The sequence below is a fragment of the Eumetopias jubatus genome, unplaced genomic scaffold, assembly GCF_037043125.1.
Source record: "Eumetopias jubatus isolate StellerSeaLion01/CBP00866 unplaced genomic scaffold, mEumJub1_p1.0 scaffold_7, whole genome shotgun sequence".
NCBI classification, from domain to species: Eukaryota; Metazoa; Chordata; class Mammalia; order Carnivora; family Otariidae; genus Eumetopias; species Eumetopias jubatus.
In genome coordinates this window covers 24,819,522-24,938,906 of record NW_028274813.1, presented here as the reverse complement: position 1 = coordinate 24,938,906, position 119,385 = coordinate 24,819,522, and the positions used below count along the sequence as shown (strand labels likewise).

Genomic DNA, 119,385 nt, shown 5'->3' with positions numbered 1-119,385 from the left:
CATCCATCCTACCTCATGATGTTTCAGTAAAGGAGATTTTTGTGTTTTAAAGCTAGAACCTAAACCTCGGGAGCTCTCCACACAGCTGGTAGCACCACAAGCTGGTCTTAGGCCCAGGGCTGGGGACCACCCCTGCCACCTTCTTCACCCAGACCTGAGGAAGAGTGCCTGGGCTCTCCAGGGCCTACAACGACTCTGGGTGTCTCCCGCAGCTTTTGGCGGACCAGGCCTGTGAGGAAGTGATGGAACTGGGGGGCTGCAAGGCAGGCCCGGGGAGCCACCAGCTCAGGGTAAACTGAGGGGTGGAAAAGGAGTGTGGAGAGGGGCTTTGGATGCGCAGAGGACCAGAGTATATGAGAAAGGAGAGTGGTCTGGTTTAGGGGCTTGCAGTTTTGAGTCAGAATGAGGCTGTCACTCTGTGTTCCAGCCCTGGGCCCTCCGAGGAGTCCGGGTCACCAGCATGGGCAGCTGACCTGCTGTTGAGGGGTGTGGAGACCCGAGACTTTCCTGGCTTCAGCCGTCCTCATTGGGAACCCTCCTCTGGGGACCTGTGGCTGGATATATGGGAGACAGGAGAACTCTCTTTATTCCTAGAGGAACTCAGCTGTGCTCTAGGGAGTAAGAGAATGCAGCATTTTGAAACCATCTTCCCTGCATGAGAGCAGAGTTCCCTCGAGCACCTCTAGGGCTGCACTCCCGACCCCCCCCCCCGTTCCCCCCGTGCCATGCAAGGGGACTAGCCTTGCTCCTTAAGTGCTTGTTAGATAGAAACCCGTCCCTGTACAGCCATGGCTGGCAACCCCCCCTCCTGGAATGTCTCTCCTCTTTGGGGGGCCCTAGAAGATCATGAAGGAGCAAATATTTCCCTAAGTGCTAAGACTGGTCAGATCGAATGGCTCCAAGGCTTAGCAATAATTAGACTTCTCTAAAGGGCTTTGAAAACTACCTCTTCTGTGACTTCCTTATGTCTGCAACTAAGTTCTTGTCTTCAGGGGTCAGAGGTATTGCTCAGTTCAAAACCATCACCTATTTTGGGGACATTTTCCAGTAGGGGCTTCTCTCTACAGGCTGAGTGGGCGGTAAAAGTCAAGTCCTTCATTCCCACCTCAGTTGTCAGATCCTTGACTCTGGATGTCGGAGGTCACAGGGAGACCTGATCTGCAACCACAGGGGGAGTGGCCACAGGGGATGACGGGCAGATGCTGGAGTGGCCTGATACTGCTAATTAGGTGCAAAGGGTTTTTCACCACTACAGAGGTAGGAAGTCCTGGCAAATACTTCAGAAGGATGAAAACAGGAAGGAGAAGCTGCCGGGAAATACTTGAGCACAAAGCAAAACATACAGGATTTTGTTCCAAAGCAAAATACATATCCATTAGGGCACCTGGGTGGCTCAGATGGTTGAGCGTCTGCCTTCAGCTCGGGTTGTGATCTCGGGGTCCTGAGATGGAGCCCCACATCAGGCTCCCTGCTCTGCGGGGAGCCTGCTTCTCCCTCTCCTTCTGCCCTCCCCCTTCTCATGCTCTCTCTCTGTATCTCTGTGTCTCAAATGAATAAATAAAATCTTAAAAAAAATACACATCCATTAAGGAAAGTAGTTAAGCTTACTGAACATGCCGGTGGATACACATACTCGTAAGGACTCATTGTATTGGCCCCTCCTAACTTTTAGACATAACTTATTTAGTTCTTGATTCCAAAGTCACCAGCAGGCATCATTCCACTTTGGGAGAATATGTGAACTAACATGGCTGTTGAGTTTAGCCAGAACCTCGTAGGTTAAAGCACATCAGACTGAATGTAATCCCGAGCTATGTCAGGGTCAATGAAATGACAGGACTGCCCTTCTTTTTTTTTAAGATTTTATTTATTGAGAGAGAGAACAGGGGGAGGGGCAGAGAGAAAGGGAGAGGCAGAGAATCTCAAACAGCCTCTGGGCCCAGCACGGAGTCTGAAGCGGGACTCAAGATCACGACCCCGAGATCATAACCTGAGCCAAAATCAAGAGTCGGACACTTAACCGACTGAGCCACCCAGGCGCCCTGAGAGTAGTATCTTTAAAAGTTAAAAAATAACCTTCAATATGGGGCACCTGGCTGGCTCAGTCAGTGGAGCGTGCAACTCTTGATCTTGGGGTTGTGAGTTCAGGCCCCACATAGAGTGCAGAGAAATTCTTTTTTCTTTTTTAAGATTTTATTTATTTGACAGAGAGAGATATAGTGAGAGAGCGAACACAAAGCAGGGGGAGTGGGAGAGGGAGAAGCAGGGAGCCCAATGCAGGGCTTGATCCCAGGACCCTGGGATCATGACCTGAGCCTAAGGCAGACGCTTAACGACTGAGCCACCCAGGGGCCTTGAGAGTACTTAAATTCTTTAAAAATAAATAAAGTGACTTTCAATATGTTATGTGTTAACGGTGACATACTACATTCAGCATACCCAAACATAACTCATTAAAGACCCCTAGCTCCATGCAGTCTGCCTGGGCTCTTTACTGGTTGTGCTGTAGTTTGGTGGGCAGATTATATTTATTTAACTTACGATTATTTCCAATCCCTTCCTCCTTTATACAACAGCCTCTAAACTATGTTGCAAAGGAAGGCAGAGAAAGATCCAACAGGCTTGTCATAGAACCACAGGTATCACTGAAGAAAAGATGTCAATGGTACCCTTCCTGCTCAGATTAGGAGTCTTTCTCATTTTGTAATAAATGCCAGATATGTGCACAGGCAGCATTTTAAGAGATGTCTAAGACATCTTAGGGTGTCATTTCTGAAATGAAAATAGACTGAATTAATATCACCCTGACTGTGTACATGATTACCCTGGTGTCCACTGTACCAGTTCCAAACTTGAACACAGGAAGTTCATTGGAAAATGAGCATCACTGGAAACTAGATACTGCTTAAACTCTAAAATGTTCTGTTTAGTGATCATTGCTCTAAACCCACTTTTTTTGCCCTTGGGCCGAACCCAGTTCCCAGTTCGTAACACTCTGCCATGAATTTAAACACAGTTGAAAGATCTGTCATTAATCTGTCTCAATTTTTTTCTTGTTAATTTTTCTTCAATTTTTATAATCAATAAATAAATTACAGAACAATTCATATAGATTGACGGAATACCTTTCCTCTAGGAGGAATGCAGAGATGAATAAAAAATATAAAATGTAAGTCAGGTTCATTAAGATAGAACTCACATTTCAGGTGCATAGTGAAAAAGTTTATTTAGGACAGATTTCAAAACCTGGAAGAGAAGACAAAGAAATGCACAAAAGCATCACAAAACTGTTACATAAGAGAAAAACACAAGAACTGAGCTATTCAAGAACCAGAGCTCAGGAATCATCTGGGTATCACAGCAACACAATCAGTGCCACAGGGCGGTAGGAGAAGGTATTTTAAAGGAAAAACCACTCAGCAGGACAAAACCATGAATGACAGTTTGGTACAGAGCTCTTAGAAATCATAGGAAATGTTGACAGCATTTCTCAGGGGACACGTAACATAAGATGACTGCAATAAATGACTTGTTGGGCTATTTCTGCACTTTAAAGAAAAGACAGTGAGACTGTTTCCCTTCCAAATCCCTTTCTGTAACATCAGCGCCAATGCATGATAGAGAACAATAAGGAAAGAATGCCTTTGTGGTTGCCAATTGCTTAGATATTTGCCAAGAAAGCATAATCATCTTTCAATCAACTGATAGATCTCAGTGCATGGCACCAAAGCAGGCCTTTCAGAAATACAAGCTAAATGGCATGACATTGTTTAGGAAATCTGCAAGCACCTCCCTCTATCCCAAGTATCCTTACCCAAAGTCTGGCTTTCTCATAATCCATCACTTTGATTACAAAGCAACTTTCTCCTGAGAATCTCAAAACGCTTCCCATCACTAAGGGAAAATGGGTATGCCAGAGTCATGGGTTACAGGATTGCTTTGTCTAGACTTTACTTGCTCTTGAACATGGCTAGATGCAAATAATTCAACTTGATTAAATAAAAACAACTTCACCTATGGGACAATAATCTCAGATATGGATGTCAGTAGAGTTTTTAATGTGGAATTTCTTAGTAAAATATACTAATTAGGACATGAGAAAAGGAATTAAGATAATGTTTTCCACGCGATTCTTGGCCTGAACCTAAAAATCAACAACAGCAATAACAAGGAACGTTTTAGACGGAGAGATATCAAACCTGAGTGAAGAAGTGAGTTCAGGAAGAGAACTCCTAAAGCTGACTGTTAGCTAAGGGCTCTTCTGGAACCCTAATATACTAGAATATTCCAAACCTAAACTCTAGACTTGTTCATGACCCTATATCAGAACTTTTAGAAAATGCACTTTGTCCCCTGAAAGTCATTTCACGTATATTATTTAACCCTTAGATAAGTACTTAAAAGGACAGAAAACTATGGAATTTAATAAAGCCTGTATATCTAGATTTCTGGGACACCTTCTCCTCAAGTGTCAGGGTAAAGAAGAGCCATGAAATTAACTCTGGTCCACATGCCTGGGGCCTAAAAGAAATCAAAGTTCATATAATGGTAATCAGATCATGGGTTCAAACCAGTGCCCAGGACCACAAAATTTCAAAGCCAGCATCTTACTTACTTTTGGACTTAGGTTTTGAGGGAATGACTATTTGTAAATGAACCCTATCACAAGGCTTCGGGCATCTGGGTTTTCTTAGCTTAATGACAAGAGATTCAAACAGCAGGGGCTTTATGTGGCCTTCGTGGTTCAGGCAGGGGTAATGTAACACTTCAGAGGGAGCAGTGATTTCCAAAATCTGGCCACACGATACTTAGCAAAGTTTCTCTCACCCTTTGGGTCCCAAATCCTACCCTAACCTCAGAATCTAATAACTGGGTAGATGTCAAAGGAGTGCTCACAGGTGCTGGATGGGTTAGACAGAGCAAAGGGGTGACACCATGACCAGGTACCCACTGAGCCAAAGCATTTTTTGGGGGGTGCCTCCCCTTTTCCTGGAAAGCGGCCACCAGGAACCAACTTCCAGGTGGTTCTTCTACTTCTAAGAACACTGAGGAGCTGCAAACTCACATTATAATTGCCTTTCTAGCCTGTGAGAGACTATCGTTCCCATAGATGGAGGGCTTGCTCTATTTACTACTCAACTCATAATACTTTGCTGTCTTCATCAGTATCTCACCGACATAGCCTCTTAATTCACTTGGTAAGGTTCACAAGAGTTCCAACTGATGACTGGACAGTCCTACACAAGTCGCCCAGCTATCCCAATATGGGACTATAGGTCACAATCCCTCCCCAGTCCTACTTCCAACCGAAGCTGATTGCCTTATCCTCTCAGTAAATACTGTTATTTAATTCTGATTAATCAGGTAAGCAGAGGCCTTAGATACCATGCTGCCAATGCCAAACAATATGGCAAATAATCAAGACATCAGAGAGAAATGGGAGGGAGCCTAGTCCCTCTTTATCTCTCAGTTGTATGGGAAGGAGGGCCCAGGAACAGGATTCCGTGCGCATGAAGACTGGGACTTTGGCCATAAAGATACTCACCACAGACAGGGTTGCACGGAAGCACCTGGCTTGTGATTGGTTTTAGACACCCATTCCCTACTCACTTCCCAAAGAATCATGCATCATGGCTCCCTAAGCACAATCCAACACACAATGAATATAATGACTTGCTCTCAAAAGAGCATAAATCCCTGAATGTGCTACCGCTCACAATAAAAGAAATGACCCTCCTTCAGACAAACTCACCTTCCAACTCTTTTCAACCACTGAGATTCTATAGGGATGGTGCTCTTCCCTTTTCCAGCAAATTCAGGTTTCCAGGAATTCTACACTTTTAGCCAGGTGGAAAGAGACTAAAAGAGGTTGATGTGGACCCTTTAGGCTCAGGAGAAATTCTAAGTGGAAGCTCTTAAAAGGGAGAACAAACTATTCCATTTACTGCTGTGTGTATGACCATCCCACAAAGAATGCAGAAGGCGGTGAGTCCTACACCTCACAGGGAGGTCAGCCTAGAGGGGCACAGCTTGTGGCTTGAGGCCCTTCTGTGATTTTGGTAAAAATTAACTGATTTCATCCCTTTCTTGGCCCCAGTCAAAACCAACTGGGGCTGCAGGGCCACAGCTGCACCCCCTCCCAGCCTCGTGCTAGCCTCACCACCCTTTTGCATGGCACTAGACTCTAAGCCCCAGAGAATACGGAGAGGAATGCAGCCTCGGGTCAGGCGATTACACTTAGTAGAGGAGACCTACTCAAAAAGATTCCTGAAGTCGCTCCTGTTGGAAGAGACAGCAAAGGGGGTTGGGGTTTCTCCAACAAGCACAATGAGAACCAGCAAGGCTTCTGGCTTAAAGAAGAATTCCAACTAATGAAATACAGACCAAAGAACTAACAAAATTGGGATATGAGCAAAATTCCAGGACACATTTGACAGCTTATCTCTCTTCCCCTCATTTTATTCTGTTTTTTTTTTCCTTACTATCAGTTTTAAAAGGCAGTCCTCAAGCTGCACAAACTATTTCATTCCCGCCCCTCTCTCACCCTCCACTAAAAGAATAGTCCTTTATGTAAACAGTAAGGTCACTCAACTCCATACCTTAGAATGACATACTTTGGGGTTAAAAGGCAGCTTTTTGCAGAAAAATGGTCTTAAAAAATAAAGACACAGACTTTAGGATTTGGGTTTCGCCCAATTCTTTCGAAGAGGAACTTGGTAGGGCTCATCAAAAACATCTAAACTCAGGGGTGCCTGGGTGGCTCAGTTGTTGAGCGTCTGCCTTCGGCTCAGGTCATGTTCGCAGGGTCCTGGGATCAGGGCCCCACATCAGGCTCCCTGCTTTGCGGAGAGCCTGCTTCTCCCTCTGCCACTCCCCATGCTTGTGTTCCCTCTCTCGCTGTCTCTCTCTGTGTCAAATAAATAAAATCTTTAAAAAAAAAAATCTAAACTCAGATATTTTCTATAACTGGTTTTACAATAATATCTAATCCCACTGGTTAATATAAGACAGAGTATTCTCAGATTTAACACTTTCATATACACATAAGGGGCAATATGTACTTTTAAAAAGTCTGAGATTTCCTTTCTTAAATAATAAAAATCTTTTTAAAGTGCATTAATTATTTTAAAAAAAGATGAAGAAGAATGGCCTTATTTCAAGTTGTTACCTACTTCCATTATCAAGCTATTCATTGTCTGAGGATTGAGTTTGAACTCCGGAGGCCTGAGGCCCTGTTGTAAGGCAAAAGATTGAAGTCCTTCCAGAGCAGCCTCATGGTTCCCCTCCCTCCACCGTGCCAGTCAGAGCAGAAAAGAGTGCAGCTCTGGCCTGAGGGAAGGGGAAATACAGCATAAGTTTTTGAAAGCTGGAGATCTAGAAACACTTTTTTTTTTAAATGAGGGAGGACCACCTCCCAAGTAACTCATGCTGAAGGAAACAAATCTGCTAAAAAACCAGGGGCCCTGTGACACAGGAGAGCTGATGTCTGTGCAGGGAACACACTTTAATTGGACACTTGTCAAAAGGAACAGAATGGGAGAATCATTTTTGTTTTAATTGGCAATTTATAATTTTAAAACCTATGTGGTGGGTATACCTAGGGGTGTTTACTATCTACTTCTTTTAGGTTCTCTGTTTGCTGGACATTTTTCATGATAAAATGTTAGAAAAAATTAACACTTTAAATAGTCTTCCTTTCTAAAAGCCCCAACAGAGTGGCAAAGCTAAACAAAGTGAAGAACTTTAAGAAGCCAGCCGCTCTGTGTAGAGAATTTCAATCTCTCTCCCACGACAAAGCACTCTCTTCGGACTGTTGGTTAGTATTTATTTGTGCTCTGGAGAACAGGGTGAGACAGATGGCTTTGATTTCATTGTTTGGTTCTATACACTTGGATAGGGAGAGATTAAGGAAGGGATTTGCTGGGCTGTGAAATTCTCACTAATTACGTGTGCTTCCACAAGTAATATTTGGTCCCTCAAGTGTGATGATTTCAGAAGTTTAATAGGAGAAAAGGGAATGAATCAGATATGGACAATACCTTCTTTTAGCCATTTTGTGCTAATGGGACAAAGACACGCCAGTGCAGGATGAAATGTAACCACGTCCAGGACTTCAAAAGTGCCCAGACAGTAAGAGGCACACAGAGGTGATGGGAATGGGCCCCTTCAACTTCCCCGATGCACCAGGATCAGGATGCCAAAGAAAATAAGTACAGAGCATCTCACGGCAAAAAATAAACAAAGTGTTGTCCCAGGGAGCTTGCTATGGCCTGACAGCTCTCTTATAAGAGAAAGTCAGAAGTTAATAATAAACAGGAACAATAAACAAGGCTTGAGCTGACTAGAGAACAGCTCAGTAGAAAATTCTTTTATAAGGATTATCCTCACTTCGCTAAGGCGTGATTCAACTTCGGTGCCGAAAGAGTGCTCACTCAGCTTATCTGATGATGACATCATACGCAGCGAGTTTGCTTGTCGCAGCCCAAACAGACAGTCACTAGAATAATTTCTCATTTCTTACAAGGTAGATGCATTTTGACCAGTGTCATCCTCTACAAAATGCACTGAAATATAGAATAATAGAGGTAAGATGTGGCTCAGTCCACAGCATTCTATCCTACTTGGGGCTCTGCTCCCAGGGGAGCAGAAAATGCAGGCTGTCTGGCCCTTTGCTCTGGGACACCAATGGTACAGAACTACCGTGAGGGACCCTGGTCTTCGAGTTCCTGCTCCTGCAGTGGGGAGAAGCTTGGCGTGAGACACCTGGACAAGGAAGGAATGAGCCAAAGGAACCGTCATGAAGAAGATGACTCCTCAGAGTAGGGCTCTGAAATCCCAGGATCATACCATATCCCTGATCGGCAAGTCAGTTCCTCTGTACTCCACCCTGGGCAATTGGGCTGGGTCCCTCACGGCCTAGAATCCGTCACAAAGAGTGCCGGGGCAAGATGGCATCATCTATCTCAGAAGGGCAGATTCCTCCCCAAAGCATCCCAGGACTGACCGCACGAAGGGAACATTGTCACTTCCTAACATTTCCTAAAATCGTCATCTGACACCACAGGAGAGGTGGCCTCAATGGCTCAGAGCAGACAGAAGCCTTCTAAGAAACAGATGGAAACTGTTTCAAAGGCAAAATGAAATGTGCTAAAAAATAAATAAGGTAATAAATAAATCGAATTATTCCTCAAAATTCTAAGGCAGCAACAGACTCAACACAGGGAATAAGAAACAAGGAGGCACAGACAACCACAGTGGTCCCCTCTCTGCCCGAGGCCCTGGCCTGCTGCTCTGGCGACCACTGATTATAGCCCCCCACCCCCGGCACTCCAGGCCTCAGGGCTAATACAGTGGGAAAGGCAGTCAGGGGGAAATGCCAGCTTTGGCCTGCTAAAGAACAGCTCCAATCAGCAGCCACAGTGAAGCTTCATTTCCTTTTCTAAGAGACTTTGAACTCCAAAAGCTTTAAGCTCTCAGTGCAAGAAACCTACATCCAGAAATTCTGGAACTCCAATTGGTTCTGAAGCCAAATTTCTACATAACACTCCTACCCTAAAGATAGAAAAGAGTGGTGGGGAATCAGGAGTGTTGTATTTTTTTAAGCTTCTCGCTCAGATTATACCCCTTCTTCTTTGATTACACAAAAAAAGTACTGCAGTAACACTTGACTGTCGAAGATGTGGATGCTGAGATCAATCCAGTACCTACTTCCCACCCTTTCCGCTGTACCCACCAGCACCCTGGCTATGGGCCTCGACCTCTTGAAGCAGGAAGTGCTGGAGGTGCTCATCCCCAGACGGTAGATCACGTGATCACCACTTTAGACGGCACAGATGTTCTTGCTGTAAGGGCCCGGACACAGATGTGGGGAAAGGCAAGAGGAGGGCAAGAGGCAGCGTCGAAAAATCGGGACCAGTGCCACCCCCCCAAAGGCAGTGAGGGCTCCCAGCCTGCACTACAGACCACGAAGAACCAGCAGGCGGGAAGACGGCAGTGGTACGAGGCTGGACAGAGCTTTCTCCATCCAAGAGGCTGGGCTCCTTCGCAGACAACGCACTTTTCCTCCTCCAGCACTTTCAAAAGGTGAAAAGCGGGTACCGCTGAGCACATCTGCAATAAAGGCTCGGGGAGAGGAGAGAGCAGCAACTGCCATAATCCCTTGGACCCAAACAGACCTAATTTTACAAGATAACACCCAACCTCCCTGTAGGCTTTTGCCTGACGGGCTCCTTCAGAGGGACTTTGGCTGGAGTCTGAAGCAAGAGGAGTGTGAGTCAGGGACCACAGACAGGGGCACTACACCACCATCTGCGGAAGCCAGGAAGGGGGAAAAGCTACGTGGGGTCAACAGTCAGGCATGCCAGGCAGGACGTGAGGGTCAGGAGCCTCACGCTCAACTTTTAGCTCTTGCCTATCCAGAAGAGACGCCAGCCGGCAGCCTGCCCCAGCCAGCAAGCGCCCGCCTGCCTTCTGTCCCAGCGGCCTTCAGCTAGTGTAGTAGATGTGGAAGTAGAGAGTCTTGTTGCGGAGCAGGGAGTAGGAGTTGTCAAACTTGAGCAGGTAGATGCCCTCACCAGGGTAGTCGTGGCTGCCGGCCTGCACGTCTCGGTGGCTGTCCCGCCGGTACACAGGCATGACCTCCCCATAACGACCTCGAAGGGAGCTCCTGGAGCCTCTCTCCACATCGCCAACTGGGACAGGGTCTGTGTGAGCAAAATGGCACGGTGTTTGGATAGGACTTCAGAGAAAGAATAAGTCCGACCTCAGGGTAAAAGAATGGACCAGGTGACTTGGGGGCTTTTAGCCAGGGAGATGCTCTTGCCCTCCTACAGGAGCTTGGAAATGTCTGCTGGCCTTTTGACCATCACAGCAACTAGTGGGTGATATTGGCATTTGGTACCCAAGTGTCCAGGAGCACTTAACATCAGGATAGTACCTGCTCAGCAAAGAAGCATTCCACCCCAAAGGCCGGTAAAGTCTCCACTGAGAAACAATGACTTAGCCTTAGTTATACTTACCTAGTTCCAGAAGTGTCTGGACATTTCCAAGGGGGAGAAAAGATCATTATTTTATTATTTATTTTAGATTTCTTTTTAAATTTATTTATTTGAAAGAGAGAGAGAGAAAGCAGAATGGGAGAGAGCACACAAAGGGTGGGGGGAGAAGAAGACTCCCTGCTGAGCAGGAAGCCTGATGTGGGGCTCAATCCCAAGACTCCAGGGCAGACACTTAACCAGTAGACTGAGCCACCCAGGCACCGCTATTTTATTTTTTAAAGATTTTATTTATTTATTTGAAAGAGAGAGGGAGAGAGTGTGAGCAGTGGGGAGGAGCAGAGGGGGAGGGAGAGGGAGGGAAAAAATCCCAAGCAGACTCCCCCGAGATTGTGACCTGAGCCCAGATCATGACCTGAGCCGAAATCAGGAGTCTGACACTTAACCAATTAAGCCACCCAGGCACCCTAAGAAAAGATATTTAAAAGGGAAGATTCTGACATCTTTTCATTCAGCAGGAAAAAGAAATAGCTAACAGCGGTAGGAAATACAAACATGCTATACAGAGTGACCTAGAACTTCTACTTGGCCACCTGCAGAATAGCAAATTAAGACGATGTTCTCCTGCCTAAATACCTGAAGATTTCCCTGCAGACTTGCTCTTCTACAAAGAAGCAAGGGCCTGATTTTAAGATTATATAGAAAAATCAAGATGCTTGGAACTTAATTAGAACCTACTCTTAATATTACAAAACAAAAACAAAAAAAAGCCTCGGGGTCATCCTGAGTAGGCACTGCAAATAACTGGAATGGAGCATAGAAACAACTTTTAAAACTACTCTGGGCAGGCGCCTGGGTGGCTCAGTTGTTAAGCGCCTGCCTTCGGCTCAGGTCATAATCCCAGGGTCCTGGGATCGAGCCCCCCGCTCAGTGGGAAGCCTGCCTCTCCCTCTCCCACTCCCCCTGCTTGTGTTCCCTCTCTCACTGTGTCTCTCTCTGTCAAATAAATAAATTAAAAAAAAAATCTTTAAGAAAAAGAAAAAGAAAAACTACTCTGGGCATGTGCTGTGCTCTGGGCACATTTTGCAATATATACAAATATTAAATCATTATATTGTACATGTCAAACTAATATGTTATATGTCAACTATATCTCAATAAAAAATTTTTTAATTAAAAAAAAAACTGGGAGTGCCTGAGTGGCTCAGTCAGTTGAGTGTCTGCCTTCAGCTCAGGTTATAATCTCCAGGTCCTGGGATCAAACCCTGTGCTGGGGCTCCCTGTTCAACAGGGAGGCTGCTTCTCCCTCTCCCTCTGCCGCTCCCCCTGCTCATGCTCTCTCTCTCAAATAAATAAATAAACTCTTAAAAAAAAAAAAAGAGCCTTAAAAAGAAAACAGCTCTGGGCGCCTGGGTGGCTCAGTGGGTTAAGCGACTGCCTTCAGCTCAGGTCATGATCCCAGGGTCCTGGGATCGAGCCCCGCATCAGGCTCCCTGCTCAGCGGGAAGCCTGCTTCTCCCTCTCCTACTCCCCCTGCTTGTGTTCCCCTCTCTTGCTATCTCTCTCTCTCTGTCAAATAAATAAATAAAATCTTTTAAAAAAAAAGAAAAAGAAAACAGCTCTGGGCATGAAGAAAGAAGTAAACAGCAGTCGGCCCACTATGACAGTTTGGAGGGGAGCACAGTTAACAAAGTGTAATCACCTGGTATGGTTCCAGACTAAAAATGGTAGATATCTCAAACTATGAGAGAAATATAAAATAATCTCAGGTTTATACATGATCTATATACTGCAGCACTGACCCACCCCTTTCCCTGCCCGCCCCATCCCCGTCCCCAAGGAGATGTTGGGGAAATAGCTAGGTAGCAAAAAGCAAAAGCTTTCCACCAAGGCACCAATACCATCCCCACCAGAATGTTCTTTGAGGGTCTAACTTTGGCCTGCATCACTCAATTAACCTTACAATGCTGAAAGGGATCCCTCACTTGCATTCTAAGGAAGAGAAGGACTGGTATAACACAGGAAGTGGTCACTAGAAATTGGGTTGAGCCAGAAAAAGCAATTTGCAAATTATGTTAAAATTAAATTTACCTTCAATCTCTTCCTCCTCTTCCTCGTCTTCATCCTCATCTTCACTGGAATCACTGACCTGCACAGTTATGTCAGTGCTGGTTACAGGGGTCCAGTCAAAATAAACTCCAAAGCCAATGTCATAGTCATCAGTCGCAAACTCCCAGCAAACACGCTTCCCCTCTGGATGGGTAGGTACCCGGATGGTCACCACCTCACCCCGCTTCACCACCAGACGGCTATTCTTCTCTTTGCCCAGCTTGCTTTTGAATTCCTTCATCTTGGCAAAGGTCCAGATGCACGGAGGAGCCATCAGAGGGGGGGACACTGAAAGGACAGGCAGCTCACTACTGAGAAACCAAGAGGAAATGCAAAGACACCTGGCATTTGGTTTAGGGAGGGTGTCACAGTCAAAGACCTTCCTTGGACTTCCTGGCTTCTTTGACTGCCTTTCACAAGTCACCTTCTCACTTTCCTTCTATCAGTCGGCCTGCCTTTTTTTTTTTTTTTTTTAAGATTTTATTTGAGAGAGAAAGAGAGAGCACACAAGCCGGGGGGCGCAGGGCAGAGGCAGAGGGAGAAGCAGGCTGCCTACTGAGCAGGGAGCCTGACAGGGCTCCATCCCAGGACCCCGGGATCATGACCTGAGCCAAAGGCAGACACCCAACCAACTAAGCCACCCAGGTGCCCCCAGCCTGCCGTTCTTTAAGCATCCATTGGGAACAAAGAAATCACCTTCCATACCCCCAGAGGTCTCACCTTTCCTATGATCCCCCAGGAGATCTGCAGATTCCAAATCAGCTGAGAGGATATCTATAGCTCCTGTGTGCTCAGACTGGATCATAACGATGTCCCCGGACCTTTGTGGAACGTGGTGCTTGGCCATCTGCACAACGGAACTCTGATTAGAGCGCTTACTAGAGGCACAGATTCCAATCCGCCTCCTTCCTGAAGGCACTGGCCACCCCTGCCCTATTGCCTCCACCCTCCCAGCTCAAAGCCTGCTGGCTATGTGCCCTCCTCCCTTTTGCCACTCTCCCACTCCAGACTCTTCATAAAATCTTTGTCTGTGGACACCCTCCACGCTTGCTACTGACTTCTGCATCAACAGCGTTTCTGTGCCGCGCCTTGATCTGGCCTCAGCCAGCACAGCACCTTCTGGTGGCCCCTCTCGTGGCAGTGCTTTGTCTCCAGGGTTTAGCCCGACTCCCCTTCTGCCACACAGCCTCCTGCTACAATTCCCACTCACAGGACACCTCCTGAGCCCTGTCCATCGAGTCACCAGAGCACTGAAGACAGAGGCTCTGCCTTATATTCTCCCTCTGTCTCTGGCTCTTCCGTGACACACCTGGGCTGTCCCATGCCACTGGCTGTCACATCCACTAACAGTGTTCTGTATATAATCGCCATTTCACCTGTTTCAATGTATTTAACAGTATATTTGCTGGCAGACATCTAACCTGCATGGAGAATACAAGCATCACTTGAAACTCAAAGCCCTCGCTAGCCCGTGGCAGGAGGCTTCAACCTATCTCTTGTGCATTTCACGTCAGGCCACTCGGATCAGTGTTCCTGTTTCTTGCTTTCATGCCATAATTTCCTGCTCCTTCTCCAAGCAGTCAGCAGGCAACTCAAGACATGTACACTCACTGCCCACATGGGACAGCACACCAGTGAGATTTATGAGAAAGAAATTTTGAATTACTCCCAGGCTATATTCTCATAATATCCCTTTCTGGAGAATAAGTACTTCAGTTCTTTACCTGCATTGCTTAATGAGGTAAATGAGACTTTGGCTAACCCACTTAAGGGAGTCTTTCCTTTTCCAGAAGGCCAAACAAAGGATTTAGTTTGCAACATATTAGCGCAGCATTAGTAAAGTCACTGATGGGTCTTCGCTTCAGTTTCCTCATCTGTAAAACGGGAACATAATGGTACCTGCCTCACAGGTTTGTTCTCAGGAGTAAATGAAGTATTGTGGAGTATAGATAGCCGCTGCTATCTATACCACTTCTAAGGAAACTTGATCGGATTGGAATGAGCATTCATTCCAACATTTCATTTTTTTGGAAGAGTTGCTAGTTCAGTGACGGGCCCTGAGGGCGATACACACATAGGACCATTCTCCAAATAATTAAAACTTAGATGCCCCAGTGCTTTCTAGTTCCAAGCCATCCATATGCATCTAAACTCTGGTACTACCAACTGCTCCTCCCGAAGAGACGGCGCCAACGTCCTCTTTACCTTGTTGAGGACCTGGGCCTGGTCTGCAGGCAGCAATTCCTGTTCCACCAAGGCCTGCGCCTCCAAGGCACCGGCTGTCTTCCGCAGATCCTCTGGGGCATCCTCACTCGCCGGAGACACCGTCTGTGGCCTCTCAGAGGAAGAGAGCATGTCAATTCAAGGACTCTTGTAAAAGGCACAGTCGTCTTAAGGAAACAGGAACAGAACACCCTTCAAGGGACACCTCCCTATTAGACCTCTGCTTTCCTCTGGCCTTTAGGACTACTGTCGCTTAGGCCTTGCCTAAGCCAGAAATTCATCACTAAAACAAAGACAGTGCACGTTGATTCGCGAAGCAGTCCCCCTCCGGTCATCCTGGTCACCGTGGGAGCAGCCTCTCAGGGTCTCCACTCCACACCACACCCAGGTCACTGGGTAATAAAAGGTCAACGCTTTCTTCCCTTTTTAAGCACACTAATCTATTATCCCAATGACTTAAAACACAAGCATTTGAATAGTCACTGTTTTTAAAATTAATATATAATGTATTATTTGTTTCAGATGTACAGGCCTGTGAGTCACCAGTCTTACACAGTTCACAGCGCTCACCATAGCACATACCCTCCCCAATGTCCATCACCCAGCCACCCCCATCCCTCCCACCCCTCTCCACTCCAGCAGCCCTCAGTTTGTTTCCCGAGATTAAGAGTCTCTCATTGCTTCTCTCTGGTTTCGTCTTGTTTCATTTTTCCCTCCCTTCCCCTATGATCCTCTGTCTTGTTTCTCAAATTCCTCATACCAGTGAGATCATATAATTGTTTTTCTCTGACTGACTTATTTTGCTTAGCATAATACCCTCTAGTTCCATCCACCTCCTTGCAAATGGCAAGATTTCATTATTTTTTTGATGGTTGCATAATATTCTATTGTATATAGTTACTTTTAAGAAAGCAAGGGAATCCTTGCTGCTCTCTTTCCTTTCCCCTGGCTTCTGGAGAGACCAACAAGTGAGTGAGGAGCCAGGGCGGTAGCACCATACCCCAGGCCTCTTGGAAATCTGTTGCCAACAACAGGTGGCATGGATTCTTTAGAGTAGCAGTTACCAGAGTATGGTGCGGGGACTGCTGGGGCTCTGAAGACTTTTGTATGATAATTCTAAAATATGTTCGCCTTTTTTCATTTCCATCTTCTCAAGAGTCTACATTAGAGTTTTCCAGTACATGACATGTGATCTCACAACAGAATGAACGCAGAAGCCGATGTGAAAATCTGACTGTTTTGTGAAGCCAGACATGAAAGAGAGTTACAACATCTGTCTCCTCACTAAATTATTTCTGCTTTGGAAAATAGTCCGTTTTCCATTAAAAACATATTATTTACATTAACATGCCATGAATTCATTATTTTCATTTTTAAATTAATCAACAACTATTTTTTAATTTTTCAGTTTTAATCTCTAATATAGTAAACATTGATAGATACAACCCACAGAAAAAATTCTTTGGGGTCCTCAATAACTTTGAATTGTGTACAGGTTTGAGAATCACTGCTCTCAAGCATTGCTTCCCCAGGAAAACTGAGTAAATGACAAGAAAACAGTACTACAGACAACATGCGGTAACAGAAGACTTCTCTTGGTATTTATTAGCTTCTTTCTCTCTTCTTTTTTTAACATAAACAAGAAAAATCACTCCTAGCTTACAAATTACCTCTTTTTCAGATAAAATAAAGCCACCTTTTGGGCTATCCAAGTCACTCCAACCTCCCTCAGAACAAACAAGAGGCAGTCACTATAAAAATCAGAGGTGTGGGATGTTGTTGATTTTTATGCATTTGCTCGGGTAATCCTGGGTAAAATGTAAATTAGTCTAGGCTGTAAGCCTATTTATTCTCTTAGGCCCAGAAATTACAGTCCGCTTGTGTTTCTTGGCACTATTTATCCTGATCTGTCTCCTCTATTAGAAGATGAGCCTGATGGCAGGGACGGGTCTCGCTCCCGGTATGCACAGCATCTACTCCAGGCCTGTCACATGGAACCCTCATCCCCTAGAATGACGTCATGTCATCTTGCCTGGTCTGCTGCAGTCACAATGGCCTCTTGAACCTCTGAGAATCCTCAAACACCTCAAGCCCTCTCCCACTCAAGGGTTTTGCACCTGCTGTCACCCCAGCCTAACATTCTTCCATCAGTTACCTGAGGGCTTCCTACCTTCAGGCTTGTGCTCAGCTGTCACTTCTAGAGAGGCTCCCCAGAGGGTGGTAGGTGAAATGGCTCACCCCACCCTAGCCCCATCAGTCTTTACACCCTTACCCTGTTCACTCGTCTTCACTGCACTCACCACTGCCCAACATATTATGTACCATATTTTGTTGATTTCAAGATGTAGATTTGTTTTCAGATTTTAATACAAACAAAATGGAAGATGTCCTAAAAATTAGTAGTGTCTTACAACTGCCTAGGGCCTGGACTGACACGACGTCCTTCTCCAGATCTGCGTTTGCTCCTACCAGTACTCACGAGGGGTTCCAACTGAGATGACCTGAAATAAGTTCTGTGTGAGGGTTTTGTTTAGATCACACTGGCAGAGTGAATTTAGACCACAAACTGGTATCTACAGACTCGTGGTTCATATTCTCAGGGGAGATATTTTTTCCACCTCTTACACAGTGCCAAGGTGGAGACATTCAAGGTTCCTTGCAATCCTTCTGTCTGGAAGGACTTTTTCTTAACTTTTTACTGAAGGTTTAGGCTTTTGGTATCCTAGCCCCATGGTGTGTGTGGGGGCGGGGGGTGTCTCTTATTAGACTCTCTACCTTGGGCATTTTCCCTTTCTTGGTAGTTCATAAAGTAACAGTACCTCTTACAGTTCATGGCAACTTAAGAGTCTATGAAATATGATGTATACTTGCTTTCTGTCTGCCCTCCGACTAGAATGTAAACTCCATGAGACCGGGGACTTGGACTGTTTGTTCATTAGTGGTATCTTCATTGCCTAGAACACTGCCAGATAAGTAGCAAGCAGGTGCTCAACAAATAACTGTTGAATGAATAAACAGGAGATGGCCCCCAAATATTTGTTGAATAAACAAATGAGTAAGTTAATTTTTGTTTGGGAGCAAAAGAGGAGTACTGGCATGTGAGACTACAACAGTGAATCTGATCATTAGCCTGACCTTACTGTGTATACATCTAAAGGCTATTCTTTGCCTTTGTGCATGCTACTTTGCACAAATATGGTTCTGCTTATTAAAAAACAATTCTAAACAGGACATGCAACAGCCACATAAATTTAATATTCACATTAGCATTTTACGCTCTGAAGCATCAATAAAGGGTGTTTTGGGAAAGACAAGTTGCAAATCACTTGATGCCAGTGATAAACCACGAAAAGGAAAAACTCCCACTGTAAGCCCTCTGGTGTGTGCTGACCCAGGGTAGGGAGGGCATCCCAAGGGAGGGGAGAGCCTGGCCGGCTGGGCTAGCCTCACTGGCAAAGAGAGCTGTGCCCTTCCAGTTCTAATATATACAAAACATAAACACTACACTTCAGGAGTCATCTGGGCTGGATTTCTTTCTTCACACACTAGATTTTAGAAACAAATCTTTAACATTAAATCTCCTTTTTTCTAAGAATGTTGTACATTCTTCGCTCAAAAACTTTATTTACTCTTAGGAGGAAAAATCAGTTCTGTGCCAAAAGCCATCTCCTAAATATCCTTCAAATCACCGTGTACAGAAAAAGGGTGATGGCAGGAAGATGGAAAGGAGCTCCTCTCCTGGGATTTGACGAGGACAAGAATTGTCTCAAATCATCAAAGCCTTGGGGAGGCCTTGTCTTCTAAAAGGAATGTTATATAAATAACCTAGTAACTCTAGGCATGGAACTCAAAACCTTTCCAATGTGACTTCTGGGAACGAGCTTTAGAGTAGAACAAACCTAAAGCTCTATAAACTTGGGAAATTTTTCAATTCACGGTTTTGTTTTCCTTATCGTAAAGAAAAAAAAAAACCTATTTCAATAGGGCTGTTAGGAGGATTACATGATATAATACATTTTAACACCTAGTACGGTATTGAGCAAATAGAAATATTCTGTAAAAAGTTAACTATTTTATTATCATTATTATGGAGAAAAATTCAATAAAGTATGGCTATATATCACCAACTATGTTATTATTACATTAATCACTACTTTCCATCGTCTGAATTCTGGGGGGAAAACAGTTTTATTCCATATTAAGAAGAAAGAAGTTCTACTGAAGAAATAACCGATTGGGGGCACCTGGCGCTGGCTGTCAGTAGTGCATGCGACTCTTAATCTCAGTGTCGTGAGGTCAAGCCCCACATTGGGCATAGAATTTAAAATAAAATTTTAAAAAAATTTTTAAAAAGAAATAACATATTGTTTAAATATCTTGACATTCCTCTCTTCCCCCAGGCACCAACTTTGTGTGAGGCATGGAGACCACACTGGTTCTACTGGACAATATTGTGCCACAAGATCAGTTGGGATATAATATCTATTAACTCCATGATTATCTATTACTCCAAAATACAGGTTTTTGTTAATTATTCCATTAATGTTTCACGTTTCCACTTATTCCAGAGCTCAGTATAACTCTTCCCTTTCTGCTATACACTGTGGTATCAATGACAGTAGGCAGATGAAATGGATGGAGCAGGAAATTAAGACTAACAATCTGGAAGGTCATCATAATGGTTTAATCTAAAAATTAGACTTAAAAAAAAAAAAACCCTCCAAAAGTGTGTTTGTGTGTGTGTATGTGCATCTTATGGGTAAAAACCAAACAGACATTCTCTTCAAAGCCCACCTGGGATCCATCCATGTCTAATGTTTTAACATTTCAACCTGGGCTTCAGAAGAAGACAAATGAAGACACTACACTATTTGTTACAGTTTTGTTCTCTGAGAGTAAAGAAAATTTCATCACCTGAAAGAGATCTCACATTGCCCCTAAACACACTTAAGGGCTGACGAATGATCAAATCATCTATACTCTTCACTCCAACTTGTCCTCCCCCTTAAAGTCGCTGTCCACGCCTTTCATCAATTCCTATCTCAGAAGATAAGCATCTAGGAGCCAACCAGTTGCTGCCCGTACCTACCTGTAAGGTGAGGAACAGGGTTCTGGATCAGAGGCCGAAGCCACTGCAGAGGTGACGTTGGTGTTTTCTAGATCTTCATTCTCTAGAAAATCATGGAAAGAAAAATTCAATATTTGAGAGGCAACACAATCATAATTACCTTGTATCTTGAAAAACAAAACAATCTGTCAGTTTCAACCAACTTTCTCTTTCCAAAAATATTCTGGGCATCCACTTCTGAGAGGCCCAGTGCATTAATTATTCAAGTCCTCACATCCAAGTATTCTCAGACCAGCATACCCCATTCATGAAAAAAATACATTCCTTTCCAAAACAAGCCCCTACAAAATTCATTCTAATTCAAGAATCACATTTCTCAGGAAGCATATGGTTAAATTAGGCAAAACATAGACGGCCGAGTGAGATTTAGGATGAAATGCACTGGAATTCAGCATCACAGGATGGAGTGTCGCCTCTACATTCCATAAGCTCACGTCACTGTAGCTAGGGGAAAGGATTTTTGCAATTTCTTTCACTCACTCATTCACCAGTGACTTATTGGAGAACTGGTAGGTAGCCTCACAGAGTATATAGGTGAAACGCATAATGAAGGCCATGTTCCCAAAGCTCACAACAAGCCTACGGCTGCCATTTTGCAGGTAAAGACACTAAGGCACAGAGACAGGATTCAAACCCAGGCAGTCATGCTCCTAACCCTCAGGTGCTACTGAGTTTTATGGTTTATTGCTATAGCCTTTCCTTGAGCATTCAGAAAAGCATATGGTTTAGTGTATTTAGACAGGCCCTGGCTTAACCTCCTCTAGTTAAGACCACAAGAAACTGAAGCCCAAAGTCCACTTCTCAGTACAAAATACAATTTAAATGAAGTAAACCGCAAACACTGCAAATGTCAGAGTTTGGTAGCAACATAAAAGTGCAAATGATGGGCAAATATTTGTGATCCAACTTAAATCGAGTCTCACTTTTTTTTATATGTGAAAAGATTATTTTTCATCAACTCACACTCTCGTAAGTAGAAAGACCTTAGAGCTTATGCCACCCAATTTTCCTCCTGTGACATAATAGAAAATATATACATTAGTCTCTGCCCCCAGTTCCTGGCACAGAATCCTGAAAATCCTGATGATTTCCTAAGTGAAAAGAGCACTATGAGCATGTTTTATTCTTTGACTCTGTCTGGTTCCTGACACAGAATTCCTAAATCCCTTGGATCTTCTCTGGTGATAGAAGTGTCTTTTGTTCCAAAGAGGTGACTCTGGGTGGGCTCCTGGATGGGGGCTGCTCACCAGAAAGACCAAGCCATGATCAGAGGCTTGGAATTGTCAGCCCCACCCCCCCATTCTCCAGAGAGGGGAGTGGGGCTGGACATGAAGTTAATGATTGATGACACCGATGTGATAAAACCTCCATAAAAATCCCCAAAGTACAGGGTTTGGAGAGCTTCTAGGTTGGTGAACACATCCATATACTGGGAGGGGGACGTACCCCAACTCCGCGGGGACAGAAGCTCCGGCACTTTAGGACCCTCCCAGACCTTTCCCTCTGTGTCTTTTCATCTGACTATTCATCTGTATCCTTTCTCATATCCTTTAATAAACTGGTAAATGTAAGTATTTCCCTGAGTTCTCTGAGCTGCTCTAGCAAATCATTAAATCCAAGGAGGGGGGAGGTCATGGGAACCTTCAACTTATAGTCAAGTCAGACAGCAGTTGTGGGTAACCCGGGACCTACTACTTGAGACTGGCATCTGAAGTGGCGGGGGGGGGGGGGCGCTGACAGTCTCATGGGACGAAGCCCTTAACCGGTGGGGTCTGACACTATCTCCATAATTCAGCTAAATTGTAGGACACCCAGGTGGTGTCACAGAATTGCTTGGTGTGAGGGGGAGAAACCCACACCTGCTGTCAGAAGTGCTGTGAGTGGGAATCGTGTGAGAGTGAAGGAGAAACTCAGGAGGATGAAGCTTTCTTTACACCTCCCAACAAAGGAACTGAATCTCAGACAATTGTCAGATGTTCCCCCATTCTCTGCTACTTGGTGAAGAGGCCCTTTCACCAAGAGAGAATGAGAATACAAAGTTCTTCCCTATGTTCACCTAAGTAGAATCTGCTTCCTAATAACCTCTGCTCTTTAATCCCTCCCCACAATATCCTTTCAAGCATTTACAGCCTGCTATCAACTTTCCTGCAAGTTCCTCCACAGGCTGACCATCTCCAGTTCTCTCAAACATCCCTCTGGCCTCCTTTTGTTGTTCCTCTTCGTTCCATTTGAAGTAAGGAGCTAAAATGGACAATTTCTTCAGATGTGTTTTAATCCACGCAGAGTACACTGAGACTATAAACTCTTTATAAGGACACAATATTTCTTTTTTTTTAAGATTTATTTATTTATTTGACAGAGAGAGACACAGCGAGAGAGGGAACACAAGCAGAGGGAGTGGGAGAGGGAGAAGCAGGCTTCCTGCCGAGCAGGGAGCCTGATGCGGGAGCCGAAGGCAGACGCTTAATGGCTGAGCCACCCAGGCGCCCCAAGGACACAGTATTTCTTGATATAATACTCTGAGTACTAGATTTTGTTTGTTTCCTTATATTTTCTTTTTTCTTAAGTTTTTACTTAAATTTTAGTTAACATACAATGTAATATTAGTTTCAGGTGTACAATATAGTGATTCAACACTTCCACAAATTACCCAGTGCTCATCACAAGCACACTCCTTAATCCCCATCACCTATTTAACTCATCCCCTACCCACCCACCTCCCCTCTGGTAACCATCAGTTTGTTCTCTATAGTTAAGAGACTGTTTCTTGGTTTCTTGGTTTGGCACTAGATTTTAACTGCAGATTTACCCTGTTAGCGAAATAAGTCAATCAAGATCTCCAGGGCATATAAAAATAAACTTAACTTCAAGCCCAGTCTCATCTGTACTCTATTTTTGAAACATTTTTGGAAAATAATTGACTTTTTAACTTTAATGCAGGGCTTTGCATATCTATTATTATTTATTTCAAATTAACTTTTTAAAATTATACTAATGCATGCTTTACTCATTGTAGAACAAATTAAATACAGATAAGAAAACATTTTATGTTTACCCTTCCAGACTTTAATATACAAATAATCCATTATTCAATGTAGAAAAATGAGCAAAAAGAAACAAAAAACAATATAACCAACCACAATCCCATTAGCCAAAGATAATCTTTGTTAACATTTTGGTGCATATCCTTTCAGAAATATATTTATATTTTATAAATATACATATATATACATATGTGTGTGTATATATATATATAGAGAGAGAGAGAGAGAGAAAGAGAGAGAGAGAGATGTATATACATCTATATGTTTATATATTTTGCCCATCTCCAGTCATTAATTTTGTGTGGGGCACGAAGACCATAGGTTCTATTGGAAAATACTGTAACATGAGTTGACCAGTTGGGACTATAATACCCACTAGCTCAAGGTTCTTTAACATACAGCTTTTCATTAATTATTCCATTAATGTTTCAGAGTTTCCACTCATTCTAGGGCTCAAATCTATACACACACAAACACACACATATATCTTTTTTTTATCAAGATTTTATTTATTTGACAGAGAGAGACATAGTGAGAGAGGGAACACAAGCAGGGGCAGTAGGAGAGGGAGAAGCAGGCTTCTCACTGAGCAGGGAGCCCGATGCGGGGCTCGAACCCAGGATCCTGGGATCATGACCTGAGCCAAAGGCAGATGCTTAACGACTGAGCCACCCAGGAGTCCCCATATATATATATTTTGTATTTATATTTCTGAAAGGACATGCACGAAATGTTATTGAACATTATTCATTTTTCAGAGTCAATACAAATGGTACTATAACATAATTTTAAATGACTGTATATTATCCAATAGTCTATACTAAAATTTCTTTAACCAATCCTCAAGTCTCTATTGTCAGAGCTGGAGTTTGTTTCAAATCTTCCCCTATCATAGATGATGATATTATATTAGAGATGTCTACAACCCTTTTTTTTTTAACATATAATGTATTATTTGTTTCAGGGGTACAGGTCTGTGATTCATCAGTCTTACACAATTCACAGCACTCACCATAGCACATACCCTTCCCAATGTCCATCACCCAGCCACCCCATCCCTCCCACCCCCCACCACTCCAGCAACCCTCAGTTTGTTTCCTGAGATTAAGAATCTCTTATGGCTTTTCTTCCTCTCTGGTTTCATCTTGTTTCATTTTTTCCTCTCTTCCTCTGAATTTGCTTCTCAAATTCTGCATATCAGTGAGATCATATGATAATTGTCTTTCTCTGATTGACTTATTTTGCTTAGCATAATACCCTCTAGTTCCATCCACGTCCTTGCAAATGGCAAGATTTCTTTTTTTTGATGGCTGCATGATATTCCATTGTGTGTGTGTGTGTGTGTGTGTGTGTGTGTATATATATATCACATCTTCTTTATCCATTCATCTGTCAATGGACATCTAGGCTCTTTCCACAGTTTGGCTATTGTGGACATTGCTGCTATAAACACTGGGGTGCACACATCCCTTCGGATCACTACATTTGTTATCTTTGGGGTAAATACCCAGTAGTGCAATTGCTGGGTCGTAGGGTAGCTCTATTTTCAACTTTTTGAGGAATCTCCACACTGTTTTCCAGAGTGGCTGCACCAGCTCGCATTCCCATCAACAGTGTAAGAGGGTTCCCCATTCTCTGCATCTTCACCAACATCTGTCATTTCCAGACTTGTTAATTTTAGCCATTCTGACTGGTGTGAGGTGGTATCTCACTGTGCTTTTGATTTGTATTTCCCTGATCTACAACCCTTTCTTAAGAACTTCCCCTGTCCACAGCCTTGAAGGGGCAGTCCCTGTGACCAAGGTGTACTATGCTAGCCATCTTATTGGTTTTGGTTGAACATCTGCCCAAAAGTCAGTCCAATTCTCTTCCCCAAAATCTGGGGTTGGTACCACAGACCAAAACAGACTGTGAAGAGCCTCAGGTAAGGGACGGAACCTGCCATTTGGGAGAAACCTTCACAGGCCAAGTTAAAAGCAGATGACTAGGCACTGAAGACAACTGTTAGAGACAGGGAAATGATCATTCACGAAAGAGAAGTAGAAACAAGGGACTTTGGGGTCCAAGAGGAAAAGAGACACAGAAAATCTACCTGACCACTTTCTAATTCCCATAATGTCCGTGCTTCCTGCAATTGGATTCTGTAAGATTTCTTTATGTCCTAACAGTAAGCTTGCTTTCTTTCTACTTTTTATTGTAAAATATATCATACATATAAAAGATGGCATGAAAAGGAGACACAAAGCTAAAAATGTTAATACCAATCCCTACTTAGTAATGAGGTAATTATTCATACATTAGAAGTCCTCTGTCTAATGCCCCTTCCCAATCATATCTCCCCATATTCTGAATTCTGAGTAAATTATTCCCTTGTCATTCTTTATATATTTTAGGTATATTAATTACTGCTTTGTAAAAACTTCTCTATTTTCTTTTTCAAATTTTTATTTAAATTCTAGTTAGTTAAAATTTCTTTATTTTAGAAAATTTTAAATACGCACAAAATGAGAGAACAGTGGAACAGAGATTCAGGTACTCATTATCTTCTCAACAACATTTTACGTCTTGTTTCTTTTGTCCCTTACCTTCCTGCCCCACCACCACACACACAGTGGATTATTTAAAGCGAAGCGAAGACATCATTATATTCATTTAGAACACATCTCTAAAGAAAAAGACTTTCAATATAGGTATGGTACCATTATCGTTCCTGCAAAACTGGCAATTCCTTAGCATCATTTAATACGGAATCCACATTCAACTGCCTCCAATTATCTCAGATTTTTTTTTCTAACAGCCAGTTTGTTTGAAATCAGGATCCAAATAAGGTTCACGCACTAGATTTAGTTTATATGTGTCTTAGGTCTCTTAATCTATATCATTCCTCACCCCATTGTTTTTCATAAAATAAATCTGTTGAAATGAAAAGTCATAGGACCTGCAGATTTTCCCACATTCCGAATTTGGCTGACTGAATTTTCATGATTTCATGATTCTTCTATTCACTGTAATTACCTGTAAATTGACCTTAGATCTAGAGCTGTGCTAATACAGAAGCCATTAGCCTGTAGCTCAATTTAAATTAATTAAAATTAAATAAAAATTAAAATTCAGCCTCCTGGTCTTATTAGCCACATTTCAAGTACGCAATAGCCACAGGTTGCTAGTGGGTACTGGATAGCACAGAAACATTTTCATCATCAAAGAAAATTCTTTTGGATGGTGTTGACCTAGAGATTTAGGTTCAGGTTCAGTTTTGATCTCACAGGACTACTCCAGACATGGCACATGAAGTTCCTATTGCATCACATCAGGAAGCACAAAATATATGCTTGTCACAACTTCAGTGACGTAAAGATGGGTGAGTGGGTTCATGTTTTCAGCCTTATTTCACTTAATGGCTTTAGTAGCCATTCATGATCACTGTCTAAAATAGATCCATCATTTCATTAGAGACTAGAAAATGATTTTCATAATTCTAGCACCTTCTACATTTATGAGTTAGAATTCTTCTGTTAAAAAAAAAAAATCTCCTCCCCATCAACCATTTGGTTACTCTGAAGTATTGCTCATAAAAGAAAGGCAGGATAAAAAATTGAGTCTTCCCTCATTGTCAGAATACTAAGTTAGAATCATAGCAATCTCCATAAAATGATTTGGAGGTTTTGTAAAGTATTGTTAGAAACAAGCAGTTTTTAACATATTTTATGTGTTTCAAGTTTTCCTAGTTTTGGACATTGGGAGCTCTTTAGAGTTGGCTCCTGTGTCCGAGTAGTCTTGCTTATAGCAAAAGTTCCAAGCTCATCTTATAAATGCTCTGCCCCAGCCATTTCTCTAAGGAGTCCCAGTTCTTTCTGATGAGAAAAGGTATACACAGCAACCACATCAAAAAGGGAACCGTGAGAGGTGCCTGGGTGGCTCAGTGGGTTAAGTGTCTACCTTCGGCTCAGGTCATGATCCCAGGGTCCTGAGACTGAGCTCCACATCAGGCATCCTGCTTAAACGGGGAATCTGCTTCTCATTCTCCCTCCGCCCCTCCCACCCCACGCTCGTTCTTTCTCTCTCTCAAATAAAGTAATTAAATTAAATTTTAAAAAGGGAACCATGAGTTAATGGCTTTGCCTAATACATTCAACAGACCTTTACTGGGTCCCTGCTACGTGCCAAGCACCATATCCCATCCTGGGAATATAGTTAAATTAGATATGACTTATGCCCTTAAAGAGCTCAATCTACAGAGGAAGAGAAACTCATAAACAGACAGTTGTAATACAAATGTGTTATTATTTAGAATAGAATTATGCCCTTGATATCACAGGAACATAGGGGGTATTTAATTTAGGGAAGAAAGGTGATCAAAGGACTTTTCCTGAAAGATATGGCAATTATGCTATCTTAAAGAAAAAGTAGGACTTGGCCACAGGCAAGGGCATTGAAAAGGGGCATTGCAGGTAGAGAGGATTAAATGAGCAAAAGCAAGAAGACGCAAAAAAAAAAACCACCATGGCATAACTATAGAACACTGATGAAAAAATTAATGAAGACACAAAAAAATGTTATGACATCCCATGTTCATAGACTGGAGCTTCACACCCATATTAGGGGCGCCTGGGTGGCTCAATCGGTTAAGTGTCTGCCTTCAGCTCAGGTCATGATCTCAGGGTCCTGGAATTGAGCTCCATGTGGGCTCCCTGCTCAGCAGGGAGTCTGCTTCTCTCTCTGCCCCACCCCTCTCCCTACTTGTACCCTCTCTCTCTCCCTCTCTCTCAAATAAATAAATAAAATTTAAAAAAAAAAAAGGAAAGAAAGATTACAAAACTGGAGATATCATACTTCCTGGTTTCAAAATATATTACAAAGTTACAAAAATTAAAAGAGTATGGCATAAAGACAGACCTATAGACCAATGAAACCGAGTAAGAGTCTAGAAATCTATCTATACATATATGATCAACTGATCTTTGAAAAGGGCACCAACAATACACAATGGGGAAAGGATAGTCTCTTCAACAAACTGTGTTGGAAAAACTGGATATCCACATGCAAAAGAATGAAATTGGACCCTTATTTCACACCATACAAAAGTAAACTCAAAATGGATTAAAAACATGAGACCTAAACTATAAAACTCCTAGAAGAAAACATAGGGGAAAAGCTTCATGGCATTGGTCTCACAACAAAGCTTCATGATTTTATGGATATGACACCAAAAGCACAAGTAACAACAAAAACAGACAAGTGGGACTACATCAAACAGAAAAGCTTCTGCATAGCAAAGGAAACAATCAACAGAGGAAAAGACAACCTATGAAGCGAGAAAAAATATTTGCCAACCATGTATCTGAAAAGAGGTTAATTTCCAAAATAAATTTAAAACTCCCATAACTCAATAGCAAAACAATCCAATAACCCAATTTAAAAATGGGCTTAAGACTGGGATATACATTTCTCCAAAGAAGACATCCAAATGGCCGACAAGTATATAAAAAGATGTTCAACATTACTAGTCATCAGGAAATGCAAATCAAAACCACAAAAATGAGATATCATCTTACACTGTTAGGATGGCTATTATCAAAACAACAACAACAACAGACAAGTATTGCAGAGGATGTGTAGAAATTGGAACCCTTGCACCTACATGAGAATGCAAAATGGTGTAGCCACTATGGAAAACAGTATAAAGATTCCTCAAAAAATTAAAAATAGAATTACCGTATCATCTACCAATCCCACTTCCAGGTATTAATCCAAAAGAATTTAAATCAGTATCTCAAAGAGATATTAGCACTCCAGTATTTCAGTGTAGCACTAGTCACAACAGCCAAGGTGTGATAACAACCTAACTGTCCACTGACAGATGAATGGATAAAGAAAATGTGGTAAATACATACCATGGAATATTATAATATTTTTTAAGAGAAGGAAATCCTGCAACATGTGGTAACATGGATGAACCTTGAGAACGTTATGCCAAGTGAAATAAGCCAGTCACAGAAGGACAAATATTGCAAATTCCACTTATGGAGGTATCTAAAATAGTCAAACCCATAAAATCAGAGAGTAGAATGATGTTTGTCAGGGCCTACAGGGAGAGGAAAATGTGGAGTTGCTAATCAATGGGTATAAAGTCTAAATTATATAGGATGGGTCAATTCTAGAGACGTGCTAGAATTGACCCATCCTATATAATTTAGACTTTATACCCATTGATTAGCTGCTTCAAGTTTAATGGTCTACAGATTCTGGATTCTAATCTCTTTTCCCCTTTGGAAATTGATATAGAGGTTCATTTCTAGTCCCTGACAGTCCTCAAACAGCACACAGTTACAATTGCAGGTTCTTTCAGGACCCTGGCTGTAGTAGTCACCTGTGGATCTTTTGGCTTTCAAATACTCAACCTTCTCCTGGAGGGGACTGACTTTGTAAACAGTACACAATGGAAGTCAGAATGGAAAATCCTTTTTCCAAATACAGGAAGTTAGGGACGAGGCACATGACCTAAAATATCCCCACCAAGAACTGGAAATAACAGTGGCACAAAGGAGGGAGAGAATGCATCTAGTGGCAGCCAAACAGCCCTCACCAAATTGTTCTTGCTGCTTAGCCTCTGGACCAGCCTACTCTTCAGCTTTCCAACAATGTGGTGAGCCTCCTATATTCTTCCAATAATCCATTTTCTGCTTAAGGCAGCCCAAATTAGTTTCTATTGCTTGTAATCAAGAACTCTGACCAAAAGACCTGGATAGCATTTGCTTGGATCCAAAAATCTGAACTTAGAATAGTTAGATATCCTATCTTCGTTCTGATCATCTTTATTATTACAGCCAAGACCCAGTGTTTCCTTAGTGATCCTTACTGTATGTCAACTACTTTCTGAGCATTTTGTAGGCATCATCTTTTTGATTCCTCACTGAATCTCCCTGAATTGCATAACCATTGAAGTTGATACTACCATTACTTTTTTATCATTCAAGAAATTGAAGCTCAGGGCGCCTGGGTGGCTCAGTTGGTTAAGCGACTGCCTTTGGCTCAGGTCATGATCCTGGAGTCCCGGGACTGAGTCCCACATTGGGCTCCCTGATCAGCAGGGAGTCTGCTTCTCCCTCTGACCCTAACCCCTCTTGGGCTCGCTCTCTCTCACTCTCTCAAATAAATAAATCTTAAAAAAAAAAAAAAGAAATTGAAGCTCAGCAAAATCAAGTAACTTGCCCAAGATGGCCAACAAAAAGGAATAGAACTGACAGGCGTTCAGGCAGTCCAAGTCCAAAGCTAGCACTCTTAATAACTATATTACACAGACTCCTCTTCAAATCTTTATTGTGAAATATTACACACAGAAAAGTACACACAAATGTGCAGCTCAATAAATTATCACAAAGCAAACACCTATATAAACTACTACCTAGGCCAAGAAACATCATTCCCAGCACTTTACAAGCCTCATTTAATGACCCTCCCAATCATTACTTGTTCCCTTCCTCCATAACCACTGTCCTAATTTAGGGAATCATTTTCTTGCTTTTCTTTATACTTGGGCCACCTAAATATGCATTCCTAAATAGTGTTACTTTATTCTGCCTGAATTCTATATAAAGAGAAATAATGCAGAATATTTTAAGACTAGTTTCTTTCACTCAACATTAGGTTTGAAAGATTCAACTATGTTGTTGTAGGTAAGTTTGTTTTCATTGCTATATAATATTCCATGAATATACCATAATTTATCAATATACCATTGATGAAATTTGGGTTCTTTCTAGTTTTTGGCTATTATGAATGATGCTGCTATGAGTATTTTTGTTCATGTCTCTTGGTACACATGTGCACGTATTTATTTTGTATATAAACCTAGGAATGGAATGGTTGAGTCATAGAAATGATAAACATTGCTAGACAATGCCAAACTATTTTCCAAAGGGGTTGTACCAAATATGCACTCCTGCTGGTATTGAGGAACATTCCTATTACTCTGTACCCTTTCCAATACTTAGTCATATTAGTTTTTATTTGGGCCATTCTGATTGGTGTATGCTTTTAGTTTGCATATCACTGATGACTTATGTTTCTTGACCATTTGGAAATCCTCTTTTATAAAAGGCCTATTCAAATCTCTTGCCTATTCTACGGTTGGAGTGTTTTTTTTTCTTTAATCAAATGATCTTTTATTGAAGTATTTTCCTTTGTAGTCCTCAATAGCTGGGCATTCCACTGTACCACTGTTGATGTCATCTATGACGTCATGAGGGTGGCAGCCTTCAACATCACAGCCCACAGTCTGGCAGTCCCTAGGGTTTCTTTTAACAGTTCCAGAGAGTTCTCTAAAGATGGGTGTCCCATCTGTCCCGCAATGTCAACAATCTCATCAAAACTGGTATTTCCATTGTACTTAATATTTTTCCGCTTCTTTCTATATCTTGGCAGTTCCTTGAGGGCTTTGATAATGAGGGCAGAGGCAGAAAGTACCACCTCAATTTGGACCTGTCTGTCCTGAATGGCCATCTTCACTGTAATCCTCAGACCCTTTCCAATCACCAGTTGCTTGGCTAGGTCACCATTACCCTTTTTGAAAGAAAGACTCAGGAGGCCAATCTTGGGGGCCTGGGCAGACAGAGCACCAACTACCCCACTGGTACACTTCAGGTAAATGATTTTTATTTTATTGGGGTCGAATTTAGGCAGCACAGTGCAGGCAGCTGGTGTCAGATGAACCGGGTTAAGGACAGCCAAAGAAAGTTGCACCTTGGCCACCTCCGAGCCAAAAGCTGAAAGCTGGATTGTCTTTTTATTACTTATAGAAGTTCTAAATACGAATCTTTTGTTAATTACATGTGTTAAAAATACCTGCTTCTACTCTGTGATTTACCTTTTCACTCTTTTAATGGTGTCCTTTGGTGACGCAAAGTTCTTCATTTTAATTTGTCAAAATTTATCACTCTTCCTTTTTAGCCATTTGTATGTCCTGTTTGAGATGTCTTCCCCTACACTGAGGTCAATATATTCTCCTAGATTATCTTTTAGGAGCTTATTGTATTGCCTTTAACATGTTGGTATGCAATCCAACTAGAATTGATTTTTTTGTGTGTATGGTGTGTGAGGTAAGGATCAAGTTTCTTTTCTTTCCCTTCTTTCCTTTCTCTTGGGCTACTCAGTAGGCCCAGCGATATTTACCATTCTTTCCTCACTGCTCTACAGTACAGTCTTTATTGCAAACCAAAGATTTTGTTTCTAGGATTTTATTCCATTCCTACGGCCTATTAGACTATTCCATAAAAGCTTTAGACTAAATCTTGACACCTAATAGAGCAAATGTTTCCAACTTGTTTTTATTCACTCAAGTATTTTTATATATGCTATTTATGGCCTTTCATTCCTCTATATATTTTTTAGAACCAGCTTGTCAAATTTCCATGCAAAAACTCCGGCAAAACCCTGCTGGGATTTTTTTATTTATATATCAAGTTGGGGAGAACTGACATCTTTACAATATTGAGTCTTTCAATATAAGAATATATCTTTCCATTTATTTATTCTTTTATTTCTCTCAATAACTATAGGGTTTTGGCCACAGAAACAAGATGACAAAGGGGACATCATCATCTGGAAAGTGTTGCAATAAGACATTTACATTGTGCCACCACTGTGGTTCTAAGGCCTACCACCTTTGGAAGTCGACCTGTGGCAAATGTGCTATCCTGCCAAGAGGAAGAGAAAGTATAACTGGAGTGCCAAGGCTAAAAAACAAAATACCACTGGGGCTGGTCGAATGAGGAAGCTAAAAATTGTATACCCCAGATTCAGGCCTGGATTCCATGGAGGAACATCACCTAAAACCAAGAGGGCAGCTGTTCAGCACCCAGTTCTTCCTAAGGATTTCAACAATTAATCACACAATAAATGTTCTGGTTTTTAAAAATAAATAATAATAATAATAATGTATTATAATCTTCTGCACAAAGACTTTGCATGTATTTTGTGGGATTTATTCCTAGGTATTTGAACTTTCTTTACTCTATGGTAAATAATATTTTCATATATTTTTTAACTTCACTGCTGGTTTAGGTACACTTCATTTTATTGCGCTTCACTCTATTGCACTTTGCAGGTATTGCATTTTTGACAAATTGAAGGTTTGTGGCAACCCTGTGTCAAGCAAGTCCATCAGCACCATTTTTCCAACAGCATTCGCTCACTTCATGTCTGTGTCACACTCGATAATTCTTGTAATATTTCAAACTTTTTCATTATTATTGTATTTGTTATAGTGATCTATCATCAGTGAATATACCTCTGCTAAAAAGCCCAGATGACGGTTAACATTTTTTAGCAATATTTTTTAAGGTATTATACTTTTTTTAGATATAGTGCCATTGCACATTTAAAAGACTACAATATAGTGTAAACATCACTTTTATATGCACTGAGAAACCAAAGAATTTCACTTCACTTGCTTTATTGCAATATTTGCTTTATTGCAGTGGTCTAGAACTGAACCTGCAATATCTCTGAGGTAAGCCTGTATATATAAACATAATGAAATTTTGCATATTGGCTCTGTACCCAGCAATCTGGCCAAACTTATTAGCTCTAATAACTGATCTATAGATTCTTCTGGATTTTCCATGTATATAGTCATCATCGGCAAACAATGGATTTAACAGGATTCTTTTCTAATTTTCATATATTCTTTTTCTTGCCTGACTCTATTAGCTAGAATATCCAATAAAATGATGAATATTAAGTAGTGAGAGTGGGCTCCCTTGTCTTATTCCCGATCTCAAGAAGAGAACTTTCAAATCTCACCATTAAGTTTGATGCTGGTTATAGGTTTTTTGTAGATATGCTTTTTCTAATTAAGGATGTTTTCTTTTATTCCTACTTTGCTATGAGTTTTGAATCATATATGGAGGTTGAATTTTATCAAGCACTTTCTCTGCATCTATTAAACTGATCATTTTTATCCACTAGTATACTAAAATGGTGATTTACACTGACTTTTAAAGAATGTTAAAACCACCCTGCATTCCTGAAAAAACCCAACTTGGTCATATATATTCCTGGATTTAGTCTGCTAACATTCTGTTCATGACTTTTTGCATCTATGTTAATGAGTGAGATGAAACTGTGATTTTCCTTTCATCTGAGATCATTTTGATTCTGCCTGAAGAATTTAGTTATTCCTTAAGTGCCAGTCTTCAGGTGACAAATCCTGTTTTTGACTGTCTGAAAATATCTTTATTTAACCTTCATTCTTAAAGACTGTTTTCCTGAAAAAAGAATTCTATATTGGTATTTCTTTCAGTATTCTAAAGACGATCTAGCTTGTACTGCTCTGTGCAGAAGTCAGCTATCAGTCCAATTCCTATTCCTTTGAAGGCAAACTAATTTTTCTCTGGCTACTTTTCTCTTTACTTTGCTTTTATAGCAATTCTTTTTTAAAGATTTTATTTATTTATTTGACAGAGACACAGCGAGAGAGGGAACACAAGCAGGGGGAGTGGGAGAGGAGAAGGCTTCCTGCAGAGCAGGGAGCCTGATGTGGGGCTCGATCCCAGGACCCTGGGATCATGACCTAAGCCGAAGGCAGACACTTAACGACTGAGCCACCCAGGCATCCCTATAGCAATTTTTTTAAAAAGATATTTTTTTGAAAGAGAGACAGAGACACAGCACACGAGTGCGAGCTGGGGGAGGGGCAGAGGAAGAGTGAGACAGTCTCAAGCGGACTCCCTGCTGAGTGCAGAGCCTGACACGACTGGGCTCCACCTCACAACCCATGAGATCGTGACATGAGTAGAAACCATGAGTCAGACGCTTAACTTACTTGAGTCACCCATGCACCCCAGTTTTATAGCAGTTTTAACTTAATGTGAATCTACTGTAGATTTCACTGTACTTATCCTGCTTGGGATACATAGGGCTTCTTAAACCTGTGCATTCCATTAGCTTTGGAAAATTCACAGCTATTATCTCATCAAGCATTGCTTCTGTCCATTCTTGCTCTCACCTTCCAGGACTCCAGTTATATAAATGTTAGACCTTTTCACCATATCTTCTATGTCTCTTACCTCTTTCCTGAATTTCCCATTGTTGCATTTTTAAATATTTTCTTCTGGATATTTTCTTCTGACTTTTCTTCGGACCAGTTCACTATTCTCTCTTCAGACATAGTAACTTTTTGCTAAGCCTATCAACTGAGTTCTAAATTTTCATCTGTTTAATTATAGAATTTCTATTTGGTTCTATTTTTTTTAAGATTTTATTTATTTATTTGACAGAGAGAGAGAGCACAAGTAGGCACAGCAGCAGGCAGAAACAGAGGGAGATGCAGACTCCCTACAGAGCAGCGGGAGCCCTGGGACTCAATCCCAGGACCCCAGGATCACAACCTGAGCTGAAGATAGTCGCTTAACCAACTGAGCCACCCAGGCATGGTTCTATTTTTATAAATTTCAATTCTTTGCCAAATTTATCAAACTTGTCTTTTATCTTGAACATAATAAATATAATTATGTTTCAGTCTGTTGCCCCTTTGGATCGATTCATTCTATTGTTTCTTTTGATTTTTGTTCATGTTCTCTTCCAGGAATCTGGTTATTAATCAAATGTACCAGAAACTGTTCTCATAAAATTGTTTGTAGAAACAATCTGAAGCCTAATCTAAATAAACCTCCAGAGGTTTGCCCTTGCTTCTTCCACATACCTGGGGACTCTAGCAGCCTGGGAGCACCTTAACCCAATTTCACAAACTTAGATTTTTCTGAAAGTGAGCTGCACTCCCTGCAATGGCCTATTTCTAATTTGCCCTTACTTCCAGAACATGGCCCTTCATAGCTCCAACTCAGAGAAAAGGGAGTTCACCAGGGTTCCCCCTACTTGACTGGTTCTGAACATTCCTTGTTGCTTTAGTCCAGGGAGGCACATTCACAGCCTTGACAAACTTCCTCACTCAAGAATCCAGCACATGCCATCAGAGGAGAAAGGAGCCCTCAAAATGGACTCTCATCATTGGACTTCTATCTTTATACTTCGGCCCTCACACTGATTATAGCCTGGTAATTCTTCATTATCTGGCTAGCTCTCCAGGATCTTCAAGCAAATATTCACGTTGACAATTATTTTCTAATTGTCCCCAGTGGGAGAACTGATCCGATTACCTAAGCTGCCATTACTCAAAACAGAAACCAACACCACCACTTTACCTTTTTCAGTTTGAAAATACCTTACTGAATAAAATGGAAACAAAATAGAACTTTTAAAAAGTCTGCCTTCTTGGCGCACCTGGGTGGCTCAGTCATTAAGCGTCTGCCTATGGTTCAGGTCATGATCCCAGGATCCTGGGATCGAGGCCCGCATCAGACTCCCTGCTCAGGGGGAAGACTGCTTACCCCTCTCCCTCTGCCTGTTGATTGTGTTCCCTCTCTTGCTGTCTCTGTCAAATAAATAAATAAAATCTTAAAAAAAAAAAAAACTCTGCCTTCTTTCTGTCACTGGCTAACAGTATCAGTTCATCTAAGTGGTGGTTCTATCCCCCTTTGATTTATCCTTAGACAGAAATGAAATTAGCACAAAAATAATGAAAAACCGTGGATTTAAAGAATAACAAAAAATTGATCCCTAAAGAGATTTACAACCTATACTTCATAAAAAAAAATTTCATCTGAGAGAAAAAAGCCCAGAAAGGGTCAGTTCCTGATGAGCAGAAAGGCAAAAGAGATGTATAGAATGTCTCTTACAATATAAGCATAGTGAAGAATCTCATGATACATCTGTGTGTTCTTTTTTTCTGAACAGATAATATATCCACATTATTCAAAATTCAAGAAGTATAAAAGTATACAGTGAAAACTTCCACCCACCTCAGTCCCCACCACCAAAAGCAACCAATGTTATTTGGTTTTGTATAGTCCCCCAGAGTTACTTTATGCACATAAGTGTGTGTGTGCATATATATTCTTTTTTATACAAATAATAAGCATATTAAACACACTTTTTTCCCATTTATATCTCAGAGATCTTTCCATAACTATATATGAAAAGTTTTGTTATTTTTTTTCTACAGCTGATTAAAATTTCATTGGCTGGATATTCCATAATTTATTTAACCAGTTCCCTACTGATGGACATTTATGTCCTTTCTAATCTTTTACCATTATAAACCATGCTATAAATACTTTGTGTCTAAATCGGCACAAGAATAAGGGCACCTGGGTGGCTCAGAGGGTTAAGCGTCTGCCTTCGGCTCAGGTCATGATCCCAGGGTCCTGGGATGGAGCCCCATATCGGGCTCCTGGCTCAGTGGGGAGCCTGCTTCTCCCTCTGCCTCGCCCCCTGCTCATGCTCTCTCTCTCTCTGTCTCAAGTGAATAAATAAAATATTTTTAAAAATAAATAAATAAATATGCACAAGAATAAATCTAGAGGATAAATTCCTGGAAGGAATGGATCAATGAGAGCATATACTGTAATTGTGATGGATATTGACAAATTGCCCTCCACAGCATTTGTATTAATTTACACTCCTAACAGCAATGTATGAAAGTGCTTGTTCCTGCACACCCCTACCAACATAGTGAGAAATCAAACTGCCCAGTGTATATATCATTTCCATGTCCCTTAACAAAAATTAGGTTGAGCATTTTTCATATGCTAGGAGCCACTTCTCCTAAAACCTTAACAGCTTAATGTAGGAGGAAAAGAGTGAAAAGAGATAGTGCTCTTGATTTTTAGGGTTAAAGGTATATGCTAAATTATGTAAGAACTACTGGTAAAACAGCTTGTAACAGGATTCAGAGAGGCAGGAAGTAAGAAAAGGAGAAAGAAATACTTAAGTTTATTTCCAGGAGTATCAAGTGTGGAAGATGCAGTCCTCTTGTAGAGAGAGAAGACCATTACAAACAGCTTGTTGGGTTTCCTAAATTTAGTGACATTTAGACCACTATAAAGAAGAAAAAGCCAATTTTTCTATAGAGTGCTTTTAATATGTCAGCCAAATATAGACCAATTCTACAAGTATTCCGAGAAGAGACTAGAGAAACCAGGACTAGTTTTGCAAATTTAGATGGTATATGGGAAAATGTTTTTTTTTTATTTTAATGGGTATGTATTTATTTTAACATGTATTAGGAAAAGTTGATACATCAAAATAGTAATAGCACAGATATCATTTAGAATGAAACAAAATTTTAAATGTCATTTTAAAGAAAAAATAGTAACCAAATAATTTTGGAATGTATTCTCTAACGTGGCAAAAACCACGACGTGTTACCTGCACGGCCAAAGTCTTAGAAACAATGAACAGAGAAAGGAAAACAGAAGCTCAAGAATAACTAAATTTATAGATTATAGCCTCTAAAGCAAGGTGAAGAGGAAAGAAACTTTCCTATAATGATTTATTTTATATTTGACAATATTTAAAATATTAGTTTTCTTTCTATGTTACCAGCATTCTGATCATGCTACAGATTTAAATTTATTGTGTACTTTGTACTTTCTCTACAAAGAGAACAAAAACAGGTTTTTTCTAAAGCATTTGAATATCAGGTCAGAGTTCTTCAGAACAGGTCTCATAGGACTTCCCCTTCACTAAACAGGCTGCAGAGATAATTAGCCTGGCCTTTTAGATTCAAGGGCAGAGGAACAAAAAGCAGGTTATGTGGTTATAGACTCAAGACGCTTAAACAAAAAGAAACTGGCTGAGTTTATATTCCAACCAAATCCCGAAACCACGTGATCCAATTTCTCATCAGTCCTTCTGAGTGAAACCAGCTCCTCAGTGGTCATTCAGATTACAAACCTTGCCTTATACTGTCATGGAATGAATGATGACAGGACTAACTGGCTATCTCAACACCACAAAAACACAACCACTATCAGAAAAAAGAAAAATTACCACAGGCAGACAAATTTATACTATTTTGATATAAAACTACAATAGAAAACCAAAAAACCATAAGGGCTCTTTGGCATAAATTTCCATGCTTTTGCTCCATCCACTATGATAGCCACCAATGTTTATATTTCAATTTAAATTGAAATAGCTACAATATGCAACATTTCCATCACTGCAGAAAGACTAATCACGGTGCTCTAAGACCTACATAAGAATCATGACAAGTTAACCTGACTTGTTTCCAATCCTTAGCATCTAAGTGCCTTGATAGCTCTCACAGTCATTTACACCAAACCAATTTCTAATGCTAACTTCAAGGTCATAACAGACTTTGCCCTTTATTTTCCACAAAGCTCCCTAAACTTAAAAAAGAAAAAAAAAAGTCTGTTCTTAAGTGATGAAACATGTATGCCTCAGAGAGTTTCACTATATAAAGAGTGACATCTCTCTCCTCTTGGGGCCTGAAGGACCCAGGTGCCCCAAATAAGAGACTATTAGAAACAATTACAGTTCACAAAACAGTAAGAGTACTGTGGTCACCGTAAAGCTGAGTTCAGAAGAACATAAAGAAGTTTCCTTACTTCATCACTAAAAACTTCAGCTAACAAACATGAAGACACTCAAAAGGTACTCTCTGCAGAGAATATTGTTTAAAAAACAAGTTATGATTTCTGGATAATTATAAATTCCTGCTTTGAAGGAACAGGATACACTGAAAGATCAAAACCTTTTTTTTTTTAATCAAAACCTTCAATTCAATAACAGAATGCCCAAACTCACTTTTTTTTTTAAAGATTTTATTTATTTATTTGACAGAGAGAGAGAGAGTGAGAGAGGGAACAGAAGCAAGGGGAGTGGGAGAGGGAGAAGCAGGCTTCCCGCTGAGCAGGGAGCCCGATGTGGGGCTCGATCCCAGGACCCTGGGATCATGACCTGAGCCGAAGGCAGACGCTTAACGACTGAGCCACCCAGGCGCCCCCAAACTCATTTCTTATTGCTGTTTTCCCTCTAGGAGAGGAATGGCAGAAACCTCCTTCAATTTCATTCTATCTCAGGCCTCTATTGTTTACTTACTGGATCATTTTCTAGAGGAAGGTGGCAGAAGAATCCAATCAGACTCCTAATTTGAAGCAGTTTTTTAAGTTTATTCCCCAGGTTATAAAACTCTGAGCCAAGCCAGATGCATGATTTCCGCACTGCTTTGGAAATCCAGCTTCATGCTAACCCCACATTTCTCAACAGCAGCACTGCTGACACTTGGGGCCAGATCATTCTTCGTTGTGGGGGCTGCCCTGTGCATTGCAGGGTGTTGAGCGACATCCCTGACCTCTACCCACTAGATATCACGGACAGCCCTCCCCCACCTCCCCAGCCGTGACAACCAAACCATCCCCTGAGCATCCCCAGGCAAAATCGCTCCTGCTTGAGAACCACTGCTTTAACCCAAGGAACATTCTTAATTATCTCCACCCTAATTCTTCATATGCATTTGGTGCTCCTCCAAATCTCTGTGTTGAGACTTTGTCTCTCAATCCAGCAAATATTTATAGGACCTCTAGGACACTACATCAAGGGCTCTAGAAGATAAACAGAGGAGACAGATTCTGTCCCTCCTCTCAAGCAGATTTCTTGGGGGAAAGTACATAAAGAACTGTAATAACAGATACTCAATTATATAATGTTTTGAGTTGCTGATGTTTGTTCCTGGGGTACTCTCATCTTACCACACTAAAAATATCTTGAGGGCAAAGACCATAACCTGCCCTGGAATACCAATACTGGATCAATAGCCAATAAAAACAAATGATTGTAAGCTTCATGAGAACAAGGTGACAGTTTCATACAGAGAGTAAAATCACCACACTAACTTGGGCAGATAAGTTAACCTCTCTCAGCTGTAGTTTGTTCTTCTATAAAATGGGGGAAAAGGGACACCTGGGTGGCTCAGTCGGTTGATCTGCCTTCAACTCAGGTTATGATCTCGGGGGTCCTGGGGTCCAGCTCTGACTCACTAGGGCTCAGTGGGGAGTCTGCTTCTCCCTCCGCCCCCCTCCAAACCACTTGTGCTCTCTCAAATAAAATCTTCAAAAATAAAATAAAATGGGGAGAAAATGACTGCTGACAGGATTAAGTCAGATAACACAAGTAAATATCCACTCTCTGGCACAAAGAAGCATTCAATTAATGTAAGTTATCATTACTATTATTTTATTAGCAACAAATCATACCTCAAGGGGAAGAGTGTGCTCTGGGCTACAGTAACAAGCCCCTACAGGACAGAAAAAGAAACCAACAGTCACCCTAAGGGCAAGAGGAAGAAAGTAACCAGAAGTATTTTTATCTATGTCCTGGGGGAAAAAAGTGACTGCAGGACCCAATTAAAAGGGGGGGAGGGGAGGAATTCACTCTCAGAGACAAACCCACCATCCTCCAATATATTTGACTATTCTTAGTCAAAATTTAAAATGTTTGGGTTTGTTTGCCATAAGCACACAAGGAGCTTAAGGGGAAGTAAAAAAAAAACACACAACACTCATAAATATTGACATATGCAAGGGACAGATGTTTATGAGACTCTTGAGTGTTCGTCTGCTGAATCTTTTAGGAATTATGCTTAAAATTTCTATTGCTGTAATGTTAAATACATGCCATCAATTTTGAATATACTACAAAGCATAAAAGTTCATATAAAGGAAAAACGGACAAAAATTGTTATATGTTTTAAAGTAAGAGAACATAAAATCACGGAGGAAAGCTGGGTGATTCAAAGGTGTGTGTGTGTGTGACTGAAGCAGCGCTAGAGGATGGGAGATATTTGGGCTAGATGTAAAAGATGAGAAGAATCACCACCATGCAGGAAGGCACACATCCAGGAACACCTCTGAGAGCACACAGAGTTGAAGTGAGCAAAAACAGATCTTATTCTCAGAACAATGAATAACAACACCAGTTATAGTGTGTCCCGGGGGAAGAGGCACTGAAACTTCAGACAGTGGCACATGTAACTCTCCCGCCAATCTTATTAGGCGGGTACTGTTAGTACCCACATTTTTACAGATGAGGAGACTGAGACAGGGAGAAGTGACTGGCCCAAGGTCACTTAATCAGTACGCTGAAGATTGAGACTCCAACCCAGGCGCCCCGCACCACCTCTACCACTATAGCTGATGGTGTCTATTTTCATTTCAGATTTGGAAAATTAATTTCTACTTGCCACTTAGTGAAACCAGTTTTCTCCCCCTACCCTTTGAATCTCCATGTGTGGTGAGCATAAGGAGGCCCGAGAGGTCAAAGTGCGATGGATGCACCCTTCGCCTCTGGCTGCTGAAGTAACCCCCAGCGCAGGAACTCGCGTGGGTAGAAACGAATGAGGGAGGGTCGCCAAAGTCCCTATTTCAGCCCCTAGGTCCTGCCTTTGCTCCGGCCACGATGCTCACTCAGAAGACCCCAGAACCTCCCGGCTCCCGCTCTGCTTCTTGTCTCCCCCACTCTGAGCGACCGAGAGGCAGCGGCGAGGCGCGGGGGCCTGTGTGCTGGGGCGGGGCGGGGGGGTATGCAGGGTCAAGTGGGGCTCAGGCCAGCGGCAGGCGAGGATGCCCTGCCGGACCCGGCAGAGAGCGCGCGTTAAAGCTGGGCCAGGACAGAGGTGGGCAGCGGGGTGCGGAGCCACGAGCAGGGGACAGCGAGGCTGGCGGGGCTGGGGTCCGCGGCCAAGGAGGGACCCGCGGGCGAGCTGAGGCTCAAGAGGCGCAAGGGGGCACTGCCATCTGGGCCGATCGGAGAAAGGAAGCGGGGCAGGAACCACGGCATTTCGAAACTGGAGTAGCGAGCAAGCTCGAGCGCAGTCCCGGGCCGGGCGGGGGAGGCGGGGGCCGAGGGCCCGGGCATGGCCCGGGGGAGCGAAGGCGTAGGCTCTGCGCGCGAAGGGGATGCCCGGGTGGGTCCGCTCCGCCGAGGGGCGCGGGGCAGAGTGGGACAGGGCGCGGCCGAGCCTCGCGCGACGAGCGGGGCCCCGAGGCCGGGCGGACCCACCCGCTGGCCCCCGGCTTGCGTACCTGAGGCGGCCGCCTGGCTCCCCTCCACTCCCGGGCCGTCCCCGCCGCGGCCCGCCGGCCCCGCAGCCGCCTGCTGCTCCGACATCTGCAGCCAGCTCCGCTAGCGCCTCGGCAGCCTACAACGAGTGGCTCCGGAAACAGCCGAAGGCCGAGCGAGCACGGCGGCGGCGGCGGCGGCGGCGGCGCGCCGGGAGGAGCCGAGCGGGGCCCACGGGCCGGAAGAGGCGGTGCGCCAAGCCCCCGAGCGGCCGCAGGGGCTTTGGGCAGCGGAGGCTGGCGACGCGGACGCGGGGAGGGTGACTGCGTGCTTTTGATCGCAGGTTTTTAGTCAGGGTGTGACAGAACAAACAAAACCTGGGGAAGATTCAGGAAGACTCGGCCGGAATTCATGGTATCCATAGCGACGCTATCGGAAGTTGGGGTTGCTAGGAGGCCTGGGCGCGTTGGCTAACGTGCGTCATGGCTGAAGTCCCAGAGTATTACGATTCCGGCCCAGTTGAAGGAGAAGATCTGGAGTATGAGGTAGTCGACCTACCATCGTCTCTTAAAGTGGCTCAAGATGCCGAAGCTGACACCATGGCAGAGGTAGGCCCGGAGCTACCTGTAGAGCTTGACCAGGAACCCCAGCCAGAGACGGAGGAAAAAGACCTCGAAGAAGTGGGGGTGCGAAAGAATGTACACCTACACGTAAAACCAACCGGCACGTCCAAGGAGGAGATTCCCGAGGAGTCTGAGAGAGACCTTCCTAGAGAGACTGATCCAGGGATGCCGCAGGAGGCGAAGTCAGAGACATTGAGAGAGATGGGAGGAGAGCTTTTCAAGGATTTGCAGGTCCTTATGGATCATAAAGAGGAGCCAGATTTAGAGCCACCGGAGGAGGCCAAAATAGGTGTTACGGAGGATGTACTTATAGAGTCAGATAAGGAAACAGATCCGGAGCTACCAGAGGAGACAGAGTCTGAAGATTCAGGGGCGTCAATCAGTGAGACAAGATTAGAGTTGCTAGAACAGACCATACTGGAGGTTCTGGAGGATTCACTGAAAGAGCAATATGAAGAAACAGGTCCAGAACCTCCGGAGCAGACCAAACCTGAATTTCCAAGTGAGAAACTAAGAAAATCAATTGAAGAGGCAGATCTACAGCCGCCAAAGATGACCGTTCCAAAGGAAGCACAAAGAAAATCACCCGAGGAGAAAGGGAGGGAGCCATCTGAGCAGGCCAGACCAGAGTTTCCAGAAGGGAAACCAAGAGAAACTGAAGAGGCAGGTCTAGAACCTCCAGAAGAAACTAAACCAGAGGTTCCACAGGAGATACAAAGAAAAGCAACTGAGGAGAAAGAGACAGAGCCACCTGAACAGACTAAACCAGAGTTTCCAAAGGAGAAACAAAGTAAGTCTACTGAGGAGGCAGGTGTAGAACCACTAGAAGAGACTAAACCAGAGAATCCAGAGGAAGACCAAAGAAAATCAACTGAGAAGAAAGAGACAGAGCCACCTCAGCAGACCAAATCAGAGTTTCCAGACCAGAAACCAACTAAGTCTAGTGAAGAGAGAGGAAGAAAGTCAACTGAGGAGAAAGTTCCAGAGCCACTTGAAGAAACCAAATCAGAATTTCCTGAGGAAAAATCAAGAAAATCAATTGAGGAAACAGGTCTAGAGCCATCAGAAAAGACCAAACCAGAAGTTGAAGAGGAGACCCAGAAAGAGTCAACTGTGAAGAAAGTTTTAGAACCACTAGAGGACACTCAACCCTCAGAGCAAAAAGATAAGCAAAGAAAATCAACCGAGGAGACAGGACTGGCACCACCACAGAAGTCCAAATCAGAGGAGACAGTAAGAGACTCAACAGAGGAGAAAGGTCTAGAGCCAAAGTTTCCAAAGAAAGAACCAAGAAGATCAACTGAGGAAACAGGTCAAATGCCACCACAGAAGACCAAAACAGAGGTCCAAGAGAAGACACAAACAGAGGAAACTGAAGAGAAAGATCTAGAATTACCAGATAAAGCCCAACTACCACTAAGAATAGTGTCATCTACAGAATTTTTCAAGGAAGATAGGGCAAAACCAGTCAAATTTAAGTATTCCCTAGACAAGGATGAGCTAGAACACTCTGACTATCAAACGAGAAAGTGGTCATTAAAAGAAACCAAGAAAGCTAAAAAAGAGTCTATGTTCGGGTCTCTCACAATAAGTGAAGTAGACTCAGTGAGTGTAAGTAATGAGTTTTCTAAGGATTTTAAAGGACTGTTTGAGGTTACCGATATCAGTGATGATTTATACCCTTACCTCTCAGACTCTCAGAGGGATTTGAGAGAGTCTTTTAGTGAAAAAGTTGTAGCTTTGTCCCCAGAGTTGAAACAGGTACATAAAGATGAAGAAACCCAGCCAAAAGGAAGTGCTGAGCTACAATTTGAGTATCTTAAGTGGAGCCCAGAGAAAGTTGCAGAGTGGATTAGTGAGCTAGGCTTCCCTCAATACAAGGTATACAAAAGTAACATTTTAAAAAATCACATTCTGTTATTCTATCTCTTATTCCTCTTACCCTGACCTGAGCTCCTGCCTCTTCTTCACTACCAGGAGCATAGAAAAGTCCTGGACTATGATAGAGGTAACTTGGATTTAAAGTTTGTCCTTTCCATTGATGTATTTTGTGTTTTGATAGAGGAAGGGAGGGTCACATTTGTTTGTTTTCCCTATTTATCACAATGAGTATACTTCTCTGCAATTCTTGAGTAAAGACTAAGAAATTTATATAGGCCTCTTTTCACAGGAAACTTTTTTTTTTAACAGATTATGACCAAGGTAGACTTTTTGATACTTTGTCAAGTTGTTTTAGTGGCAGCTGCCTTAAGTTGTACTATTAATTAATTGCTCCAAATATGTCATGTGTATCATGAGCACCTAACAGTATTAATTTAAATAGCCAATTCACCAAGAGTAGTTTTATTAAAAAGACAAGAGTGAGGGGCGCCTGGGTGGCTCAATCGTTGGCCGTCTGCCTTTGGCTCAGGTCCTGATCCCAGGGCCCTGGGATCGAGTCCCACGTTGGGCTCCCTGCTCGGCAGAGAGCCTGCTTCTCCCTCTCCCACTCCCCCTGCTTGTGTTCCTACTCTTGCTTGCTCTCTCTCTGTCAAATAAATTTTTTTAAAAAGTTTTAAAAAATAAAATAAAAAAGATAGAGTGAATGTCAACTATATGTCAATAAAAATATAATAAAAAATTTTAAAAACAGGAAACTGAAAAAAAAGATAGGGTGAATCCTCTTATTTCATTGATGCCAACTATGTTCTTAGGCTACCACAAAAAAAACACAAGGTCTGAAAACTTTTGTACTACTTAAAAATGTAATTGATGCATGAAAGAAGCACTAGGTGTATCATGCCAGAAAAAAAAAATATTAAGAAACAGTATGAAATTTAATGGAAAGCTTAGATGGAAAATATGTGGGATTATTAGGATTACTTTAAATTTGAATTTAATTTAAAACAATTAAAATTTTTTCCCTATACAGGACTAGAAACAAACCTGATTTATCTTTCCCTCCCTCCCTCCCTTCTCTTCCCCCAACCCTTTCTTCTCCTTCCTTCCATCCCTCTCTTTCTTTTCTTCCATTTACCATAATCATTTGAGTGATATTCTTGTTGTTCTAACAGGAATGTTTTACCACAAACTTCATCTGTGGTCGAAAGCTCATTCATGTAAACTGTTCAAACCTCCCTCAGATGGGGATAACTGATTTTGAGGACACGAAGGTGAGTTGTGTTTCATGTTTCCCTGTAGAGCGCTGCCTCAGACCAACCTCCTGTTTCTGTCAGTGACGTGACCATAATCGCAGTCCCACCCCCCATCCCCACCCTCCCCCACACAGTGGTTTCTTCCTCTGTCTCCTTTGATCCCCACAAAGATCCCAGGAACTGTCAGTTCCCTGTATAGCATCTGGCTTTTTCCATTCTCACTTGTTCAGACCTCTCTTGCCTCATTCCTAGAATATTCCAGTAGCCTCCTGCTTTTAGTCTCTGTCCATAGGCCTTTGGATTCAACAGCCCAGCTATTAGACTTTCATGCTCCAAGTATTTAGACTAGTCAGAAACCTTTGGATCCCCTGTGCTTGCAAGAGAGTCTCAGTTCTTTAGCTTAGGACTTGAGGCACTCCACAAGTTTTCTCCAGCCACCGCTCTCTCCCCTGTGTCTCTACAGGAGTTTCCTGCTCAACCTCACAGGGTCTGACTCACACCCTTGAACTCCTGCCTTGTACATTCCTCCCTCTACATCTCTGCTCAGTCCCCCTCCCCCTGTGTGACTAATATGAACCTTAATCATCCTTCAGGAGCCAGCTCAGTTCTCATCTCCCCATGAAATCTTTCCTGACCTCCCCAACCCCAATAACCTCTCCCCCCAAGCTCTCATATACTGTATGTCTCTAACACCCATTTGGTACTTTTATAATGCCATATGTGTTTGGCTGCTTTGCTTCTAACTTTGCAACAAGTTACATTAACCTCACTGGACCTCAATTTCCTAAGATCTCTTCAGCACCAGCAGTCTATGATTATGCTTCTTTGTATAACACTACCCTTCATTTATAGTGCTTTATAGTTGACAAAGCTTCACACACATAATCACATTTATAACCTTGCCTTTAATACCCCCCCACTCCAACATATCAGTGTTCATTCAGTACACTCTTGAACATAAGCTCTGCCTCAGTGGTTCTCAAACTTGAATAGTCTTCGGAATCAGATGAGATTTTTTTTTTAAATTCCTAGGATTCATGCTCCAGAGATTTTGACTCATTAGGTCTGGGGTAGGCCCTGGAATTTGTTCCCTACGTGACTCTTGATCAGGCATTAAAACCATGTAATTCCATAAGTCATATGATTTAGAAAATAAAGTTATACTTGTTAATACCTAAGTCCTTTTCCTGGCAACAAGATATAAAGAAATCCTTTAAATTATTAAACGTAGTCCTAAGTGAACTTTTAATCTTTTGAACTCTACTATAGCCATCTTCTGAGTGCTTACCATGTGTTGGGCACCATACATGTATCATTTCTTATAATCCCCATTTTATAGAAGAGAAAACTGAGGCCCAGAAAGATGAAGCAACTTACACAAGATTATTCAGAGAGTAAGTTTAAGAGCCAGAATTCAGATCCATTCTGTATGACTTCCATGCTCTATTTAAACCACTATACTATATTGCCTCTCTAAATGAACAATTTTGTAACCATGAACCACTACATATGTAATGTGGAAAAGGACCACTCATTACAAATTGGTATTTCCAACCATACCTTCACATAGCTACCAAGTACCACCAGATAAAATATCTTAACTCTTTTTATGTTCAAAGATGATATGACTGTGTTTTTGAGCTCTAATTTCTACTTATGTTTATGGTGTTTTGGATTTTCTAAATAAAAATAAGGAATAGAAATAGCAAAATAGTAACCTGTAATACAAATTCCTGAAATGTTTTAAGTACCAACAATTTCAGCTGCTAATGAGAAAGCATTTTTCAGAGTCTGCCAATTCATTTTGTTTCTTTGACATTGATTCTAAAAATAACAATATCAACAATGCAATAGGAAAAATTGTAATTATGCTTTTTCAGGCCTTGCAAGAAATAAGAGGTCTTAAAAATCTTCTGAAATCTGGGGCGCCTGGGTGGCTTAGTCGGTTAAGCAGCTGCCTTCAGCTCAGGTCATGATCCCAGGGTCCTGGAATCGAGCCCCACGTCAGGCTCCCTGCTCAGCGGAGAGCATGCTTCTTCCTCTCCCTTTCCCTGCTGTTCTGCCTACTTGTGCTCTCTCACTCTCTGTCAAATAAATAAATAAAATCTTTAAAAAAAAAAAATCTGGGGCATCTGGGTGGTTCAGTCGTTAAGCGTCTGCCTTTGGCTCAGGTCATAATCCCAGGGTCCTGAGATCGAGCCCCGCATTGGGCTCCCCGCTCAGCGGGAGGCCTGCTTCTCCCTCTCCCACTCTCCCTGCTTCTGTTCCGTCTCTCATTGTGTCTCTCTCTGTCAAATAAATAAAATCTTTAAAAAAATAAATAAATAAAAAGTAAAAAAAAATTCTGAAATCCTCATGAGTAAATGATGTATCCAGTGGTCTATCCTTATACCTACCCCAAGAACTTTGAATAAGCAAACTTGGGAATACTTATCAAAGTCACCAGACAAATGTGGCCTCTCCTTGAAGTCACTAGAGTAATAAAGATCAAGACATTTAAAGGTATCTTAGAAAAGTTTACTTGAGGGCGCCTGGGTGGCTCAGTCGTTAAGCGTCTGCCTTCGGCTCAGGGCATGATCCCAGGGTCCTGGGATCGAGTCCCACGTCGGGCTCCCCGCTCAGCAGGAAGCCTGCTTCTCCCTCTCCCACGCTCCCTGCTTGTATTCCCTCTCTCGCTGTCTCTCTCTCTCTCTTAAAAAATAAAAAAATCTTTAAAAAAAAAAAAAGAAAAGTTTGCTTGACACTTAGGTCCACAGAAGAAAGCTAATTATACACTGTGACAGAGGTAACTTTTTAGAGATCATACATGAGCTTAATGTTGGTTCGCAATCCTCTTGGGAGCTTTCCTTGTGTAATCTGAAACTGGCCCCTGTGCTCAGAGGGCAGGGAGCGACTGAAGAAAGAGGCAGGTCACTCCAGGTTGGTAGGTGGCAGTTTTAATAATAACAAAGGGAATTTACATATGAGGTTTGTCTTGGATGACAGCGAGATGAATGGATCTCCACGCCTCGCCTTTAAATCTCAAAAGTTTATAAAGAGGCTCTAACTGGTTCAGTAACATATACTGTGCAAGTGTTTTCAACACCATATCACCCTCTGAAGGCCATGTCCTTAAAGCAGCCTCTGGGAATGGGAAAGGCAAGTGGAACCCACATTCCAAGGACAGGGGAGGGGGTGAAGAACCTCTGAGTGCCTGGGTCCAGCTCATGGGTCAATCGGCAGTCACATCTTTTTTATCACATTCCCCAACACTTGAGTATGCTGTAGTTACCTTTCTTACTGATATATAAGCATTTTTAATCCCCCCATTGTAATTACAGCAACTAGTATATCCACAATTTATCCCACAACAACACTTACACAGTGTAGTACTCTTTTTCATGCTAACTCTCCCACATCATCTGGGATGCCTGGGTGCCTCAGTCAAGTGTCCAACTCTTGGTTTCGGCTCAGGTCATAATCTCCTGGGTCATGATCTCATGGGTTGTGAGATCAAGCCCCACATTGGGCTCCGTGCTCAGAGGGGAGTTTGCTTTAAGATTCTCTCCCTCTGCCCCTCCCCTCACTCACTCACTTGCTTTATCAAATAAATAAATCTTAAAAAAACAAAACAACAAAAAAAAAAACCTCTCCTGCATCATCATTCATGGGCTTTGGCAGAGTGGCAGGACTGGGGAAAGAGCGGGTGTCTTGAGTTCAGAATTCCGGGCATGCTGCTAAGAAACTGAACCACATTTGGACTGCACATCCCATTTACAAGCTTTGCAGTTAATGTATGGCCAGTTTCTGTTCTCTTCAGCTTCCTTTTACTTCCTTTATTTTGCAATTATCCATGCTTACCCTGCATGGGAACTTACTATTCCCTTTGCCTCCTCCAACATACTGAGAAGACAAAAGAAGAGCTAACTGTGTGGGTGAGACTGGTGGGGAGTATAGAAGGAAAGAAACACTAATTCTTTGAACCTGGCCAAGGAAGCTCTTGAAGCTACTATCCTGTTATTCCAATTTGTAGAGATGCATTAGCTTGGTAAAAAGGGGAGAGGAAGTCAACCTTATTTATTCTAGGGACAAGCCAGACAAAATAGCATTATACCTGCTTCAGCTTTGTCTCTTAGAAAATAATTCTTAAAATATTTTTAACTGTTAACTCCAAGTGAAGAAAAGAATTCTGTGATAAATATTTGAAGAATAATATAGGTGAATTGCTTATTCCTTTTGTATGCATGATTTTCTATTACAAAATATAGCCTCATAAGCTTTATATCCCAGCAATTTTACTACACTTGCCTTGATACAAACTATTTGAATAGCACAGATTCATAACATGTGAGCAAATTATCACTAGACAAAAATATTTTTCTTTTTTCAACTTTCAATTTTCGAATTGTTTTAGTTTTACAGAAGAGTTACAAAGATAGTACAAAGTTCCTATATACTCTTACCCCAGCATCCCCTAATGTTAACATCTTATGTAACCATGCGACATTTATCAAAACAAAGAAATTGGGGTGCCTGGGTGGCTCAGTCAGTTAAGCGTGTGACTCTTCATTTTGGCTCAGGTCTTGATCTCAGGGTCGTAAGACTGAATACCATCTCAGGCTCTGCACTGGGCATGGTCTGATTAAGATTCTCTCTCCCTCTCCCTCTGCCCCTCCACCCCTCTCTCCTGCCCTTAAAAAAAAAAATTTAATATTGGTACAATACTATTAAGCAAATTACAGACTTTATTCAGATTTCTGCAATATTTCAACTGATGTCCTTTTTTTATTCCAGAATCCAATCAGGGATACTACTTTGCCTTTAGTTGTCATTGTTTTCTTGGTCTCCTCCAATATGTGACAGTTTCCTGATCTTTGTCTTTCATGACCTTAACACTGAAAAGCAGTAGTCAAGTTTTTTGAAGATTTCCCTCAATTTTAGTTTGTCTCATGTTTCCCATGAAGATATGCATTTTGGGGGAGACTATCACAGAGGTGATGAGCCCTTTTCATCTCATCAGGGAGTACATGATATCAACGTGATTTTTTACTGGAGATGTGAACCTTGATCACCTGGTTAAGATGGTGTCTGCCAGGTTTCTTCACTATGAAGTTACTATGTTCCCTTTCCAGATTCTGTTTATTAGAAGTGAGTTAGTAGGTCCAGCCCACACTCTGAGAGAGGGGAATTAAGATCCACCGGAGGAGTACCAGAGTTTATGGACATATAGTAAAACTATCACAGTAATAAATATATTGGAGAAGATAGTTTGAGGCTATGCAAATATCCAGTTTCTCCTTAAAATTTGGCCTACTAATTTTAGCATCCATCAGTGGATCTTGCCTGCAGCAGTTATTTCTGTGGTGTTCTAATGGGGATTTTCTATTTTCCTCATTTCTTTCATGTTTAATTGGAACCCTTTGTAAGGAATCCTGTGTTTAATTGTCCCTTCTCCACCATTTGGGAACACTTTCAGTTTGGCCACTGTGTCCTCCTGACATGCTCCCCTTATTTTTTTCTAGTGCTAGTACTCCAGCCAGAGCATTACATGTTACTTCAGACCATCTCCAAGGAGCCCTGGTTGCTTTTATCGGATTCTTAGAAACCAAGATGTGGCACTAGTTGTGCTTGTTGCTGTGGGGGTGTCATGGCTTCTAGGCACTCTGAGCAGAAAGATGTAGGAAATATATGTATATATACAAATCCCATGTATACACAGATTTCTTCTTTCTGTTAGCATGAGTTCGTACTGTTCTCTCTGCCTCTAGCCCAGCACTGGCTTCATTCTAGCCTTCCCATCCTTTCTATTCCTTACCCCACTTGGCTTCTTGATAATTTCCTTCTCTGACAGGAGAAACCTGGCTCTTCTTATCTATAAATATGTATGCCTATGAGAAACAAATTTACCAATAGAGTATAGTGTTTGTCTACAGTTCTTTTTGTCTTCAACCTTACACTACCTAGACAGAACACTGTTTTTCAAAGTTAGTTATTTAGGTCAGCTCCTTTCTTCCCTACCCCTTCAGTGAGATTATGTCTTACTTTGTAATACAATTAGATTCATTGTCCACAGCCTATATTCTATCATGGGTTCCTGAGACAGCTTTTTAAACATTTGCATAAAGTCACTCTTTGCAGTGGACAGTTCTGTGGGTTTTGGCAGATGCACAGGATCATGTATCCACCACCACAGAACCATACAGAACAATTCTGTCACCCTAAAATTCCCCTTGTGTCCCCTTGGTAGTCAGCCTATCACTCCACCCCAAGCCCTGGCAACCACTAATCTGTTTCTTGTCGCTATAGTTTTGCCTTTTCCAGAATGTCACATAAATGGAATCAAGTAATATGTAGCCTTTGAGTCAGGCTTCTTTTCCTTAGCAAAATGCATTTAAGATTAATCCACGTTGCTATATGAACTGACAGGCAGATTTTAAGGAGACTATACATCTGCTTTAATAATGGTGGTATAGATGATTCATATTTGAACCATAAGAAGATATCTTTAGGTTTAATTAAATTATAGCTTCCAATTATGCAAATGTGCATAGTTACATACTATAAGGTAACCAAACAGTATAACTAAATCGGTAATGATGAAGCAAAACCATCAGTAGCTTACAAATAAAAGAATAGCAGCCTTTGGGGGCACCTGGTTGGCTCACTCAGTTAAGCATCCAATTCTTGATCTCAGCTTAGGTCTTGATCTCAGGGCCCTGAGTTCAAGCCCCATACTGGGCTCGATACTGGGTGTGGAGCCTACTTAAAAAAAAAAAAAATAGCAGCCTTTAAAAACCTTAATCAACACAGGATACAGGGTGCCTGGGTGGCTCAGTTGGTTAAGCGACTGCCTTCGGCTCAGGTCATGATCCTGGAGTCCCAGGATCGAGTCCTGCATCGGGCTCCCTGCTTCAGCAGGGAGTCTGCCTCTCCCTCTGACCTCCTTCCCTCTCATGCTCTCTCTCTACCATTCTCTCTCTCTCTAATAAATAAATAAAAAAATCTTAAAAAAAAACACAGGATACAATGATGATATAGTAATAATAGAATCCTCTTGAAAACTGTAGGCATTAAAATATCTGCTTGAGACCATGTGAAGTAGGTGCTCTGCAGTGATGTCAGGCATTGAGCATGGGCCACCATCTTAGAATGTGGAATTAAGAATCCTTAGGAGGGCGCCTGGGTGGCTCAGTCTGCCTTTGGCTCAGGTCATGATCCCAGGGTCTTGGGATCGAGTCCCATATCGGGCTCCCTGCTCGGCGGGAAGCCTGTTTCTCCCTCTCCCACTCCCCCTGCTTGTGTTCCTGCTTTCGCTCGCTCTCTGTCAAATTAATAAATAAAATTCTAAAAAAAAAAAAATAATCCTTAGGAAATCCTAATAGTCTTCATGAATACCTATATTTAATAATCCTTACTAACTCAATTAAGTTACTAGTAAGTTGCTGTAAGTCTTAGGCAAAAATAAAATCTGTTACTTGTTATTCATCAGAACTAAGAAAAAAACTCACAGTTTTAGATTAATTTGTAGCCCATCAAAGGACCCTCTTAGTCCTTTGCAAGAGATGGTCAGATTATATTTCCTGATTCCACATGTAACCAGTAGTTTTGTAACACTTTTAATTTCTGCATTAGAATATTAAACAGTACTGGACTTTCTCAGCCTACAGTAGGCACATAGCTCTTTTAGTTAATAGTGAATACATTTGTTTATGACTACAGAGTCCCTCCTGGGGACACCCATCTGTAAACCTCAGTGAATCTATGAAATAACCTGCTTGGTAAGGGGCATTCAGGGTGAGTTGTTGAACAAAGAAGGTGCTCAGTGTAGCAGCATCAATTACAAATGAGCATTCTTAAGGGGTGGTAATTTGGATCTAAAAGCTCAATTGTATTCCCTCTGGGTACAAGGCAACTGTGTAGACTCTCACCCACAAATCATCTCTAGACTCTAAATAAAACCAATTCAAGTAAGATTTGAGAAAAAGGTATCTTGTCTACCTATGATTTTTTAAATTTATTTTTTAATCAGAGAGAAAGAGAGAGTGAGCACAAGCAGGAGGAGTGGCAGGCAGAGAGAGAAGTAGGCTCCCCGCTGAGCAAGGAGCCCAATGCAGGACTTGATTCCAGGACCTTAGAATCCATGACCTGAGCCGAAGTCAGCTGCTTAACTGGCTGAGCCACCCAGGTATCCCTTGTCTATTTTTTAATTTTTTAATTTTTTTTAAAGATTTTATTTATTTATTTGACAGAGAGAGACAAAGCGAGAGAGGGAACACAAGCAGGGAGAGTGGGAGAGGGAGAAGCAGGCTTCCCGCAGAGCAGGGAGCCCAATGCGGGGCTCAATCCCAGGACCCTGGGATCATGACCTGAGCTGAAGGCAGACACTTAACAACTGAGCCACCCAGGCACCCCTATCTATTTTTTTAAATAGTTTTTTTTTTGTTTTTTTTTTTAAAGATTTTATTTATTTATTCATGAGAGACACAGAGATAGAGCGAGAGAGAGGCAGAGGGAGAAGCAGGCTCCCAAGGAGCAGGGAGCCCGACGCGGGACTCGATCCCAGGACTCTGGGATTATGACCTGAGCCGAGGGCAGACGCTTAACCATCTGAGCCACCCAGGCGCCCTTAAATAGTTTTGTTTTTTTGTTTTTTTAGAGAACGCGCACACTCACGAGCAGGGAGGGGGCAGAGGGAGAGAGAGAGAGAATCTTAAATCTTAAGCAGGCTCCACACTCAGCATGGAGCCCAACACAGGGCTCGATCTCAATACCACAAGATCATGACCCAAGCCAAAACCAAGAGTCGGATGCTTAACCAACTGAGCCACCCAGGTGCCCTGTATCTTAGCTATCTAAAATGCATTACTAATGGACAGTTTTGCATCAGGTTAAGAACTGTAGCATGAATGCATTTTACAACCTTGTAACTATGGCCAGTAATTTTAAACTAAACTAAAAAAAAAAAAAAGAAAAGGAAAAAGCTCCACTCACCCTTTTGGCTGCATTCTAGCAGAAATTTCATGGACTACATTCTCATCCAGATGCAGAATATGAATTCAGATAGCAGTGTTATAGCAGACCTATGACTAAAGCTAGAATTTGAAAATGCAGTGGCAGTTTAATCTAGGATATCAAGTGGCATGGTGCTCAATAAATACAAAATATGTTTTAGAGACACTGAACACTGTGGCAAAGAATATTGTAAAGAATATACAAGTATAGGTACTAATAAAGCAGCTGGAACTTTAATATCTGCTTTTTAGTCTTTGAGATTTGTTTTTAGTCAAACAAATTGAATAACTATTTGAGTAATGACCTTTTTTTTCTTAATTGCAAGTTAACAGAGCCCCTTGTAGACCAGTTATTTATTAACCTTCCCAGAGATAGTCATGGCTCTTAATCTAAACATGTTATCTGCTCATAAGGTTGATCAGATTGCTCAGCCCAAGGAAAGAGATGAACCCATCTGCGGCGAGCTGATGCAAGGGCCTAGAAACATCTTTAAATGGAACTTCTAAAAAGATAATAAATTACTTGGTGTTTTTCTTTAGAACTTTATTTTGGTAAGGACCTGGCTACTAAGACTTTCCATGTGTTATTTCATTATTTTATTTTCCCATAGAAATAAGAGGCTAGCGTTCAAGAGACCTAGGAAAATACTTTGATTTAGTTATATTTTCAGTAAATTTTTCATTAAAAAAATTATCCTTGTATTGCAGGCAATTTCTCGGCATACACGGGTGCTCCTGGGAATTGAAGAGCCATTGTTCAGTCGCACCATCGCCCTGCCCTACAGGGACAATATTGGCTTATTTTTAGAGCGAAAAGGTCATAGTGGGGTAAAATCTGATTCCTTGACCTTCTCTGAATTTGTGCAAGCAGCAGGATTACAGGATTATGCTCCAAAAACAACCGCCCCTGAAGAGAATGAAGCATTGCATTACACTGAACCATAGAGAAAAGCTGTTTCACTTACCTTGAAAGATCAAACTAAACTACTTGGGGGAAAGAAGTGTGTTCTTTTGGGTTCTCCTCTTCTTCATTAACGATTGAAATTAGAACTGCTGGCTCCACTCCTAGTTCTATCACCACCTCTAAGCATCTTCCCTTCATTTGTGTTGCAATTTAGCCCCGTGTTTAAACAGAGAAATAGTTCTCTTTCTGGGTAATCGTAAGGATTCCTGATAAATTCTAGTAATGCATCTGGTAGTAGGAACATGTTAAGGAAATGGAATTAAAAGTAAAATCTCCTGCCAACCCAAATAAGGTTCTCCACAAATGCAGAAAAAGAAACAGTTGTATGATTGAATCAGCACTAAATCGGTGATAGACATCACAGGCAAGCTGCTAAAGATTATGAAGTCAAGGAAATCCCACCCTTTTAGATAGCCAGGCAGATAGAACCCATTACTTACATGTTAACTGTCTGTATCCAAAGGAAAAATGAAACTTCTCATATCTTTATGATAAACAGGAAGTTACGATGTGGAACCAGGCACTTAGGCCAGGGAGATAGGTTGCCATCCTCCTCATTGCTCCCATTTCAAACAGTCTTGGGATGTAAAACTGGCAGGTGACTTCTTCAACTTGTTAGAGGATTTACATACATTTCAAAAACAGAAAAAGGATTTAAATTACATGTTTTCTAAAGGAAATGTTTTAAGAAAAGGGAAGAGGGGAGTTCTCTTTTTACATCAGAGAAAAAAATTTTATTTTATTTTTTAAAGATTTTATGTATTTATTTGACAGAGAGAGACACAGCATGAGAGGGAACACAAGCAGGAGAAGTGGAGAGGGAGAAGCAGGCTTCCCGATGAGCAGGGAGCCCAATGCGGGGCTCAATCCCAGGACCCCAGGATCATGACCTGAGCCGAAGGCAGACGCTTAATGACTGAGCCACCCAGGTGCCCCCCCCAAAAAAATTTTAGTATTTTTAAAAATTTGTATTTATCCTTACAAACTGTGGCTTATAGAAGTGCCACTGACTATGGAATAGAGACTGGGGTTTGTTTACATGACTCTTTTATGTGGTACCTTCCAGACCTTTATAAAATGAAATTCAGGGGGTACCTGGCTGGCTCAGTTAGTAGAGAATGCGCTCTTGATCTTGGGGTTGTGAGTTTGAGCCCCACATTGGGGGTAGGGTTTACAAGGGAAGGGAGGAAGGGAGGGAGGGAGGGAGGGAGGAAAGAAGGAAGAAAGAAAGAAATTTAGGCTAGAGTCTACCCATGACTGGGTAGACTGCTCAAAAGAAATGACAAAATACTTCTTGCTTGAATGACTCCAGTTCCTCTCTAGTTTTATAGACTTAACTGTTCTTTCTCTTCCCAGCCTCACTTCTTAACCCTAAGAGCCACTAAAGGACTACCATAATCCAGAAAGACAATGATGTACCCTGCCCAATTCCCTACACCAAATGAATAGTCAAAGGAATCCCAATTCTTTTTTTTTTTTCTGAGAAAAGGAACAGTACCTCAAATTAGCATTCATACCAAACGTTAGTATCTGATGATGAACCTACTTTTTTCCCAAGTTGGACCAATGAATTTCATCTCAGACCATTCTAAACCATACTATTGAGTTTGCCTGGCTCACAATTATGCAAAAAAGAAAAATGTAAATGATTAACCTAACACCATGGTGGTTTACATGTATAGTGAATGGTTTTGTTCAAAAGCACTTTACATTTAGCAAACATTTAGTGCAATGACAGAGTATAGTCAGTGTCCTCCTCCTCAACCTGATGGTCACACTTCCCTTCTGTTGTTTTCTACTCTATATCACTGACATAAAGTATTTGCAAAACATAAAGGAAATAACTTTGCTGTGTAAGAAGATCTATATTTTGCAAAATTATTTTTAGCCATTTAATATAAATGCCAGCTATTTGTAAAAATGGTTTTATGGTTTAAAATGTTTTAAATGGGGGCACCTGGGTGGCTCAGTCGTTAAGCGTCTGCCTTCAGCTCAGGTCATGATCCCAGGGTCCTGGGATCGAGCCCTGCATCGGGCTCCCGGCTCAGCGGGAAGCCTGCTTCTCCCTCTCCCACTCCCCCTGCTTGTGTTCCCTCTCTCTCTGTCTCTCTCTCTGTCAAATAAATAAATAAAATCTTAACATAAAATAAAATAAAATGGTTTAAATGGGTGAGGGGCAGCTAGGGTACCATTGGGAAGCATTTCTATGTAAATTGCCTAAAGAGACCTCAGAAGAAAGGATCCTGACTCTCCAAGTGTCCAACAATTTGAGATGAGCTATTTTTTTCTTTGTCAAGAAATACTTTCTTACCTATTTAAAATAAAAATAAAAATGGTTTAAATGGGAACAGCTTTAAATAAGATAGTTCCAGGACAGTCATATATAGCTGAAATAAACATGAAAGGAGTCATAATTAACATTGTTTACCACATTTTATTTCTTTATCCAAAATGGTAGGAAAATCAAGCTGTATCATTTGTCAGCTACACACTGCTACAGGAAAACAAGCTGCAGTATGTACTGTCTAATAATGACATAACTTCTTGAATTTAGCTTTTAGAAGAAAGATAATTTATATTAACATGGCTTTCCTCAGGAAGGAGCTTACTTAAGTGTGTCAGGTTATACAGTTTCATTTGGTTGCTTCCAAAAAGCCAGACATACCCAAATAAACTGATGTAAAAGACCTCTTGTTTTATTCTATATGTTAAAGACATTAGTACAATTTTCTAATTCCTTAATGCCCAAACATGTGGCAAACACAGTACACTCACATGACTCCCAGTGTCAATTGTGATAATCAGGGTACAAGCATTGTGGAGGGAAAAAAATTCTGATTCCCGAGGTCTCTTCTCTTATTGAGAGTCATAGCCTTGTGGAAACCCCTGGCTGCTGTCCTTGGGGTAGGGAGATACCAAATGAATCACAGTATCGATAGGTAAGGTGGTCCTGGAGAGCAGTACTGGCTGAGAGATGCTGACCAAAGGGTGTTTCCTTGAGTTGCACAGCAGTCAGATCAAACCAGGGGAAAGGCCTGGGGTGGGGGAAAAAAATTCTGTTACTTTTTTATGTCTGTTTAATACTTCTGATTTGGCTGTGGAACATTTCCTTTAAAGAAAGTTTTCCAACACTTGGAAATATCAAACTAAAATTCATCAACATTCAGCTACAACTATTCACTATGTGGATTTAATTGTACTTGTGATGCGTTTTGCACATATGCGCATTTTTCTAAGTGCATTTGGGAGGGAATTCATAATTAAAGAATGATAATAATGACATTGACATCCTTTTCAGTGTATTTCCCTTGAATTTAGAAATAGAATATATAAGGGACACCTGGATGGCTCAGCAGGTTAAGCAATGGACTCTTGGTTTCAGCTCAGGTCATGATCTCAGGGTCAAGAGATCAAGCCCTCTGTCGGTCACTGTGCTGGGTGTGGAGCCTGCTTAAGATTCTCTCTCTCCCTCTGCCCCTCCCCCCTGCTTGTGTGCGGACTCTCTCTCTTTAAAAAAAAAAAAAAAGAGAAAGAAAATAGCATACATAAGAGGATCATGGACATTAGGAATAGAAAAGATCTGGAACACCTGAGTGGTACAGCCAGTTAAGTGTCTGACTCTTGGTTTTCACTCAGGGTCATGAGATTGAGCCTTATATCGGGCTCCATGCCCAGTGGGGAGTCTGATTGGGATTCTCTTCCTCTCCCTCTGCCCCTGCCCCAGTGCGTGCTCTCTTTCTAAAATAAATAAATCTTTTTTTTAAAAAAGAAAAGATCTGGGGCACCTGGATGGCTCAGTCATTAAGCTTCTGCCTTTGGCTCAGGTCATGATTCCAGAACCCTGGAATTGAGCCCCACACTGGGCTCCCTGCTCAGTGGGAAGCCTGCTTCTCCCTCTCCCACTCCCCCTGCTTGTGTTCCTGCTCTCACTATCTCTCTCTCTGTCAAATAAATAAATAAAACTTAAAAAAAATAGAAAAGATCTCATTTCTTTTAAGATATCCTCTTCAGTTGTATAGAGAAAGAAGTAGAAGTTAATATGCAAATAAAAACAGAGCAATGTTAAGTATTACTCAAGTCAATTCAAGTTAAAAAGTATTAAGACATAGGATTGTTACAGTGTTAAAAAGATCAGAGTAAAAGCAAGAATATCTGTTCTCACCCTTCTTATTTAACATAGTCCTGGAAGTTGTAGACCATGCAATAATGCAAGAAAGGGGGAAAAAAGTATACAGATTGGAAAGACAAAATGAATCTGTCCCTATTTATATGTGACATGATTGTTTATGTAGAAAATCCCAAGGAATCTACAAACAGAATGTCCCAGAACTAATAAATGAGTTCAGCAAAGTCACAGGAAATAATACAAAAACCAATTCTATATATATATATATATATATATATATATATATATATATATATATAGGCAATGAACTCTTGGGCACTAAAATTAAAAATGCAATTCCATTCACACACATACAAGAGGAATACTTGGATGTAAATCTAACAAAACATATATGACTTGCATACTGGGGCACCTGGGTTGGCATAGTTGGTTAAAAGTGGCCAACTCTTGGTTTTGGCTCAGGTCATGACCTGGGGGTTGTGAGATTGAGCCCGGCATCCAGCTCTGTGCTCAAGACAGAGTCTGCTTGAGATTCTCTCTCCCTTCCCCTTACCCCTCCAGCTCATGCTCGTGCTCTCTTTCTCAAATAAATAAATGAACCTTTACCACACACACACACACAAAAAGACTTATATAACTGAAAACTACAAAATGCTGATGAAATAAAGAAGATCTAAATAAATGGAGAGACATACTGTGTTCATGGATGGGAAAACTCAACATAATAACGATGTCAATTCTCCATAAATTGATCTACAGATGTAATGGTAAGATAAAAATTAATTACAACACCAAATGCTGGTGAGGATGCAGAGAAACTGGATTATACATTGCTAGTGATAATGTATAACAGTACAACCACTCTGAAAAACACTTTGGCAATGTCTTAAAAAAACAAAACAAAACAAAAAGCATACAACTACCAAATGACCTAGGAATTGTAATCATGAGCATTTGTCCCAGAGAAATGAAAATTTATGTTCACAAAAAACCTGTACATGAATGTTCATAGCACTCTATTCATAATAGCCAAAAGCTGAAAAACAAAAACAAAAACAAAACAGCCAAAAATTGGAAACCACTCAGGAGTCCTTCAATGGATGAATGATTAAAGTATGGTATATCCATGCTATGAATACTACTCAGCAATAAGAAGGAATAAACTATTAATATACACAGCAACTTGGATGAATCTCCAGAGATTTACGCTGAATGAAAAAAGCCAATCCCAAAAGGTTACATACTCTATAATTCCATTTATATAACATTCTGGAAATGACAAAATATGGAAATGGAAAACAGATTAACAATTGCCAAGTTGAGGAGATGGCCAATATGAAGGATCACTCAGTGATAGATCTGTTCTAGATCTTGACTATATCAGTGGCATTATCTCGGTTGTAGTATTCTATTATAGTTTTATCATATCCATGTAGAGATATTTGTACTAAAATTTGTACATTGGGGGAAAGTAGATAAATGGGTACATGGAATTTCTTTGTATTATTTTTAAAAACTGCATGTGAATGATTCCACTCATATGTGGAATTTAAGAAACAAAACAAATGAACATAGGGAAAGCGAAAAATAAAATAAGATGAAAATTGAGAGGGAGGCAAACCATAAGAGACAATAAACTCTAGGAAACAGGATTGCTGGAGGGGTGGGGGCTGGGGGGAAGGGATAATTAGGTGATGGGCATTAAGGAGGGCACTTGATGTAATGAGCACTGGGTGTTATATGCAACTGATGAATCACTAAATTCTATGTCTTAAACTAATAAAAAAAAAACAACTGCATGTAAATTATCTCAAAATAAAAGTTTTTTGGGGAGTGCCTGGGTGGCTCAGTCAGTTGGGCAGCCAACTCTTGCTTTCTGCTCAGGTCATGATTTCTGGGTCCTGGGATGGAGCCCTGAGTCGGGCTCTGCATTCAGTGCAGAGTCTGCATGAGGATTCTCTCTCTCCCTCTCCCTCTGCCCCTTCCCCTGCTCTCTAAAATAAATGAATAAATCTTTTACTTATTTATTTTTTAAAGATTTTGTTTATTTATTTGTTTGTTTGTTTGACAGAGAGAGAGAGAGCCAGAGAGCACAAGCAGGAGGAACAGCAGAGGGAGAGGGAGAAGCAGACTCCCCGCTGAGCAGGGAACCCAGTGCAGGGCTCAATCCCAGGACCTTGGGATCATGATGTGATCTAAAGGCAGAGGCTTAACCGACTGAACTACCCAGGCACCGCAATAAATAAATCTTTTTTTAAAAGTTGGTTTTTTTTTTTTAAAGATTTTATTTATTTATTCATGAGAGAGAGAGAGAGAGAGAAGCAGAGGGAGAAGCAGGCTTCCCCACTGAGCCGGGAGCCCGATGCGGGACTCGATCCCAGGAACCTGGGATCATGACCTGAGCCGAAGGCAGACGCTTAACCGTCTGAGCCACCCAGGCGCCCTAAAAAGTTGTTTTTTTAAAAGAGTGGGGATGGGGCTGATGATATGGCTTCAAACTTAGCAAAGATTACTAAAAATATAAAGAGAATGTGAGAAACTACAATCAGAGTGGAAATGCTAATATGTCATGCCTCTCACTCTAACAAATGATCTGATGGAAAAGAATGTAGAGCAGCACTTTTCCAACTTTAATGTGGTTATCACTTGGGATTTTGTAAAAATGCAGATTCTGATTCCATATATCTGCGGTGAGGCCCCAGATTCTGTGTTTCTAAACAAATTCCCAGGTGATGGCAAGGATCCCAGCTAGTCTGAGTAGCAAGGATATAGTGGATTTGACTAACACAGGAACTTTGTGCCCAACAAGGTCATCATTCTTTTAAAGACCAATAGCACATAGCTGAAGAGGTTAGCTGAGCATTCTTAGCTCTTACTATTTTTATATTAATAATGTGATTGAAATTAAATGAGCCATAAATATTCAATTCAAGAAGCTAAGAAAAAGAGCTACAAAATAACGCAAAAGAAAAGAGGAAGGAACTAATTATTAAAAAGTAGAAATATTTGAATTAAAAAGTTGGCCAGTAGGAATTGATAAAACTATAAAATGATTATTTTTAAAAGAGTGATAAAATAGACAAGCTGCTATCAAATATAACCAAGAAAAAAAATTAAAACACATATACAATCTTAGAAATGCAAAATGAGATATAATCTGATGAGATTTTTAAAATACAAGTATAATCATAGGCCATCAAATTTGAAATCCAGATAAAAATGAAATATTTTTGCTAGAAAAATACCAATTACCAAAGTTGACTCAAGAAGTAGTAAACCTGAACAGATCATAAACTGGAAAAACTGAAAAGATAGTCAAATTGCAACTTCCCCCGCAAGATATTTGGACTAGAGAGATCTACAGTAAAGTTCTGTCAGATCTTCAAGAAATCTATAATTCCTCTGTTCTGTTCCAGAACATAAAGACTTCCTAATTCTATAACATTAACACAATATTGATACCAAATTTGAAAACTACAGACCAATTTTGAGTATGATATACATGTCATAAATAAAATACAAGCAAAACCGATCTGGAAGTGTATTATTAGGTAGAGTTTAAGAATGCAACGAAAGCTTAATATTAGGAAATCTATGTTGTTTACAACATTAATTAAAGGAAGGGAGAGATATGAAACCCAGTCTACACATACATTTTGGTTAATGTGACTTTTCTTTTTTAAAGATTTTATTTATTTATTTGAGAGAGAGAGAGAGCATGCGTACACAAGCAGGGGGGATGGGGGAGAGGCAGAGGGAGAAGCAGACTCTCTGCTGAGCAGGAATCCCAGTGCAGGGCTAGATCCAAGGACCCCGAGACCATGACCCGAGCCAAAGGCAGTTGCTTAACCAACTGAGCCACCCAGGCACCTGGTTAATGTGACTTTTAAGTCTTTTTTTTTTTTTTAAAGATTTTATTTATTTATTTGACAGAGAGAGACACAGAGAGAGAGCGAACACAAGCAGGGGGAGTGGGAGAGGGAGAAGCAGGCTCCCTGCCAAGCAGGGAGCCCGATGTGGGGCTCAATCCCAGGACCCTGGGATCATGACCTGAGCCGAAGGCAGACGCTTAACGACTGAGCCACCTAGGCGCCCCTTAAGTCTTTTTTTTAATCTATAAGCTCTGGGGCACCTGGGTGGCTCAGATGGTTAAGCGTCTGCCTTCGGCTCAGGTCATGATCCCAGGGTCCTAGGATCGAGTCCCGCATCAGGCTCCCTGCTAGGTGGGAGCCTGCTTCTCCCTCTGCCTCTGCCTCTCTCTCTCTCTCTCACTCTCATGAATAAATAAATAAAACATTTAAAAAAAATCTGTAAGTTCCCCTTCCTTTTTTTCTCTCTTGCAGTTTATTTGTTGAAGAAATTGTGTTGTTTATCCTCTAAAGTTTCCCATATTCTGGATTTTGCTGATTATATCTCATGGTCATTTAACACCTTCCTGTCTCTTGAATTTATATCTATAGATTTGATCAAATTCAGGTTTGACTTTTTTTATAGGAATATCTCATCTGTTTCTATTTTTTTTAATTTGTGTCTATTTTTATCCAGAAACACATTGTCTCTCCTTCTTCAGTGTTAAGACTGATTAATATATTCAGTCTGATCTATTCATTCTGAAGTTCCCCCATCAACTTTTCACCTAATGTTGCCTAGATTCATTATTTCATTAGAGGTCACAAAATGATGATATTCTATCACTCCTTTTTCATTTTCAACTTGATAAATAGCGCCAGAAGCCAAGAGCAAACATCCTACTCAGCGATTTAACACTAAAAACATAGCCTATTTTCAAGTTCATTTGTCACAGCATATATTAATAGTAGTTACCTCTGGAGAAGGGGATTTGAGGCAGGTACCTTCACTTTCGGTTTGGTACATTTTAGTTGATACCCTATTTACTACAAACATTTGTTACTTTTCTAATTTTTCATGTCATTTTTTCAAAAATTCACATGAAGGGGGCGGCTGGGTGACTCAGTCAGTTAAGTGTCTGACTTTGGCTCAGGTCATGATCTTGGAGTCCTGGGATCCAGCCCCGAGTCAGGGTCCATGCTCAGTGGGGAGTTGCTTGTCCCTCTCTCTCTGCCCCTCCCCCCCATGCTCTGTTTCTCAAATAAATAAATAAAATCTTTTTTAAAAAATTCACATGAAGAATAAATGTATAAGAAGGATTAAGATTCTGGAAAATAATATTAAAAAGGACTTGGTGTACCAGATACCAAAATATAGATACACATTACAGTAATTAATCATAGTATGGGAATAGAAAAATAGGTCCACAGTTCAGAATACAGTCCAAAAATATGCCCACGAATATCTTGCAGTTTAGCAAATGATAAAAATCTTATTTCAAATTGGTAGGAAAAGAAATGGCTACTCTATAAACAATGTTAGGACAACTGGCTTTCCAAAATGAATAGAAGATATTAAAAATCCCAAACTGATTAAAGATTTAAATATTTAAAAAATAAATTACTAGAAGAAAATACAGAATATCTTAAGATGAAGAGGTTCTTTTTTTTTAAGATCTTATTTTTATTTATTTGACAGAGAGAGACACAGCCAGAGAGGGAACACAAGCAGGGGAGTGGGAGAGGGAGAAGCAGGCTTCCAGCAGAGCAGGGAGCCCGATGCGGGACTCGATGCGGGGCTTGATGCGGGGCTCGATCCCAGGACCCCGGGATCATGACCCGAGCCGAAGGCAGACGCTTAACGACTGAGTCACCCAGGCGCCCCAGATGAAGAGGTTCTTAATAAGTATGATTTGAAACCCTAAAGCCATAGAGAAGTAATTTGACAATTTTGACTACAAAAATTAGAATACCTGAACAGCAAAAGTTACCAAAAAGAGAAATATGAAAATTATTTCCAATATACATAACATATTCCTACGAAAAACCTTTTTCTTTTTTTTAAAGATTTTATTTATTTGACAGAGAGAGACACAGCGAGAGAGGGAACACAAGCAGGGGGAGTGGGAGAGGGAGAAGCAGGCTTCCCGCGGAGCAGGGTTCCCGATGCGGGGCTCGATCCCAGGACCCTAGGATCAGGACCTGAGCCGAAGGCAGACGCTTAATGACTGAGCCAACCCAGGCGCCCCTAAAAACCTTTTATAAAACAACAAATAGGGCACCTGGGTGGCTCAGATGGTTAAGCGTCTGCCTTCGGCTCAGGTCCTGATCCCAGGGTCCTGGGATTGAGTCCCGCATCGGGCTCCCTGCTCCTTGGGGGCCTGCTTCTCCCTCTGCTTCTCTCTCTCTCTCTCTGTCTGTCATGAATAAATAAATACAATCTTTAAAAAAAAAAAAACAAATAAAAGCAAACAATCCAAAAGAAAAATAGGCAAAGAATTTAAAATGAGAATAAGAGAGAACACAAGAGCAACAAGTTGGAAGTTGGAAAAAATATGGACAAATGATAACACTGAGCTGAATCTGAAGTCAGCAATAGGGAAAACCAAGACACAGTCCATTTACATCATAACACCCGCAAAAGACTCAGGAAGCACATCAGGAATTGGAAGTGTGATGGGACTAAAAATAGGATGATGGGTTGAAAATCTTAAAAGGGATAGAGACCCTCACAGCACCCTACCCAATGCTTTACAGTCAGGAGACTGTCCCTCCTCCCCCGATTTATTTATTTATTTTCTGGAAGGGTTAAATAGAGAGTCTCTGGACAGGGGAACAATAGGCACTGTTGAAGGAAAGGATTTGTTGAATAGAGGGGGAAGAAAGTAAAAAAAAAAAAAAAAATCTAGTGATAAGACCACCCCTCTTCTTACACACATACACAGCTTTCTTTCCCCAAGTTGGGTCCCAAAGACTTAAAGATATCAATATTCAAGGTTTTCCAAGGAAACAGCCGATCAAATCACTCTGTAGAAAAGACCACAGTAGCGCAAACAGAGTTTCCAAAAGGGGGATACCTCAGGGGGAGAACATTTGACTGCAGAGTTTCCAAGCAACTTTCTAGTACTGGGATCTTAAATATGAGCAAAATTCTCCATATACTTGAATAAAACTTCTCAAATGAATGATAGACACCAAAACAAATGATCAGTAAACAACCTGAAGGAAACAGACTTCTCAAAGAAAAAAAATTCTCTCATTTACATTCTCAAAGGGATAAGAGATGGTATTGCATAATGAAATGACAACAGTATGCTACATAAAAAAGGAATATTTGGAGACTCTTTTTTTTTAAAAAAAAGATTTTATTTATTTGACAGAGAGAGACACAATGAGAGAGGGAACACAAGCAGGGGGAGTGGGAGAGGGGGAAGCAGGCTTCCTGCTGAGCAGGGAGCCCAATGTGGGGCTCGATGTGGGGCTCGATCCCAGGACCCTGGGATCATGACCTGAGCCAAAGGCAGGCACTTAACGACTGAGCCACCCAGGCGCCCCTGAATATTTGGAGATTCTTCAAAAATCTTTGAAAATATTCAAAATAGGGGCCCCTGGGTGGCTCAGTCCAGTAAATGCTAAGCGTCTGCCTTCATCTCAGGTCATGATCTCAGGGTCCTTAGAGCCCTGAATCTGGCGCTCAGTGGCAAGTTGGCTTCTTCCTCTTCCTCTGTGACCTCTCACACTTTTGCTCTCTCTCAAATAAATAAATAAAATATTAAAAAAAAAAAGAAAATATTCAAAATAGGGGCACCTGGGTGGCTCAGTCAGTTGGGCATCTGACTCGTGGTTTCAGCTTGGGTCATAGTCTTGGGGTTGTGGGATTGAGCCCTGTGTTGACTCCCTGCTCAGCGGGGAGTTTGCTTCTCCCTCTCCCTTTGCCCCTCCCCATTGCTTGTGCTCTCTCTCAAATAAATAATACCCTTTTTTAAAAAGGAGGAAAGAGGGCGCCTGGGTGGCTCAGTTGGTTAAGCAACTGCCTTCAGCTCAGGTCATGATCCTGGAGTCCCGGGATCGAGTCCCACATCAGGCTCCCTGCTCTGCGGGGAGTCTGCTTCTCCCTCTGACCCTCTTCCCTCTCGTGCTCTCTATCTCTCATTCTCTCTCTCTCAAATAAATAATAAAATAAAATCTTTAAAAAAAAAAAAAAGGAGGAAAGATAAAATCAGAGTACCAGTCCAGGAGGTCCAACACTGGACTAATAAAATATTTAGAAAAAGAAGAAAGAAAACAGGCAAGGAGACAAAATTATTGGAGAAAATTGGAGAACTTAACATTCAGATTGAAAAGGACTACTGAATGTTGTTTCTTTTATGGGTATCAGTTACATGGGTATTTCCTTTACAATAGTTTATTAAACTGGATACTTATGTATTTATGGGATATGTACTTTTCTGTGTATGTGTTATATTTCACAAAATTTTTTTAAATTAAGGGTCGGAGGGGGAAGGAAAGGCTCACCCTATGCCCAACACAGTGAGTTAAAACAGACCCACATGAAAAATAAATAAAATAAAACAGACGCACATCATGACACATCATAAAATTTCAGGATACTAAGGTCAAAAGATCCTACAAGCGTCCAGAGAGAAAAGAAACAGATTTCAAAGGATGAATTCAAGAGTTAGAATGGCACTGTACCTCTCAATAGCAGCTCTGTCTGTAAGACAATGAAGCAATGCCTTTAAAATTCTGAGGGAAAATCACTTCTAACCTAGAATTCTATACCTGGCTATGTTCTCAATAAAATATTAGGTTAAAATAAAAACATTTTCAGACATAGTCTCTTTAAGTTACTTCCTATGCATTCTTTCCTAAGGAAGCTATTGGAGGAGGATATGAGCCACCACTATGAAAGAAAAAACCGTGCCAGGGGAAGAGGGAGCCAGGAAAAAGAGATCCAACATTCAAGAGAGAAAGGAATCACAGGCTAAGGGGGAAGGAAAATCCCCAAACGGAAAGTGCTTCACAGGCCATTGGTGATTAATTAGAATACAGATAAGAGAGAATCAAGGATCACTTCCCTAGTTCTGGCTTGAACAGCTTGGCAGAAGAGCATGTAATTAGGTGAGAAACACCAGCAGAGCAGGTAGGAGAGCAGGTATGCTTCTGGACTGTTGAGTTTGAGGGGAGATGGTGACCACAAGCTTCCCCGGGTTTCAAGCTGACATCTAGACTAGAGACACAGAGTCGTACGCTGTTGGTGTAAAGATAGCACCCGAAGTCCCTGAAGTGGAAGAGCACAGCCGTGAACACAGTGCAGAGCGGCAAGCGAAGAAGGCCTAGGACAGAGCCCTGAAAACTCCCAGACATCGGAGGAGGCAAAAGAAAAGCTGCTGGCAAAGGAGGAGCTAGAGAGACAGGAATAAAATGAGGAGAATGTGAGGGTAGCAGGAAAGTCAAGAGAAGAGATTGCTTCAAGGAGGATGGAATGTTCAATAGCCAAGGAAGAAAAGGATTAAAAAGTATCCAGTGGGGGCACCTGGGGGGCTCTGTCAGTTGAACGTCAAACTCTTGATTTCGGCTCAGGTCACGATCTCAGGGTCCTGAGATTGAGCCCCACATCGGGCTCCGCACTCAGCGGGGAGTCTGCTTGGGATTCTCTCTCTCCCTGTCCCTCTGCTCCTTCCCTCACTGGTGCGCGCTCCCTCTCTCAAAATAAAAAATAAATAAGGTAAATAAAATAAAATAAAATAATAAATAAATAAATAAAATAAAATCTTAAAATAAATAGAATAAAATAAAATAAAATGTGACCAGTGAATTTCGTGGCATGGAAATCACTGGTAACTGGTAACAAGGGCAACGATTTTTCCCTATTAGATCACCAAAGTTTAAAAAGATTGATCAAGTAATCAAGCTGTAGAGAAATGGTGCACTCATGCACTACTGGTGGAAATGTAAATGAGCACCACGTTTTCGATAAGCAACTTGGGAATACCTATCAAACGTAAAATATATATAACCTCTGACCAGAAATATCCTTCTAGAACATTCTTCTAGATGTTCCTCCGAGAGAATTATTGGTACAGGTGTGCAAAGTAAGTACGAGAATGTTCAGTGGCAGCCCCGTATTCAGAATTTGGGAGATGGGAAAACTACATCGCCATCAAGAAGGAATAAGATGAATAAATTTAATGAAATAATTAATGTATCCAACAGATACCTATGCAGTTGCTCATAAATGAAGTAGATATGATTGTACGGACATAGAACGGTGTCTATAACGTAGCAAGTGAAAAATCAGTATACACAGTCTGCATGTTTCTAAAATGTATAGATAAAAAGATAAAATATAAAAACCAAATGGTATTTGGGGGACAAAGGAGGGCTTTCACTTTTCCACTAGTTGGATTTTTTACAAGAATGTATTATTTTGGGGGCACCTGGGTGGCTCAGTTGGTTAAGCAACTGCCTTCGGCTCAGGTCATGATCCCAGGGTTCTGGGACCGAGCCCCGCATCAGGCTCCCTGCTCAGCGGGAAGCCTGCTTCTCCCTCTGCCCTCCCCCCCTGCTCATGTGCACTCTCTCTCTCTCTCTCTCCCTCTCACTCTCTCTTTCTCCCTCAGATCAATAAAACCTTTTTAAAAAAACAAGAATTTGGGGCGCCTGGGTGGCTCAGTCATTAGGCGTCTGCCTTCGGCTCAGGTCATGATCCCAGGGTCCTGGGATCAAGCCCTGCGTCAGGGCTCCCTGCTTTGCGGGAAGCCTGCTTCTCCCTCTCCTGCTCCCCCTGCTGGTGTTCCCTCTCTCGCTATGTCTCTCTCTGTCAAAGAAATAAAATCTTTAAAAAAAAAAACCCAAGAATGTATTATTTTTATAAAATTTTAAGATTATATGAAAGGAAAAAAAGAGAGAAAAAGCACCTGCTAAGACAACAGTGCAGGAGAAATTAGAATAGCCAGCTGTCTGATGCCTTACCTTCGCTGAGATAGGTTCTTGCTATAGATTTGGCTGACAAAATCATGTAATTGAAATTTGGGGCAAGATGCTCCATCTTTCTCACAGTCTTCAAAGTGCACAGAGAGTAACAGTTCATTCAGAAGCTGCAGCACTTGTAAGTGAGGCATGTCCCTTGCGGTGCAGATGTTTAGGACCGCGTATAACACTCCCTCCAACCACTTGATATTGAGGATTATTCCCCCTACACATTAATGGGGAGGGAAATACCAGTTAGCACCACCAAAAGGGTTTGCCTAGAATATAGGACAACGACAACCCCCAGGCAGTGAACAACCACCTTTTTTTCAAGATAGGTTGGTCGTAAGAAAGAACCTGAAGATAAGCAAACACTCCTCTTTGTAAGCCAAGAGCCCTAATTGTGCCCTTTATAACAAATTGTGTGTTACCCCTACCCTAGGAGGACAGGTATGACTAATGTAAACATTGCTAATGGCAAAAGCATCCTCGAAATCTCTAGAATGATCCTTCCAATAAGGAGAAGAGACCAGGGAAAAATACAAGATTAGAGCAGGGAAAAGCCATGTAGTGCCAGACATCACATCCTCTTGTTTAAATAGGCTCTTACCTCTGGCTGTTTCTAGTTTAGCCTTAACAGGTCTAAGTGCTCAGACTTCTCTGCTTTCCCTAAAGAAGGCTGGCTTTTTGCCACCAAAACTGCTCCCATTCAAAACCTAAATAGCTGGGGGTGCCTGGGTGACTGAATTGGTTGAGTGTCTGCCTTTGGCTCAGGTCATGATCCCGGGGTCCTGGGATCAAACCCCCACTCGGGTTCCCTGCTCTGTAGGGAGCTTGCTTCTCCCTCTCCCTCTGCTGCTCCCCCTGCTCATGTGTGCGCTCTCTTAAACAAATAAGTAAGATCTTTAAAAACAAAACAAAAAACCTAAATAGCTGCGAATATGTCCAGCCTGTACGCCCCCTACACACATACCCAAGACACAACACACACACACACTGGGATTATAAAATAGCACCAGGCCAAGAAGAAAGTAACTTTTAAAAGAATGCCAAAAACATGGCAAGCCAGTACCAGCAGGACTGTAGGGACAGGTAGCCTGAAGAATCACAGGATCTTGGAGGGCAGCTGTGATGTCCTTGTTGGCCCCCCAGATGTTGACAAAATTTTCAACACACTGATACTGAGGCCGCAAGATATTGGTGTGGTTCAGTAGGAGTTTCAACCTGAAAGGAAAGCACCCAAGACAGGGAGTGCAGAGCCAGTACTCCCATAAACCACTCCATGACCCACTGTGTTGGATCGCATCCAACCCCCTCCCCTCCACCCTGCGACTTCCTGCCCTGCACGGCGCCGCTCAGAGGCAACCGTGGGTGCAGGCAGCACTGAGGGCACCAGTTAACCGTTGTCTTGTTCGGCAGTCTACCTGATGCTTAGTGAATGTGGTCTCTTGCCAGGCACTAGGCTAGACAGCAGGGGTACAAAAATAATATTTGACACATGCTGTCAATCACTTTTCATGGTGTTGACTTCCCACTGATGCACAAGGGGAACACAAGTCAGGTTCAAGTGGTGGGAAGCAATGCTCCATTGCAGTTCTAACCATCTGCCCATCAAGGGAGACAGTCCACCCACAAGGGCTGTTTATGGAGAAGTGGGGAAGACACAATTAGAAAGGCTGGCTGGGTGTTGCAGATGAAGCTGCTCTTCCACCTTATTACTGGGAATGACCGACCCCAAGGGGGAGGCAGGGGGCTGGGGTGGAGGATCCAGATAGGAGCGGATGGAGCAGTTCTGCCAGCTTCCCACTCACCCTAATAGGCTACCTGGCTACTGGGACGGCAGCCACGAAGCTGTACACGATGCAACCTTTCTCCAGGCGGGTTTGAATTTCTAGGCAGATATTAGGCAGCTGAGAGGGCAGGCAGCAGAGGAACAGCACGTTGGCCCAGTCCACCAGATAAGGGTTATGGTAAAAACACTGGATTCCCAGTTTCTGGAACTCATCTGGGAGGGATAAAGGAAGAAAGAAAGATCACATTACAAAGGAGTTTGACCTAAACATCAGCTGTGGGGAGAGGATGACAATGACTTTTTCTCAAGTCCTCTCTCCACATGAATCAGAGAGACCCCCTCCGGACGTCTTCTAAAAGACATGTGCCACGCCCTAACCCCATCATCAAAAAAGCTAGTGTCACTGCAGCCGTGCTGGAGATAATAATTCATCCTATCTTACTTTTAGACCAAATGCTAGAATTTTTCAGGTTGGTTGGTTAGGAAGAAAAAAATCTGGAAGAAGCCTTCTTGCTCTAATTTAATGATGGTTTATTATGTGCCAGGTAGTGTACAAAGTACTTTACATACATTATCTAAGTCAGTCCCCACAAGGACCTTCTGAGACTAGTATTATTCCTATATTATAGATGAGGAAACTGAGGTTTTGAGAAATCACATGGCTTGAGCTGGTGGGAAAGGCTAAGAGAATGGAAGAACATAGGGCAGAGGCTGGGAGGAGTTTGGAAAGATATACTTACAGTTTCAGTAAAGTATATGCAACTTATTGTTATTTTTTTTATTTTGGTGTAGTCCCAAGAGTTTTTTTTTTTTTAAATATTTATTTATTTGAAAGAGCGAGAATGAGAGAGAGAGAGTACATGGGCGGGGGAGGGTCAGAGGGAGAAGCAGGCTCCTCGCTGAGCAGGGAGCCTGATGCGGAACTCGATCCCGGGAGTCTGGGATCATGACCTGAGCCGAAGGCAGTCGCTTAACCAACTGAGCCACCCAGGTGCCCGCAACTTATTGTTATTTTAACAGGATAGTTTTAAACGTTGAGAGAAATGTGATGACTCATGTATTTACATTCAGTCACTGGCAGTTAATCATTTGTACTTATTCGATATGGATTTCAAAAGTAAAAATGTAAACTCACATAAGGTAGTATGTTTTAAGGGTTGTTGGAAAACAGAATATTACAGACATTGGAGAAGTGAGTTCTTATTTTAACCACCAAGGGTATAATGTAACATTTGACGCTGATGTTATCTGGGCACTCATAAACCTAGAAGATGGATGGGACAAAGAGGAAGTTTAGAAAACATGCACGTCCATACTTCTTTCACAGGTTGTTCTCAAAATTGTATAGAATCTGATGCTAAGGGACGCCTGGGTGCTCAGTCGGTTAAGCCTCTGCCTTTGGCTCTGGTCATGATCCCTGCTTTGGGATCCCTGCTCACTAGGCAATCTGCTTCTCCCTCTCCCTCCTCCACCCCAGCTCATGCTCTCTTCTCTCTCTCTCCCTGTCAAATAAACAAAATCTTTAATAATAATAATCTGATGCTAAGCATTTTTTTTTAAGATTTTCTTTATTTATTTGAGAGAAAGAATGAGAGAGAAAGAGCACATGAGAGGGGGGAGGGTCAGAGGGAGAAGCAGACTCCCTGCCAAGCAGGGAGCCTGATGCAGAACTCGATCCCGGGACTCCAGGATCATGACCTGAGCCGAAGGCAGTCGCTTAACCAACTGAGCCACCCAGGCACCTTGATGCTAAGCATTTTGAATTCTTTCTTCCTTACACAACATGCAGGGATGTTCTAAAACTGTAATTTTATTATTAATAAATATAGTGCTTTCCAAAGAATATATGCACCTTATTGAAACATATATACTAGTCCTATTGATGAAATCTGAGAAATTTGTTTTACATGGTAAGATTTTTTTTAAGTTTAATATAGAAAGAATGCTTGCAAATTAAAAAGAAAAATTCAGTCAGGCACTCCAACAGAAAAACTGGACAAAAAGAACTCAAAAAAAGGAATGGGTAATAAAGCTATAAAACATATTCAGTTCTTTAGTGATAAGTAAAGAATATATTAAAACAAGAAAAATTTAAAAGGTATATTAAAATGGTGATTAAGGGGCACCTGGGTGGCTCAGTAGGTTGAGCGTCTGACTCTTGATTTCAGCTCAGGTCATGATCTCAGGATTAGGAGATGGAGCCCTGCTTTAGGCTCTGTGCTTAGTGGGAAGACTGCTTGAGATTCTCTCTCTCTTTCCCTCGCCCTCTGCTCCTCCCCAACTCGCACGCACGTGATCTCTCTCAAATAAATAAATAAATAAATAAATCTTTAAACACACACACACACACACACACACACACACACACATCTTTCTGGCTTCTTTCAGGGCTAGCAAGCAGAGAACTCAGTATGCTGCGTGCAGGGACTCCTTATTCAAGGGACCCTTTCAAAATGGCCTCATCAACACCCACATCCCTCTCTGCCACAAACTGTTCCTCACCCAGGGCCTCTGGCCTCCGAGTGGAGATCCTCAGGTTCTCAGCAGGGATGGGGACAAGCTGAAGCAGTACACGAGCCAGTTGCTTCCCAAGGTGACCACCTCCAATGATGCCCACCTTTAACTCATCATCATCGGGAATGCCAGTAAGCAATCCAGTCAAGGGACAGCTGGAAGTCTGCTTCTCATGGAATGATTCTCTGGAGAACACATAAATAAATACACATGAACCCTGTAGCTCTTCTTAACTGTCAACCTCCGATGTTCTCTGCTTTAACTTCCTCATGTGGCAGCCTGGTGGCCCCTGAAGTACTCCAGAGATAAGGCATTCCAATTAGGTGCCACTTACTCAGCATTGCTGGGGAATGAAATGTTCCCCCTGAGCAAATTTTCCACAAAGTAAAGCGTCCCACTTCAAGGGACTGAAACTTGTTTAAAACATTTTTAAATGATCATATTTTGTTGTTGTTACATGTACCATGCATTTCCCTGCCTTCTTAAACACAAGGTCTGAATATTTAACTGTTTGACTCAAAACTATCATTGTGAACTGCTGTTTATGCAGCATCCTGGAACACTGTGGGCCAGTTGCTTCATTGCTTCCTGTGTAGACAGTTGTCAGTTTTCATTGCCATCATGATAAGCATACCCCTCTTCTACCACATACCTACTCTTTCTGCTTTGCTATTTTAGTTTTGCATACATCTGGGTAACCAGGTAACTTAGCTTTTTTCAAACATATGATTTATAAAAGGAAGTGGTATATAGGGGAAAACAAACCTGAGAAATTGAGGATCAAAGGTTTGAGACCACTCTTTCCAGAGGCTCACTTACTGTTGGTTCTGGATGTGTATCCTTGGCCCAAGGTGAACAAAGTCTGACCTCTGAATACATAAGGCATTGTTTTCTGTTTTTATATGACAATCTTATATTTGTTCTCTATTTCTGTTAAAATTAGACTTAAGCTCTGGAGTTTCCATATAAACATCACAAGCCACATTCTATTTAAAGCTTCTCTCTAGGTTGAAAGGAAAGCATTTACTCTGTGCCTGATCCTCCCAAATATAAAATGCCTCCCAGAAATTTCACATTTTGGTTTCTCACCACTCATCTGGGATGCAACCAGAAAGTTTATGTATTCTTATCAGTCAACTAATCAGCAGACTTATAAAGCAGCCTGCCTCTTTGTGTATCTGCTATATCTGTAATATGTTCAATTCAGATCTGGTCCCACCATCCAGGAGTTGATCTAATTTCAGAAAAAAGTAGTCTGGGGGCGGGGGAGCACTACCAATGTTCCAGGAGTAGCCTATAGAATCCAGGAGTCTGGGCTTAGGCACCTGGCTCTCACACACTTCCTGTTTGTCTGAAGCCACATTGTATAAAGACACCAGAGGTCAGGACTAGACTGAGCTTCTTTGCAAATCAGTATCCTTGGGTTTCATGCAAGTCAGCTGACGAAAAGGACCCCCCGAGTTTCAGGTGGCTTTCCTGTTAGGGAGAATTCCACTATTAGCTTAGCCCAGAAAGGGAGAACCAACCTCATTTTCAGCCAACAGCCACAGGATAGTCATTGGTAGCTGTGGAAGACAAGCTGGTGGTCCCAGTGAGTGAGTGAATGGGTGAATGAATGATCATTTAATCAATCCACCCACCAAAAGGAAGTCACCACAATCTGTGCTTCGTTATGTAACCACAGCCAGCGGACTCTGGTATGCATTTCCCAGTGCCTTCAGACCACAGTGATTGACTGTGGGTTGGAATAGGTAGGAAGACACTCCCCCTGCCAAAGGTATCCTCCAATATAGAAAGTTTAAGTCATTTGGATACTCCCCGGTGAGATTCTTCTCCATCTGCCCTACCTTGGAGACCTAGCTTACCTCAAGTTACAGAGTAGCTTGCAGAAGAAGGTTGCATGGGCACAGGCCTTGATCATCAGCCCTCGAGAACGGCCCTGCAAATACAGCCAGCTGCGATCTTCCTCTTGAATCCCATACTCAAACTGCAGGGACTCAAGGTCCCCTAGCATGTCCATTTCTAAGCCACCATCTCCTGCAGTGACAGATGCCAATCAGTTTGGCTCCCTGTCTTGGAAGACGAGGGAGTCTATGCAGGAGGGTGTGTGCCCAAGTCACAGGCTCTTGTGATGGTGGGCTTCAGCACCTCTCTCCTCCCACATTCTGTACTTGCAGTGTGAGTCCTGGAGGATTCCTATGCACTGACTGCCCATGGATCAGGAATACCTGGATTCACAAAAAAACTGAACAAAAATCCAAAGTAACGTTCCTCCACATAGGCTACATGCACATTTTCAAGAGATGCATTTACATTAGCAGTGGGTTTCACAGATGCTCGTGAGCCAGGACCTTCTCCCTTCCACTCCCTCCTAAGCCTTAGAAATAGAACTGGGCATGTACACCACACTTCAGAAGAATTCTTTTCACTAAACTCTGTGTTCCCCAAAGGATAGGAAAGAGCCCAAAATAACTAACATGGTCCCCTGCCTAGGGCAAGGACAGTTGGATTTTAGAAAATGAAGCCAGAGATACATAAGCCCGTTTACATATATCTCTCACCAACCAAAGTGAGGAGAAGGTGGCACTACTCCTCAGTACTTCTGGTCCTGGAGAGTAAGAATACATTTCCAGGGAGAATTACCCAAGAAAGCTGTCATTATGACTCCTTAGCTACCAGATTACTTCAGTCTCTGAGCCTTAAAGGGGCCAGCCCCACAGAGAGATTTTCAGACCTGCCTCATGAGGACAGGAATTCTTTCCACTAGTTTCCCCCCCACCCCAAGGATTTATTTGAGGGGGGAGGATCAGAGGGAGAGGGGTAGAGTCTCAAGCAGATTCCCCACTGAGTGTGGAGCCCAACACAGGGCTTGATCTCACGACCCTGAGTTCATGACCTGAGCCGAAATCAAGTCAGACACTCAACCAACTGAGCCACCCAGGCGCCCCTTTCCACTACTTCTAGGAGCACTAGAAACAGGGAAGTATGGGATCCTCCTTTTCCTAACAGAAGATTCTAGACTTCTAGATTTTTCCCAGACTGTAATATCATACAGATCTCAGCACTAGTCAAGGAGTTATTTTTCAAACTCCTTCTTTTGTATTCAAGATACTGATGAGTAAGATGAGTAAGTTCTGGGGATCTAATGTACACCATAGTGACTATAGTTAATTATACTATATACTTGAAATTTGCTAAGAGTAGATTTTAAATGTACTCACCACATACATAAAAGGTAATTATATGAGATGACAGATGTATTAATTAACTGAACTGTGGTAATCATTTCACAACATATATCATCATGTTGTATGCCTTAAATATCCATAATTTTTATTTTTTATTTTATACAATTATACTTCAATAAAGCCAGGGAAAGAAATCAGTGATATTCAGAACTCTATTTTATTATAGCAATGGCAAAACTGAGATCAGAAATCAAAACTAGCTCAAATCTCTAATCCACTTTTTTTGAAAGTAATCTCTACATTGCATGTGGGGCTTGAATTCTCGACCCCGAGATCAAGAGTTGCACCCTCTACAGACTGAGCCCGTGAGGCACCACTCTAATCCACTTTTTAAATTAAAAAAAAAAAAAATTGAGGTGAAACTCACATAACATAGCCATTTAGAAGTAAACAATTCAGTACATTCACAATACACTCATACCCACTACCTCTAGTTCCAAAACATTTTTATCTTCCCGATGAAAGTAAACCCTATACCCGTTAAACAGTTACTCCCCACTTGCCGGCCACCCTCCTCAGCCCCTGGCACCCCAAATCTGCTTTTTGTCTCTGCAGATTTACCTTTTCTGGATGTTTCACGTGAATGGAACCACAAAATATGTGACCTTTCATGTCTCTGGCTTCTCTAATCCCTTTCATAGCAGGGCTCTTTTTAGTTTTGTTTTTTTTTTTAATTTAAATTCAAATTTGTTAACATCCAGTGCAGCCCTGCTTTCAGGAGCATCCAGCAATTGATCCCCCACATACAAGCCGTGTGCTCATCCCAGCAAATGCCCGCCTAAGTGCCTATCAGCCATTTAGCCCATCCCCTCTCCTACCTCCCCTGCAGCAACCCTGTTTGTTCTCTATAGTTAAGTCTCTTATGGATTATTTCCCGCTGTTTTTATCTTATTTTACGTTTCCTTCCCTTCCCCTATGTTCATGATGTTGTTTCTTAAATTCCACGAGTGAAATCATCTGATTGTTTTCTCTGACTTATTTTGCTTAGCATAATATATTCTAGTTCCATCCACGTTGTTACAAATGGCAGGATTTCATTCTTTTTCATCAGAGTTATTTTCTGTGTGGTGTATGTATATACAGTGTGTGTACACTGTGTATCAGGCTGGAGCCCGATGCGGGGCTCGATCCCAGATCCCCGGGACCATGACCTGAGCCGAAGACAGACGCTTAACCTGCTGAGCCACCCAAGTGCCCTCTGTTTTTTTTTTGTTTTTTTTTAAGACTAATTTATTGGGCACCTGGGTGGCTCAGTCGTTAAGCGTCTGCCTTCGGCTCAGGTCATGATCCCAGGGTCCTGGGATCGAGCGCCATATCGGGCTCCCTGCTCGGCAGAGAGCCTGCTTCTCCCTCTCCCACTCCCCCTGCTTGTGTTCCCACGCTCGCTATCTGTCAAATACATAAATAAAATCTTAAAAAAAAAAGACTTAGTGTATATATATATATATGTACACACACACATACAAAGAAGATGAGTATATCTATACCCATACAAATACATACATACCCATCTTATCTATTCCATCAGTGGATGGACATTTGGGCTCTGTCCATAATTATGCTATTGTTGATAATGCTGCTATAAACACTGGGTTGCATGTGCCCCCTTTGAATCAGTATTTTTGTATTTTGTATCCTTTGGATAAATACCTAGTAGTGCAATTGTTGGGCCATAGGGTAGTTTTATTTTTAATTTTTTGAGGAACCTCCATACTACTTTCCAGATTGCCTGTACCAGTTTGCATTCCCACTGACAGTGCACAAAGGTTCCCCTTTCTTCACAACCTCACCAACACCTGTTATTTCCTCAGTTGTTAATTTTAGCCATTCTGACAGGCTTGAAGTGGTATCTCATTGTGGTTTGACTTATTTCCCTGATGATGAGTGACGTTGAGCACCTCTTCATGCAGCTGTTAGCCATCTGGATGTCTTCTTTGGAAAAGTGTCTATTCATGTCTTCTGCCCATTTCTTAACTGGATTATTTGTTTTTTGGGTGTTGAGTTTGATAAGTTCTTTATAGATTTAGGATACTAACCCTTTATCCAATATACCATTTGCAAATATCTTCTCCCATTCCATTGGTTGCCTTTTGCTTTTGTTGTCTCCTTTGCTATGCAGAAGCTTTTTATCTTGATGAGTTCCCAAGAGTTCACTTTTGCTTTTGTTTCCCTTGCCTCTGGAGGTACGGGGTATGTTAAGTAAGAAGTTGCTGTGGCCAAGGTCAAAGAGGTTGCTGCCTGTTTTCTCCTCTAGGATTTTGATGGTTTCCTGTCTTACATTTAGGTCTTTCATCCATTTCAAATTTGTGTATTGTGTACAAAAGTGGTCCAGTTTCATTCTTCTCCATGTCACTGTCTGGTTTTCCCAATACCATTTGTTAAAGAGACTTTCTTTTTCCCATTGGATATTCTTTCCTGCTTTGTCGAAGATTAGTTGACTATCATTCGAGGGCTCTTATGTCAATCCCAATTTTAGCACTTGAAGTGAAGAGTATGGAAGTTCTTATCAAGTTTGAGAAAATACTTCCTTTGATCATAACACTGAGTAGGTAGGTAATCCTAATGTTGGATGTGATGTTATTGTTCTGAAGGAAAAAGTTCAAAATCTCCCCACTCAGCATGACCATGCAGCACTGGTGAACCTGTACAGGTGTGGACTCTAGGCCCATCCTTCACTAACACATTCTCAAAAATACAGATCCAGTGGTTGTGGCTTTGTAACATGTCAAGTTGGCTAGGCCAAACTACATTTCCCAGAATTCCCTTCCCTGAATATTTCTGGTTAGCCACAAGAGACTTTTGTGCAAGATCTGGAAGGTTGAGTTGAAGCAACAGCTAGTTTGTGTTGATGCTTGCAAGGTCAGGGCAGGTACTTTGTCTGCTAGCAACCCTGCTGGTGTGGGGCAGCAGTTGGACTGGCAATTGCTACAATTTCCCCTGGATCCTCCTACAGCTTCTCACACTCCTGAGCCAGGTTTGTGTTCAGCTCTGCAACAAAGGCCAGCAGCTGCAGGACACCCACTTCCTCAACATTAGAGGCAGTGAGAACTGACACGGGTTCCTGTCCATCCTCATGGGCTCCATCTTGTCCTTGCTTCCCCTCACATTTTATCCACCTTCCCTTCCCCACTGCCTGCCCTGTGGACATCCAGCTCTACCAACAGATATGAAGACAACCTTCCAGAGACTATTTAACCAAAGCCATACTTGAATCCCTGTAATGAATCCTACATATAGACAGACTACATACTAATGGTTCTGCTTCTCTAAATGAATCCTGATATACTAATTAATAAAGCCACCATGGTTTGTTGGACAATCAGGCAATAACTTCAGCACAATTTAGCAAATTAAACTCCTGTTTCTTCAATAGCAAGAGGGATGATTAGAGAAGGAACTATGAAGTTACCTGGAATTGCAAAGTAGAGGAGCAAGAGATGGAGTCTGATCACCTTAAAGCAGGTTTGCATTACTGACATTCTGGGCAGGATAATTCTTTGTTGGAGGGGGCTGTCCTACATTGTAGGATGTTTAGCGGCATTCTTGCTTCTACCCACTAGATGCTAGTACACCCACTTGTAACAACAAAGCATCTCCAGATTTTGACACGGGTCTCCGGAGGGCAAAATTGTCCCCAGTTGAGAACCGCATGCCTTAAAGCCTGCTGGTTTGTTTTTTTAAAGATTTTATTTATTTATTTGGGAGAAAGAGAGAGAACGAGCCGTGGGGAGGGGCAGAGGGAGAGAGAAGCAGACTCCTTACTGAGGAGGGAGCCCAATGCGATGCCGATGCCTGGCTCTATCCCAGCACCAGGAAATCATGACTTAAGCCAAAGACAGACTTTTAACCAATTGAGCCACCCAGGCGCCCCCTGCTGTGTGCTTCTATACATCTCCTTTTCCTCTAAAACTTCACCAACTCCACAGGAGCATATAATTCTACAAGCTCTGAGAGAAACACACTATCCTATGACAGGTTAAGATAGTGAGTCCAGAGAGAAAGGGATTCACTCAATACCACACAGCTTATCAGCGGTAGAACTGAGACAAGAGGCCAGGTCTTTGGTCTCCCAGCTCAGTGCTCCGTTAACCACACAGCCGTACTTTGCCACAAACACCATTACTCCATGACTTATGTTGACAGATACTGAATGCAGTCACTGAGGCAGGTTTCTAGTGGTCCCAAGAGACAGGGCAATTATTTCATTGTTCTGCACAAAACAACTGGGAGGGAAAGAGAAGGCACCAAGGAGGAAAAAGCTTTATTAATAGAGCCTAGGCATGTCGGGGAAACCCAGTTCAGTCACAGAGATTCACAGAGATGAGAGGCTAATATTGGTACAGGGCAGGAGGCTAGTACTACAGAATATCCTGTAGAAAACCATGTGTGAAACTCAAACCTTCATCCTAATATCCAAACCGTCTGAAATGCTGCTGAGTTTAGCCCTGGTGAACCTTCTGGAAGCTCCTAGTGAAATAATGAGATTTGTGCATAAGGGAAGAGCACTACAGCACTGCTGAATCTGAGCTCCATAAAAGGTTATGGGTTTAGGGTGGGAGAAGTAGAGGAAAAGATAACGGGGATGTCCTTATCACCCACACAAGGCCATCTTGGTATGCAGGTGAGAGAAGAACCACAAGTCTTGGACAGAGGCTAGACTGGGGCATCAGAGGGCACTGGTTGAAGAAACACAACATCTGGGCAATCTCTGTCATTATGTGGAGAACTCTGTGCAGTCTGGTGTGAAGGCACCTCCAACAGTTCCTGGCTATTACTGGCACCCCTTCCTGAGGTCCCTTGGGAGAGAGCCATTTTGGTTCTTTTCTGATTTCATTCAGAGCAGAACTGCCAATGTCCAGCACCAAGTCCAGGGTCATAATTAGCAGAGAGGAATGGAGTGGCCACTCTATGACACCTGACCTCTTAGTCTAGGTGACTTCTTTTCTAGAGCAGTCATTTTTCCCAGACCAAGAGAGATCTTGCCCAATATGGGCCCAATCTAGAAATTATTCCCACCTTCATGTGAGCACCAGGTGGAGAGAATCTTCCTCATGAGTCAAAGCTTTAGATCTTGGCCCTTGGACGATGATCCTTGGACAGAAGATCAGTCTGAAGCTGTCTGTGCCCAGGCGCTGGTTTCTGTCCTCAGAGTAGCAGGCACTGCCTGTTGATGATGGGTCCAAGCGATGAGTGGTACTGTAACTCTCCCAATGAATAGCACGCTCTACTTTCACAGGCAGGAAAGGAAGAAATGAGGCAGGTTTCAGGGTAGCCAATGCCACTTAATTCTTCCATCGAATTTGCTGTGAAAAGAACAAACAATATCCATTTCCACTGACCCCTAGAGAGAGGTAGGGGAATACAATAAAACAAGGCTAACAGCTAGATAATGCAAGAATAAGAATGGAGAGCGAAGTTGAGAATGGTTTTTCTAATATGTGGGGGAGTTTGCTTATTCAAACATGAATCAAACACCCATTCTGTATATTATAAGCTTCGTTTAGGGCATTTATTCTGGTTCTGCTCTACTCAAGACTAAGACTCACTAGCTTTAGATAATCCAAGGGTAGGTCCCAAAATATCTAACAGGGAGCTAAGCTCCATATTAACAAAAAGCTCAGCAATTTCCTGCTATGAGAGATGAGCCAGCTGTTGCCCAAATAGCTAAATCTGTTTTACCCACTTATTTCCAACAGGTGGGTCACCCCTGGCCCCAGGAAACTACCATCTGGATGTTCTGAATCTGTAGCAGTTGTTTCCATACTCCCTGGACTAGTACCTCTGACCCGCTATGTTTAATGATTACCAGGGTGCTATGTGAAGTTTCAGCCCCAGGTCCCCAGATTACCACTGGATCATCCCACATCTCAGGAGTAATTTCTGCTATTCAAAGCAGTGCTTCAGATCCTGAGGCCCAGAGGAGATCCTTGTATCCATGATACTCAGCAAACTGTGACCCCATCCAGGCCTTGGGGATATATATTTGATGGTACTATGAGGACCGTCTCCTGGGACTGCTGGAGAGTATGCTGTAGCTGCTCACCGAGCTATTCAGAATGGCATCAATCTTCTCCTCCTCTGCAGATCCTTTATCCACCTTACTCCTGTATGCTAGCAACTGTTGACGGTCCTTCAGGTCCCGGCAAGTCTATACACCAACAGACACAATAAAACCTCCAATCAGCCTTCTCTACGAGGGCGTTTTTCTTTCTGCCACTCCCAACATGGGGCCAAGGTTCAAGGAGAGGCTGAGGGGCTATAGTGGGATGACAGTGGGGTCAAACACCTACAGAACTTCTTATTGAAGAGAAATCTACAGAGCTTATGTGGCTAGATTCAGTTCTGTGAATTCCGTTAAGTGCAACAAATTTATAAAAGCAAAGAGGTTATCAAAGGGCTGGGAAAATAATACAGGAGAACTCGTACCAAACTAATTCTTGCCAGAATATTTTGTCTATTAAGTTGAAATTGAAAGCACCTCAGGATCTAAGACAGAGAATATAGTAATTCCCCATTCTCCAGTAAGGGTCTGACTCAGGGTTCTCATTTCTTAGGGACTCACATCAATGACGACATCATGGCACTTGAACTTGGTGGCTAAGTTCAACTTTGTGTCCACATCTTCCACCAAATTAACATACTCTTGTAGTATCTATGGGAAAAGGTACTTCTGATTAATGACTCCCAGACCCATAAAACAAAGAGCTCTAAAAGGAAGACAACAAAAATCCTGAGGAAGGCAAGAGTTCCATATCTGATGTCTACCATTCCCATGATTAACCATAGAACTAGTTCTGCAATGGGGAGTGAGGTAGACTATATGCAGTACTTCCACGCTTGCCCAGGGGAGATGGGAAGAGCACACTCCGCCTTACCCTACAGCTAGATACGCAGGCGAACAGGTGTTCTAGATCTGACCTGGTGCTATGCTCATTGCTCCTTGATGTCCTTTCTCACTGAGCTCTCCTTTTGTATCATTTGAATAATATGTCAGTGCTCCACATGGGCTAAACACAGTAGATGTTCCTCAAAGAGGGGCAGTCTGGGATTACTTCTAAAGGGGAGAGGAGAACTTCCCTCCTTCGCCTTTTCTATCTCAAGGTCCACTACCACCGTTATGTTATCTTTAAGATAAGACCAGAGCAGGTCTCAAGTCTCCCAACACTGACCAGTAAGAGGTTAAAAGTTAGGCCTCCTAGAGGATCCTGTACCCAACACTCTTTCGGGGCCCTTACCTGGACAGGGGCACTATTCTTGTGCAAAATTTCCACAACCCGATGGAAGCCAATGGGTGCTCTCTTCTTAGTGTAGCCCAGCCAGTTCTGAAAAGGGAAGACGGGGCAGCAGTAGCTAGGCAAGACAGACTCAACACATTTTGTGACTATTCATTTTATGTTTAGAATAACATGGTGGTGAGTATGGATGGATGGGAGGTGGGAGATAGAGAAGTGAAGAGAGAGGAGTTTTTCAGAAAAGTCAAGGAATTTAAGAGGGTGGAAAAAGAGCCAAAGAGGGGCGCCTGGGTGGCTCAGTCATTAGGCATCTGCCTTCAGCTCAGGTCATGATCCCAGGGTCCTGGGACTGAACCCCGCAACGGGCTCCCTGCTCAGCAGGAAGCCTGCTTCTCCCTCTCCCACTCCCCCTGCTTGTGTTCCCTCTCTTGCTGTGTCTGTCAAATAAATAAATAAAAAATCTTAAAAAAAAAAAAGCCAAAGCTATGAAATAAGTTCTTAGATCTACAGGCAGAAAAAAGTCTGTGAAATATGGCTAAATGAAATAAGCAATTTACTTCATAATACTTGTAGTATGAACTTATCCGGGTAGAAAAAACCCTATCCTCTGTGTTTATATTCATATAAGGGTATTTGTAAATTCATGAGGGAAAGTCTGGAAAATTACCCATCAAACTTTTAAGATTATTTGCCTTCCAGAAGGGACTGAGATAGAAGCATGTAGACAATGGAGGAGGAACTTCACGTAATCTGACCGTCGTGCTCTCATATAGTGTTTGATTTTGACCAGACATGTATTGCTTTGTAGGCAATGTAACTAATTAAATAACTAACAACAATAACCACCACCAAAAGCGGGGGGGCACCTGGTGGGCTCAGTAGGTGCGACATGCAACTCTTGATCTCAGGGTCATGGGTTTGAGCCCCACATTGGGTATGTGGCGATCACTTAAGAATAAAATCTTAAAAAAACAAAAACCCAAACAACAACAAAAACCTAACAGATGGGAACAACAGAAAATTCTCAAATCCATTATAGAAAAAAGGATATTGAAAATATAAACAGAGACATGACAACCAAAGTAATGCAAGATCCTTGACTGGATCCTGACAGCAAACAAACACAAAAAGAAACAAAAAGCTCTAAAGAGTGGATTTGAAATCAGACTATAAATATGATATAATATTGTTAAATATCCTAAAAATGATAATAATACTGTGGTTATAAATGAAATAAATGCTTAAGTATTCAAAGGAGATGTGTCATGTTGTCTGCAACTAACTTTCAAATGGTTCAGCGAAAGAAAAAAGAGAAAGCAAATATGGCAAAAATGTTGATAAATTAGTGAAATAAGACTTTTAGTATGTTTATTATACTATTCTCTCAACTTTTCTTTCAGTTTGTCATTTTGGAAAACAAAAAGTTGGAGGAAAAATGTAAACCAGTAACTAGAATGGGAGATCCCCACGAGGCCTGGGGTAACATGATGGTATGTCCAAGGCTCCAGCAGCACCAGACAGTCTCCAGGCACCCACCTTTGTGGTAAAGAGGGCATCGACATCATGCCAGGCTCGAAGCTTGGCGCGGGCAGCCAGGGCCGTCAGCACATACTGTTTGTCTGGGATCTAAAAAGCAGAGACCAGGGGAATTAAGGGAGAGTAGAAATGCATCAGGGGAGAATTCTGGAAAAGATAGGCAAAAATATTCCCTGATGTTGATTCTGTCCCTTAAAATGTACAAATCTCTCAAGTCATCAAGAACCTCTTCATTCCCAAGCCCCAGCACTGCTGCAGGCCATTCCGTTGAAGTCTTCTCTCACTTCCCACACACTCATTCCTTTCTACCTTTAATCGTGACCATCAAGGGACTTCCTGTACAGGGTGACCAAGCAACATCCATTCCATACAGTTACCCTGATACTACTTTACCAAACACTGACCAATTTATATCTACCTTAAATGTCTTCTTCAGGTTGACTGGACTGCTGAACGTCCCCTAGGATGAAAGTGGAGAAGGAATTTTTTTTTTTTTAAAGATTTTATTTATTTATTTGACAGAGAGACACAGCGAGAGAGGGAACACAAGCAGGGGGAGTGGGAGAGGGAGAAGCAGGCTTCCCACGGAGCAGGGAGCTCAATGCAGGGCTCAATTCCAGGACCCTGGCATCATGACCCAAGCCGAAGGCAGACGCTTAACAACTGAGCCACCCAGGCGCCCCGTGGAGAAGGAATTTTACTGTTACCGACTTTCCCAAATACCATCCAATCTAACATTTTCTTTCTACTACCTAGACATTGTACATTTCTCTCTGTAGCCATTTAAACCCAGAAGTTAACGGAAGAGAAAAACTCCACCAGATCCAACTGGATATCATCACAACTTGGCTAAACAAGACCGGATTAATGGGTATGGTGTATTTCTCAATTTTATGCCAATCTTGTGATCATTATGATCATTCCCACCTATGATCATTAAACTCGAACCTCTTCAGAAAAACATTTTTTTTTAAGTACCCACAAATACTTCACACCCTGCTGCTCTTCTTTATACCATGTGAGTCCATCTGAAATTACGGACCTTTGAGCAGGGGCTGCTGTGGGACCAGCACTGGTGAGACCGAATGTCCTATGCTAGCATGCCAGCTGACTGGAAGCCACACAAGCCCTTTCAAACCTCTTCTTCCCCCTTGGCTCACCCCTTCTGAGGGCCAGGGAAGCTTCCAGATAGACCTCCCCAAGAACTATACACACCCATTGTTAAGAGCACACTGAAATAACTGGCTTCAAACTATATTCTCTTGTGTGGTGAGAGTGTGTGGGGTCTTTCACACTTTGCCTATACCTCAGCCTCCGTGTAATGGTAGAAGCACGAGTAGAAAAGCGTTGTCACTAATGGCATGTTGAGGATAGAAGCTTTGCGGGGGTGCTTCCGAAAGATCTCAGTCTGTCCTGCTGATTCTAGATGTCGATCATTTGCCTGTGGTGGAGTGAACCAAGTGAAAAAACAACAATATCCACAAAGTAGAGGCAGGACAGAAACATTAAATACTACAGCAGCTGTGCTTCCTATCCTAGGAAGGAGGCAAAGAAAAGAGAAAGAAAGAAACTGCCCAGGATAACCCAGGGGAGTTTAAAATCCATAAAATGATGACAGATCCACGTTGAATGGAGGAAGACTAGAGAAGTAAGGATGAAATGGGAGTTCTGGGAGAGAAAACACTTCCAGGTTAATAGCAAGAAAAAGGATGCCTGAGAACAATGAGGGGGAAAGGGCTACCATGGAAAGAGGAAATGAAAGGCTCTTAGAGAATGTAACAGGAAATGACATATACAGCAGAGCACAGAGGTCTCCTAGATGCTGAATGGCACTGAGCACCAGCATTGAAGCAGAAAATGTAGAGACAAGGAGTCTAACCTCAATAATGATTTGGCGTTCCAGGAGGGTGTAATGGTCTTGAATATGTGCAGAATCTTCTGCTGAAAATGGCAAACTGGTAAAGAGCCAGAAGGTTAGTACCTCTTTCTCTACCAAAACAAGAAGCAAACCCAACTAAATCAAATCACCACCGTAAGCATAAGAGGCTCACGGCACTTCACAAATCTGATCCCAGTGCACCTTTAGAGCATCCCTGAAAGGCAGAGAGAGAGAAAGCAGAAAACAGAATAGACCTTTGGCTGGGATTCTGTATTTTAGGTTTTGCCAATTCAAGAGGGATCCTGAGGGGCGCCTGGCTGGCTCAGTCAGTAGTGTGTGCAACTCTTGATCTCAGGGTTGTCAGTTCCAGCCCTCTGTTGGGTGCAGAGATTACTTTAAAAAACATAAAATCTTAAAAAAAAAGAAGAGGGATACTGAAAGTCCACAAAATATATAGTCATCGTGGTTTTGCTGAGGAATGAGTTAGAAACCTCTCACTGTGGGAGCTGGAATGTTTGGCAAATGAGTCACTTAGTGAATAAGCGAGGCTAGCCGACTGCCCATCACCCACATCCCAGTGAAGCCCTGTGGTTCCTGTCCTGCCTTAATGTCAATGCTTAACTCTCCTTAAGGGGTGCTTACAATTGTTAGCCATTTCCTGTCGCAGAGGAATAAGGTAAAATTAAATTACCCGGCATGGTGGTACGTGTATAGGCTGATAAAGATCTCAGACATCTACACAGATATCTAGGGTCCCATCTTCAACACTACATTTTACATATGAAAAAGTTGAGGGACAAACAGAATCTTGCCTGAAAGTCATATGTGGTAAACCAAGAGGTAAGGCCAGGAACAGAAGCCAGATTTTAAGCTTCCAGTTCACAGATGTCTCCTTTAGAAAGTGCTGCCTTAGTCCTGTACTCCACTTACTCCCGGAAGAATTCTGAAACTCAGTTACACTATCCCAGGTAAGTGTGAGCCACAGCCAATTTTTAGAAAAGATAAAGGGAGACAGCAATAGGTTTCAGTTACTTCACTATTCTAACTCTTCTCTTTGTTCACCACAGGCCACTATGACATAGTTCAGTATCTGGTAACATTAAAATTAAGGATTGCACAAAGACGAATTTCTAAATGTGAATCCTGGAACTCCTATCCCATGAGGAATGACTAAAGCAACTGTGAATACTGAACCGGGATTAAGACCTACTGTGTAGACTCTATGCCTGTCTTGAAAGATAGAAGGAAGCAAGTTTCAGCTCAATAAGTATTTAACGATAATGAAGGTTGTCCAACAATAGAATAAGCTACTTCCTTCCAATTTTAGTATATGTGCTGCCGAAGCGAGCACTAGAATAAGCTACTTCCAAGAGCAGTGAGTGCTCATCACTGGAAGAGTAGTATGTGGGGCTGGTTTTTATAGGGACTTATATCCTGGATGAACACCTATACTGAATCAGTGGTTCTTGTGCTCTGCGGTCTCGGGGACCAGTTAACACTGAAAATAATATGGAAGGTAGTGCTGCCAACCTTTTTATTTTAATATGTAAAGTCAAAAAAAAAATTACATCCCATTTTACCCCCAAAAAAGGGAGGGAGAGGAGGAAAAAATAATCCCAGAATAAAAGGCAGTCTTTCAAATTAGATAAATTGAACTGTAGAAAAAAACTCTACATTTTCTTTATTTTTCTCAATTTACTACCCATCAGTGAAAATTCTACTGGGGAAGTAATGTCTGGAAGCACTGAATGAGACCATCTTTAATGATGCTTGTATGACCCACTGTTAGCCTTTCCCTTCAATTACCTATCCACTCCACCCTCATTTAGTCTCTTCAGTTCTCTGTGTAAGAACATTTATACTTTAAAACATTTCTCCCCAATACTTACCCAATGCAGGTCTTAAGAAATTCTTTTCGTTTCTCAGGGTCCTGAATGTTCAAGTGCTCACGATAATGAGACAGCTGCAAAAAAATAAATAAATAAAAGAAAGAAAGGCTTTGAACCATTTTGTCTACTCTGTCTCCTTTGAAGGGTGAAGTGGCTATGTAAGTAGCCTTTCCATCCGTAAAAAACTAAATTCTTCATTATCAGAGATTCCTCTGAGTGGGGACAGGTGTGCAGGTAGGGAGAGGGTAGAGAGTAATTCAAAATTGCTCTTTGGGGACACCTGGCTGGCTCAGTAAGTAGAGCATGGGACTCTTGATCTCGGGGTTGTAAGTTCAAGCCCCACACTGGGTGTAGAGATTACTTTAAAAAAGAAAATCTTCAAAATCTTTGGTTTATCTATAACTGCAATATCCAACACTGTAACCACTACCCCCATTTGGTTTACATTTATATTTAAATTAATTAAGTTAAACAATTCAGATCTTTAGTTATATTAGTCATTTTACCATGTGACTAGTGGCTACCATATCCAACAGCACAGATGGAGAATACTGCCATTATTGTAGGAAGCTCTACTGGACAGTGCTAGCCTATAATGAAGCACTGAGTAGTTGAGTACCTAGCTTTACTCCAAAGTTTGGCTTTAGCCTCACTATTTAATTAAAACCAGCTTTTGCTTCAGCCTTAGGCTTTGAAAGGCCAAAGAACTAAATGCTTACTCCAACATTATTTTTGGCACCCTTGACCTTGTACATGATCGATGGTAGCACAATCCTATAAATAGCTAATAATTAACATCAGTAACATGAATAAGCCATGTCCTCTGATTCACTGCTGACACCTACTGAAGATTCACATTCAAATACTACAGGTTCTACATATAACTCTGAAAGAAAATCTCCTTATGTGCTTTCTATTTTGGAATTCTAAAAAAAGAACTGAAGTTTAAATCCCCATTTATTATTACAAGAACTAATTGATGCAATAATTAATGATGACTGTAAAAGCTGTGATTTTATGTACAATTATTAAAACTTTCCAAGAACCAGGGAGCCTGGATGGCTCAGTTGGTTAAGCATCTGACTCTCAATTTTGGCTCAGTTCATAATCTCAGGGTCCTGAGATCGAGCCCTACACTGGGCTCCATGTTCAGCGCAGAGTCTGCTCGTCCCTCTCCCTCGTGCTCGCTTCGGCAGCACATATACTAAAGTTGTCCCTCTCCCTCTGCTCCTCCTCTTTCTCTCTCATAAATAAAATCTTTAAAAAAAAAAACCTTCCAAGGATTAAAAAATAAACAGATTGACAGTTAATATCAATATTAAGAGAATGAACTGACTTTAGGAAGGACAGCATATCCTTTTAGAAACAAGTGTATAAAAACGTAAATGAAGAGATCATAATCTAATCTTCATAAAATATCTAGAATATAATCATTCTTAGCATCAAAGAAAGTAATCTTTAAGAGCTATAGTTAATTTTTATTGTTCAATTCCATTTTGGCCTTAAGTCTTTAAACAAAGTCCTACTTAGGTAACCTTCCCATTCTATGAGGATAAACTGAAAGCAGACTACCAACTTTGCCAATTCTGAAGTTTATAAGGTTGGAAAACTCTAAATTTATATACAAGAGCATGCATGATAAATCATCTTCAATTCAAAAATAATAGAGAAAGAAAGAAAATAAGAATGTTTTAGAGGAAAATGAGTTACCCAAAACACATTTATTTTCACTAATCAAACTTCAAAAAACAACAAACTTTATAAGAATGCTGTATGAAGAAAATTCCTTACAGTTTCAAATCTATGGAGATTAAAAATGTAAACAAAAAGCGTTTCCAAATGATTGCTACAGACTGCCAGTCATTTTCAGTAGATTATGATAAAGGATTTCTGAGATTTTCCCATGCCTTGAATATTAAGTACAAGTTCCTTTTACAAAATGGTACTGAAAAACATTTTCCTGAATTACATTCTGCTGGGCAAAGGTTAGCAAGATTATTAGATGTGCCAGCTGAATGTGAGCACTGGTCTCACCACAGACGTGCGGTACAGTGAGGCAGTGACTGAAGGAATGAAATGGCAGTGACTGCCACTGATGGTACTGAGGAATTCTAACCCCTGCACTATAAGGGCAAACTTTTAAAAAGTGGATCACTACAGTTTTAATAATATAATGAAATCTTTGGTACAATTTCAGCTTTATTCTTGTATTCCAGGACTTTATTCTGTAATGGTGAAAATCTGCCAAGAATCAGTTTTAACACTCAGTCATTGAGCTCTCAGCCAAAATGTGGGTTGGGGGCACCACCAGCTTGACCTATCTTCCTTCTTGACCTATATCTGGTTTCTTATCCCTCTTTTTTTTTTTATTATGTTATGTTAATCACCATACATTACAGCATTAGTTTTTGATATAGTGTTCCATGATCTTATCCCTCTTAACTTACAACATTTTCTAGTATTGGAAGCCAAAACCCAAAAGCTCCTACAAACCAGGATCTGAAAACAACTAGAAACTAAAAAACAAATTACAAATTGACCAGGCCAGTTTTTATTCATTCTTCAAAAAAATATTCATAAGCCCAATCAAAAGAGCATATAAAAAGAAACAGTACATCATTGGGATTAAGTTTTCAGGCTCCCCAGATGCCTTTCTCTTTTGGATGCAATCAATACCAAAGGAAAGGAACTGTTAACTACTCTGGGATCTTGGAGACTGGGTTTTGGCTTACATTTCTGTTAAACAGGTCCCCAACTGAAACGAAGGCCACACTTACCGCAAGCTCTTCTGTTCTATCTAGGAACCTGGGAAGAAGCAGAAGGGAGCAGGGCATTTTTATCTATTGATGTGTGGCAATGTAACCTCACAAAATAGGATGGCTGCTCTAGGAGAAACATAATTCAAATTCATTTGCCTCCATACATGACTAAGCCCTCCTCTTCTTAAACTTTCTACCACCAGCAACCTCTTGAAAACACATGGTGGGTCAAATATTATTGTTCCCCTGATCGCTCTGGCTGAAAAGCAAGGACAAGAAGGCACTGCAGGACACTAATAACTTTGTAATGTTAACAGGTCTGAGAGAAAGGCCCAGAGCCTCCACAAAACCTTAGTTCACAGTAGTCTTACAGGGATTTTTGGAAAAACTAAAGCACTCTTCTCTGTCAGTACAATCTTGGGAACAGATTTTCTATATTGTTCTCTGCTGTTTTCACGTACAGTGTAGAAAGAGCTTTGTCTCTCTCAATGGTGTAAGGTCTTGGAGAACAAGGACTTTGTTTTCTGATTCCTTCTTATTCTGAATGGACCACTATAATTAAATCACTGCTTTGACCTAGAGGCGATGCTTAATAAATCCTTGTTAATTGGGAAGGAGGGAATTGAGGAAGGGAACAGCCTGCCTAAATGAATATGTCTTCTGCAAATTCCTGGCTAACCATCTCTAATCTTGGCCCTGACCAAGTGATCTGCTTTCCCACCTTTGTCTTTGGGACAGCTCATCACTGTGCTACAGTCACTGGGTAACTGGAGTTTCCTTGGGCCACGTATCAGCCTAAAAAGAGGTTCCAACCCCTTCCCTGGCATTGAAGAAAGGACATAATACATATACATTTTAATCTACTGGCAGGAAAGTCTCTACTAATTAGAATGAGATAGGGAAGGAAGGAAAACATGGTAGAAGACACGCCCCTGCCCCGGGCCTCCAGTAACTATGCCCACCTCTTACCTCTCCACCTATCAGATTCCTATCTAGTCTCAATTCCTAACCTCTTCCATAAGGCTTTCTTTGGGTACCCTGGCTGAAAATTATATTTGCTTCTTCTGTTCTTCCATTTACTTCCCACTGGCATCACTGGGGACCAAGTAATAAGAGATACCTTCATTCTAGGTCTTTCATAATAAAATACTTAAAAATATTAGTAATACAGACTAGGCATTACACTAAGTGCTTTTCCCACACTAACTCTTAATCTTCATCACCTGTGGGGTAGGAATCATCATTTCCGTTGTATCGTTGTGGAACTGATGCTAGGAGAGGTTAGGGAACTTGCTCAAGGTCACTTCATGAACTAAGTGGTGGTAACGGTATTCAATGCAGGTTATGCTGGACTCCAGGGCCTGGTTCTTAACCACCTGCTACACTACCATTTTATCACTGGCTAAGGTGCATTATTAGTTATCCCTATGTTTCAGTATCTCACCTAACAACAAAAAAGGACAGTGTCTTCTCTCTTTGTATCCTCCAGAGAGCTTTGAATATAGTACTTTGTAAACTTTATAGACAAGATGATCAGTTCTTACCTAAAGAGGTCCAAAAGCAGCTTTTGATCCCCTATTTCTTTAAGGAAGTGAATGAGATGTCTCAGGGCAACCTGTCGCACCTCCAGCTCTCGGAAGAGGGTCTCTGGTAGGCAGGAAGGAGTTAGGTGGAGAAAGATTAAAGCCTATTACTCAAGTGTGAAATTGGTCTCCCTCCTCATACATTCCAAACATCTCCTCAAAGTCAATCACAAGCGAGGAATAGCTTTTTGTGGCACCAATTCCTCTGGATCAACCCACCACCAACACATTCCATGGTCCAGGGCAACTCTTGGTCATTCAATCAGCCTTCAGTTTTCACCAACCCAACCAGCAGGCACCTAACATAGACTGAGGTCCTCAAACCAACAGAGCCATCTGTCTGTCTAGTAAACAGGGAGGCTTTGGAGTTAATGTAGTTATCACCCTACAGGATGAACAACCGCCCTCAGAGATGAGAAGAACACTCTGAAGTCTTAGGCCACCCCAGCTGTCTTTGAAGCAGAGCTGATGATGAATTCTGGTAATGAAAGCCACAGTGCCATTCTCCCTTCAAATGTAGCAGGCATCTTGACAACTGAAGATTTCTCTCAGTTCACGCTCACCTTTGCTCAGTGTCCTTTTCAGGAAGATCAGAACCTAGAGGAAAAGAGAACAAAGAATAAGTTATCCTGTGTAACCTACAAACACAAAGCCCTGCCCTGAGCTCCTGATGTGTAGGAATGAGGTCAGTGACTCATTAGGAATCTTGGCACATCCAGACAACAGATTTTTCTATGGGATAGAAGGACTGGTGATAGACATGTGGAATTGAGCTGTGTCTCAGAGGAGTTCACCCGCCCATTCCCATACTGGCAAGAGACACCTCCCTCTGGGAGAGACTGCTCTCATGCCTCTCCTGCCTCAGACTGCTTTTTTATTGTTTTTATTTTTTTAAAGATTTATTTATTTGAGAGAGAGCACCTGCTCACGTGCACTTACGTGCATGCACACAGCAGGGAGAGAAGCAGAGAGAGAATCTCAAGCAGACTCCCTGCTGAGCGCAGAGCCCCATGCAGGGCTCGATCTCACGACCCTGAGATTATGACCTGAACTGAAATCAAGAGTGGGTCACTCAACCGACTAAGCCACCCATGCGCCCCTCAGATTACTTTTTAGAACAGAGTAGCCAACCTGCTGCTTCTTGATTATAATCAAGAGTTCCACATCCGATGCATTTCCTGCCAGCCGAGCCTCAGAGCAGGTATTACTGAGGATCCTACACTTTAAGAGGAATCCAGGATCTCTACTAGACATTTAACCTAAAATGTTAAAGTCCTATTCTGATCGGGCTTCGAGAAACTAACAAGAACAATTAAGCAAACGACAAAGCCCACCACTTACTGCAGTAATGACGTTTCCATCGTGCACGCTGACTGCTTCCTCCAGGAGTCGTAGCTTGTCCTGTAAGGAGCGGAATCGTTCTAGAGAGCAGACCTGGCAGAACAAGAGCAGAGTTAGCGTGCAAGGAAGTCTGCATGTCCTGATGGAGTCCTGCCGCAGCCAAAAGCTGGAGATCACTCATTCTCTTTAAAATGACGCATAACTGACATACAATAAAATCTAAAGGGTAGAGTTCAGCGAGTTTGACAAGTACGTATAAAATTCCATCTAACTGTTACCACCATCAAGATACAGAACAACTCCATCAGGCCAAAAAGTTCCCTTGTGGGCTCTGATGTCAACGCCCTCTTCCATCCCTAACTCCTGGCAGCCACTCATCTTTCAGTCACTGAAGTTTTCTCTTTTCCTGAATTTCACAAATAGAATCATACAATATGTACTCTTTTACATCTGACTTCTTTCACTCAATATCACATTTCTCAGAGGAATCTATATGTTGTGCTGAGTACTACTAGTTTGTTCCTATTCACTGGTAAGTAGTTTTCATTGTATGGATAGATCACCATTTATCTACTGAAGGATATTTGGGTTATTTCCATTTTGGGGGCTATTATGAAGAGAGCTGTTGTGAAAATCTGTGTTGTCTTTTTTTTTTTTTAAGATTTTATTTGAGAGAGAGAAAGCGCGCACATGCGAAAGTGGGCACACGGCGGGGGGGGGGGGGCGCAGAGTGGGAGGGACAAGGAGGCTCTGCACAGAGCGCGAGCCCAACACAGGGCTCAATCCCAGGACACTGAGATCATGATCTGAGCTGAAACCAAAAGTCAGACACTCAACCTGCTGAGCCACCCAGCTGCCCCCGTGTATAAGACTTTGAGCGTATGTTTTCAATTACCTTGGATCGTAAATGTCTAGCAATAAAATTAAGTATACGTTTAACTTTGTAAGAAGCTGCCAGACCGTTTTCCAGAGTAGTTTTAACATTTCACTTTCTCGCTCTCCCTGTATGAGAGAGCTCTAGCTCCTTCACAGCCTCCCAGTGCTTGGTATTATCAGTATTTTTAAATTTAGCCACTCTAGTGGCTGTACAGTAGTATCTCACAGTTTTAATTCACATTTTCTTGATAACTGTTGATGTGGAAGATCTTCTCAAGCGCTCTTTGGCCATTCATGTAACTTTTTTCTGATATAACTGAAATCTTCCACCAAGTTTCTTATTGGGTTGTTTACCTTCTTATGAAAGATAATCATTGTCCTTTATATAGTCTGGATAAAAGTCCTTTACAGTATATGAATTTTGCAAATATTTTCTCCCAGCCATGGTGGTTTTTCCCCCACAAGAACTCTCTCTCCAGTGACCTTACCTTGCCCTTCCGGAGGCGCCACACTGTGTCACTGGGGCTCCAGTCATTGCTGTAATCCTGGAATGTTAACAATACATGAATCTCAGGAAGTTAAGGGATCAGAATTATCAGTGTGCCAGCTCCTCACCTGAAACTCACCTTTATTCCCCGATAGGGAAGTATTTTGTGGGAGGAGGAAATGAATGGAAAAAAAAAAATGAAGAACAGGGATAGTCTTGTTCTGAGTTTCTGAAGGAATTAGAACAGGGACAATGAAGGCAAGAAGAGATGGATCAAAGAGGGAAAGAACCAACTGACAAAACCCTATGGCTACTGGTTCAGGATTTCATTCACTAGATATAATCAGTCACGTTTTGGGATTCTAATGAATGGCTTTGCAGACAGAAGGAAAGAGGGAGACAAGTTCCTCTTCTGGACCTTATAATAGTTTCCTCCTTATGAATCAATTTGCTTTGTTATGTGCTATCTTGGGAATATGAGCTCCACCAAGCTTCCAGACCACAGTGATGATCAAAAGTTTCAAAGTACAACCTCCAAAAGGCAGTATAATGGGTAAGGAAAGTGTACTAAGACAGAATCAGAAAACAGATTGTGAGTCCCAGTTCCACCACTTAATAGCTATGAGACCCAAGGCAAGCCCTGATGTTTAGATACCCAGTTTTCTTATCTACAAAAAAGTTAAAATAATAGCTGTTCAAAAAGTTGGGAGTATCAAGCAAGATAATGTACATCAAAGCACTTGGAACTGTGTAAAATGTCACACCAGTTTAAGATATAACTCACCCTGTATTCCCCCTTGGGTCTGCCCAGCTCTGGAGCATAGCTTTTGGCAGGTACGTCCGACAGAGCTGAAAAAAGAACAGGCAGCTGGTTCAGAAGGACACCATCTTCAGGTCAATCCTTTCCTCTACTGCTTCCTTCTCACACACATTTTTTTGACTTGTGAGGTCCCAAGGCATCTGAGACATCTTTATGGCCCAAAGTAGATCTTAGCTCCTCCCCAAAGACAGCATCCCTAGAAGTCACCCCTTGCTCCCATAGCCAGAATGATCTTGACCTCCTTATTCAGTAACAGAAAATTTCTCTAACAATGGTGGTAGATTCAGGAGAAATTTCATCTAATTACCACCTAGCCCCATGACTCCCCAGACTGTATTCCGTATCAGTAACATCTCCCACAGCAATCAAGAGCAGAGGGTCAATGCTTACCATCAGAAAGGGACTGGAAACTTCCAGGTCTAGTTCTCCCTGAAGGTAAAGAATATATAAGGGAAGAGATCAATAGTTCAAGTCAGAGCCATTTCAGACTTTGTTAAGGATGCAGTATGTATAGAACCTTTTTATGCAACATGGGAACTCAGGCTTAAAAAAACCTCCATTCAACTTCAGAAATTTGAGGTGCCATGAAAAACACAGGGTGGAAAATTTTTTAAATTGTGGTAAAATATACGTGACATAAACTTTAGCATTTTTCACCATTCTTAAATGTACAGTTCAATGGCACTGAGTATATTCACACTGTATAACTATCACCACTATCCATACCCAGAACTTTCTCATCATCCCAAACTGAGACTCTCTACCCATTAAACAATAGCTCCCCTTGCCTCTTTATACCTCCAGGCCCTGGTAACCACTATTTTACTGTCTTTCTGAACCTGAGTATACCAGGTATCTTACAGAAATGGAATCATACAGTATCTGTCCTTGTATGTCTGGCTGACTTTTTTTTTAAGGAACTGCCATACTGTGCTCCACAGTGGCTGTACCATTTTACATCCCCACTGGCCAGTGCACAAGGGTTCCCAACAGCAATGCATAGGGGTAGGCAGGAATGCTGACCTTAGCAAATTTCTTCAGTACTTGCCACAGAACTAATGTCAGTTTTGTTCATCATGTTCCTGAAACCCAGTCCCATCCCTCTGAATTTCTCTCATTTCTCCCACTTCTAATCCCTAACTGCCAGCTCCAAAGATAATTCTTTAGCCTTCAATAATTTTTTTCTTCCAGAGTAAATGAAAATTATATCCTGAGTGGTTTTTTGGAAAGAGAAAAGGAGGGCCCTCTGTCCCTTTAACCATCACTCTTTACCTCTAAAAAAGCTGCTCAGGGAGTAGGTAGAAGTAGGTTTGGGTAGTTGTGCGTAGGTGGAGAAGCTGTTCCGACTCTTTAGCTGTTCACGCCCCTCCTGGCTTGACCCACTATTACCAGCAGTCTCTTTGATGGACCATGAGATACCTGTGAAATAGTAAGAACTAAATCAGTGATTCTCATCCAAGATAATCCTTGAAATCCAGCACTCTGATAAACACTAAAAGTTTTTCACCAGAGGCCCTGGTCCCTTATTAACATGGACTTAAAAAATTGGGGCAGGGAGAAAGGATAAAATCAGATAGACTAATCAACAGAAAGAGGAGCAAAGGAAATTAATAAATGGATCACAGAAAAGGAAATTCAAGTGGCTATTAAACATATGAAAACACGCTCAATCTCACACTTAATAAGAGTATTACACAAAGTACACTGAGATACCACTGGCCCCTCCAAGACTGGCAAAGATCCAAAGTCTGATAATACTCTGTTGGCAAGGCTGTGGGGAAAGAGGAACACTCGAACATTGCTGGTGGGAGTACACTGGTGCAACCCCTGTGGAGAACAATCTGGCAACGTGTACCCCATACAGATGCAAATACCCTCTGCCAGTGATTCCACTCTAAAAACTGATCTTTCATGTATTCATATTGGGCAGGAAATAAGGTTACTGATAGCAGTATAAACAAGGAAAGATTGAAAATCATCTGAAGTTCATCAAAAGTGGACTGGTTAGGGGCGCCTGCGTGGCTCAGTCAGTTAAGCGTCTGCCTTCGGCTCAGGTCATGATCCCAGGGTCCTGGGATTGAGCCCCACATAGGGCTCCCTGCTCAGGGGGGGGAGCCTGCTTCTCCCTCTGCTTCTGCCGTTGCCCCTGCTTGTGCTCTCTCTGCCAAAGGAATAAATAAAATCTTAAAAAAAAAAAAGTGGACAGGTTAAAGAAGTTATGGAAAATCCATATAATGTAATCCTATGTTGCTGTTTTCAGAGAGAGAGAGTGAGAAACTTCTTTATGTACTGATATAGAAAGACCTCCAAGCTATATTGCCAAGTGAAAAGAATAGGGTATAAAGTATGCTACCATTGGTGTAAAAAAGGGAATAAGAAAATATATTCCTATATGCATTTCCAAATGTAGAAAGAATCTTTAGTTGAACACACAAGAAGCAAACAACAGCAGTGTTCTGAGATAGAAGAAACTGAGAATAGTAGATGCATGATAGTGTGGGAGGGAAACTTTACACTGTATGCCTAAAATACTTGATTTTCAAATCCTGATGGTATTTCCTATACTAAGAAAATTTTTTAAAATATTCTTAAAAATCAGATGGACTGGGCAAAAGTGTTAAGCTAGACAGTGAGGCCTGGTGGCTAAGGAAGTCAGTCCTGCCAGCCAGTTATGAGCAATTAAGCTAGCAGTTCCAAATATGACTGAATATTAGAAGCACCTGCAGTATCTATTATAAATTAAGACTCCCCACCCCCACCCCCACCCCCGAGACCTACTGAATCAGTTTCTGGAGTAAAGCCTAGGAACCTAACTTTAACAAGCACCCCAAAATGAGTCTGAAATAGCCAGCCAAGCATTAGCCCCAGGATGGCAGACCTAGAGAGCCATATGGGAACCACTGCTGTTATTTCCTCAGGTTTCTTCTGGGGTTAAATTTCCAAATGTACGCTCATCTAAAAATAGTCTACCCTCATTCCCCTTCCTAACAAGCACTGAGGAGACAAGCAAGCGGAGCCTTCATTAGTGACAAGAACCTGAATATCAATCCCTTCCTACAGCCTCCTCTACTTACTTCCCACAGGTTCCCCACTCCAGCTGACTCTCTCCAGGTCATCGTCATCCTCATCATCCACGAAGTCGCGAAGACTATTCACTGCTCTCTTGGATTCCTTTAACTGCAGAGGGACATAAGGCAGGGCACTCAGGCAATCACTACTTCCACCTCTCTCTCTGACAACCAAGAAGGCTGAGCAATTGGGACTTAAGATGGCCAAAACTTTCACCCTCTGCAATCGAAAGCCTAGCCTGCTAGATATTTGCCAAGAGAACAAATTGCTTTTTAGCCAACACTGAAGTCCAGTGGCAAGAGTTAGAAGGAATTAAAGCTGCTTTTAAGTTCTAATCATATACCTGGCAATGACTTGCTGTGTGAACCTGGGTGAGTTTATCCATCTCTCCAAAAATAAATCCATTTCCCCATTTGTAAAATAGATGCAAAAAGACAACATCCAATCCAGTTCATCATTCAAAAATAACAAATTACATCACATGATAAAAGACTTGGGATTCTGAGGGAAAAAAAGAAACTGAAATCACCCTAAGAATAAAAGTAAGAAGGGCAGAGAGTTGGTTTTTCAATCCTTCTGGCTCTTTTTTGAGGGCTCTTCTCTATGAACATTTTTCTAAAGATCTAACCCAAAACATTTCCGAGCCTAATGGAGACAGAGTCAAAAGCCAGGTTACCGAGGATGTGAGGGGAAAAAATTTTAGAATGGCCCTGTGGAGGAGGTGTGACCTGCAGCAATTGTTCATGAAAACTTACCTGTGAGAGCTCATCATCTTCATCATCAAAGGTGAAAGCCTTGAACTTGGAGCTGTTCCAATATTCCTCCTCATCACCCTTTGTCCGATTCATCTGGAGTAAGAGTAAGACAGATGTATGTCCCTCCCTGGATTGCTTCCAAAAGAGTGCCAAAAGCTTTAGATTCCTTCACTGCAAACTCTCCCTCCCACCCCACCCTGCAGTTACTGGAGATGTTTAAAAGAATTTGAGAAAGGAAATACTGAATCTGTCACGTCAAATCAGATCGTTAGAGGTCTCCAACTGATCAAACCATACTTCTGATCCTTTAATTACCCACAAGTAGTCATTCATTCTTAGAACACCTACTTTGTTCAAGGCACTCTCTCAGGTGTTGAGGGGATATTTACAAAGTGCAAGACACAGTCCCTCTTCTGAAGAACCCTACAACAGAACTGGGTATTCAGCATTGATACATAAAAAGGTAACAGTACAAGAGTTATAAAAATGCATCACAAATTTTGCTGAATACACAAGATCAAAGTATCAACAAAACAGATAAAAACTGCATTCATGTATTGTTCAACATATATCTATTATTGAGTGCCATCTTTGAGGCACTGTTCTAGGCTCTGTGAATACTACAGTGAATAAAACTGGCAAATATCTTGCTCTCATATATGCTTGCTAAATGCCAGAAGAAAGAAAGCAAAGATTAAATGAAGCAGAATTGGGCGCCTGGGTGGCTCAGTCGTTAAGCGTCTGCCTTCGGCTCAGGTCATGGTCTCAGGGTCCTGGGATCGAGTCCCACATCGGGCTCCCTGCTCCGCGGGCGGCCTGCTTCTCCCTCTCCCACTCCCCCCTGCTTGTGTTCCTGCTCTCGCTGTCTCTGTCTCTGTCAAATAGATAAATAAAATCTTTAAAAAATAAATAAATAAAATAAAAATAAATAAATAAATAAATGAAGCAGAATTATCCTGCCTGTATCTTCAAATTATGAGTAATTTACCAAAAAGTATTGGCCAAAATTTAGGAACTGAGGGTGTGGCTAAGAAAAGTATAATAAGAATCAGTCAAAACACTACAAGTCCCTCTCATAATTCTAAAATTAGTTTTCAGGACAACCCTCTCAGGTCCCCTCCCTCTTTGGGAGCTTTGTACTATCACTCAATAAACCTTACTATAAAAAAAATTAGATTTCACTCTGAAAAAAATGTTTTGCCCTAGAATTACAAACTTAATTATCAATGCCAACTGGATAGAGTTGAAAACTGATTTAAACTAAGAACTAGTTACCAAAACACCCAAAGCAACAAAAATAACTCCAAAGGCTACACATCAAATTCTAAAGAATCAATTTGCTTTTCCTTTTATTTCAATAGTACCTTCACAACAGAAGCTTGAGATAGACTCATCATGGCAGCCCTGTTGAAGCTTCTTTTTTAATTGTGTTTTTTTCCCTTAGGATTGAATTGTAAGAATTCTTTTTAAAAAAAAAAAGATTTTATTTATTTATTTTAAAAGAGAGAGAGTGCATGTGCGCAAAAGAACATGAGTAGGGGGGAAGGGCAAAGGAAATCTCAAGCAGACTCTGCACTGAGTGTGGAGTCTGATGTGGGACTTGATCTCATGATCCTGAAATCATGACCTAAACCAAAATTATGAGTCAGTCGCTTAATCAACTGAGCCACCCAGGTGCCCCTGTTGAAGCTTCTGAAGGCCCTTAACATACTCTACAGATATTCCTCAACTTACAATGGGGTTAACATCTGGATAAACCCAACGTAAGTCGAAAATATTGTAAGTTGAAAATGCTAAACGGCATAGCTTAGCCTAGCCTACCTTAAATGTGCTCAGAACACTTACATTAGCTTCAGTTGGGCAAAATCATCTAACACAACGCCTATTTTATAAAAAGTGTTGGATTATCTCATGTAATTTATTGACTGCTGTACTGAAAGTGAAAAACAATGATTGTGTGGGTGCAGAATAGTTTAAATATATCAGTTGTTCACCCTTGTGATCATGTGGCTGACTGGGAGCTGGGGCTCACTGCCACTGCCCAGCATCAAAAGACTATCATGCTGTATATCACCAGCCCAGGAAAAGATCCAAATTCAAAATTCAAACTACAGTTTCTACTGAATGTATATCACTTTTGGGATACCTGGGTGGCTTAGTCGGTTAACGGTCCGACTCTTGATCTCAGCTCAGGTCTCGATCTCAGGGTCATGCGTTCAGGCCCCGTGCTGGGCTCCACACTAGGTGTGTAGCCTACTTAAAAAAAAAAAAAATATATATATATATATATATATATATATATGAATGTGTATCACTTTTACACCATCATAAAGTTGAAAAATTTTAAGTTGAATCATTGTAAGCCAAGGAATCATCTGTACTCGCACTTCCTGATTCTTGTGTTTTCAGGGGATACAGGAATTGCAAAGGTATGGTGGGAATTTTCTACTATCTGATCCCTTCCCATGGCAGACATCACTAATTGATTTCTACTGAACCCAGATGTAACTTAAAAATCCTTCTGTATATTTAAAGCTAAATAAAGCTGGCAGATACAATGAAATCATCCCTCATGGTGGTACAAGCACAAGCTTTATAGTAGGCAGCTTTGAATCCAAATCTTGGTTTCTCAATTCTGAGCAAACTGGTGAAATAATTTTACGTCTAGGCCTTGGTGAAAATGATACCCTACTTCACAGGATTGCAGTGAAGAAGAAATAGGACTCAGGAAACACCTAGCAGAAAGTACATACTAAAGGTCAATTCTTGGGGCGCCTGGGTGGCTCAGTCGTTAAGCGTCTGCCTTCAGTTCAAGTCATGATCTCAGGGTCCTGGAATCGAGCCCCACATCGGGCTCCCTGCTCTGCGGGAAGCCTGCTTCTCCCTCTCCCACTCCCCCTGCTTGTGTTCCCTCTCGCTGTCTCTCTCTGTCAAATAAATAAATAAAATCTTTAAAAAAAAATAAATAAAATAAAGGTCAATTCTTTTTAGTACAGGATATTTTACTGACACCTTTCCATCTTGGTTTCCTTATCTGTAAAATGGGCATAACAATAGATACCTAACTTACAAAATTGTTGTGAGGCTTAAACTAGTTAATACTTATAGAGCACTTAGTGCCTGACACAAAATTAATGCTCAGTATTACTTTTTATTAACAAAGCATCATGGTAACTTGGAAAAAGCTAGAAAAAAAATATTTTTTAAGCAATCCTGAAGATTTAAAACAACTAATTTGACACAAAAATGCTGAGAATTGCTCTCACAAACACTGAAGACTTGCGTAGAGCATGTAAACGTCCCTGGCACAGATACCAACTTACAGAGCACTCTGTCATCCTCACAACAGCTCTGTAAGGTAGGCCTGGTAGATTTCATCTCTATTTCACTGATGAGGAAAATGAGGCACAAAAGGATTAGGTACCCAAACCACTTTGCTAATTGCTCCTATAATCCAGGTTTTCAGGCTCCTGGATCCTTTCCACTCTGACATGCAGGGTCCTTCTCTGTTTCACTCTAGGGAAAACCAAGGCAGGTCCTTACTTCCCTGCAGTAAATAAGTATCTGTAAATATCTACCAACAAGCATAGCATATGTCCAAGAAGCCCAGTAATCCACCAGTGGGTTTCTGGAATCTTTTTTAACCATGCAACCGCAGTGGATACTTGACACCAGTTTGTACTTCTAAAGCCAAATCAGAGCCTAGATTTACCTGCCAAGGAAAGAGATAAAGTTAATTTAACGTCTCTAGAAGTTACACCAACCAGGTACGATTTTAAGGGTGACTGAAAAAGGTGCTTCAACATGATTTCAAATACAGCAGAGGCTTGTCCCTATCGTCACCTGTTCACTGAGAGCCCACAAGACAGGGCAACAAATCCAAGGAACATTAACAAAGGAAAGGAAAACAGACATCAGCAAAAAAAAAAAAAAAAATCCACAACAAACACGCCCCCTGCTTCAGAACGCTTCACAAACCAGCTACCGAGAAGTTAGATTCAGATTCAATTATCATCTTCGGAGCCAGGCTTATTACAGGTGAAGCTATGAACTAAGACCAGGGAATGTGGGTTAACCGAAGAAGAAGACTCTACGGGCGAACGTCCAGGAAGCCATGGATCTACTGCAGTCGCCAGAGCCCGGCGGATCGCTGGCAGAGTAAATGCTCCTTCAAAATCAAACGTCGAGGTTCACTTACAGCCCCAACCCCGAGCGTACTCGGGCCCCCGACATACTCGGTCGCTCCGACTGCAAGAGTCGGGCCTGGGGGGGTCTAGGGACGCCTCAGAGAATAGGGGGAAAAGATGTCTGCGGAGAGGCTGGAATCAGCCACACACGCGGCCCACACGGCTTGGGACACCCTCACCTCTTCCACACCGAGCCCACCCTTTCAGGACAGCGTCAGACTCTTCCGCCGCTGGACCACCCTTTCTAGTCAGGCTAAGCGGCGTAGAAAATGGGCGGAAGCTTATTCGAGGAGTGGGGCGGAAGGAGGGAATGTGAGTCAAGAAGGGAGCCGCAGGGCATGCTGGAAATTGTAGCCTTTTCGCCTCCGCGGTCAAGCGTGTTCTGGACGGGACACAGAACTTCTTGACTACAGCTCCCAGAACTCCCAGCACACCGCGCCTACGTCGTTTCCTTTACTTTTAGCGCGACCTTCCGAGGTTATCCCGCAGGTTACTCAACAAGACTACAATTCCCATGAGGCTCGGCAGGGCCAATTCGGAGGCTAGGGAAACAATGAGACGTACTGTTTGTGGCCTTACGGGTGATGAATGGTTGTATGAGCGGTTGCATTTCGGGCCCCTTTAGGGATAACCCGAGGAAGCCTGAAGGAACTCTAGAAGAGACATAAGCTAAGGTTCGACGAGGTGGAACGGAAGTACCTGGTGAGAGTGAGGAGGAGCCGGAAGTTAAGGCGGGGAGGGGCGGGGGGTGGAGGGAAAAGCAAGCCCGGAGGGTTTGCAGCCGCTTCTAGTAGTTTCCAGGCGCTGCCGGGCGGCTGGGATCAGGCGGTCCTGAGGCAGTGGCTGTGGCTGCTCGGAAGCTGGTGGCGGTGCGACAGGAGAGCCGATGGCCAAGTGGGGTGAGGGCGACCCACGCTGGATCGTGGAGGAGCGGGCGGACGCCACCAACGTCAACAACTGGCACTGGTGAGGGCCAGCGGGCCAGGCCGCGGGAGCGCTCCGGCCCGGCCGGGGTTGCGGGTCCCTGGAACCTTGGTCGGAACAAACCTAGGGCCCGGGGCAGCCCTGCCCGGAGAAGGGGGTGGGTTCTCACTCTGGCAGGGGTCCGTAGTCCCAGGTCCCTCCACGCACCACCACCTGCCTCTGTTTCAGTGTTTGGAGGGCAAGGGGGCGACGGGGAGGGCTGCACCCAGAGGAGGGCTTCCAGAGATACGAGAACATAACCTCCTAGCCGATGCATCCAGCCTGAGCGGGGACATGCTTCCCACACGTGGCCGGAGGAGTCAGTGAGACCCACACCGCCGTGGATTGTGTTGGGAGACTGCTGAGTTAGGCTCGGGGCTGCGGGGCTGGAATTGCTATTTTGCGGCTTACGGGTGAGATTCAGAGTCAGTTGTAAGGGACCGCTGCCTAAGTCTAGAGGGCAAAGGTTTGGAACGTGTTCTGCAAGTGCTGAGAGCTCCGTGATGCTGAAGATGCTAGGGACTCTCACCCGGAACTAGTCAATTGGTTGTGTAGTAACTCCCGGGACTGCCCCTGGTTGCCGGGCAATCATAGTTTTATAACGTAACCACTTTGAAAAAGCCTCCTCTCTTTTATGAAATTAAAAGTACTATCTCCTTATCTTTTCACTCCACTGAACTCGGTTCACACTGTCTTTACTGTATTTTTACTTTGTTGCAGTTCTTTTCCTGCTGGTTTTTCTACTATTTAGTACATTGGGAGGCAGAAAGTCATTTTTCTTCTCTATAGCTCGGCCTGCCTCTCCTTTTAACATACACAGAGTGATCTAATTTTTGTTTTGAAGCCCTGACTTACATCGTTTTCATGGCCATCTAGAGGACACAGAATGTGTAGGGGATTTCTAGCACCACCTGAATTTGACAGGTCAGAACACTGTGCTAATGAGGTCAAGATTATCAGTGTATTACTTCCTGGACTTGTTAGCTAAATACTGCATTCTACGGCCCACTCTGGTACTCCTGACCTCAGCAAGATGGTCACAGTTTTCCATTTGGTCAAACGGGGGCGCTGTATTTAAGTGTCCCATACTGACCCTAGCACCATCATGCTGAGAAAGGAAAGCATAATTTTCCATTTGACTTGTAACCATTCCACGCAGCCATTGTCCTTATTGACAGTGTGGGGTTCCTTGTCTTCCTAAAAGGGGATAACGCATTTGTGGGTGTACTGGAGTGGGACTGATCTTTTCAAACTATTTGTCAGGCCTCTTTTAGCCTTGAATTCCCTTGCACAGAGCAAGCAGTCTATCTTTCATTTGGCTGCTGGTCCATAGCGTTATTTATGTTTTGCAGGACAGAGAGGGATGCTTCAAATTGGTCCACGGATAAGCTGAAAACACTGTTCCTCGCAGTGCAAGTGCAGAATGAGGAAGGCAAATGTGAGGTGACAGAAGTGAATAAGCTTGATGGAGAGGCATCCATTAACAATCGCAAAGGCAAACTTATCTTCTTTTATGAGTGGAGCGTCAAACTAAACTGGACAGGTAAATCTATGCCAGGCTGTTAAGATAAACGTTAACCGCATTTTGATTGACCTGGTAAGGAGCCGTGGAGAACAGTTTGGGCAAAGTTAGGAATTCTTCCAGGGAGACAGTGCTGCTTTGGAGTTCCATAGCAATCAGTATTGGGTGCCAAAATTTCTCTGCTGTTTGGGGACACTAAATGCATCTCCTCTCTGGGGGGGGGGAGTCTCACAAGTCCCCACCAGTGAAGCAGTTGGGCCACTGAATCTTTGGGCCACATAATATGTTAGGACATTTTATATGAGGTAATGTTTCTCAGACTAGCTAACTTTTATCTCTTGGGTGATTGATTTAAAGGTGGGAAGGGGGTTTTTTTGTCGTGATCTTTTTTTACTTTCTCCAGTGTGAATCTCCCAGTTTCAACGACTATGCTAATGAAGTTTGTATGTGACTATAATTTGGGGCAGTTTTATTCTCTAGTTTATGTCCCTTCTGTGATGGTATTGGCAAAGAATTAGAGCCATGTATGTGCCCCACCTAGATGGTCCTAATAGTTGGGAGGCTGAATTTTAAAAGGCACTAAAGCTAAAGGAGTACATGTAGGGGGCAAAGCATAAAATAGATTTATGCTTCAATGAGCATTTCTCAAGTAAATGGTAATAAAGAAGGGACAAGTAAATCTATCTGTTCAAGACTTTAAAAAAAAAAAAACTACTAAAGTATAGTAGTCTGAAAGGACCCTTAGGTGTCCTCTTGCCCAGTCCTCTTTTTATAGATTGAGAAGCTGAGGTCGAGAGAAGTGAAGATAAATGTCTTGTTGGTTAATTTTGAAATATAGTCAGTTCTGCTATGACGTCACCCATGTGTTCTAAAAATCACCATACTGTGCGAAATTGCTCAACCAAAACCACAGGGCTTGGAGGACAGGGTTAGGGACAGGACACAACACTCAAAACCTTCATTGGTGACACGTTTTTTAAATGTAGAAATGTAAAAATTGATAGTACAGTTCTACACGTTAGATGGGAAGAAATACATTAAAAATACAGTAAATGTGCCGCTTTACCTTGAAAAAGACCCAAAGTTCACTTGTGAAAGTGGGCATCAGAAGGGTTGCAGGATGCAGGTTATTGTGAATTGGCGGAAGGAGGGTCAACTGAAATCAGAGGGAACATTATAACACCAGTGTGGGTAGCATGGCTTGTAACACATGGGCAACTGAGGTTGCTAGTAGATAAATGTTTGGGAAGTGTGTGTCTTGTGTATTCCTGTGCAGCTCCTTTCAGCTGGGTGCAGTTTTGTGTGTGTTCACCTAGGGTTTCTCATGGAAGAAATCCCGTATTAGCAAGCGCGAAATTCATGCTGTGATCAGATTGTCCCCTAGTATGTCAGTCGCACTGGAACAAACTTCATTTTCAGAACAAGCATCTTAGCAGAACTGACTGCCTTGATTATCGACCCGAATTCTCCCTGGCAAAATTCACGCTAGTGCCACATGCATGTAGCTCTTAGTCCCCTACAGTAATAACACAGTTGGTCTCAGCAAAATTAATGAGGAAAGACATTTCTTCTGGGGAAGGAGGGAGGGTTGATTGCATCTGGCATTCTCTCAGAATAAAGAGGGTCAGTTCAGTAGTTCAAAAGAAGTATAAGCAGAGGAGTAGGTAGAACTCCAGAGCAGACTTTGCCTGCAGGAGAGACTAATGGCATTGTGTTGTTTTTGACAGGTACCTCTAAGTCTGGAGTGCAGTACAAGGGACATGTGGAGATCCCCAATTTATCTGATGAAAACAGTGTGGATGAAGTAGAGGTTTGTGCTTCCTAATTCCTCATCTGAGTCTTCCACATCCTCTATTCTCAGATGAGAAAAATGACCTATCATTCAAGATGAAAGCCCAGCCTGGGTCCCAGCCTTCAGAACCTCAGTCTGCAGATGATTTTCTGGGTCTGTGGTGCCACTGGGAGCTTCCAGCACAGCTGGTGCTTATTTAATTACTCTGTTTTAGCTAATAACTTGGGTTCTAACATTAGCCACTGTGGCTTTGGCAGAGAGAACTCTAGAAGGAACACTCATAGGGATTGGAAAAATACCCCAACCCTCACGCATTTCCTTTGGAAATGTCAGCAGTTATCTGATTGCGCAGCACCCACATTCCACATTGTGGGTGCCCCTCAAGTTATTTACCACCTACTTCTGATCTTTCACTCAGATTAGTGTGAGCCTTGCCAAAGATGAGCCTGACACAAATCTCATGGCCTTAATGAAGGAAGAAGGGGTGAAACTTCTAAGAGAAGCAATGGGAATTTACATCAGCACCCTCAAAACAGGTATTCCTTGAGTAGTTATATATGCCTTGAGGAAGTAGTCCCTCCGCCAACCCCCGGCCAGCAGACTGCTGAGTAAGGGGCCTGACAGACCTTTCTTTGCCAAATGAATAAAGATTTTGCGGGAGGGGGCTTATTTCATCTCCAAGTCAGTCTATAAACTCAATAAGGGAAAGATCTAGAGATGGGTTGTCTGATATATTGACTCTTGAGCTCTTGAAATGTGGCTAGTCCAAATTGAGTTGTGCCATGAGTATAAAATACAGTGGGTTTTGAAAACTTGGTACAAAAAAAAGAATGTGAATGATGAGTTAGCTTTTTTATATTGATAACCTTGAAATGATAGTTTGGATATATTGCGTTCAATATATTATTAAAATTAATTTCACTTGTTTGTTTTAACGCTGTAATGTGGCTAATGTGAAATTCTGTGTGAGGCTGACCCTGTATTTCTGTTGGGACAGTGCTGATCTAAAGACTTGCCATCGCCTAGACTCACTGAGCACAGTCCTGGCCTATCTTTGATGCGCATTCTCTAGGGACACTTAGGGGGTTGTTAGGTAGCAGTTAGCTCAGCTCTCCCCTTAGAATTCCAGTTCCTTCCGTGTGTTCTGATCTTGGTGTTAGAGTACATAGCAGGGCTGTCGGGGGAACCAGCGTAGAAGGGGACGCCTCTCCTGGTGGGACCATTTGCTCTGGTGCCGTTAACTAGCTGTGGTTGCTCTGCAGAGGCAAGGCAGAGTGGGGAAGGGGCTATATCTGCATCTTTGGGCATCTTGCCCTCTTGAAGTCACTGCAAGTGTCACTACCATCATTCGCTCCCATCCAGAGTAGGTCTCATGTACATTTGACAAGTTGTAATGCTTCTAATGGAGTCGGGTTCAAGACAATCCTAGTTAACATTCTGGATCCTGCAGCATACGCTCAGATACCTGTCTGGCATAGACCAAAGGTAAAGGCATGAAGTACTCTTTCTCTGTTGTTACCTCATTCTGGGGCAAGGTCGCCATGTTTGTCAAACTAAAGAAGCCTCAAATCTCAGCTGCTGAGAAGTAACTTCCAGGAGCGGCGATTTTATCTTTTCAGAGTTCACGCAGGGCATGATCTTGCCTACGATGAACGGAGAGGCAGTAGACCCAACCGGGCAGCCAGCACTGAAAACTGAGGAGCGCAAGGTATATAAATGGTGTTTCCATGTACTCTTCTCTCTGACCTTAACCTCCAAGCCAGAGCAGCATATGATCTGCCCGTGGTACTTCTCGCAGTCCGCAGGATGTGGTTGTTTGTCCCTCTTCAACCTGGTTTTTATTCATTTAGAACAGACCCCTAGAGCAAATGGAAGCTATTGGGGCTTCTGAGTTTGACTCTTGATTGCATTTAACACCAGTTAGGAGGTTATGAGCACAGGATAGGGTTTACCCATAGATGGCCTCAATATTCCTTCTGACTGGGGTGTTGCTATTTCCAACTTTGATACTGAACGTCTCCTGAAGGTACTGGGCTTAGGTCACTACATTCACCTGTCAGAAAATTGATTGACTTCACCACATTTGCAGGGCCTGCAAATACTCTTTGTGGCGATGGAACGTGTGTGGTTCAGGCTCAGCACTTGGGTCTGCTGCCCTGTTGCCCTTTTGTCAGCACAGCAGAGGGAGTTCCGGGGGGGAGGTGGCTGCTTCCAGCTATTTAAGCACAGACTTTTTCTTTGAGAATTACACTGAGTGCCTCAGAAATACCTCATGATTTGCCATGTCCTTTGGTCAGTGGGGTTTTCAGTGAGTATCTCCTTCACAACAACGCGGAGTGTTGTTTTCAGTGGGAATTGAGGATTTTCTGGGCAAGTCCCCATCCTGACTGAACCATCCATACACACCCCTCGAAGCCCCTGGGACAGTTAGCGCTAGAGGCAGACACGTTTGTGAGGATGAGTAACAGGCCCGTCCTGGAAGCCATGTTAGGGCAGGTTTCCCCATCCCTCTAAACCTTTCTCACTGCCGCCTCCACAGGCTAAGTCTGCTCCTTCAAAAACCCAGGCCAGACCTGTTGGTGTCAAAATCCCCACTTGTAAGATCACCCTTAGAGAAACCTTCCTGACCTCACCAGAGGAGCTCTATAGAGTCTTTACCACCCAAGAGGTAAGTGTAATCCTGCCCTTCAGGCCTCAGGGCATCTGCTGTTCTGGGTGACTTGGGTTGTGGGCACCTCCCCTGTGTGTGCAGAGCAGGTGCTGAAAAGCAGATGTTGTGAGGTTTTCCTCCTACAGGCAGAGGCAAAGGGAAGGCCCTTCTGTTCAGCCTACGCAGCAGTGGACATGCCTTCTTTTTCCTCCCGTGTACTAGTTTTGGGTGGTGTGAGTGGACACCACTGGAAGCATTCTTGTTAGAAAAGGGAATGGAGGGGCGCCTGGGTGGCTCCGTTGTTAAGCGTCTGCCTTCGGCTCAGGTCATGTTCCCAGGGTCCTGGGATCGAGCCCCGCGTCGGGCTCCCTGCTCAGCGGGAAGCCTGCTTCTCCCTCTCCCGCTCCCCCTGCTTGTGTTCCCTCTCTCACTGTGCCTCTGTCAAATGAATAAATAAAATCTTTAAAAAAAGAAAAAAGGGAATGGATCTGAAGGAATGGCATCCTGGATTCACAAAGCATTACTCAAGTCAAATCCTTGAGTAGTAGCTGTTCCTTTGTAGCGGCATAGTCGATCGACGGGTCATTGGGCAGAGGGGCGCCTTTGGAAATGCGAGCCGAGGCGTGCCAGGGTCAGCGGGTCCCACTGAGAGGAGCGTCGTCTTCCTACCTCCTTTTTCCCCCGCAGCTCGTTCAGGCCTTTACCCACGCTCCCGCAATGTTAGAAGCAGACAAAGGAGGGAAGTTTCACCTGGTAGATGGCAACGTCTCTGGGGAATTCACTGATCTGGTGAGTGCCCGCTAGCCCCAGACCCAGGATGTAGTCTCTGGTCAGAAGAATATATTGTTCCTTCTTTTTTCGGCTCTGTAGATAAAATTTAATCTATCCGGTTAGTAAAAGCTCATTTTTGATTTTCAAAAGAAGGTTGCAGTTAAATTCTCTTGCTTTCCTCGGATTTTTTTCCTTAGTGGAGTAAAATTAGTTCTTCCTGAAGAGATCCTTTGTGGAAGGGGGGTCATATGTATCGGGGGGTGGTGGCTTTCCATTGGCAGCACTGAAATGTCCCCTGGGCACAGCTGACCCAACCCAACTTCGGCGTAAGGGGAGAAGGGCTGGGACTGGTGCAGAAGCCACAGTATGTGGTCCGTGGTTGTCCGCTTTGTGCCCCTAAGTGGTGGAGCCGTCCAAAAGGCAGATGGCTGCTCCCGGTCAGGATCAGGGACGTGGTGGTCCACAGTGCAGACTGATCTCCCTGATTATTTTAGGTCCCTGAGAAACTGATCGTGATGAAGTGGAGGTTTAAATCTTGGCCAGAAGGTAAGTATACGGATTTGCCTGTGGCTGTTAGCCTCAGAACTCGTTCCTTTCCCCTCGTCTCAAATCCTGATGGAAACCCTGGATCTGACACCTCCCTCCTGTCTTGCCTGTCCCCAGGGCACTTTGCCACCATCACCCTGACCTTCCTGGACAAGAACGGAGAGACCGAGCTGTGCATGGAAGGCAGAGGCGTCCCGGCCCCCGAGGAAGAGCGGACGCGGCAGGGGTGGCAGCGGTACTACTTCGAGGGCATCAAACAGACCTTCGGCTATGGTGCTCGCTTATTTTAGGGCTGGCAGCAAGGGGGCGGTCCGCTCCCCCAGGCCAGCCCTCTCCTGGCCGGGGTTTGGGACTCCCAGGATGGCACCATCCCAACCACTAACTTGGGGCTGGGGCCCCTTCCCTCCACGTATACCTGGGGTTTGTGCATGTTTTCTGCTGGGTGGGATCAGAGGGCGATTTCTCTTTTATGTGTACATACGCTAAATAAACGTAATTTAAAAGACGTGCACAGCTGGAAGCCTGTATTGATGGGGTGGCTGGCGTTCATGAGTTCCCTTGAAGATACTGAATTAAAGGGGAAAAAACAAACCCCAGGTTTTGTTTACATTCTGGCCGAGGGTAGAGGCGTGAGGGAAACCAGCTTCTCACCAGCATTCCTGCGGACTGCAGGCTGGTGCAAAGCTGCTGCCCCCCCCTCACGGACGGAAGATGGGCTGGGGGGTGCTCCGGGGTAAGCCGTGCCAAGAAACCTTACTGCTGGCGGAGGTGGCATCCTGGGCTCTCCTCTCTGTGTGGCCTCGGAACTCCTCCTGCAGGAACAGGTGAGCACCAGGTGCTGCCGTGAGCTGGGGCAGAAGGGAACTGTGGGCCTCAGGGTCACGGCTCCGGCTTACTGAGCAGTTACCAGGTACCGGATGCTAAGTAGCCCCCTGGCATTAGCTCACGTGACCTCCATAATAGCCTTGGGGAAAAGATAACTACCAGCATTTTCTGTTGCATAAGAATCTAAATCTTGCTTTTCTTCAGTAATACCCCAGACCCTGCAACTGCCATTTAGCAGAGTTGAGACTGGGAACAAGGACTGTAACTCGCAGAGCCGGTGCTTGAGTCTAAACCACTGTCTACTGCCCTTGTTGCTGGGTTCATCCCCTCAGTGTGTCAGGCATCCCTCCTGAAGTAAAAACTTCCAGGCCTCTTAACTAGTCCCAGAAAGAGGAAGACATGAATGTTCTTGTTAAAGAGTATTTTTTAAATAACCTGGTTCCACTAAACAGGTTTACGGAGCACTGACCAAGTAGCAGGAATATGTTCAAATGGGGCAGGAGAAGCCAGCTCCCTGCCACCCCTGAGCCGGAGAGGGTCACTTTCCTGGACCAGCCCTGCCCTGGCATCCTGCGTCCCGCAGGAGTTGGGGCCTGCTAACCCAGACACTCAGCCTCCTGCAGGCACAGCTATTTCCTTCATCTATTTTTGCCTCTTTTATTAGGTGGCAGCGGGGCCTGCAGGCTAATTCTACCAGCGTGACTTGGCCAAAACATTGTAGTTAAAGCAGAAAACCAGTACTGATGGGGATCATTTAGACCCCTGAAAGCCACTTTTGGCTTGAATTACTCAAAGGAGTGGTGGACAGAACTAATCAGCATCTAATTTGGCATTAGATCTGCCTCCTGGGGGTCCAAAATGATGCCTTTTGATAAAGAAATCGGGATGGTAGCTTGAATCGAATCTAGGGGCCCTTCTAACAGACTCCTCCTCCTCAGAGACCAGTGACAAAAAAGGGGCCCTTTCATACCTGGCTGGAGAGTCTAACCAATTCGATAAGAGTTCTTGAAAAAAATCTGAAGCAGAGATCACCAACACCTTAATAAAAACAAAAGCATCAGGTAAATCACCTGCCCCATGACACGCTCAGTGACAGTTCACATCCCCAGTGCTGACAATGACTGTTCCAGGTTTTACCACTATTTTACTGATTGCGTTTTTGAGCCTAAAAAGCAGAACAACAGAGCTAAAAACATAACTGTGGACTTGGGTGGAATTGTGCCCCTTCCTAACAGATGGGGCAAATTCTCTCTCCTGTATAATGGGTACAATACGTACCTTATCAGATCATTAGAGAGGACACATAGAGAAGCACCGGCACTTGGTGGCATTTGGCAAACGTCCCCTAAGAACGGCTGGACTCCAGAGCCCAAGTGTCTTCCCTGGAGCAAGAATATTTTGAAAAGCTAGTTAATTGGCCAAATTGCGAATCGTAGGCCAAGGACTCACCTCACTCAGAATCACCTGGGGGAACCTGTTAAATTCAGCAAATTTTATGGACTCCGCCCCTAATAGATTCCGACTCAGTGTGGGGTGTAGCCCATGTTTAATAAATACCGCAGGTGACACTGAGGTCAGGATGCAATTTGAGAAGCACCCCAACCTGTTAAGAAAATCTAAAATCCTTCTTTGGAGGAACCCAAAGAAGCACACTTGGGACCTTTTTGTGACTAACGGGACAAAGGCCCCGACATGTTCTGTCTTCCAACAGACGAGGGAAGTCAGCAGGATCTGGCAGGGTTCGTACCACTGGTTGTTTTAAACCCTGGTAAGAATTCAACCTGACTGGTCTTTCCCGACCTAGGACCCTTTAGGAGATAGATCAGACAGAGGAAAACAGGACAAACCATCCTGGTGACTGGGCGGTGGTGGTGTTCATGCTGGATGCATGGCCACACGCATGCCCTCCCGGGGTTGGGGACAGGAAGAACAGCGAGTCAAGACATTGACCTCACCAACACTGGACCCAAGCAGGGGGAGGGGGCCCTCTCCTGGGCCTGGCACTGGCCACGCCTGAAATCCTCCCTTTAACAGGGTCAGGGACTTCTCCAACACTGTTTCTCCCCACACACACACCTGTGCCCTGAGCCCGTAGCCACCTACACGGCGCCTCTTTCTCCTTTGTCGAGTTTGAATAAACACCATTTTACAGCTGACCTGCTCTCCAGCCCCTTCAAGGCTCCTTTCCAACCCCCTTTATCTTCCGTCATCTATGGCCTGACATGGTAGCAATTTCGCCTGTCACTTAGATTACAGATCAAAAAAGTGGCC

The 119,385-nt window shown here is 42.5% G+C and overlaps 5 protein-coding genes and 1 pseudogene across 10 annotated transcripts; 3 read left to right on the top strand and 3 right to left on the bottom strand.

Moving 5' to 3' along the window:
• Positions 1-3,200: 3,200 nt before the first annotated feature.
• Positions 3,201-43,591, bottom strand: TMED8 (transmembrane p24 trafficking protein family member 8). Its single transcript, XM_028097659.2, has 6 exons — positions 43,445-43,591; positions 20,416-20,497; positions 15,309-15,438; positions 13,824-13,950; positions 13,086-13,391; positions 3,201-10,703 (listed from the first exon to the last, which is right to left on the bottom strand). Exons 1-6 carry the CDS (start codon positions 43,527-43,529, stop codon positions 10,486-10,488), a joined length of 948 nt encoding a protein of 315 aa, XP_027953460.1. The 5' UTR covers positions 43,530-43,591; the 3' UTR covers positions 3,201-10,485.
• LOC114204470 (large ribosomal subunit protein eL37-like) lies at positions 33,077-33,384 on the top strand (annotated as a pseudogene).
• A 312-nt stretch (positions 43,592-43,903) lies between the features above and the next one.
• Positions 43,904-57,851, top strand: SAMD15 (sterile alpha motif domain containing 15). The gene is made up of 3 exons (XM_028099077.2): positions 43,904-45,925; positions 47,098-47,196; positions 56,877-57,851. The coding sequence occupies exons 1-3, from the start codon at positions 43,904-43,906 to the stop codon at positions 57,111-57,113; spliced, it is 2,358 nt and encodes a 785-aa protein (XP_027954878.1). The 3' UTR covers positions 57,114-57,851.
• Positions 57,852-59,546: 1,695 nt separating this feature from the next.
• Positions 59,547-78,575, bottom strand: NOXRED1 (NADP dependent oxidoreductase domain containing 1). Its single transcript, XM_028099677.1, has 6 exons — positions 78,250-78,575; positions 76,373-76,569; positions 73,903-74,083; positions 73,151-73,302; positions 72,082-72,304; positions 59,547-60,167 (listed from the first exon to the last, which is right to left on the bottom strand). Exons 1-6 carry the CDS (start codon positions 78,402-78,404, stop codon positions 59,999-60,001), a joined length of 1,077 nt encoding a protein of 358 aa, XP_027955478.1. The 5' UTR covers positions 78,405-78,575; the 3' UTR covers positions 59,547-59,998.
• Positions 78,576-83,874: 5,299 nt separating this feature from the next.
• On the bottom strand, positions 83,875-108,323 carry VIPAS39 (VPS33B interacting protein, apical-basolateral polarity regulator, spe-39 homolog). 5 transcript variants are annotated; one of them, XM_088024493.1, is made up of 21 exons: positions 108,225-108,323; positions 106,005-106,114; positions 103,859-103,951; positions 103,109-103,211; positions 101,307-101,453; positions 100,425-100,463; positions 99,999-100,063; positions 99,216-99,272; positions 97,852-97,944; positions 97,074-97,107; positions 96,472-96,574; positions 94,946-94,973; positions 92,169-92,242; positions 90,280-90,355; positions 89,707-89,841; positions 88,819-88,860; positions 88,401-88,490; positions 86,868-86,954; positions 86,195-86,284; positions 85,676-85,780; positions 83,875-84,935 (listed from the first exon to the last, which is right to left on the bottom strand). In XM_088024493.1, the coding sequence occupies exons 3-21, from the start codon at positions 103,949-103,951 to the stop codon at positions 84,915-84,917; spliced, it is 1,482 nt and encodes a 493-aa protein (XP_087880619.1). In that variant the 5' UTR covers positions 106,005-106,114; positions 108,225-108,323; the 3' UTR covers positions 83,875-84,914. The 5 variants fall into 5 exon arrangements, with proteins under 5 accessions (XP_087880619.1, XP_087880618.1, XP_027953504.1 ...); XM_088024492.1 differs by having other exon boundaries at positions 106,005-106,111; XM_028097703.2 differs by lacking the exon at positions 106,005-106,114.
• Positions 108,324-108,781: 458 nt separating this feature from the next.
• AHSA1 (activator of HSP90 ATPase activity 1) lies at positions 108,782-116,792 on the top strand. Of its 2 annotated transcripts, XM_028099220.2 has the most exons (9): positions 108,782-109,011; positions 110,361-110,551; positions 112,258-112,340; positions 112,741-112,858; positions 113,942-114,030; positions 114,862-114,990; positions 115,660-115,761; positions 116,238-116,289; positions 116,407-116,792. In XM_028099220.2, exons 1-9 carry the CDS (start codon positions 108,932-108,934, stop codon positions 116,577-116,579), a joined length of 1,017 nt encoding a protein of 338 aa, XP_027955021.1. In that variant the 5' UTR covers positions 108,782-108,931; the 3' UTR covers positions 116,580-116,792. The 2 variants fall into 2 exon arrangements, with proteins under 2 accessions (XP_027955021.1, XP_027955028.1); XM_028099227.2 differs by lacking the exon at positions 110,361-110,551 and having other exon boundaries at positions 108,935-109,011.
• The last annotated feature ends 2,593 nt before the right edge of the window (positions 116,793-119,385 follow it).

Bases quoted from the DNA above. Each gene is read 5' to 3' on its own strand.
- VIPAS39 (XM_088024493.1), bottom strand. From the start codon at position 103,951: ATGAATCGGACAAAGGGTGATGAGGAGGAATATTGGAACAGCTCCAAG. The intron at 86,285-86,867 runs GTAAGGGCCCCG...CTTTTCCCATAG, and splicing joins AGAATAGTGCCCCTGTCCAG to ATACTACAAGAGTATGTTAA. The intron at 85,781-86,194 runs GTGAGTCCCTAA...GTTGGTGTATAG, and splicing joins GCCATGATGTCGTCATTGAT to ACTTGCCGGGACCTGAAGGA.
- SAMD15 (XM_028099077.2), top strand. From the start codon at position 43,904: ATGGCTGAAGTCCCAGAGTATTACGATTCCGGCCCAGTTGAAGGAGAA. The intron at 45,926-47,097 runs GTATACAAAAGT...TTGTTCTAACAG, and splicing joins TAGGCTTCCCTCAATACAAG to GAATGTTTTACCACAAACTT. The intron at 47,197-56,876 runs GTGAGTTGTGTT...CTTGTATTGCAG, and splicing joins CTGATTTTGAGGACACGAAG to GCAATTTCTCGGCATACACG.
- AHSA1 (XM_028099220.2), top strand. From the start codon at position 108,932: ATGGCCAAGTGGGGTGAGGGCGACCCACGCTGGATCGTGGAGGAGCGG. The intron at 109,012-110,360 runs GTGAGGGCCAGC...TATGTTTTGCAG, and splicing joins AACGTCAACAACTGGCACTG to GACAGAGAGGGATGCTTCAA. The intron at 114,991-115,659 runs GTAAGTGTAATC...TTTCCCCCGCAG, and splicing joins GAGTCTTTACCACCCAAGAG to CTCGTTCAGGCCTTTACCCA.
- TMED8 (XM_028097659.2), bottom strand. From the start codon at position 43,529: ATGTCGGAGCAGCAGGCGGCTGCGGGGCCGGCGGGCCGCGGCGGGGAC. The intron at 13,392-13,823 runs GTGAGACCTCTG...CTGTCCTTTCAG, and splicing joins CCTGGGGGATCATAGGAAAG to TGTCCCCCCCTCTGATGGCT. The intron at 10,704-13,085 runs GTAAATTTAATT...TTGCTCACACAG, and splicing joins AGAGGAGGAAGAGATTGAAG to ACCCTGTCCCAGTTGGCGAT.
- NOXRED1 (XM_028099677.1), bottom strand. From the start codon at position 78,404: ATGGACATGCTAGGGGACCTTGAGTCCCTGCAGTTTGAGTATGGGATT. The intron at 72,305-73,150 runs GTACTGGCTTGC...ATTAATGTGTAG, and splicing joins CTGTCCCTACAGTCCTGCTG to GGGGAATAATCCTCAATATC. The intron at 60,168-72,081 runs GTAAGGCATCAG...CCCCCACCCCAG, and splicing joins AAGAACCTATCTCAGCGAAG to GCCTTTCCCCTGGTTTGATC.